Raw genomic sequence first — 144,179 nt, forward strand, 5'->3', positions numbered from 1 at the left:
ATGATATAGCAGGAGTTGACACATGAGTTATTTAAAAAAAAGTGAGTTGCCGCAGCACTTAACTGTTAGCAAGTGAGTTTTCAAAGAGGTTCACACACTCACACAGAGGCCTGCTGAGTGCCTAAAAAGCACTAATAGGTGAGCACACATCATTATGCTGCAGGAGGAGATGCAAACTAGAAGCATGCTTGTTCAGTGAGATGTTAAAAATAATTTACATCTGAAGAGTATTATGGGAATAGGGACATTTTTTTAAGTAACGTTAAAGGAGGCACATCCAACCATACACTGCAGCAGCTTTAGCTCCTGAAGAGACACACTGAAGATGTTATTTTTAAGACATGCGCTCGCACCTTTTATGATCTGACTTTCTGTCCATAGGTCATGCTTCTAAAGTGTGGACCAAGAGGCCACCAGTGTCCATTGTGTGTGAGTGAGAGAGGGTATTCTGGGGTGGTCTCTGCCCTGAGACAACAACTCTATACCCGGGACATTGTCCCGGTCTTTGTGAGAAGGCCTCGCTGAATTAGCCTCTGCCACCTCTCTCAGCCCCCTCTGCTCCGCCACACCACCATGAATAGATCTCCATTGTTGCGCCACATAATGTAACAATTTCATTATTACGTGATTTCAGAAGTCTGACTCACGCCCCAAACCTCGGCGAGGCGGCGGCGACATTCACGCAGGGAGGAGAAAAAGCGTCCAGGGGTGTGAGGATGCGGCGGTGGTGGGAGTCAGTGCAGGTTGCCTCTGAAGGCTGTTCTATCAGCCTCCAATTAGATCTAATTGGATTGCTAGTCACCCCTTAAATTAGCTTGGCTAACAAGGTTTCCTGCTGTCAGACAACTGTGTGCAAAATAATGAATAAATACTGTATTTGAGGTGTGAGGCTCTGTTGTTTCACACTCGGAAAAGCTCAACAGAAATACCAATTAAGCGGACGCCTGGGCATCAGAGTCAACAGGAAAGAAAGAGAAAGAGAGAAAGGCAGAGAGAAAACAGGGAAGCCGGGAAGCAACAAGGCACAACAAGGCAGAGACACAACTAAAGGTAAAGGAATGTAATATTTGCCTTCCTGAGATTGAATATTTAACGAAGCGCGTGGTTAAAAAGTAACACAATGCTCAGGCATTGACATTCCTATTAATTTTTAACCAGCTGAGCAGGATATTCAGTGGTGTGTTCTCTAGAACCGTTTTTGCATATGGAATTAGGATGCAGCATGAAAGCAGGGAATTTAAAAATTAATCACCTGTCCAAATGGACATGTTGCACGATTCAACTAATGCGCATGTCATGCTGCAGCGGTTACATTACAGCATTTATCAACAGGCCGAGTCAGTTGTTGTTTCACGGCATGTCAGCTGTGTGTGTGTGTGTGTGTATGAGTGTGTGTGTTGACTGCAGCGACCAATGAACCAGAAGATATTCCACTGACCTCCAGAGTCACACCATCGCTCCCTGGTTGGATGTTTTGCTTTTACACACGCTTGTGTTCTGACGCAGGTGAAGGAAAATGCCTCAAGCACATGCAATGAGACACCTCAGTACGCTGTCACAGGAAGCAGCAACTGACAAGCAGGTAATCCAGGCAGAGATGATTTAACTGGCTGGAGAGAAGCTGAAGGCTCCACAATAAGTGTAAGAGTTATTCCTTTTTTCAAAATTCAATACACATTTAATTTTATTGGACATTTTTCAGGACACTTCTGCCACAATTGCGTGAAACTTTCCCTCCACTTCCTCTGGAAAATTCTATACAGCAGTAATTCAGAGAAAGAGGAAAATAGTCATGCATTGAACGAGTATTGTATGCGGACATGGAGGCTTAACGCATGAGCTGCAGAAGCCCTGCAGCCCACCGGGACGCACCACGCAGCACGGCCTTTTCAATCAAATCAAATCTCCACGCACCATGGCGGGAAACTTTGGCCCTCACCACCGAGGGAGAAAGTCTTATCCTGATAATTACATTGGGATATAGAGATTGCGTTGCCACGGGGCTGAAATGCTCCCATCGCTAAAAACTTCTCAGCGACGCCGCAGCTCAATGAGCCCGGCGAGGCAGCCACAGTCAGACTGTGTTTGATCCTCGTAAAATGGGAGAAAATCGAGCACACCATGAAGTGCCGAAATCCTATTCAAGCTTTCATCGCTGGAGAGCATGCGAGCCGGACGTATATGTGTACATACCAATGCATAAGAAGACGCTGCTTTAATTTGAGACGTACAACCTCTTGAAAGGACTGAGAGGGAGGGAGATTGTTGGCTTCGGTAAATGTGAAGAAATTGCTGAACGAGTTTCCTTTTAACAACATTAAAAAAGAAAATTTAATTGGGAGGAAAGGATAACTCAAATGATGTTTTCACTCTGCAGCCTTATGAACGGAGCAATGCAGAAGGTAACCTACGTAATATACTAGTAAAATGTGCTCTTTATAAAGTGTTACCTTAGTGTTGGATTGTGAAATCTGTTATTTGTTCATAGTAAGCAGCAACATTAGCAAGACAATAGGTCAGGTCTGCAGTGTCAGATGAAGCACTTCGTTAACACTCCTGCTAATCGTTTGTTTGCACTGGCGGTCAAACAATCACCAGGGAGTGATTAGGTGAAGGAACTTCTGCCAGTGTTAAGACAATTACTGAAAACAACTCATCCTGATCTTATTATTTAAAGAAAAGGAGGGGAACTCCGCCGTATTAGGGCTGGATGTTATACAAATGTATCTTTTCATCAATTTAATATATTTTAATTTTAAAATCAAGTATCAACACATGGGAATTGAATACATTCATCATTGCATCATTTAAGCTCCTATATTGCGAGTAGAACTTCTTTCGTCGGACGCTGAAGTTGGGTTTTAATTTAACGCATTGTAGTTTCATTCAGCTCCATCAAAGGGTTTTTTGGATTACCACATTTTTGGTTAACCATCTCTGTTTTGCACGTTAGCATGCTAACATTTGCCAATTAGCACTCAAGTACAGTTGAGTACAGCTGAGGCTGATGTGCATAAAACATCAGTTTTGCAGGTATTTCCTCAAAAATCATGTATTGGACAGTCTAATCATTTGAGACAGTGATGGCATTAAATGAAAAACTAGGGGATTACCAGTTCATCCTAACGGAGACGTGAAGGTCTGAAACAAATTTCACGGCTGTTGATCAAGTCGTTGTTGAGATACTTCAGTTCGAATCGAAATGACTGACCAACCTTGCTGTTGCTTGAAAGTTAAACTGCGAGTGTGCAGCCGTAGTGTGGGGCAACTGTTGTCAGACTTTTATCAAGATCATCAGCAAGCTGTCTCATGCATGGGTTTTCTATTCAGACCCATATGACAATACATGTATTTCCGTCAGAAGCCGCAGTGGAGGTGAAGACAGCTTGCATCTCAAAATGTGGTGAAGTAAATTTAACTACACTTGGCAACATGCTGTGGTCTGGTGCAGCCTGTCACTGAAAATAAAACAGTGGATACGCGGTAGCCTCGTTTCCTCACACTCTCCTGTTTGAGTCTGTAAACCTTTTAACTGCCAATTTTTTGTTTTTGCAGAGTACATATTACTCACTGTTTGACCACCGACAGTGAGATCTCATGATATCTGGTTTGGCTTGTCATGAGGCCGCAGTACGAACCCAGCAGCTGTTGTTGTGCAGTGTTCGCCCGTGATGCGTCTGCCTAATGAGGCACGGAGGCCAGGTTGTAGGTTATGGGAACCTGGGCTGTGGTCAGACCCTGGAACTGTGGACAAACAGGAGGATGCATACAACAGGTGAGATGTGATACAGGCCCCATTCACTCCGAAAGGCCAGGAGAGGAGACGAAACAGAAGCGCTGAAACCTGACAGTCTTTGACCCTTATGTCGCTTCCTTCTTACTTAAAAGGTCAAATTACCCTTACTTCCTATGTAAACCCTGAGTATAGCTAAACTGCTGTGGAATGATCTAAACCAAACCATCACTTCCTACTGTGTATCTTTCGGTTTCCTGAGAAGGAGGCTTGCTATTTCCCTTCCTGTCACGCCTCACTTTCCCCACATAAACACCCGAGAGGAGGGAAAGAAAAATATAACAGCTTAAAAGTGGTTAATATCTCCATTCACTTAAGCAAAAACTACATCTTCTGTCAGTTTATACCCTCGACTGCAGCTCTGCCTGCTCTGGATCCCTGCCTCGGTGTCAGATTAGGAGCGAGTTGTTCATGAATATACAGCTGGTTACCCTCATTTCGTAACATTAGTCCCTGTTTGGCTTGAAGCCAGTACAGTAGGGGTAAATAGAGTAAATACAGACAGGCCTTGCAGATGCTAATGTACTTAGCCTTAGCGGTAAACAAAATGAGATTACTGGGGAGGGAAGGCAAACTCCGAATTTGATTTACTCAGGCTTAGCGTAAACAGCTTGTCAAACTCCTGCTCTGCTGCTATGAAGAAGGCTGCAGAATGTGTATTTGACTAACAAGCACAGTAAGTGTTTTCTTGCTATTCATAAAATTACCGAGGCAATTGTCACTGTAATTGGAAGCGACTGCGAGGGGAGAATATGTAGGCGCGTCTCACCAAAAATATTGTTTACTTTTCCCTCTCCTTCAAGTCGTTTTGAGTGATGGAGGATTACGAGTTAGGGATCAATCCGCCATTATAATAATGGAATATGGACGTGCATTATGCCGAACGAAAACAGATAAACAAGTTGAGCGCGTAGGGACGCAGAGAAGGGAGAGATCACCTCAATGTTAGTTAGCGTGTCCACGTGTCTCGGCTACATTAACATAATCCACAGTATAATCCAGAGGCGGCGGCACGGGCCTCTCCGTAACGAAGCAGATAACGAGCGCAAGACACCACTCCTTATGGGAATAAAACTCAGCTAAATGAGATGGAACCAGGCTTAGTGCTCTTATTATGTGATAAAGAGGATTTTCCAAGTTAGAGTTTTCTGGCATGTTATATTTTTTCCACTCTTTCCCAGTTTTTTTTTAGTTTTTTTTTAGTTCTGATGACTACGGCAGTCATATTATTTCTCCCCTCTAGCCGCCGGGAGAAAGTTTTCAGTGTCTCCCCACAAAAAAAAAAAAGCCAGGCTAATTGCATGTCAATAATTCAATGCTTAATTTTAATGACCAGGAGAGTTCATTTATTCTCTGTCTAGGCTGCCTGACGATGTGATTAATAGGGATGAAAGATAAAGCTCGCAGAGGGGAGAGGGGGGCGAGAGGAGAACGGGGAGGAAAAAAAAAAAAGGCAAGGGGATAGATAATGTTAGGATCGTCTATTCTCTTCCTTCCTCCACCCTTTCCCAGATGGCAGAGAGGTCTCGCAGATTCCTGAGTCGACAGTTTGGAGGAGCGTGTGGGCTGCCGGGGTACATACCGAGCAGGAGGAGGAGGAAGTGGAGGTGGAGGTGGAGGAGGGACGGCGGGGGAGCAAGTGTCTCTGGGTGCACTTGACGTCTCTGAGAGCAGCCAGACGGGATATTCTCATAAAAAAAGAGGCATTTTAGCACTTTATCTGGATCCTGAGTGGCTACTCGTGAGCCCAGAAGGCCCGATAAGGTGTGTGAGGAAATAATTTAAAGTTTTGTTTCGTTACAGTGAGGAAACCCACTGCTGAGCTTGCATAATCCCAAACAGGATGCGACCTTTGTTTTGCGCTAAAAGCTAAAGGTATTCCAGCCACCTTATTATGAATTGAGCAGTTTAGAAGTGGAAGAACCCCCCTAAGGTTTCTTCTCCACCCGGATTGGAAGGAGATGAAGGCATCACAGACCACTCCTCACAATGGAAGCACTTCCTCCAGGCCTAATGGCCCCTGAGCCACAGCTTTTGTCCGCTGATTAGCCAGCCTATTCAGGGCTCAGCCCCCTAATTGCGTAGCCTGTTTAGCTACCCAGCATTACAGTAAGAATTAATGAGACACAATTACTGCATCCAGGAAATCTCCTGTCCCAGCGACCACTTCGATCTGCGGAGGGACCTCGCCGAATAAAACCTCCTTGAGTCGAGGATCCAACCTACTGTTGGGTAAAAAAAAAAAAGAAAGAAAAAGAGGAGCGCAAGGTTTTTTCCCCCCTCGCAGGAGAAAAAATACATGTATTTATTCGAAGCTATCTCATAATTAGGCCCTAGAGTGAATGAGTGAGTGAGGGAGAGCAGGGGAGGAGATGGGAGAGGGAGAGGAGAGTGGTGGGGGGAGAGAAAGCAGCATTCAATAGCAAAAAGGCCCACAGATACAAAAGGCAGAAGAATGACAGGCACAAGAGTGAAACCTGCTTGGAGAAATGAGGAGGAGGGAGATGGGAGAGATGGATGGAGGGGGGAGGGGAGGGAGAGTCAGACTCAAACCTACAGTTTAGCTACAGATAGCATTTCATCACTGTGGCTTTGTGGCGGAGGCTAAAATATGGAAGCAGCCTGGGGTGAGCAGCCCAGTCTATGCTAATGGTCCACGGTGACACTTTAAAGGGCCTTTGAGATGGGACAGCGGGCTCTGGAGTCCCGTCCATCTGGGAGCCCGGTGTTATTGCTCCAAGCCAACACAGGATCCGCGGGCACAAACGAGCGAGACCTTTCTAGAGTCCTCTCACATTTTTTTATACTTGGGACAGACACAATTCTGACCAGTTGAGATTTCCTTCTGCTGTCTACCTGGATGGGGTTAGAGGAGAAATTATCTACAGAGATTTGGTTGCTAGGAATTACATTTTTACATAGTGCTTTGGTGTCAGTTGGAGAAACACCCTGGACAGGCTGCCAGTCCATCACATGGCTAACACAAACAGACAGATGCACATGTACACTCATATTCACACCTCTGGGCACCTGAGAGGAGTTTCTGATCTACCTGAGAGGGAGAGAAAATGAAAGAAATTACTTAACATATAGAGAAAATTGAAGAGATGTTACTGGAAATATTCTAATATCAAAAGTGAAGAAGAAGTGGAAGTTGTAGTAAATGGACGGATACATTTAGGCCAGCCAAGAAATACCAAAACACATGACCTCACATAAAACCTCAACTTGTGGCTTTTACACTTTGGCTTTTGGAGGGATTAACGAATATAATGTCACAAATGCAAAGTTATTACTTTAGTTAAGAGCCAAGCTAGCTGTTTCCCCAGTTTCCGTCTTTATGCTAACTGGGGGCCTGAATGTAGGCCTAGCTTGAAATTTTCTGGATAGATAGAGAGCGGTATCCCCTCATCTGACTCGTGTTCAGAAAGTGTATTTTCCAAACTGTCAAACTATTTCTATGATCTTAAAGGAGCTCTGTGGAACTTCTGTGCTAGTTAATTTATGCTAGCAGACTCCATTTCTAAACTAATGTTAGCTGCTGTTGCTCTCTCTGTTAGCAGAGCGGAGAGAGGCGCTGAGACGAGGCGCTCGGGAATGTGCATAATGTCACATCCGCATAACGTCGCATAAAATCTGCCCGGAGTCCTTCACAAAGAAATCCACAGTCCAGCAGCATTAAACAACTTCCACAAATCATCCACAGGCGACAGAAAGAGATGGGGAAGGTCTCTTTTTTCACATCACGTTACAGTCCACTCACATATGGCGAATAAAAAAGTGATTAATACATGTAAAATGCTACAAATCATGACATTGAGCCCGTTTAACTAAATTTATACATCTATTATAAACTTTCCGGAAAGTTGTTTTATGACCTTGTCACTAGGCAGCCAGGTGAAATAGCATCCACTTGTCACATAATGCAGCTGATGGTTATTAACCAAAGAGTTCATGATGCTTCATTTCCACTTTTTGGACAAAAGTATTATTCCTTTCTCCATAAGTGCCTTTAGAGAAATGTGTAAACTGTGTTTGACCCATCTAACTACTTAAGAAGAATGGCCCAACCCCAGTTCCAAGGCTCTCAATCAAGAGCACTGGCAGGAGTATCCCTTCGACCTGATATTCATGTGTTTTGGGGGAGGAAGGAACCAGAAAATCCAGTAAAATGCACACAAATACAGGAAGACCAAATACCCAAAGGCCTCAGTTGGCCTGTGTTGTCGCTGCGATTAAAATATGATTCAATCTTCTGTACCTGTTCACTCCTTGAACAAGATGGGGAGCAGTTCGATGGATGGCTTAAGGTTGAAAAAGTGTGAAATTTTCCAGCTGCGATTAGCACGGGGCTTCCCGTCACTCATCAGCATTCCGTGTGCAGCGCTTTGCTGAAGAGGTACTAATCAAACACAAAGCATATTGATTCGTCGCAGAGAGTCGTGTGGTCCACAAATGCAGTTTGGAGTGAGCGAGTGTGTGGAGAGCTTTTTCAAGTCCTCTTATGTGGTTTGTAAGTTCTGAATTTGCCCAAGATTAGCCTCCATAAAGAGGATTACTACTTTTGTATGGAATATTTTCAACACTGGCGTAGTCATTTCAGGAATGTTCAGTGGGGCTTTCAGAGTATTGTGTTTACTCACCTGTCAGTCTGTTTTCCCTTTTCTTTCACTGATTGAAACACACATACACACCACCTCACCCACCCGGAGCACTCACCGCGGCTGAGTCTGGTGACGCTGTGCTGTGCAAACGCGAGTACATTAGCCTCAGTGTTATCTGCGCTGGGAGCCTGTCTGTCTCAGGCCGGGCTCAGAGAGGTTTACCTGAATGGCCTTTGTTTCCCGGTGACCCCCCTTAGAGCAGGTCGCAGCCCGAGGCCATTTCACCCTGGACGTGGCCCTCCTCGAGTTTCCACCCTCTCAGAGAAATGGAGAAAAGAAAGAGAAGGAGGGAGAAGAGGGACAGGGAGATGTAAAAAGAGGGAGGTCAGAGGCTCAGGTGAGCTTAGCGTGTAGCCTGTCAATCAGACATCATACAGCGTAGCTCAGGGGAGGCTCTCCCTTCCACTTCAGTGCCCCCTCTCCTCAACCTCTGCTGCTCCATTCACCTTTGTATGTCTTTCACGGCACATTAAAAAGTACTCACATTCATCCAGAGTTCTATTTTCTTCCATTTTCCCGTCAGCATTTGTAGGTATTTGGACAAAAAGGAATAATATAGCTGAAACACAGCTGTAATTTTGCATCCAGGTTGACTACGTGGCCTGAATCAAGGCCTTAAAACAGAAGTGTTATAACAGACTTTTCCATATATTCCTATGACGATATCAGAGCAAGCTATGTTGTCTTTGGCTACGCTTCTGTGTCTAAAATAAAACTGCGATAAATGACAGTCAGCTAATGATTTACTTCTAAAATAGCAAATGCTAACTATCAGGTCAGGCGAGGTAGTACATAATAATAGTGAAAACATATTAAGAATGCAGTAACAACCCTCATGTTTATCCTCCCTGATTGCGCAACTAGCTTAACAGCCAACTAAGCGCATTTGCATTGTCTGGAGATGCAAATCTTAATGGTGTCAATGGCTGATAAAGACGTCCTCGGTCTATATGAGGGGAGATAACATCAGCAGCTGGAGAGTGGAAGCATTATTACGCCATGCCTTACCTGCCTGATGCAATCAGTGAAAATAAAACAAAAGTGCCCTCAAAGGAGCCCAGTCAAGCCTGCTAACCTCATTTCAGCAACAAGATTATTTCAATTGATCCAATTACCGTTTGCTGGAGCGGAGGCCCCCGTAAAGTTAGAGGTGGAAGAGAGTGTCAGGAGTGAGCTTTTATCTCTCGGCGTTGGTGCAAATTGCACAGTTAGATCAGAAGGAGATGGAGAGGTACAGCATTCATTGTGTGGATGCATTGCCTATGGTCAGAGGTAATCAAAGGGCCACCGAGTTACAGAGAGAAGAGGGCACAGGACGAAGGTTATCATGCAATTGGATTCATATAGAGTATAGAGTGACCTTTTCTCTTGACTCTTTAGCTAAGATGGCTTTCTCTCAGCCTGGCTACAGACCTCTGAATCATTGTCCACATCTCAGATTTACTTAGAAAGAGAAGTGAAACAGGAAATGAAACTATACCATGCACACTCTTCCAAAATGGATGTTTACACGAGATGAGTAGGCCAAGTTGTTTGTGTGCCGTTTTCCGCCTGCTTGATATTTTTTTAAGGCATCGACCAATCTCGAAACACATCTGTTGAATCAAAGACGTGATTCGAGAGCTTAGAATACCTAATTTGGCCACCACAGACACAGCAGATGTCCTGACTTCCCTTCAAAGATATCCGTTTTGTTTTTTTCTTCTGGAAATCGTCCCCAGGTCTCCTTAAAAATACCCCGTGGATTCACACTTACAAATATTGAAACACAGTCTCAAACTGTGGTCAGTGGCTCGGCAGCCTTCTCACCTGAAACGCCACCGCCTTCCCTCGGTCAGTCATGAACACGTAATGCGAACGTGTTACGCCAACTAAAAATGACACCAGCAGGATGGATCCATCAATCCTGAGTCAGCTCAAACAAAATATTCCCAATCCCAACAAATAATCGAGCATAAAAACAATTTCCGGCTGAATGAATGAGGTGAAACAACAGTATGCGCTCACTCCTTATATTTTGAGCATATAGCGATCTATATCTATATTCATTCCTTTAATCTACAATGTCAGCGTAGACATGCAGGTGTGCATTTGACCACCTATAATGCTATACTGTCTAATTTAATCTGTGTCCCAGTGTCTGGCCTTGGGATGCCAGAGTTTTCCTTCACACACGCTCATTTACACAAGCACCACCCACCCAAGAGTCTCCTTAGCTCGTCACAGATGTTTGCCAAAGAGCTTCAAATAATAATATGTACGTCTGGAACTGCTCTCCAAATCCAGCCTGTCTATGTAAACCCAGTGTGAAGGCCCGATTAATACTGTAAATAAAGCCCGTGTCTACATAAATAAACATAATCGGACTGCTAATGAGCATTATAGGATGCCCAGGGTGGCTCACCGGGGACGTCACTCAGCCCTCTGATGTGCACGGTGAGAGCGATCGGGGGGTTTGATCGGAGCCCGCCAAGAACGAGACGCAAAACTCCACAAGGTCGTTTGTGTTTTACACATCTGCTGCCTCTCCGCGTCTCCGTCTCTCACCCTCTGGATATGGTTTCCCACTTCCCTACCTGGTCGTTTTCTGCCTCTCGCTCTCTCGCTCCTTCTGTCTGGCGGTCATCCTTGCCCTCGCCATCTGTTTCGCGGTACGCCACACACGGAGACAGAGGGAGGTAGGGAGGGAGATGGTGCTAAAGAGAGGATAAGTGAGGAAGGAATACAGGAATGATGTACAGTACATGCTTCAGTTGACATTTCTAGGCCCCCCCGGGTCATATTCAAGTGCTGCTTTCACAAAGATATCACAGAGAGACATTTATGTTTATGGGTAGAACAAGGATGTCTAGTTCATTACATCCCTTTAGGACTAATTTGCTGTTAATTCTGGTGAAATTAACGGAATGGTTTGATAGTTTCAGACCTGTCCATTACATATGAAGCTACAGCCATTGCTTGCTCTACAACATTGTTAGCAAACCGCAAACCAACAGTGGACGTTACAATGTCGACACAACTCAGTCTAAATGAAATCAGGCTAGTTTAAGACCATAACTAAAGTATGTCTTCTTTAGTAGACCTGTCCTACAGATATCTTGTGAGACACCATCTGTTGTCAGCATCACAATTAATACTTTCAGGGTAACCTGAACCAGACTAGCTCCCTGTTCTTCTTCAGGACCCGTAGCAAAAAAAAAAATCATGGCATCACCATCTCCTTGAGAATCAGAGACGGAAAATGCCAAACTCCCAAGAAAAAAAATGCCAGATGTCTGTGAAACCTGTGGATTATGAGTTTTGGAAAGTTGCATACCAATTCTCCCCTCGCAGTATTTAAAAAGCAGTATTGCAGGTACCAGAACTGAACAGACGTCCGAGTGTCCGAGCTGACAAGGCAGGATCCAAACAAGGTTTTTTTTAGCTTACAGCAGTTAACATGAGGAGACATAAGGTTAAAGGGCACAGGTAGAGGTGGACTAGGATGTATTCAAAGGCTGCATGAATAGTAATAAGATGAGTTAATTAGCAGGACTCCTCTTTCTCTTCCCTCCCTGTAGGAATGAATGCAGACACCTTGCGACCCCCGTGACCCCTCCGCAGTGTGTTCAGAATCAGCGCCGAAACCGAAGGAACCGGGGTCGACCCTTTTCCGAGCGCTGTAACAGCGACAGGCAGCAGAGCACAATAAATGAAATTACCACCTTCAGGATCCAAAGACAAGTGTTCCACCCCATGTGTTGGAACCAGATGGCGAGTCTACCTGCTTAAATGCCGTCCATGTGTCATTCCAGGCATGCGGGCTCCATCTCCGGTTACACGCAGGGGTTAAAAAAATCAGCTCCCGCTATTATATGGGCGAGTGTGTGTGTGTGTGTGTGTGTGTGTGTGTGTTTGTGTGTTTCCTGAGAAGGAGAAATCTCTGTGGGCTGGCTTACCTTTCTGGACGGAGAGAACAAGTTGCACGCTGTTTTACAAGAGGGGAGATAAATCTGACAGGAGTGTCAAGTAGCAGGCGTCACAGCAGCCAAAAGCAGACCTCTGCTGGCTGGCCAGATTCTTGTGGCATCGGATGGCTGAAAACTCCAAACAATCACACGATAACGCGCACACACACACTCGCTGGGCTCAGGGACGGCAGCCAACAACAGTCAGTTCTTTGGCTGCAGGAGAATGGAGCAGATTCTCCTCGTGGAGGCAATGTTGTTTTTTAATTAGTGGTGCAAGTGAGAAGTGGATCTGCTCTTCTCTCGATTTGTAGGTGTAACCGACCCTACAGATGTTTGTGACGTTATGCAACAGGTTTATATTGCAGCTCAGCGACTTATGTTCGGTTTCACTGTTCCTGCGGTTTTAAATGAAACGTGTTCTCACAGGGTTAAAGCTGCACTTAGCATTTGCACGGACAATACAGATATTTTCAGCGTTAAAGGGTTGGTTCACCTAAATGACAAAAAGCAAGACTTTTCTTTGTTTCCTCTCTAACATTTGATGGTATCTGAACGTACTGATAGTTTTGATTTGCCCAGGTTTTCCTGATATCCTTCCATCTCAGTGATTTCTGCTGCCAGCCAATACCATTTATACCTTTATAAATGATAAAGGAATTTTTCAAACTGGGTTTTTATTAGTTTGTTTATCTAAAAAGTAGATCCCTACAAGTTTTATTCTTTTTTTTCCAAACCATCAAATGTAGCTTCTGGTTGAACCTGTTTGAATCAAATTGTGTTTGTATCTTGAATCTTTTATGAACCGTATTTATATCCTTGCTTTAATTCATGGTTTTGACCGACCCTTTAATTACAAATAGCTGCAACACATAACACTTTCCCCTCTTCTGCTTTAGTCTGGGGCGTCACAGACTGGTGCACTATGTGTAAGTTGCTGATGTCAAGTGACCTCTGGGTAGTGAAGTTCAGTTTTCTCATCCAACTACCTGTTGTTATCATGAAAGATAACTTGTGCTGCTTCAAGACACGACGCGATTCTTTCAGTCAGTTGATAGTTTCTACTCTACACTCAAACACACACACACACGAGTCCTTCCTGGTCTCACAGAGAGGGGCAGTGGCTGTAAGGAAGGATTTACAGGGGCCGCCTGTCCTCCCAGCAGTAGGCTGATTGGAGGGGCTGGCTGTGTTTGTTAAGGTAATGGGCCCTAGGTGAGCTAATTCACAGGGTACACGCTCCGTGCTCTGTCACCTCAGGAGTACCCTGTTGGAAAAGGAGGTTGCCGACGGGGGCTGGGGCCGGGGGGGTGGAGGGGGGGGCAGAGGTTTCCAGCTCTGGAGCTCTCCCCAAAATCCCCTCAGCCTTGCTCTGTCTCCTCCAGCTCCACCTGAAAGTGATTACCGAGCCAGCCGTGAGCAAACAAGCCCCATATGGAGTGTCTATAGTGGGGCTGAGGCTGGAGCCTGGGGAGCCCTCCTCCACCTCTTTGGAGAGAAGAGGCCTGAGCAAACACAGCTAATGAAGTCTTAACAAGCAGCCCCGGGTTAGCGCGAGCCTGCTAAATGCCATCGAGGCTCTTGGAATTGTGTCCAGCAGATTGGCTAAATCTCCTCGAAGCTTTCCTTTACAAGATAAAGTTGCATTAGCATATCTCCGTCTCACCATCACAGAGGTAAGTCCAGGATCTGGCAAGCAGTCACACTTGATGGGCTTCCTCTCTTATGCGGGGAGCACTTGATTCTGACGGACAGAATGGGGCTTTAAATTGAACACACTAACTTTGGATCTCGACGCGATTCTGGCTTTTTATTCATTGGTCACAGAGCGTTTCTTTAAAGCCTCGGCGAGGGGAGATATTTTCCTCACAGCGTGCAGCGCTGCGTCGCAAACAGGAGATGAGTGGATTTCCTCAGAGTAAATCATTATCTCTGCACAGAACAGACTGGACGACCTCTCCTGCCCTCGTCTATCCTCCCTCCATCCCTCTCCCACACTGTGACCAGCGCCTTACCCTCACTCCCTTTTCATTGTGTGTCCTTTTTTCACACGTCTCAAATACCAGGGGTTTATTATTGAGAAAACATCACACCGTCCATCGTGTGCACAAACACAGACTCACATATCTGGCCAGCCGAACTCTTGTTTCCTAATCAAAAGCAAACAGCCATTAGTGGAGCTCCTTCCTTGTTATCTCACACCGGCGACTCACTTAATCAATCTGTGCTCTCCTGATGCCGAAGCTCACTCCGGGTTATTTTATACGTTCATCGGGTCGAGGCTGTGAAATAGCTGCCTCACATGATAAAGCCCTGGCTCCACTCCAAACACAACACCACTAAACTTAAACTCCAGCACCACCACCACCACCACACCCGGCCCCTTGCACACAATGTTGCATTATGCATGGATGGGAAGCTGGGAGGAAGATGCTTTTTTAACACTCTGCTTGCACTGTAAGACCACACATTGGCCTCCCAGCGCCCGGACTCTGCAGGAACTGTGTGTGCGTGCGGGCAAGTGTGTGCACGGAGGAGGACAGAATGTCTATTCAAAAACACATCACTCTCGTCGGTGAGATGAATATCGAGTTTGGAACAGATGTGCCGATCACATGGTGGAGTTCTCTTGGCTCGTTTCACCAGAAGCTGCATGAATTTGCATCCTTGAACAGCCTGCGGTGATGATAATAGTGATTTTTACAACCGTTAAATACCAATTACACATCCTTTATGAGATTATTGAGAGTTCGTCAGTAAGACGTGTTCCTACGAGTCCATCCTCTGAGGTGAAATGATGAGCATTAATCATTACAATACATTCAATATTTCAAGATTGTTTCGTGGGGATTTTTGAAAAGAGTAGAGCCTTTGAAGCAAACTCCAGAAGTGCTCTAGCACTTTAGTTTTGGTGTTACATATTTTAGAGGAGCACTCAATAAATATCCAGTGGTGGAGGATGAATTCAGGTCGTTTATTGAGGTAAAAGTAGCGATACCACGCTGCAAGAAACACACGTCCCGTGTGCGAAACCTCACTCGAGTAAGAGTGCGAGAAACATGTCAAGTATCAACACTGCTCGCTATGCAGCAGAATGGCCCTCTAAGTTCTACTGTTACTATATTTTCATCACTGATAACTTGATTTTGCAGCTTGAAGGTGGATTTAAAGGAAAAGTTCACCAGAATATGAAAATAGTGTCCTTATATTCTCACCCTCATACTGATGGAGAGTCCGTTGAAGTCTCGCAGTCCACAAAACATTTCTGGAAATGTTGCAGCGTTCTCCTAAACGACTGAAGTGGACGGGGACTCGTCTTTAAACATAAGATGGCTCCATACAGTTCATCATAATTCAAGTTTCTGTATGTCCTGAGATCATAAATGCATTTCAAAAGACACCGTTTACACTGTTGATGCAGGGTTGAGCTTGTGCACCCAGCTTCAAAAAGGGTGTAAATGGTGTTTTTTTAGATAGATTTGGGATTCTGGGGCTTCCCGAGAGCCGTATACAGATGTTTTATGTTTTTTTTCTGGGGTTTTTTGCATTATAAAACAAGTCCCCTACATCAAAGTTTTTTGGGTGAACTTTTCCTTTAAGTTGAACTCCCTTACAGGCTTTTGTGCAGCTTATTTTGTATAAAAGCATCACATTTTATATGGGTATTGTGGTTACTGTATGTGAAATTGAATTTGCATTTACATTACTTGAATACTTACTCTCCGGCACTTCTATAAAGTATGATCATGTCTGTATAAACGTACTGCTGAGAGTCATTTTCAGCATCTGAGGCAACACTGTTGAACTACTGCAGCTACAGCCCAGGAGATAAGAACAGCATAAAGGACACACTATACACCCAGTCTTCACACAGACAGTTACAGCACAAAATCAGACATGAAAACACAATTTACTACAATAAGATTACTGTCAAATAACACCGAGATCCCCAGACACACTGTGGGCATGTTAACACTGATAGCGGTGCTCTGCCTCTGTCTCGGTGTGCTCCGCTGCTTGGTCTTTGCCTCGCGCAATTACGCCTCCCGCGGTGCTCTATGCAAGCGTTAAACGAAACATTAGCACCTCATTTAAAAAATAAAACAGCTTTTCACAAGGACAGACAGCTCCCTGCGCAGTCTTATCATGCGCAAATTAGCCAATTTACCAAACTGGCCTCTCTCTCTCACACACACACACACACACTCACAGGAACAATCATCTGGAGCAAAAACGTGCATTACCGACACTATCCAAGATATTGTGATAAAGGAAGTTACAAGACAGTAAACAGAAAGATTATGGGGATAGTAGTTTATTAATGTGTCTGGTGTATTTCAGATCGTCTTTATAATTATATTATTATGATTTTAACGTTTATAAATGATGGATTTGCTATTAGAAATAGGTTATTATAAGGTTATTATAGTTTATTTCTGGACCAAGCATGGCTCTGAGCCTCAACCGCGCGTAAAAGTAGTTGTTCAGTCTCAACATGTGGCTGTTTGATTCGTGATCGGAGCTGAAAAGACGCTCCATCCTCTCCCACATCACCGTCCTGTATCCCGGTGCCACAGACACTGACAAAACTAGTGTGATCATAAGCTATATAACAAAACATCTTTCTGTAAGAGGGGGGGAAAAACATGACTGACAGCCACAAAGTGCCTCCCCTGCCGCTCTGTGATTGGATCAGCGGCTCTGGGGGTGTGGCTTGCGCGGCTCTGGTATATATCGGCACCGCGTCGTCTCCAAGCCGTTGATTTGTATGGGAACCGGGACTGAGGTGGGACGAGCCGACTGAATGTAGTCGCTGTGTTTTGAAGAAAGAAAGAGGGCCCACATTCTCCTGTTTGTGGCGATCGGACTGCAGCACTTTGGGTTTTTTTTTTACCAACACACTGTGTGAGGATACTGAGAGCTGTTTCCAGAAGAAGGTGGATTCTCCTCTCAGCCATCTTGACCGCTGCTCGCCGCCCTGAAGGCTGCTTTCTCTCCTCCTCCTCCTCCTCCGCCTCCTCCTCCTCCTCTTCAGCTGAAAGTAAACACGGGCTTGCACATTGCTTGCAACTCCGTGCAAGATCCCGAGAGAAGCGAGATGGGCTCGCTGCGCAACATCTAACCGGACCGGAGGCGAAAGCAGACGGATTTATCGCTGTTGGTACCAGAGCAGACGGAGGGGGGACACGACGCGCCGGAGCGATGGACCTGTTTGGGATTTACCTGCTCCTCTCGCTCGCTCTCCTGCCCCGATCCAGCTGCACCACGGCCAAGGAGATCACCTGCCAGGAGATCGCCGTGCCGCTGTGCAAGGGGATCGGCTACAACTACACCTACATGCCTAACCAGTTCAATCACGACACGCAGGACGAGGCGGGACTGGAGGTGCACCAGTTCTGGCCTCTGGTCGAGATCCAGTGCTCGCCGGACCTGAAGTTCTTCTTGTGCAGCATGTACACCCCGATCTGCCTGGAGGACTATAAAAAACCTCTCCCGCCGTGCCGGAGCGTGTGCGAGAGAGCCCGGGCCGGCTGCGCGCCTCTCATGAGGCAGTACGGCTTCCCCTGGCCGGACAGGATGAAGTGTGACCTGCTGCCGGTGCAGGGCAACCCCGACACTCTCTGCATGGACTACAACAGAACCGACTCCACCACAGTGTCCCCTGTCCTCTCCAAACCCACCAACCATCCCGGGAAAGGTTACAATCCGCCGAAAAACAAGCCCGGCCGGCCCGGCGCGCCGGGGAAATACAAGCCGCCCGCTGCCCCGTGTGAGCCGGGGTGCAAGTGTTTGGAGCCCATGGTGCCGGTGAACACGGACCGGCACCCGCTCTACAACCGCGTCAAAACGGGTCAGATCCCCAACTGCGCCATGCCGTGCCACAACCCCTATTTTACGCACGACGAGAGGGCTTTCACCGCCTTTTGGATAGGACTTTGGTCCGTGTTGTGCTTCGTGTCAACTTTTGCCACCGTCGCCACTTTCCTCATCGACATGGAGCGGTTCAAGTACCCGGAGAGACCCATCATCTTCCTCTCGGCTTGTTACATGTTCGTGTCCATCGGCTACATCGTCAGGCTGATCGCCGGGCACGAGAAAGTGGCGTGTAACCGGGAGTTTGACATGGAGCACATCCACTACGACACCACCGGCCCCGCGCTCTGCACCGTGGTCTTCCTCCTTATTTACTTTTTCGGCATGGCCAGCTCCATCTGGTGGGTCATCCTGTCTCTGACCTGGTTCCTCGCGGCCGGGATGAAGTGGGGCAACGAGGCGATCGCCAGTTACTCCCAGTACTTCCACCTGGCCGCCTGGCTCATCCCCAGCATGAAGTCCATCGCGGTGCTGGCGCTGAGCTCCGTGGACGGGGACTCGGTGGCCGGGATCTGCTACGTGGGGAACCAGAACCTGGACAACTTGCGGGGCTTCGTTTTGGCCCCTCTGGTGATTTATTTATTCATAGGCACTATGTTCCTCCTGGCCGGATTTGTGTCCCTGTTCAGGATCCGCAGCGTCATTAAACAAGGCGGCACCAAAACTGACAAACTGGAGAAGCTGATGATCAGAATAGGCATCTTCACGGTGCTCTACACGGTGCCAGCCACCATCATAGTCGCCTGTTACTTTTACGAACAGCACAACAGGCAGAGCTGGGAGATCACGCACAACTGCTCCAACTGTTTACTGGAGAGGGACCGCAGGAGCCCGGACTATGCAGTTTTTATGTTAAAGTACTTCATGTGCCTTCTGGTGGGCATCACGTCCGGAGTGTGGATCTGGTCCGGGAAGACTCTGGACTCCTGGAGGACTTTTTGCACCAGGTGCTGCTGGGGCAGCAAGGGCACCAGCGGCTCCATGTACAGCGACGTGAGCACCGGCCTCACGTGGAGGTCGGGCACGGCCAGCTCCGTGTCCTGCCCCAAGCAGATGCCATTGTCCCAGGTTTGAATGAGAGCGAAAAACAAAAGCAGCTTACGAGGACTGCTAATTGTTCGGGAGATAACCCATCACTCCCTTGTCTTAAGCAATTTACATAGTAATGAACTGCTGCTGAGGTGCCCTCCCCACACACACACACACACACACACACACACACCTCTGTGGGGAGAGCTGTTTGAAACAATGTACCTGGCATTCACACAGGTTGATTCCTCCCCTGTTTATATGTATTAGAGGTACAGACTGATGCTGTTACGCAAACTGGGCATTACTTGTTGCAGGCAGAGACAGTTTCTGTCACTAGCTTCATACAAAGAGCATCTGGGGGGGTTTTTTATTGCCATTTTATCGACATAGTGCCAGAAAAACGTTGTATAATTCAATCACATCAAAGATGGTTTAAATTAAGCCTTAATAGTGCCCAAGTATTTCTACGGGTCCTTCATTTTCTTTTCTTTTTGTAATTTCAAATGTATTTATATAAGAGTTATGTGTAAAAACATGTACATTTGTGTATAAAAGAAAACTTTATAAGCTAATGTAAATTTGTACAAAGTGTAGATGTCTCTTTTTGTGAGGAAAAAAGCAAAATATGACCTTTATTTTGACAATAAAACATTTGATAAATCTCAAACTTCTGTGTAACTCTGCGGTGTTTTTCCCCCCCGTGCACAGGACGGCAGGGCTGTGCCCCCCGGTTGCAGGTTAGGGGGCTTCCTTGCGGTCACCGTTTGTCTAGGATGGCAGCAGCGTTTTTTGAGAGGAAGCCCTTTTAACCATCAGAGACCGGTAATTAGAGGCAGGGGTTGAGTTGGAGCATCTCCATAATTGTTTAAGTCCTCTTCACATGCCTGCCGAAGCCCGCTTTCTTAATTTAGTAAAAGAGGGAGTGGGTGAATGGGGGGGTATAAATGCAGGGAACAGGCCCCTTTTCATCTGCAGAAACTTTGATCTTTCTTTTTTAACAGCCTGGAATAAAGGTGGTGTGTATTAGGAGTGTCTGTCTGATGTGCCAAGGTTCCCCCTAAACGTCCCCATTTGGATGCTTTGATGGATGTCCCACAATTGAAAAGAGCGTTTTTTTGGAACCCCTCTCGCCTTTCTGGGTTTGTCAGAGCTGAAACCTGCCAGAGCCCCTGTGTCTTGTGTTTGGTTTTTTCGCCGAGGCTGAATTGAAACATCTTCTCCCTTGGGCTCAAGCTGTGTCAGCGAGTGCAGGGGCCTTGACATGAATGATATTGAAATAGCAATGAAAGCCCCACAGGTGGTCTGTTCACATGATCTCACATCTTAGGGCCCCCTAATCGAGGCATTTTTTTTTTTTTTTGCTACAAATGTATCTGGTTTGGTCCCCAATTAACCCAATGCGCTGGCATAAGATGATACACTGTAACCCAACGTAGAAATGCCTTTGATTTGCTGGTCAATGGTGACAGTGGGCTTTGTGGCGACTGCTTTGTTCATGCTTTACTCCCTTACACTCACACTGTAGATGCAAAAACCCCCCAAAAGCTTCTTTTCAGTGTGGTGCATCTGTTGGGAGTGTAAATCAGACACATAAATCTTGCATCAGCGCTGTCAGCAAAGACACCGAGGCAATGAAGATAGAAGTCATAACAAAAAAAAGTACTTTTCTTAAGATCAGAAGAGCGGCTTCCCGAGGATTTTGCCTCCACGTAGCTCATCAGCGGCTCCCAGCAACTGTGGTGTTGGTGTAAAGATCAGGTTTGCAAGTTTTACTCATGTTGTAAGATTGAAATTACTGATACGTTCACATGAGAATGTTAAACACCGACTGCGCTTTGAGATGTTGTCGCCTGTTCTTCGGATACGCTGCTGCTGTATTTCCATCAAGTAGTCATGGTTGCTCTCAGTCTTGCAGCTTGTTTTTCTGGTGTTTACCTCAAAAACCTCAAGTCAGTCAGTGCAGCTACCAGCCTCTCAGCAGGGACATTAATGTGCAGCCCCACCTAGTGGTAGAAGCAGCACTGCACAGCTCCACAATTCAGAAGATTCCAGGAGTTGTGTTATTCCGGTCTTCATCTCTTTAAGTGTGTACAGATACGAGGTTCAATAATTCATAAGCAGCCTGAAAAAGTTGGAATTGGCATGAGAACAATCACATGTTCACATGATTGTTCCTAAATTAAAAACACTTTCTATCAGTTAGAAAATGTGATATTTTTTATTAGCCGAGCTGTGAAATGCAACGCAGTGACAACGCTTAGTTAGCAGTCGACTGTTGTATGGAAAGAGCTGAAACAATTAGTGGATTAATGGATTATGGACAATCGGCGGGAAAGTAATCAGCAGCTATTTTGATAATTGACCCATCGTATCAGACAAAAATAGTAAAGAAATGACAAACAGTCTCTTGTTTTAGCACTTCTGATGTGAGTGTTTGCTGCTTTTGTTTGTCGTTATTATAGTAAACAGAACATTTTTGACTGTTGGACACTGCCGGACAAAACCCAGCATTTTAAATTGTCAGCTGGGGTTGTGGGAAGCTGTCATGGATTTCTTTTTTTACTATTTTGGAAATATAAGAATGTTTTAGAAAATACAATGAATCCTAAATCTAACAGATGAAAAACAGAGTATTAAACGTGTGTTTGAGTCACAGATGAGTATCTCTTCAAATCACAAATGTAAAATTGTTACGCTTTTTTATTCTACACTGATAATGTCATCGACCAGGGAAAAATACGATCTAATCTACTGGCCGATCGAGGGGCATTTTTGGCAGACATAACTGTGTCTTATTTCACAACAATTCTGACTGCAGAACTGAACAATCACAACCAAAACTGATTCTCAGCTTCTTTTACACAAAGTCCTACTTTTTAAGGAGAATTTTATGACACAAATAAAAGTTTAGGGCCGTCCGGAAAACATTTTAAAAGTGACATTCACTGCTAAACACACACACACAAACACAGTAAACACATCACCCTGACCCATCTCCAGCTCCACAGAACCATCTGTCCAGGCACTTAAAGCAGCATGTCCTGGCTTGGCCACTATGCAAACAGTGTAATTAACTGGCAACAGTCTGTTTCTTTCAATGAGCTCAGCAACACAATCCAGTGCAGTTTAGGAGAAAGTATGAGAGCGTCATTAAGAGGAGCTTCACACAGACGGGGCAGGGCTCTCAGGATGCTCGGTAATTAACTGGTAATAGTTTATGGTTTATTTTTATTAGGAAGTATTTTACGGACATGCCACTTATCTGATCTTGTCAGGGCCTGTTCTTGACTGTGGCCTATACCAGACATACAAACAGTTTTTAGGTGGCATCACCGGGCTGCGACTGTAATACTGCTGAACACTCACACTAAACACTACTATTTGGGGAGAATTTAATGACACAAGTTAAAGTTTAGGACCATTCGTAGGTCTAACCAACGTAAACACACAACTCCATCCACCCGGGCGTGAATCCAGGAGATGATCATCCACGCAGCCTCTCTGATTGAATCGTCTTCTTTACTGATCGCTCTCGCTCTGTACAGGTGTTAAAGCCTCATTTGTGCAGCCAGGAGGAACATTCTGACATGGTCGCCTATCAAATATTAATGGCGGCGTTTGATGAAGAAGCAGACACAGAGGAGGGGAGAGGGGTGATAGGCAGGTCATGCCTTTTGATACTATTGATCTTTGAGATACACCTGGGAGACGGTTGTGTTTTTATATTTTATCTCTCGATGCATGAGCGGATGTGGACAGCATTTTGTGAACTGCATTATCTGTTTTGGTATTAAATAATATGGCTGACAGCTATATCAGGTCATATTTAGCGCTTAGGGTGAAGACATAAGTCACAAAAACATGGATAAATGATATTAGGAATAAAATGTAAACGTATTCTACAGTTAGACTGCTACCTTAGTATGTACATCCAAATGTATTATATGTACATTAGGTTTCTTAAATATAAAACGTGTCTTTTGTCAGTGGAAGATGAACAATGGCAGTAAGACCTCAGAGTTTCCACGGGTGTTTTCTTCCATACATAAAGTATAACAGTGACCTCAGGTTTCTGTGACCCATTTAGATGAATGTTGAAGCTCCTGACCTCCAGCGCAGGCCCATTATTCCCAGCTGGCCATTAGATATGGCAGATGTTGGAAAATAGAGGGGGTCAGCGCTCAGGCTTCACGGTTATAGTTTCCGAGGGACCTGGACGTCATTGAAGCAGCTACAGTTTGGTTTGTGCATTCAGGAAGATGGCTGAGGTCAAATAAACATAAAATGGCAGATTAATGTCATCAGTCGTGCAGTTTTTTAAATAGTAAATGCTTCACTTTAGCACGATGACCGAGCCCGACAAAGATATCAGCATAAAGGGCCGGCTGGCTCCCCGTTGGCACGGTAACAATGCCTCTGTGGTTTAGTAGTCCTTACAGTGCACCCCTGCTGCCTCTTCCAACCCAAGGACCCCCCACCTCCACTTACACTCACACACACACAACACACACACACACACCCACACTCACAGCGGCAGTACACTGTGTTCCCTCAGTCCTTCACTGACTGACTGACATGTACACAAAAGGGAAACTTCTTTCATCTGAAGCGCTGAGTGTTTTCCCAGATTCCCTCCGAGTACGCTCACACCGGGCGAGCGCTCGGTCCAACAAACCTGCCCACACGCCACGTCCAGAACAGGTGTGAGGTCAAGTTCTGACCACAAATGAATATGGATCAGAACAATCAGACAATAAGCAGTCTTATTTTCATCATCGATGAATATGCAATCGCGCTGAATTGTTGGAAATGTGGAAAATGCTCATCACACTTTCTTCATATTGCCTCTTTTGTCCAACCAGCAGTCCAAAACCCAAAGGCTCTTCATTTGTTTTATCAGTCATCATAACTGACAAAGAAAATCCTGACATTTAAGAATCTGTAACCAGCAGATTTATCAGTTATCAAAGCAATTTACTTTTATTTTGATCGATTAATCGTTGCCTCTCTAGAGTGTATTATAAAAAGAAAGTTTTACTAACAGGATGATGTAATACAAACTTTATATCAAGTGAAATGAAATTCACACATAATTTAACCAAACTCTGGGCATGTTCTAAATTAAATACATTATTTATTTGAAACTATTTAGCTCAGTCATGTCAGTGACCATTAGTTTTATATATATCAGACTGACTCACAGCAGGAATGTACTCGGTTACATGACATCAACAAATCCCTTATTAAATATACTGTCATTTTACATTAATACGATTGAATTAAAAGATTAATAAAAAGGCAAAAAGTGTGCTGAAAGTCAGATGTGATATGGTATTAGAGGTCAGCTTCAGTTACCTCTGCCCACATTGCACAGTTCAGGGGCCACAACATATCAGAATGAGTTTGCTCTGCCAGGCGCCGTGAAATAAAAACACAAATAATTAAACCCTAATAAATGCAATACCCAATTCGGTCCACTTGAGGGAGCCATTAACTATACTTTTCTTTCATTCAAGCTGAATGATGGCGGCTTTATAGGGTCGAGACTGCCAAATTAAACATTCACAGCACGGCACACACAGTCTGCCTGATATTAATCATTTATCAAAGCATGTAATGGATAATTCAGTGTATTTAAGAAAATGTAATGTAATGTAAAAAGTCTTTCACTGTATTTGTTGTATTTGTTGGAGTTACTGGACACTTCTGTGTAACTGAAGATTGGTTACTGTTCGGCCCTGAGTTGGACCTTCATGCAGTAAGGTTTAGGGGACAGAGTGACTCCATAGATGGGGGTGTAGTCCGGCCGTCCTGCATCCTCTGGCCAGATGAACCTGAACTTCCTCAGCAGAGTCACCATGATGAGGAAGAGCTCCATACGAGCCAGGCCCTCTCCGAGACACATACGAGGACCTGAGACATGCGATATATTCAATCAGTACGTCATGTATGTTATTAAAAACAATAAAAGATAGAACATTAGGTTTTTGGCTGCCATACCTGCAGAGAAAGGCATGAATGCTTCTGGTTTAACAAACTCTCCCTGGTTGTTGAGGAAGTTTTCAGGGTTGAACTCATGAGGGGATTTCCACTGTCCCTCCTCGTTCAGCACCGAGTTCAGATTTTGGATGATCAATGTACCCTTAGGAGAAAAATAACACAAGTGGTGCTTTTATGTCGTGTTGTTCGATGCACTTCCCTCGTGGATAAAATATTTAGATATCTGATGCTTCACCAAAGAAACAACCCTCATGAAAGTGATTCATCATTGAATAACCAACTAGCTTCAGAGTCCTTTCCTTTGCTTTCCTTTCATTTATTGACTTCTTTTCTTTTCTTCTTTGCTTTAATCTCTTTTAAATTCCCTTCTTCTCTTTTCTTCATATTCTCCATCACAATTTCCCAAAGCCAAAGGTGCATCTTCGAATGTCTTGTTATGCCCAACAACCAGACCAACACCCAAACATATTCAGTTTAGAATGATATGAAACAGAGTGAAGCAGCAAAGTGTCACACTGCACGAGCTGGGACCAGAGGATGATGGGTGTTTCTGCTTATTTATCAGAATAATTGATTCATTATCTGTCCCAGCTAATCCACTAACCAATTAATTGATGAATCGTTGATGACGCATTTAGTTACACATGAAGACATGCATTTACACAAAAAGAAAAACCAATAAAGATATCTTAATGATCTAATCATTTAAATCCTTTAGCATGTGGTTATGATGAGTGATCTTCATTGCACAATCTAAAGGTCTAGTAACAGACTTACCCTGGGTAGGAAATATCCCATGAGCTCTGTGTCATTTGTTGTACAGTGGTAGACACTAAGAGGGACGGTGTTGGCTATCCTTTGGACTTCATGGATCACAGCCTGCAGTAAAAGAAATGAGTTTTTATCAAAGTTGGGAGGAGGTCATAATTCAGGCTTTACAGGAGCTCATCCACAACAGACAAGACCTGAAACACTGTATAAAAACCTGTCATGAAGATGCTGACATGTCTCATTTCTTGAAAACAATAAAGCAAAAAACTAGACCACAAAGTGGTGTAAAAAAAAAAAAAAAAAAGAATCACCTGCATGTAAGGCATGTTGTGTCTGTCATCGTAACTGGCATGATCCTTCTTTTCCAACACCTGGTCGATCTCCTGCTGACATCGCTCTGATAGAGTTAAAGAGACAACAGGGTAAAACCATTGAACAAGTCACTGAAACGTCAAAGAATAAGTAGAACAACACATTACAAAAAACACAAAAAATGCCAGAATTACAGATTCAAAGTACAGTGGTGGTTCAACAAACCTTGGATATGTGGGTAGGTCATGAGGTAAAGGAACCCAGTGAGCAGGGTGTTGGATGTCGTGTCAGTCCCAGCAAAGTGAAGATCCAGAACAAACATGATGAGTCGATCTTCACAAAAAGAAGAGCCATCATCGCCTCTCTGGTAAGAGAAGGGAGATCGTTTGATTCTTGATTCTATCTTTCTTTATCTCTCATTCAAATACTCTGTATTTGAAAGACACACCTTATCCAGCTCATCCAGATAGCAGTCAAGGAAGTCTCGTGGCTGCCCAGGGACTCTGGTGTCTTTGTGCTCAGCGATCAGATGAGTTACAAGGTTCTTACAAGTCTGAGAAAAGGAAAAACGAGGGGAGAGTTCCAGGGGGAGACTTGAAAATGTTCCTGCTTGAAGGCCTGTGTTCTGGATTTGAACATTTTAAGACTTTGGTGGCTCCAAGTGGAATTTTAAAAAGACAGCGTAGCACTTTAATAATGCTATAAAGGGAAAAATTAGTATGAATATACCCACCTCAATGTTCTTAAATGCCTTCATGAAAGGTAGCGGCAGGTTTCGAATCATGGGAATAGAGTCATACAGCTGGAAGGAAATATGCATTCAGTTTTAAAACCCAAAGGAAAGACTAAACTTTTGATGCAGATAACTTCTACAACAGAAGTTAAATCTCTCTCCAATTTTTTTTAACCGTCAGTTTTAATGTTGCTTTTGCTTTGGAAACAGTATTCGGCAGTCTGGATCCATCCCTATTAGAATGAAAATGAGAACAAATACAGCAGGTCACTAGCTAGTGGATGCTAACTGACTGGCTAGCCTACATAACGTCAGGTTAGCCAACTATAGCTAAAACTGCGCAGGACTCCTGGGGCCTGTGACACCAAGCAGAGGCTACAGTATGTGGTTAGCTATATGAAGTGTAAAACCTGGAATATGAACAAAAATTCAAAGCTGACTTATCTATTGAAGTAAAAGAAAAAGTCCAGGAACACATGTTTTAACTAATTTAGCTAGCATTCAGCTAACTTTTGAATGCTAAAATGCTAATTCTGTTCATTTAAAGCTGTAGAGAATGGAAATGTGATTAAAGAGTGGCTACATTTTACAGAAGCTCAGTAGCCTTTCAAGCTCTCCGTTTTAGCATAGTTCTGTCATTAACATCCATGGGTTGTTTTTTTTTTTTTTTTGGCTTCTTAAACCTCTCAGAACAGAAAAATATCAGAGCTTTGTACACTTCTAAAGACAACTGTATCAAATGCTTAATTTAGACCTCACCTCTTCTCTCAGTAGCAGATTCTGAGCTCAGATGTTCCCTCACACAAACATATTATGACTCACCATAGCCCAGGGTCCATTAGCTATCTTGGAATTTTCTTTAAAGCACTGAACGACCACTCTGATGAAGCTGTCATCATAGTCGAAACGTGTGCCAAACAGAACCTGGCAGATGATGTTGGAGGCGGCGTTATGAAACAGAACTTGAGGACTCAGGGTCGTACCTGTGACAGATGTACCGATGACAGCACGATGTGGTCAGAGCATTACATAATAAACATGAGGTCACATCACGGCGAGTGCAGCTACATACCAATGCTCTTTTCCAGTGTTTCCACTGTGTACTGTATCTCTCCCAGAATCCTCTGCTCCATGGACTGCTTTCCCAGACCAAAATTCCTCAACGTCATCAGAGCAAAGCGACGATGCTCCCTCCAGCTTGTGCCGTAGTCTGCCAGAACCATTCCTATGACAGGTGTGGGTATAGGGATATGACGCCTTGGTAGCTTAAAGTGAGACTATGTAACTTTTGCTGAGCAGCAGCTACAAATGGCAATTACAAGACGTTAAATGCTGACATATATGTTGTGTATATAGACACTTGCACAAATAGAGAATAGTCAAAAAAGACAGACTCTGTCAAATTCTTTCTAACGTTTGCTAATATTAGCCACCATTAGCTACCAGTCATATCAAACCAAGCAGGGCTTGAGTTTATTGAATTGAGTAAGGATGCATTTGATTTGTAGGAGGAAGTTACATAAGTTGATTTAACAACTCTGTCCTGCGACTGCCCATGTCTGTCTTACCTCTCTGGGTGAGGTCACTGACAAAGATGTCTTGAGGTCGTCCAGCAAAGTCAGCAGCCTTGGTCATCATGGCCTCCTTCATGGCCTGCAAGCCATTAATGACCACGGCCGGTTTGGGTCCGATGAAGAGACTGTAGACGTTTCCGTAGCACTTCCACAGCTAGAGAAGAGCACGGTAAGATCAAACTCTTAAAATGATTATGATTCAATTTAATTTTTTTAATCACACCCAAGTAGACAATTAGCTTTTCAAAACGCAGCCACTGAGACTATTGACACGTCCAACATGAAAACCCCACTGCTCAGCAAACTTTGTTCTTGCAAAGGAAAGATTTTATCCTTATAACCGTAGTGGCCTTCACACATTTTTGTTGTATTCATATGGATTCAATAGACATAATCAGCAAACATTTTTATTTTAAATGACTACTTACCATGTATAGTAAGTCAGTCATTTGGAGCATTGACGCAGTGCCTCAGCAAATCATAACCAGCACAATTTAATTAGGTAGCACAACGCGCTAATAGCCACTTTGGTGTAGAGCAGATTACACACACTTAATATTCAGAAAGTGCTGCACCCTCCTGGTATGAATGTGTGTGGCTGGTGATCAGTAGCATAACAATTAAAAGCAATGTGTTAGTCCTGTTTCGGTGCTCCTACCCTGTCAAAGTCTTTCAGGGGGTTGTCCAGGCTGAGGTTCAACAGGTTCCCCAGTACGGGTAGTGGAGCTGGTCCTGGAGGAAAGTTCTTGGGTCGCTGACATTTGATAAAGAGGATAAGGAAGAAAACACAGATGCATAGTAGGATGAAGGAAACAAACATAGCTGAATGGATTAGGCTGATGTGAAGCAGCTAGCTGTTGAGCTGGTTGTAAGAGTGACTGCCAGTCCTTGGCTGTTTAAATGTAAAAGAGAGAGCAGCCTGTTGCACAAAGGGAAGACACGTGGAGAAACACAACAGAACAGGTCTGACAGGCCTTGGTTTGCCTTTACCTTACAGCTACAGCATGTGAGCATAGTGATGTTACACTTTCTCTCCTTCCTGCTGTTCTGTCAGGCAGCATAATCAGCAGCACGGGACACACCTGAGCACGCATGCTTTATTTCCCTGCATCCAAGTTTAAATGCAGCAACCTGCAAAGGCCATGAAAACAACTACCATGCGTACTTCCACTTTTATTATAATTGCTAAGGGCTGCAAAAAAGTTTACAAAAGCATGCACAGCCATGTTTCAGGCACAAACCCTTCTTCAGATAAGGGCTGAGGGCTGCAAATGTGCATACCAACTCAAAGAAATCCACATTCTTGCCTTTTGCTAATCTGCAACAGCAAATATGTTTTGAGGGAAACATAATGATGGCTCTTTTTGTCAACACAATGAGGAAACTTTTGTTGATGAACATAGCTGCTAAGTTGCAAAAACACAGAATTTAACAGAGTTAAACTAAAACTTCTCACCCTACAGCATCATCACTTGCAGTGTCCACGTATAGTAACTGAAGCATTTGAGTGCCTAAACATTCAGAAATAAATGCTTTACAGTTCTCCACCTGATTTATTGAAACAACCAGAATGTTTTATGAAGATACAAATATACAAAGATACATACACACTCAAGTGTCGAATTCAATATATGGCAGCATTTCACATTTTGTGTCACTGGAGGGCAGCACGATATCAAACTACAGTACTGGTGAAGAGAGTACGGCATCAAAGAAGAGTGACAATAAAGTGCTTTGAAAAGTAACGTGATCTTCAATGTCATGGCAGTTTCAACAACAATGATGAACAGCCAACACTGGTACACATAGAAGGATCAAGAGTCAATGAGTGAAACAAGTAGAAAACATAAGAAGAGATCAAACACACAATTAAAGAATTCCCCCCTTAAAAAAAAAACTAACTTCACTATATAACTGTACATGAATGAATTTAATATTGTATTGGGAGAAAAAAAAGGAAATGGAAAACATTGCAAGGGAGAATACAACATTGATTATTCAGATAATGAACAGATTCAGAACAGATTTGTATGTATAGCAACAAAAACAGCACTTATAAAATATCATTTAATACATTAACCAGAAGTGTAACTCAGCCCAGCTTTGACTTTTACACCTAACAGTGGATGTGTGAAGGAGGTGCGACACCATCAGCCCCGCTGTGGTCTGACGAAAACCCCCTGTGGTCACCCTTACGACAGTCTGGGCACAGCACTCGGTAGATAGGTGAGATATGAGGCCGGGAGCTTTTGTTGTCGCCTTCAAAGAGACCACAAGAGGGGGAAGATCAAGAGCTATCCATTTACACAGAGAGCAGCCCCTCAGCTATAGAACGGCAGATGCGACAGTGATGCCGCTGATTTACTGTGGGAGTCTACTCTCAATCACCTGGTTAACGTAGCCCGGCGGTTTCAAGAAAATGGACTAGAAAACCTGGAAACATTTCAGGGATGAGTTATTTGACATTACAGCAGCCCCGCTACAGTCCATCTATGACTGACATGTGCCACGGTGGGAGATGACCCACATTAATCTGAGCTTTGATCAAGGTGAAACCAGGCAGAGAGCAGATATCCTGAAGGGCAACAGGCTGCACGGCTCCCTTACAGAGCTTCGCTGTGCTCTATTTCTAGTGACAGTGTATGTTGAGGTTTGTATTCCTCCTAAGCTCTGCGAGGCCCTGAAATAGAGTGACAAGCTGTCTCCATAAATACAGAGCCCCTATGGGGGAACATAATTGCTTTGTGAGCCTATGCCGGCTTTCGGGGGCCTTCACAGTGTCCTTCACTGCTGCCCGAGGAATCCTATTTCATTCTATGAGCTTGAAAAAAAAAACACCTTAGCCAGATTATTGTCTTTCGTTTCGGCTTCTTATTCCAAAAGGTCACCCCAAGCAGTTAGCCTAGAGGGTGTCGATGTTCTTTCACCCCAGTGACCCAAACACAAAAGAGAAGGGCTCTATGGATCTCTCATGTAGAGTGATGTGGTGGGAGGTGGTGGGCTGTACACGTGGGGCAGGTCAAGGCCTATCTTTGTTTATGGACAGCGTGTCAGGGAAGGCGGGGGTAAAAGTCAACAAGGGAAGAAACAGGTGGGCTGCACTCTTTTTAGACTTTCTCAAGGTTGCGGTTCTTCAAGGACTCCGGAGGCTCGAGCGTCCTGTCATTCTTGACTTGCTTTGTGAAGAGAGTTCATATTCCTGACTTGAATTCTTGTTGCTTTGCATCACTCAGCCAGCAGCCCCTCGCAGGCAATGTGATCTGATGCTGTGATTAAATCACACCAGATATGATCATGCCTCGTGAGTCTGAGGTGTCTGCTGAATGCATTGCCGTTCTGGATTCTCCTCAAGTGAGAGTGCAGTCTGCATTGTAAAATGAGGTAGAGAGCATGGCAGCATGTCAGCTCAAATAGTTGTTCCCACTGTGAGGGTGTGTGTTTCCTATATTACTTCCCCACCTAGAAATAAATCAATCCTTCTGGATCATACCCACTCTGATCTTTTCTCTTGCCCATCCTCATTGGTCTGTAGCTCTGCATTGCTAGCCAGCTCAACCAGCGTATACTGACCAACCCTCCTCGTACAGATCGCTGTTGCTGTGGAAGCTTCCCCAATGGGCCCTGCTGACCCACCGGGAGATGATCCAAGGTCCCGTTTGGGTGGAGGTGGCGGTTTAAGACGACCGCGTTTGCTGACACGAATGGATCTTGGTGTCCCCATTGGCTCTGGGGGGCAGAGAGCAACCTCACTGCCATTCCTCTCCAGAACCTCCTCTTGCGAAACAGAGTAGCCATTGTTCCCGTTGGTGTTGCACCCTGGAGCTCCTTGAGCGCATGGCAGAGAGGAGCGCTCCAGGGAGGGTGGATCCTGGCCTGAAGCAAGCAGTCCCCCTCCACAAGAGCCCTTGCTGCTTTGTCTCTTCCGGAAACTCCCTGTCGGACCAACCTCCATCTCTGGATCCTGCTGAACCAGTGAGGAGCTTGGGTCCGTGGCTCTGGCGGTGCCTCCAGCTGAGAGGAAACACTGCTCTTCTTCATAAATCTTCTCCACCATCATTTTCCTCTTGCTCTTCTGCACCACAGAGCGCTTGATGGCGCAGACAAAATCCACCACATTTAGGAAAAGGGACAGAGCGGCCACACCGAGCATGAAGTTGAGCATCACGGTCTTCTCAGTGGGCCTGGAGATGTAGCAGTCCACCTGGGTAGTGCATGGTGGATGCTGGCACAGGAACCTCCTGGGGATGTAGAAACCAAAAAGATAGTAGTGAGCTGCCCCGAACCCTGCCTCCAGCAAGGTTCTGAACATCAGATGGAGGATGTAGGCTCCTGTGAAGCACCGGGCCCACCCTCTCTCAGCCACCATCTTGGTTACGGATGTTTTACTGAATGGCTCCTGGTGGATGCTGAACAGCGGCAAGGCTTTGACGTGACCCGGGGAGTTCAGTTCCACAGTGAGGCCGTTCGAGACCTTGTGGACCACGTAGATTATAAAGATGATGTAGGGGATACACAAGGTGATGAGCTGCACCAGCCAGAAGCGAAAAAGAGAGATGGGAGAGAAAAGATCGAAGCAAACGTTGGCGCAGCCGGGTTGAATGGTGTTACACACAAATCGCTCCTGCTCGTCCTGGTAGAGAGGAAAACCAGCAAAGAGGAGGATCACGATACGGAGGAAGATCATCACAATGAGCCACACCTTCCCTGAAAGATAAGCACACTGGTGATAAACTTGTGCTGAAGGCAAATTTTGCAAAGAACTCAAGAACGCAAAAATCAGCAAAAAGTGCCTGATGGTTTATACATCTGTAGGAAAGCCAAAAATATTACTGCATACATACTACAGAACTTTGTCAGTGAAGTCAACTCACCCATCAAAGTGATGCTGTGATTGACAGAGATAAAGATGACCTCAGAAGCACATGATCCCGCCATGCTTGCAGTGCTCAAGGCCCTCCAAAATCTTCTAGTCTTCAAAGTCCAGGCCACAAGGTAAACCCTTAAGCCAGCAGCTCACTCCCTGTCCAGCCACTTCTCCTCTCCCCTTCTAAGGGGATCCCAGTAGCACAATAACCTCCAGGCTGATGGACAGAAAGTTCCCTCAGCAGCCTGACTCTGTCTCCCTCTCTCCTAGAGGGAACACATGCCGGGTTCTGGTAGGTAAAATCCAATCTGATCCAGTTGAGTCACACAAGTCTCTGAAAGACTCAGGGGGAACCACACAAATTACCTCTTCCTCTGTCTCCTTCAGAAGACCGTCTGTCCAGAGACAACAGAAGACAGGAGTGAGCCCCATTGTGGGTCTATTCTTAACACACTTCCAAAGGCACGTCCCAATCCTGGCATTGCGGAGATATTTTGGTGCTGCTGGTCGTCCTTACAGGAGAGGAACAAGCCTCCTGGCTTACTCACTCTAAATTGCTGTATTAAGTTCTCAAGCACAATGCAAGCGTGTTCAAACTGGCTGCTCCATAAAAATATAAGCACTTACCGCTGCATCTTCCAGTAATGAATCAAGCGAACATGTAGATATGCAGACCGTGGATTAGCTCCCATGAAATGTAAGTAGGCTGTAAAGTGTATTTTCCCACAGCTGATGCCAGTTTATGACTAATAAGAGCCCACTGTACAGTCGTTTAGTATGGGTATAAAGTGAAACCATGTTTAATCATTAATCTCAGGTAAAACAGACATTCATATGATTTATATTCATTTTTTAACAACAAAATCAGATGAATTATAAAATTAGAATTAACTTATCTTCTGTACTTCAACAAATGTCACAATCACAGTGCAGATCTCCCTCATAAAGAGTCAAATCGGTTAATTTCTCACATGCTGCAGCCACCCTCGCTCATGGACAAGGTCTCCGGTGGGACACATGGCTAAAGCTCGGCTCGGCTCATAATCACCATAGATCAATGGTCATTAGCACTTTCACACTGACTCACAGGGAGAATCCCACATGGCTCATTTTGAATGGATGGCAAGGCTCAGAATGGAAATATATACATGACTCTGTTATAGACAGTGTATGATTTTAAACTTGGGTGCATATTGAACCTTTAAGTGGGCACTGTAGCGCTGCCATTCCATGTAAAGGACAGGTGAGCAATGAACCAAGTGAGGCAGAGTTTTATTACCAACAGTAATGATGGGCCATTATAATCCATTTATTAAAACTCCAAGAAGTTTTGTCCAAAAAAACCCTAAAACTGAAGCTGAATTTAAACCCAAAAAAAGAAACGTACAGCCCTACAGCACCCTGATACTCTCACTCCCACTACAGATGAGTGACTGGTACTGTTAGTTAGTTCATGAACCTGAAAGATAGCTCAGGGCCTGTGCCTGTTTCCATCCACAAGCAAACATTTCAAAATTAAAATTAATGTGAGGAGGAGATGGTGAGGAGGATCGGCACTGTCAGCTCTTCAGCCTCGTTAAACTGGAATGTACCATCTTCTCAGGTGGGCACATTTATGATGATATAGACCCAATAATATTCTTAAACAGTGTTTTTTGTATTTTTTGTAGTTACTGAATTCAGTGGTTAGCAATTTGTTGTTTTTTATCAAAATGTTTGCAGGTTTACAAATGTAATATTAGATGCACTTGATTGTCCTCAGCCAACTATAGAATGCACGCGCCGCGCAGTGAGAAGCCAGATGTATGTTTTGTCACAGACGTAAGCTGCATCAAAGTCAAAAGAGACGTTATATAGTTTCTGTGAAGCATCTGGGCCGTAGATTATTCTCAGAGGGGAATATCTGCCGTTCAGTTTGAGGATTATTACGTCTGTGATAGAGTATGAATGACCTTCATGGCTGTATTTGATGCTGTGTTGGCAAAAGGTTTTTTCACCATCTTCCCCTTCTTGTTTGACACAGTTAGTGCCATTTCCATACAGGCTAACTATTATTTCATTTTTAGACTGTGCCATTTCCCACCTGTCCACCAGCTTTTACTTGGAAGTTTTCCGCAGTTGTTATGTTGTGCTTAAAAAGAACATCCCTTGTATCAATGCGCAGGTGTGACACAAACATCCCTACTGCACCACAGGGTATGACGACAATGATTAAATAAAGTGATGCAGAGTGAGAGAGTTTTTTTTGTCTCTCAAGCTCTTTCTGTCTCTGCCACACTGTTCATGATAATGAATTCATCACCAGAGGACCACAGAAAATCCCTCGAGACTTCACAGATCACAAGATTTATAGTGTCTTTTTTGCTTCAGCAGCTGTACAACATTGTAGCGCTGCAGTCTAAAGACATGGTTTCATCATCTTAAAGGTACAATGTGTAAGAATTTAAAACATAAAACATTAAATCCCCTCTCATTTCACCTCTCTCCTGTCCCCACCTGAACCCGCTGTGCCTTCATCCCTGCAGTCAGAGTCCTGGTCAGAGCCCTTCTAAATCACCTCAGCACTGTGTTTGCTGTCATCACACCGGCCTCCGTCAGCCCCTGACCTTGTTTCCCGCATGCAGGAATATGTTTTCAGAAATCGGTACACTGTCTATCCAGCGCCAAACAGGAGAGACACACAAAGCTGCTCAACAAAGTGGAGATTTTTTGGTGGAGACCAAAACACAGCTCAGGAGAGCGTGAATACTGGACTTAGATTTGCCAAGAGGCCAGAAACACAACACAAGAAAGTTGCTCCATGTTTGTTGGAGGTGTGGATTGGCAGGAATTTGCTGAAAATAATATGTAGAGCCGAGTGCACTGACACAGTAAACTTCACTGTAAATGTAATCATTTAAATTTACCCCAAGCATGTTTTTCCTGCATTATATTCTGTGAATACAAGAGTTTTTATATTGACGACATATAGGCCACACCATATATCTGTGATTGGCAAATATTGGCCGACCTATATATTGGTCGACCTCTATTATTATGGCTAGCTACAAAATATTTTCAATAATCCTGCATATTTAGCATCTCTAACACAATGATTTAAGCATGGCTGAGCAATAAAACCTCCCTTTAATTGTTTTGTACACCGAGGTATAAGATGGTCTCTTTTAATCGGGCTTTCAGACAAACTGCTCACCACTGGGTTCAGTACTGCTCGACGCAGCAGCGTTGGTGCTGTGCAAGCCACTGGAAATAATGGGTTTCAGAGCACAGTGGTGCTGTTGTCGCATTGTGTCTGAAAGGCCTATAATCTGTGCTTTTTTTTGTCTGAGACTGGGTTATTCCACCACATGGCTTCGATCTCTCCACAGTGTGAAGTGATTTTCAGGTGTTTACTTACACTTTGGGTTGAAGGTGTTTGGTTTCTTAATACTAAGAGATCAATAGGTGCACAAGGATATACAACATGGCATGATGGGGGGAAAAAGCCTCAAAAGTGTTACCGGTGGCCTTCTGTTCTGTTCCAACTGTTAGAAACAATAAATGGTCCTGACACATGAAGCCCCTCTTGTGTAAAGCTGTCTCTAGAACATCAAAGTCTTGCTTCCCCTAAGAGACAATATCCTGAGCAAGACACAGACACAATCTCTTAGCCTCCAGTCATCTCTTACCATCCTTAGCCCCTGAAACCATCTAAGAGGTGGGTGAGGAGTGATGAGACTAAATCTAGACCATTCAGAATAAAGCTGGAATCCACTTCAATTCTCCGACAGGAAATGAGAGACTGTAAACTGCGGCGCTCATTAAACCAAGAGATGTGTTTTTCAAAAGGTGAGTTTGTTTATCGGCGTACAGTATTTCAAAAGGAAGTCCTTGATGTAGCAATTGCTCCCTTTAAAGCTCGCAGCAACCTCTTCGTTGCACCGAATTGACTCGTATGGCAATTACCAGAGCGGCGATTGAAATGCAAATCAGGGCTAATACGGAGGATTAAATGTGTCCCTAGTAATCTCTGCATTACCACTCGCTCTAAGCCATTTAAATGGTTCTTTCTGGGAGAAGAAACCCAGCATAGTCACATCAGTTGTACAATACAGGACATATTGAAATATTGTGGGAAGAACTCGGGATACCACCATGATTGATGTGTGTGTGTGTGTGTGTGTGTGTGTGTGTGTGTGTGTTTCTATTACCTCTTCCACTTTGTGTGAATTGATCCTTCAGATGAAACAAGAGAAACGCAGGATTTATTGCAAGGTTTTAAAGTTTAATTCTTGCACAGGGTTTTCTAAACATTGCTTTAGAAGAGAAGAATTGGGAGCAGTTTCTATAAATCATAGTTGAAATCATACAGAGAAAAAGAGAGAACAGAGAGAGAGAGAGATCTGAGTTTGGCAAACTGAGAACATAAACAGAATGACTGACTCACTGAAAACAAAATAATACAATGACAATAACAACGATAACAACAGAATACAGTACAACTTGTTGAAAATATCAATCAATGAAAAAAAACGGTCACAGCAGTTGACTGATGTTAGCACAGGAAATCGTCATGATCAAAGCTGAATCGGTGAAATCCAAAAAATTGTCGCTAAAGAGAGGAAGAAAAAATCAAGAGAAAAGTAAAACTCTATGCAGAGGTAGAGTTCAGTGCACAAGGCTATGACACACACCTAACCAGCCGACAGGACGCCACAGGCCCAAGTTCTTTGCTGTTGGAGTCAATTTTCCACCTCAGGACTCGCCATAGTTGACCACATGGCATCAACGCTTATACCTCCGTGTCCAGAAAACACCAGACTTGGGCTGTATGCACACACACATACAATAAATAGGATATACAATCTTTGAATATCTCAAAAGGTTTGAACTCACAACAGCAACTCCAGTAACGTTACTTTCCTAAAGACACATTTTTGCACCTTATTTTTCCACTCATTCAAAGCACCATGCAGAACAACAGCTCTCTTTCCAAAGTCCCCAACACCTTTTCATATACTTCATGTGCAAGAGGGCCGGGTCCGAGCAACACGTCGGACAGGATCGTCCTTCATTTTCTCCGTGACTTTGGTACAGTTCTGTCCCTTCTCACACCTGCTGCTCGCACTGACTGACTGATTCTTTAGTAGCTTGACAAACAACAGAACTTGAATCTCAGACGTGGAAGTTGCCAATGAAATGCAACAAATAACCTACACTGCTGAAGGAGGGTACACTGGTGTCACATTTCAGTTTGGACCTTTATCTGACCTTTTGTGTTACGAAGAAAAAATGCAATAAAATAAGCTCTCTTTGTGCCTTTGTCAGACATTTCCAGGTTACGTCATGATATTTTTAAGAATACAGTTTACTGCCCATTTTAATGATGTAGTGGAGGAAACTGTGAATCCAGTTGATCATAAGGCAAACAACCACTATTAAAAGGTTTATATAATAGAAGCATTACTTCACACTTTCATCAACTCATTCAAGTGTGAAAACTAGAATGAATAAACCAATCAACTCAATGATTTTATAAGTTTTCCATCTACATCATCCCTGTATATTGTCTTGTTTCTGATTTGAGAAATGTGAAGGAAATAGCAAACAGGAAGAGATTTGTTCATGAAAAAAAAAGTTTTCACTTGTTTCCAGTAAATGCAAGACACTACGGAGTCCCAAAACAGACAAAATGTTGTAAAAGGTTGAAGGAACACATTAGTAAATAGATTAAGTGTAAAGATATGAAGCAGTAGACGTTTCCTCTATTCTTCAATCAGTGGTAAAAAAATGTAGAAACCATTTATATTGATCCTTTACCATGAATCAGTTGCTCTAACTGAAAACTTTATTTTTTACTTGTCTATTTAGCTTTCACAAACTCATTTCCCAACTCGAGATACTGCAACGCAAACAACCCTTTTACCCAAAACCCATTTTCCCAATAGACAACCATTAAACAAGGAACCCTTAACTGCAAACGAGGTTGATTATTACTATGGAGGTTTTTTATTTACTTATTTTACAAAAGCCCCCCCAGAACATGTTTTTTATTTGCATGATGTCATCCCAAAATAAAGTCGGTTGACCAAGCAGGGGAAACACAATGGGGAGAACACTTATCTACACTTGCAGTGGACCAAGACCAAAATAATAGGAAAATGATGGAGCTCAGAAATAAAATGAGCCAGTGAAAGATAAAGAACAGGAAAACTAATTAAGTTTAAAAAACTATTTTATATTGCCATTTTTTTACATTATTTACTTATATTGTGTTTTTGACTTGATAACCTTTTACATAATTCTGTCAGCTGCGGGGCTCCATTAAAAAACAAGCATCATTCCTTAAAAACATACAAATCTGGAAATGCTTCCACACAGTAGGGTTAAAAAAAAAAATATTACAAGTCATAAAATAAGCCTGAATTGTCTTGTATTATCTATATACCATATACAGTTTGTAACACAAAAACCTGGCATTTTCTGAAGTGAGAAAACATCGTAACAAGAGAACAGACAAAAAATCTTAAGTGGTGTCTCCCATTTAAATCTTAATACTTTGTCTTTACTTGATTTGTCATAGGAACAAGAAGTCAAACTTATTAACTGTCCGCCTCATGTACAGTAAAAACTGACCCAATATAAATATTCTACCATCATTCTGTTTTTTTTTACAGTATGAACTCAGTCTACAGATTTTGCACACTGGCGCTGTATTTACACTGTACAGAGACAATTTAGCACAATGTATACAATCTATCTTTTTGTATGCAGTGTTTCAATCGTCACTTAATGCTTTTTCATTCACTTTGCTCTTCTCCAAAACACCAAAAAACAACCCTGAAGAAATCATGCTTTTAGTGGCTCCTACATGTCAATATACCATTTGTGCTATTTCTTTGTAAGCTGGAAGAACCGTACAAAATGTTAAAGAAAAAAAAATACTTCAGTTATTTGTTCTATTCCTCCAGTAGAAAGGGGGAGAAGTGTTAAACTAGCTTATTACAGGCACCACAGGTCAGGACAATGGCAGTGAATTAAGTACAACACAAGCTCTACAGTATGTCTCACATCTGACTGAGAGCAGTGATTTCCAGTCAGTCTTCTCCCAAGTATGCATGCTTCATCGTATTTTAATCACTACAACAAAGCAATGCATGAATATTGCTTTAAGTGAGGAGCTGTATATGAGAAGCTGTTCTGTAACTGGAACAGAAAAATGTTGAATTCCCAGGTCCTGTCAAAGCGCAGCTGAGCCAAACACTGACTTGCTTTTTCCAATGTTAGCTCTCTTCAGTTAAATGGCTACAATGTAAATGAATACTCGGTGGAATATTCTTGTCAGGAGAGTGAATGATATGTGGTCCAGTTAAATGTATCAACTGTACACTCCAGTGAGCAGTGGAATGAACACGTCTTTCATTTGTCAGAGGTTTTGGCTGGATGGGAATGCAAAAGAACAGATAAACACCAACAAAACACTGACACAAATTGAGGAATTGAGCATTTTAGAATTTTAAAATGTGCCTGTAAGCTGTCAAAAATCATCTCCTGCCTCAGCTAAGACACTGAAGCAGAAGATTAAAATGAAAGGAATGTACACGACTTCCCTCGATCGACTGCACAAGCCAGTCGAGCCTCAGAGGGAATTATGGAGCGCTGTCGCTGCTTCGCATTTAGCTGGTTCCTATCTTCTTTTCCCAACTTCACACAGTCTCTCATGTTGTCAGCTGTATTTCGTTTGTCCTCTTTTTCTTCTGCAGTCAAGGTCGTCATCCCAACAACGTTCAATCACATACTTCAGTTTGGTTCAGCTCAGCTCTGTTTGGTTCAGTGCAGGCAGCGAGTGGGATTTCTTTTATGTACAACGACCAGAGAGGGTGCAATCACACTTAAAAGTGCAAGGTTGTGTGAGTGTGTGTGTATGTGTGTATATGTGTGTGTATTCCAGACAGACCCAATGATCCACAGGACTGCTGCCCACCTGGTTTGCCTGCTTACCAGGCAGAAATGCAGTACAGTATTGTCTGACAGACTCCGTGCTGCAGGCAGCCGGTGTTAGGAGATGATGGCTGGACACCACCGCACCACAGTCAGGTTGTCTGCGCTCACTGACCGTTTCTTGGCTTGTTTCCTCAAGTCCTTGTATTTGTCATCACACAACCGCGAGATGGCCTGAAAGTCAAAACACAGCAGGAATAAGATGGAGATGGCCAGGCCTACAATTTGGTTTATTACAGTAATTGGTTGACGTCTTGGTCAGTGTTTGTACGACGAGAGGTGGCAATCTAAATTTAAAAATCCCAGCATTTTGGCTGAAGGTTCACTGGCTCTTTTGTTTTGGTTGTGTCCTATCTTATGTTATTATTGGGTTTAAGTATTCAGATAGTTTTCTCAGTTATTTAATAAAGAGATCCAATAAAATTGTTCTTGGAAGTCTTTTATTCTGACACAACATACAGTTTTCCATAGCAAATCATCAGTTCCTCCACGTTTAAGAAAAACATGTCAACAAATGTTTTGGATTTTTGGGGACCTGATTTGAGAAATCTGCACCAATCAATTTATCTTAGATCCATTTCAAGTATTAATCTACTGTTTACAGGGATTGTCGACTCACTCTTTTTTCAAAAAAATATTTTTTTTGTCTTTAATTGTGTATATGTTCTTTTCATTATACTGTTACTCTATTATGACTTTACTGTCAAAACTGAAGATAACGTATCACTAAATCTCAGTATTTAAAACATGATGTGAGGGTAAACTAAAACCTGAAGTGATCATCAGCAAAATGCATTTATTAAAGTATCAAAGTGTTTTGGCCTTCATGTTGTCTGATGAGGCCTCTTCTCAGGACTGTGTAGGCGTCTACAAACCTTGGTTAATTAGCATGACGCTCACTCACTTGATATTTTTGTTAGTGTTGGAGATCTTAGCCTGTTTTTATTGGTCTATGCAGTTTCATGACAAGTGTAAGTAAGTCATACCAGGGCCCCGGCAAAGTAAATGTTATGCAGACTTTGATTTTATTAATTACAGCTATGCTTGTCCTGCCATGACAAGGTCTACTTTGGTCAAACTGAGAATTTTTTGGATGGAGCAAAAAAAGCAAGGCAATGATGCATCACTTATCGCTGTTTCTTTGTTTTAAACATTAACCACATTAGTCGCAGAGAGGGAGGGAGACAGATGTTGAGGCAGTGAAGCTAATTACTCATCAAAACAGCAGTACACCCTGTCCTTCACCCAGCAGACGATCTCCAGTCTGTGTTTTGTGTGTGGTGCCTTCACAATACTAATTAGTGGGCTGGCCTTGGTTCACTGTATTCCACATCCTCAGGCCACAATACATTGGGCTTGGATTTCAAGATTTTTTCTTATTTTTGTTTCTGTATGACCTGAGCTCCACATCAAAATCCAAGTTTTGGGTGTGTGCTACTCACCTCTAGTTTCTGGGCTTTGTCCCTGCTGAGGGGTTCCAGGGGAAAGCTGAGGTTGTTGGCCTCAGCCAGCGAGCGCAGGTCAAAGTAATACTTGGCGTAGACACTGGACGGCACATTGATGTTGAACTGCAGCAGCTCCAGAAACTGACGCTCCAGCTCATTCCTGTTGTCAGAGAAAGAGAGAGAGAGAGGATGCATGAGTTGAAAAAAAATCTGTTATCTTGGTAAGGACCAGAAATAAAGTTAGTTAGATCAAATTAGAATAAATTGTGTACCGAGAGCCTGAGGAGGATACAGAGAGACAGAGAGTACTCATTAGACCATCCTGGCAAATCCATCACCTTACACAGACGGTGGGTGTTATTTTCACATGTACAGTGCCAATACACATATACTGAGTAAATCCCTCGTACACCCACCAAACATAAGCCTTCCTTCATCCTTAAAACGAGAGATATCTAAGCAAAAGGGCTCTGAGCATTATGTGTAAGAAAGCGTATTAATCCCACATCCTGAAAATGCTATTGTCATGCATTGCTCCATGCTGCATAGCTCTGTGATCCCTTCTGCAGTGTGTTGACAGCTGCTTTCATCTGTTTATCTTCAGTCATGACTGACTTCTTCTGCATTGTAACCTGCATAAGAAGCACTATCCATCTCCTCTTCCTAGCCTTTGTTCCCCACCCACGCACATTTACAGGCATGCAGCAACAGACAAGCTAAATTTAGACTCCGCTGTAGCCAAACTGCCTAATAACGCAGCTTCTTTTTTATCTCTCTGTGGCACTCATTCAGCTATTCTCATCCATTTCTTTTTGCCTTTCTCCGCTCCTCATCATTTTCCCCAGACTCCCCTGCAGTTATTTCACAGTCACTTGAGTCTGTTGAGGGGTGGGAAGGGGAATTCAGCCGGCAAGGTTCCCCAGCACGGATTTTAAAAAGACTAAAGTAGATTTTCCGAGGAAATCTCTGGTCAAGCACCATCCGGTTGTCTTATGGGAGCACAACAGAAGCACATGCTGGGCTCCTCTCGCTGGAGAGTCCCAAACAGGTGGATTACCATCACAACTCTGTAAAATCTGAGCCCAAGGACAAGAATATCCAGTCAGTGTGAATGCAGCAGTGGTCAGAGGCCACAGCAGCGGCAACACGTCTGCAGCGTCGTGTTTCCCCTTAGAATAAGCTCGCCAAGATTCCTGTGGATTTGAGCCGGATGTGGTATATATGACTGAGTGGTGGGTCCTCATGCTCAAGATGCTTCTTTCACACATAGCAATGGTGATTTCATTTGTAATCAAAGATGATGTTGTCTAAAAATGCCATACAATCTTAGGTTTAACCCTGAAAGATATCCAACTTATTGCTCCAGGAACATTTCTATTAAACTTGATATCTAGTTATGCATCTTTAATTGTCAGATCGTTAGGAACTAATGAACCAGCTGAATATCAAGTTTCCTCATTGGGAAAGATGCAATGACACCTGGAAGATAGTTCCATTGGTATATGCATAATTCTTGCTTTAACAAAGGGTAGACAACATTAGGTGATGACACTTCATCATAAGGCTGAGTTGTATTTAACTGAGCCAACCTACTGCATCGCTGCCTTTTTTGGGACCAATCCAAGAGGCACAACAAAAGACAGTGGAGGGTGTCAGACAGATTGGCCAGAGGTCACTCTAAACATGTCCAGACCACCATACATGCGATCCTCAACACCTCTTGAACCTTGGCCGACTCTAAACACAGACTATTCTCAGCATGGACGACCCAAAATGTGAGTTCCTCAACGGGAGATGAAGAGAGAATCAACAGAAAATAAATCAATTTATTTGCTGTCTTTTTTTTTTACTTCCTTCAGAAAGTTTGAGGAGGATTTCTGACTATTTGTTTTACATTTCATTACATCACATCTTTTAACAAACTTGACTGATTTTATGACTTTCCTCTCCTGTTGCCAGAAACTGCCCCAACCGCTCTTTGCATTGCTGATTTTTTTTACACTGCGGAAATCCAGTTTGTGGCAAATGTTTACTCATGTTCAATCAGATATTTTTTATCCTAACAGCGAATATTTGATTAGTGATTCATGTGTTTGTCCAGCAACTCACATGTCCTCCACAGTGATATCCTTGAGAATTTGGCAGTAGTCGACGTTCCAGACCGCCTGGTCATCCCAGACCTTCGATGCCAGGAGGATGGCTCCTAACACGATACGCTTCCAGTTGGCAGGGCAAATGTCGATCTCAGCGTAGGTCAGGAGCCTCTCCAAATACACCTGTGAGAAAGAGATGCGTCGCATGTAAGATCCCTGTGGATTCTGTCTGTTCAACAATATTTATATTAATATATCATCCAATACTTGTGTAATAAGCAAGTCCTCCTGTTTGTTTCTGTGTTTAATTAGCCTCTGCTCTCCCCCTCTACATTCAGTTGCAGAGGTAGTTGGCTGCTTTCCGGTTTTGCAGTCTCCTGCCTACACTGCCTCCAGGTAAAAACCAAAATAACAAGATGTCAAAAGCTGATGAAATCCAGCTCCCCCAGAGCTCGCTCATTAAAATATATATGGGGATCGAAACACTCCATCTCTCTGTCTCTCTCCCCATTTCCATTTCTCTTCCTTTTTTTCAGCAGTCAGAATTCCCCCAGTCTACAGATCACAAAGCGCACTGAGCCCCGGGCACCTTTTTCATACAAGTTGGAATACTTGTACAGAAGCTCATTCTTCTGATCCATTGATCATCACTTTGTTCAAAAGAGAGAATGTATTCTATTTGATTTTATGGCTGTTGTCAAAGATAAAAGCCGCAGTGATCTGCTGCATGAAGATACACATCTAGCTGGCTGATGGAAGCTACGATATACATTAAATCTTCCTCATACAAGCTCTTTCATCTCCCACTACACACACATAATACAATGCATGTGTGGTATAAACAGCACGTACTTTATGTGTTTTTACCTTTTTTTGTACTTTTCAATTTTTTATAAAAACTGTGATTTAGTTCCGTAAAGATTTGGTGCTTTTATTTTGTCATTTTAAAAAATGCCCAACTTCAGTATACTACAGTTTATTTCATTTTGTAACAGATATGGTCTAAAACAAACAATAAATCTTACTCATGTGATAACAATCTTTCCCCAGCTGACTAGGAAATACATTTATTTAGTTCCTTTAAATACAGTTGACTGAAGGCTCAACTGAATTCAGACCAGCTACAGAAAATTAAAACTTTGAAAACTGTGCAGACACACAGCGCATTCAACTTATTATAATGCTGTTTGAATCTGCGCAGTGGCAGGACTTTCAGTATTATGTCACTTAGAAACCTAGACAGATCCCTAGAAGACTTTTACATGTTACATGATGATTTTTATCATTTGATTACTAAATATATAATGGTACCTTCCTTGTGGGCCAGACAAATGGAGAAGCAAAGAGAAGGGAGAATAAGAAATGGAAATATTTTTTATCCTTTTATGCAGCCTGGTTTGTCATGCCCACTAGCACAGCTCAGGTAGCTAATTGGACAAGGCATGCCCAGTTGGACTTTCCGCCTGCAGGCAATGCTAAGGTATCTCTGTTGTGGCCCAGAGTCTGCCAACAGACACTAGATATACACTCATCTGGCAGCAGGCAGCAAACACAACTGTAGAAAGCCCGCATGAAATGTGAGCCAGACCACATGCTGAGCGATATGAATGCAACAGCAGAGAGAGAAAACTACACAAACAAGCACAACATAGGATCCAGAGGCAGTGGGGTTGGCAGAGAGTAGCCTTGTGCAATCAGACTGAACCCCAATTTTGTTTTCTGTATTTTGGGATGATGTCACAGATGAGGTTTCTTACCAGAAAGAGAAACTGGTCTCCAAAGATTCAACTAACCTCTGACTCATTTCTGAAACAGAGGATGTTCTAAATGTTATGAAAAGAAAATGTTTAACACTGATTAAACAACATGCTATTTGCTTTTTTTAGGAGAGTCAAATCACATCTATTATTCATTACAGTGGGAAGCCAAAGTATCAAGCACTTGATTTACAGTTAGTGGTTCACTCATTTAATAGAAGAATCCATTAATGGCCACATCAGTGACTGGTGGTTGTTTTTAACTACTATACACCATTTGTCAGAATCCAAAGTGTAAACTCCAAACCATCAACATGTGGTGTTTCTTATTTAAAGTAACATTATGTAGAAATTGGAATTTTGTGTGATTTGGCATCCCTACTGTTTCTGGTCTGTTACTATTTGTCCGATGTAATGTAAAGTGCCAACGACAAAACTCATTAAGTCATAACAATATAATGTCTTGAAATGTTTTGAGGAAACATGTATGTAACACTGTGATCCTACCCTCTCTGACCAAAGTTACATAGTGCAGAAATAAGTGATAGAGGGGCCGAGTGGCTGTGACAGAGATACCATTCACCCTATTACAATACACTTCTATCAAGATGATTTTAAAGTTGTGCTTTTAAGTTCAAAAAAGCTACATAATGTCGCTTTAAACTAACCAGTAAAACATATTCTGCTGAGATAATTCAGAAAATACTGAGCCGATGTTGTACTGGTATATAGGATTCTTCATGTATTATCTGTTACCAGAACAGGACTGTTCATTTAGTGTAGGTAAAGGTTTCAGGTTTCAGTGAAGGAGCAGAATATCCATCGTGAACATGAAACATCTACAATTAGGCTAAATAAGTAAATGTTTATAACACACCACACCTGGTTTCCATAGAGCATTTATTTTCTGGTAGAAAACTAGGGGTGGGGGAAAAAATCGATTCACATAAGAATCGCGATTCTAATCATCCACGATTCTGAATCGATTCATAACCTTAAAAAAATCGATTTTTTTTTTTTTTTCTATTTTGAAAAATCACACAAAACACCAATTTGTGTTATTTGTGTACAGTTTATTTTTGTAACTTCTGGGAAAGAAAAGGCAGCTGGCCTAAGCTTCTATTTAGGCAATTTTATTTATGCAAGTTATTTCTTGTACAGTAAGTACGTTTTTATTTGTTTAGCATGAATAAATGTTACCTTTTTTAATGTTTGCCTTTGTGTGATTACATCATTGGAATCAGTTTGTTTAAAAATCACATTATCTTATACAAACTGTATTGTTTTGATGCCATAATTTGCCTTAACACACTATGCACTGTATCAATTTTTTAATTGAGAATCGTTTGAATCGAGAATCGATTCTGAATCGAATCGTGACCCTAAGAATCTGAATCGAATCGAATCGTGAGACACCCAAAGATTCACACCCCTATACAAAACAGCTGGGTGCTGGGGAGTGCTAAATGAAGCGATTGTGCAGCGATAGACAAAAACACTGCACATGGTTTGACTGACATTAGCTAGGTAGCTAACTCATGCTACATAAACAACCAGTGTGAATGCTACATGCTACACATCTAACAAGTTTACAATGCAAAGGGTGACAAATATGGCAGCAACTAATGATTATTTTCATTGTCCATTATTTCTTCAATCAATATATAAAATTGGTATAAAATGTGATACAAAATGACAAAATGACATCCTAAAATGTTTTGTTTTGTCCCTGGCCCAAAAATAGTCAGTTTACTGTCATAGAGGAGTGCAGAAACCAGCAAATATTCACATTTAAGGATCCCTTTCCTATCCTATGATGTAATGATTGGGGAAGGGAAGGAAGATGCCCAACTTCCATCTCAACTCTCTTGTCTAAAGTTAGCTGTGTCAGCTAAGCTTAGCCCATAACCACCAGCCAACAGGCCTATTCAATTACTGATGGCATGCCAGACCTTCTTCTTCTGGGGGACTGGAAGTGGCTGGTCATGTGCCAGACTGTGCTGTGTGTCTGTGTGTGCACATGTGATCTTGTGAAGTTTGACACACTTTTGTCAGACTACACCTACACATGGATAAAGATAGGTAGACAGTCACACTGATATTTTGCATCAGTGTACTTGTTTTTCCACTACAGTCACACACAAGGGCTCACCCATACATACAGGTCACATATGTGTGCTTCTGTCAAATAGAAGAGTAACTCAATACTAGGCCACTAGGCCAGCCATATTAACCCTGCACTTCCCAGTCTGCAAGGACACACGTGTCGGCCAGAGCAATAAGGTTGTTGAAAGACATGTTTCTGGGCAGATGAGTGGGGAAAGAGAGAGTTCATTTCCAACTGCACATGGCTGATAAAACTCAGTATAAATAAGAAGCATAGGAAAAACAACACAAATAAATCAACCTTATTTTGCATGAATCTAAGTGAAGATCTGTATGTTTTCACAAAGCAGATGGTGAAGAAAAAAAGAGTCAGGGGAGGAGCGAAAGAGGAGGAATCAGGGACAGAAGGGGGGTAAAGGTGTCCTTGTTTTCACTTTTTTAATACAGGTGAGAACCACAGGATGTTGTAGGGAGAGAACAGACTGTACAGTAAAGCACCAATTATATCCTCACTACAGGCAACTTAACCCCAAAGTAATTCCGAAAGGAAATGACACAGATCAAACTGATCTTGTCACAATTTTTGTGTTACCTTCCAATTTTCTCATCCCTCCTGCGAGATTTCCAACAATTTTGGTAACACAAATCTCCAGAGGGATACAGTGAGCATTTCATGTGATCCAAGAGGAAGAAATTAGGTCCAAAAATAGTCAGAAACAAAAGAGTCTAAGAAAGAAGACAGCACATGACACGAGAGGGCAGAAAAAGAACCAGGAAGCAACACTCCCTCCTGGTGTCAGCACTGAAATACACAGACACACACATGCACTTACCAGTGTGACAATGGCACACTCAGCAGTGAGCTGTGCGGCGCTGAACAGCGTCCTGACAAAACGGTAGATCTGTTTCTGCTCAGGGTCGTGTTTTTCATAATCAGGAGGAATCTCCGTCTTCTAGAAATGAAGACAACAAACAAAACATTTGATCTGAATGTTAACCAAAATGGAAACACAAGCTGCTTACATTTCCTTATAAGTGAGAAGTCATTCTGAATGGAGTGCTTTGTAGGTTTTTGATATGACGCGTCAAGAAAAGTGGTTATGTGGACTGAAACCTTGCAATTGTCAACCAAAGAAATTGGAACTGAAGATACACATGAAAGATGCAGATGGCTCCTGAGATTACTCAACACGTTCCCCCCATGTCTGATCAGTGTAGGCTTATTTGCTGTTCATCAGCTTGTGTGGTTTGTCTTGATGAATCCTGACAGCTCTATAGCTTGTGCATAATGGAAATTTGGCCTTACCGAGAGTGGATGCAGCTTCTCATCGAAAATGTCTAACACCATTCTTCCGTCGGCATCTCTGGAATGACAAAAATATAGGAAGAACATCAGATTATACCAGACATGAATAAAAATACAATACAGTATATTCATTTAAAATATATTTTCATCCCTGACTGTATATCTGAATTCAGAATCAGGTTCAAATTTGTCTTGTCTGTCCTGCTGTCTTCACATAGATCAGCCATCGGACAAAGCTTGACATTTCACCATAGACCTAGAGGGATAAAAGTGAAATTTTCTACCAATGTTAACTAGCTAACCTCTGATGCTGATATTTGATGCAGGACTGTGGAATTTGGGAGTAGATTAGGGAAAAAAAAAGAAAACATACCTGTTCTTTATGTGGTAGTATATTGCGAGGGCTACACTGTAAAGACAAACAAAGGACATGAAAGACTATTTCAAACTAAGACCAGCATATGAGGACAATGAGCCACAAAATCTCTGCTCTATGTGATGAGAAGAGAAGAGATCTACAGTTTTGTAGTTACCATTTGATGGTGTATTTGAGGTTTGGCTGACTGACAGTGCTGTCATCAAGGAATATGGTGGAACATGAGCTGTACTTCCGTCTCACTGGGCCTGGATGATGCTGGAGTTCACAAACACACGCACATACAGACATACAGACAGACACACGTACACATCAATCTCTATTTCTGCATACACTGACCAGCCCAAAGACATGGTAACAGCAATGGAAAGTAGGGCACCTGTGCGCCTTCAGACCTCTGTCAACACCTGACATGGGTGCATGCATTTATGGTGGAGTGCATCTTCACAGAAGCCCCAAACTTCAACTTAGTGATTAACAGTCTTTCTTTTAATTTGCTCATTTTGATCACCTGGCACACACCGAATCAGACATTTACCATGTCGACTGGGTCTTTCCATCAGTAAAAATGACATAGTTAGTAGGGAGTGGTCACTCATTTGTGAATGCTAGAAGAAAATGACTGTGATCAAAATGAGGAAAATACACAAATTACAAATGAAATACACAATAATGTGATGGAAGTTGTATACTACAACATCTAAATAAAGGCATTCAACTACATCTGTCAGCTCATTACACACAGATGACTAAATCTATGAGAGGAATCAACAGGGTTACAGAGGGAGGGACAATGACAAAAGGCTTGGATTATTTTAAGGGTCATTTTGAGGACTTTACCTTGTTCTCCGAAATGTGTGTGAACTTGCAAAAAATACAAGACATCAAAATCACCACAAAGTATTCACAGGTGTATTACACTATCAAGTAATTGAAAGTTAATCAATAAAATCCACTTCGTAGTGTTAATAGTCTACTACTGTCCTTTTAATTTATCATACACAACGTCCTGTGTCATACTTACATGGTTGATGTAAAGGCTTTTCCGTTTTTCTCGAACTGAAAAAGAAGACAGGGAACAGGTGTCAGCGCAACACACACTTGAAGCTCAGCATGAGTGTAGTACACAACCCTCACAGACAGGGAGCAGCATTTATCCAGGGTTTATAAGTTACCCATCACCACAGAATCTGAGCTTGTTCCATTTAATTACTCCAAACTACCTGATAAGAAAAAAGAACATTTCAAAGCTTGTAAATACCCTTTCTCTCATACATGATGATACATCGGAAATTGTGTGTTAATGTGTAGGAATGAGTGTGAGCAAATCAGTCAATGCATTCATCATTTTGGCCTACATGAGTCCAAATTCAATCAAGCACAGGGACGGTATGATTCAAGGACATACTGTAATTTGAACACATCTGTTTTTATTGCTTTCTGTACCTACAAATGTGCTCATTTGCAATGCTAATTCTACCTTAAGGAAGTGATGATTTGGTAGTTTTATAGAGCTCACTTCACTAAGTGCATGGCGCACACACAGCTGTGTGTCAGCGCCGTTTCTGTTTGTGTATCCATGTGTGTCTATATGTGGGTGTGTTTTCAGTTTTTATGTAGGAGAAGACACAAGGGGGGAAAAAGATCGCTAGCAAAGCAAACTGGAGCAGATGCAGAGTGCAGCATCACACACACACACACACACACACACACACACACACACACACACACACACACACACACACACACACAAGTGACATATTGAGCAGTCTGGCGCCTCTCATCCCTGCACTCTGTCTCTCACCTCTCTGTCACACACACTTGCACTCTAATGCACATGTTTTCTATTTTTCTCCTCTGGCCAGTCATGACTGTGTGCGCTGCAGGCTCTTACAGTGTACGTCTTAATTAGGGCTGCAAAAATATAACTAGATCACAATCCTGAACCCCTGACTTTTGACTGGTTTATGAAATAATTAACAAAAAGAAGATGCTGTCATTTTCTTTTACACATCAACACTCCTATATCAAATATTCTTAAACAATGTGATGAATCCTGACTTTTATTCTTTTCCATCTCCTCTGTAGAAAATGTTTCTAAAGGCTGTTGATGAGGAAAATGACCAGTTGATATGAGTCATTTTAGTAATCCATATACAATTTTTAGGTCAACACTATGCATTCCTATTCATACTGCTGCATCCTGTAGGCCGACATACAAATGGCCTAAACACACAAACACACACACACAAACAAACACACATAATGATATCAGAAGCTCAGCAGTGAAGGTACGCCACCTGCTAACAGAAGACGATACAGATCAAGAACAAGCATACAATAAAGCTCGAGACCACATGAAAGGTCAGTGCCCAGACACACAGTAAGCATAATGCTAACCTGCCTACTGAGACCAGACACATACAGGCTTACCTCTTTTGTTGGGCACAGCAACTGAAAAAACACAAAGTCCAAGTTGTCTCTATGTTTGTTTATGGCACAGATGCACAATGGGCTATAGTTATATAAAGGTTGTAGGTTGAGTGTAAAGGACGGCCCATTGTGTGGTGTCTTGTATTAGTATTTAAAGTAAGTACAATATGTTGAAAAAAAAACAGGCCAGCAGACATTCACACAAGAGCTTGATATGGCAAATAAAAGGGCACCAGCCCATAATATCAGATCAATATGTCAGCCTTCAGGCTACAAGCTCTTCAGCCAAACCAGCCTTTCTCCACTGTGCGCAAATGGAACAATATTAAGCCTCTTATCACCAAAGTAAAGAGATTATAGCTGAACGGAAAAGTAATCTTAGAAACAAACGTCATCACATCTCAGTTTATTAAAATGCATTAACTGTCATTTGGAAGTGTCCGGACTGTTACAGGATCAGTGTCTCTGCCTGATCAAAAAACCCCATTTGGTCTCAAAAAGTCTAAAATAAAGGAAGCTGTTATAATTTTTTTTGCAGGAGCCTGCCTGGAGCCTTTACGGTGGATAAAAGGAGGTTTATCAGCAGTACTTTTATGTAGCATCAATGAACTGCAAAGCAAGCAGCAGATGCCATTGTGTGACTTCCATGAGTTTTAAACATAAAGATGCTTTCGATATTAGTTTTGCAGGCTGTGCTGTTATTGCTTATGTACAGTCTGGCACTTATGAAAATGCAGCTCTGAGTAATGTCTCTCATCAGGTGTCATATTCTTGAGGATCATGGCAATTGATGTAACACATAGTCAACTAAGGCTGTCAACAAATGTTTAAAAGTTGATCATGTAATCATGTTGTAAAAGACAAAAACATTTGATCGTGAAAATCATTATGTGATTGAGGAAAAGAAAAGCTGCACTACTATGGTGCTGCACACAGTACTCTGCATAAAGGACAGAAGTCACACTGTCATTTTCATTGATTGAAAATTAAATATAGGTCAAGCCGAGATGAGCAAATAATTCAACAACAACGTGGTAATGATGGTAGAGACTTCACAACCCAAATCGGCCGCAGAGAGAGTGATTTGCACTCTAAAAGCCCTGTTTGGAAATACTTTTGATCAGTAGAAAGCGCAATGTGAAACCTCGAAGTAAACTAGCAACCTGAGGGCTAACTTAATTCATTTGATCTCGCTGAGCATGCTCTCAGATCTCACTTTAGCACCAACCATGGCCCATAGAGAGGGAGAGAGATTTACAGTCTTTTAAATGATTTTTTAAGGTATAGGACATTATTTTATTTGTTTATATTGTTATGTTGATCTTTTAAAAGTACAGCCCAACAGATACTTGATTTTTGGGGACAGATATCAATGACAATATAGGGGAGTAAAAAAATCCAATATTGATATATTGGCCATATATACACATATTCTTACAATGATCCTTAAAATGTGGTTATCAAACACTATGGTACAATACCGATATATCTGTGATAGGCCAATACTGGATGACAGCGCATCAGCAGCACATCTGCCGACTAATATATGGGTTGGGCTATATTTAAAGACATGTTTATGTTGAAATCTATATACCTAGACCAGCAGGTATACATCTCTGGTTGTATTGGTTTCCCCTCTTATGGACTATACAAAAAATATATATTCAAATGGTTTGAACCTAAGGAAGAATAATTGAACATCATGTTTGACAGCCCTACAGTCAACATGAAGGGTTAAGGCCACAAAATAAAGTAAGGATTGCTGGGAACAGGAGCCCTGACTGGAAAGAAAACACTGACTGTTAATAAAAAATATAATAAAGATCATTGATGAAACTATCTGTGCATCTCAAATGCATTCTAGAGATCTCCAAATAACTATAAGTTTCATGATTTACACTTTAAAGTTGGGTGGAATTGTATCGAAGCAGTTTGATGCGCTTACTTACTTTGCAACTGCCATATGCTTAATGCATGATTTTACCAAAGTACTAGGTAATACTGGATGAGGCATGCATAATTTCACAGTGCTTTAAAACTGTGCAACACATTCTTTTAACTACAGTGTTCAGACAAAATTCAGATATTGGTAATACAGACATCAGAGGGCTAAGAAACTCTGCTGTGGCTCTGCTGGGAGAATCATCCATTATATTATTGCTCAGCGCTCACGCTCAGTTTTGCCCTATTCACATTAAGTTAGCATTTTTAATTGAGTTTCTGGGGTCTTGAAAAACACCACAATAACAGAACACAACTTCACTTTGCCTCATGCTTCCTCGACCTCATCTCAGCAGGTCCTGTTTGTTACACAGGACAATTGTGGCCCTAGACGTATTTAACACAGCTCTTTAAGACACCTTTCAACACACTCACCAACAGTCTCTATAAATTTTTTGGCTCTACCATTGCCACTCCTGCCACTGTCTTAAATTGTGTCCTTAAATAAACCTGGTGATAATGCAGGGATGTTTTTGCAGGCCATGGAGAAATGCAGGGTGCTTCTGGAGTAATGCTCACCATCAGTCTGTGACTTGCTGAGGAAGATAGTGCTGGCCCGGGGATGATCTGAGGGATTGTACTCCATGGGCAGATCTGAAAAAGATGGAAAAAAGAAGAACATTAGTCTTACAGGTAGAAATTAGAGATCTGTTGACTGATTTGCTTTTTGAAAACCTAGACAACCAGGACACACTTCTTGTACAAATCCAATGTTACTCAGTAGCGGAGCAAGATTTCTTCTGATCAAGTGATATTCAGCAGAATATACAGCAACTATCAGTAATTTAGGAACAGAAACAAATGAACACCAGGCTGTGATGTTTTACCAGGACAACTAAAACACAATGTCGACTGAAACCTTTCATTTTGAGGTTAGTGTGTAGGATTGGCTTTAGGGGTTGACCACCTCTTCTGAAATGGACAATCTGTCTCACAACAGTTTGCTGCTGCAGTACTGTGTAAACGGTGCTTCGTAAATTGATGTGCTGAGCAAACACAGCAGAAAGGTATAGATTTGTTTTAGTTCATTGTCTGTAGACACATACAGCCCAGGATCAACTACCACATAGGACAGTAGTTGGCAATAGAAACTGCTGACTGCGAGAATCACAAGAAGAAGATCTTTGAGTATTCGATGAGATGATGAACTGAAAGCAGGTTTGTACAACATCTGCCACCAGGTGCTCTCTGTCACAAGGTGTTGAATTAGGGTTCCAACTAACGATTATTTTAATTATAGATTAACTTGCCAATTATTTTCAGAGGTAATCAATTAAAGGTGTCAAAAGTAAGTGAAAAATGTTCATCGCAATTTTCCAGAGTCCAAAGTGACGTCTTCAAATCTTCTTTTGTCCAACCAACAGTCCAAAACCCAAAGACCCTTCATTCATAAATAACAAAGAAAAGCAGCAGATCCTCACATTTAAGAAGCTGGAATCAGCAAATGTTTGACATTTTCACTTGAAAATATCTGAAACAATTGATTAATTATCAAAGTAGATCAGATTAGATGAAAAATCTTTACAATTCTATGTTGAATGCAAGTTCAAACTAATGGCCAAATAACTGAATTAAACACAAAAACGTGTATGTAAAGACTGAAATCCTGTATGTGTCTGCTTTAAATACTAATTATCACTAACAATCAGATTAAACATGCCTTGACTCCATAGATGAATTATTTTTACATGTTTTCATTCTTGTAAAAGCCATTTATCATCTTTATTTTAGTATCATCAGATTGCTCAGATGTCAGATACATGATTGACCAGTTATCCCCATTATCGCTTTTATTTGAGTTTGCTTTACTTTCTGACATGTCATTTTTAAAATGTTAAGCTTTTGATGGTTAAGGTCAGTGTGACTGCATTTTGCTAACGTTTATCAAAGTGAAATATTGTGTTTTAGTGTGCAAAATGTTTTCTCTTTTCATAACTGATCAATCTATTGGATATTTTTTAAATAATGGATCATTTAGCCTACGCAAAATTAAAAAAAAAAAGTTGCCACAGCCAAGAAAAGATGCTTTTTAATTTAAAAGATTACCGTTCAACTTTAGATTTTTGCTGTAAACAATCAACCATCCCTTGTTAGATACGCATGTGTCAAACAAGAAGCATCTACAGACACTGTTGCCTGGCAGATGGCTGCTATGTAAAAACACTGAATATATCAGTATCAACTTTGTGTCCTAGTTCTTTGCCCTGATTAAATCCCACAGGCAGAAACATTAGTTTTTATTGTTAAATTATAAGCAAGAAATTTACAAAGACGAGTCTTGATTTGGCTGATTCTTGCACTGTATTGTAAGCCAACCGCCTTTGTATTCATAGCTGCTGTTTGAACAGTGGGTTGGTTTTATGGCTCCAAGGTTGCTTGGGTTTTATGGTATCCTGGTGAATTGATTTAATATCCTGAACAACCTTAGATGAAGCATTTGTTGACGCAAGGTTACAATCATTATCATATTCCGGTCTAGGTTAATCATTATCGAAAACTGTCATACTTCTCCTAAAATCTCAGTAAAGACAAGAAAACTAAACTAAAACCTAACACACATAAAAAACAGTGTGGGGTGGTGACCCCATTAGCAGCTTCCTGGTTTCTTGGGATGATGTCAGTGAAACAGGAAGGGTCAGAAGGGGCCAACACCCAGATAGACTAATAGAGAGAAAGAGAAACAGATGCCAAGAGACAGAGAGACAGAAGAGGAGTGATGGGCTGATAATGACAGAGAGAAAGGTGAAAGGAAAAAGAGAGAAGAAAATGAAGTAATGAGAGTGGCAGTTTTGAAAAATGATTGACAGGAAGAGGAAGAAGAAGAGGTCAGATTTCAGCCAGCTTCAATGTAAAACCTTGTGGAAATGATTCATGTAAAACCATTACAACATTATGTAATGACAGATACCGAGCCACAGGTCACACATGGGAGCCACTGCTATTGTGTGCAGACTCTTTTGAACTACTGTCTTTCTGTGTTTGAGAGCCACTTGAAGAGCCTCAAAGGACACAAACACACACAGCCATGATGTAGGAGTGAGCGGTGACACACGGTGCTGCTTAAAAGATGGGTGTGTGGGAAGAAGCAAAGAGCAGTGAAGGAGAACTGAAGGTGGATTAATGATGCTGCACACTGCTCATCTGTTAGTGGTGTATGCAGTGCACACAGTGCAGCAGCACATACATCTACAACACAACTCAATTCAGTCACAAATAATTACTGAGAGATGACATTGTGTTTTTTGTGAATGAGAATTGCAAAGAAACCTGAGAGAATTATGTGAAAAATCAACCAAGACCCTGTTTATGGATAAATTGAATGGGGGGAATGTCTTACATACCTAACATACAGTACCTTTAAAAAAAATTATAGAAATATATAATGAAGTCTTGCTCACTGATTTGAAGTATTGCCCACAAGAACCATATAAAACCAGAGACATTAAAATAAATCGACTAAAGAATGAATCTCTGGTTGACTGTTTTTTTTTGTCTCATGGTATATAGTCTGTATATATCTTCATATCTTCCCACTGCACCCTCCATTTATTATTGCATGATTGTGCAGTCTCACACGACTGTCGCTGACAAGACAAAGCAGAGGTGATGGATTTCCTTCGCTTTGAACAGGCCTTGTATGGTGGAAACAAAGAAGTGTATTCATTTATCTGGAGAACAATGAGAAGAAGAGCAATGGGTTATGGCTGCTTTAGTCTCCATCTTGGTTTTGTACGCCATCTATCTATAGATGTGCTCTTGAGTTTTCTGTTGGGTTTCTGTAGAAGCGTAAATTGTTCAACTTAATACACTCCTGCCTAAAATCCACACACTGACCTACTCCCTCCACTCTTTGTTCAGCTTACCTCCCTAACAATGTGTAACCACCACCCCCTACTTCATTTCCTTTCTGCTTCCTGAAAAAGAGGAAGTTGGGTGCTTACATCTATCCCCAGGTTGGAGAGAGGGAGAAAACTGGGGAGGGTGGAACCACACTAAAGGTCACTAACACCAGCCACCCAAAGGGAAACACCCTGGATCTTTGGACAGTCAGCTTTCTGTGTTAAAATGTGACATCACCAGGGAGAGTTTGCAGTATGGATGAAAGCCTTTATCATGCTTGATGTGATTTTCTATTGTGATATAGTAAATGATCTGTAAAATCTTCATGGATAAAATCACTGGAGGTGAATGTTTTACACACACATTCAGACAATATATACATATATATACATACACACACACACACACGCACACACATTAATATACGGTATCAGAAACGTTTAGGATGATGTAAGAACACTTCAACAAACTATAGAACAACAGTCTAGTTGTTTTTAACATTTAGATGCTTGGTAAATGTTTTGCTAAACTTTTGTCAAAACCATTTCATCTCATTTTGCATAAGAATAAGATCCCAGCACACTCTGCTCCAGGAGATTATCAGTATTGAAAATGAATTCAAACACTTGGCCAGATGCCCTGGCCAACAAATGTTGTTCTCCAGATATAAGACAACATGTCAGTTTGTACAAACCCCAACAAATGCCACATCATCAGGATTTTAATCATTCTTTCAGTGAAAATTATGTTCGAAAAATGGTGATTCCCACTAATCTTGAATGGTAATATCCATCGCAATATCCATAAGAAATAATCACAGAATGAATTTTTATATCATATCACGTAGCCCTATTGCTCCATGACATGATATAAGAATAAAAAAAAGCAAAACACCTGAAAGATGCACCTCAACCAGCTGCAACCACCTGCATGACAAAATGAACAGGGAATATCTGTATTACTGTGGTTAGCAGGTAGCTGGCACTGTGCCCACCTGTCCTCTGAGCCTGTCATGAGGGCAGCTTCAGGTTGTAACATCAGCCCAGACAGGAAGGCCCTTTACTGGTTTTTGGCTGCCCTGCTGAGGTGCTAGCCTGAGGGGATCCAGATGGTGCAGCACGGCACCGCCCTGGCTGTCAGCAGCATGCTATCAAACAGTACGCCCACATGGTTGAGATAAGAAGCACACAGCACATCTTGTAAATGGAGTGCTGGAGAAAAGAGCACACGATGTAGCTGCTGTTTGAAAATAGATAGGTTAAAAGGAACAACAATGCTGCATGGTTGTAGTTAAGTGTGATGCTGGATACTATTTTTGTAACTTCAATGCAGACTGTTTTGTTGCTGTTTGAAATGAAGCAGTCTGGTTCGACCACTGTTGTGTGCTGATTTGGGATCTTAACATCATTTAACTTAAATGGTCTCTGATTCAACTCTGCATGGGGATCAATTTTACAGAAAAAGGTGTCAGTGTAGTCAGGACTGCAACTGACGATTATTTACACCGTAGATTATTCTGTTGATTATTTTCTTGATTAACAGATTAGTTGTCTGTCAGATCAGATAATGTCCTCAAATGTCTTGTTCTGTCCACAATCCAAACATTTTCAGTCTACTGTCATAGAAGAGTAAAGAATCCATAAAATATTCACATTAAAGAAGCTCAGAGATATTTTATTATCATTCAATCAAACAATGATCAAAGGCGATTAGTTTAATCGTTCATTAATGCTCTAATGGGAATTGATAAGACTGTATTGATACTAATGCCGTCCGTCATCTAAAATGAATGAAAAGAAATAATTTTTGTTCAGCATTTTCTGTAGGTTTTTGCTAAGCCAAAGCAAAAACCTACTAAGTCTATGTTATTATAACATAGGATTTCGCCATGGTAATGGATGTGCTGCTCAGTTAGGAAACAGTGGCATAGACTGTCAAATTAATGGAACGACGGATTTTCAGCCCATGTTGCATAGACAGATGTTTCAGCATATTACTAGTGATTCCACCATTACTTGAAATTATCTTTTGATAGACAATACAACGAGCTCACTTGTCATCTTTGTGAAATAAATTCATATTTTGGACCGTTTCTACCACTATGCTATGACTCCATCTGGTTATAAGTTTCCAGCAGTGTAGACACATAATTTTGAAGTCAATGTTTTTGCAATGCACAACTGTCGGACAAAACATACCGGCATCAATAAAAGGAAATGATAAGCTCAAAGGCATATAATTCCGATGCTTCTATTCCTGTGCCAGTGTGGTTTATGAAGCAAATTGGGCTAAGCACCTCACCTCATCCATCTGCTTTCTGGTGTAAAACAGCCTCTAGAGTGTAGTTTGGAGCAGCACAGCAAAGCACTTTTCATCTGCCACTTATCACAGTGCAAACTTAAGACTGCTGCATCACATGCTACTGTGAGTTGGCCCTGATAGCAATGCCCCATAAGTATGTGTGTGTGTTGTAATGTGAGAAAGTAAGCCCCACAGCTGTTAACGTGTTCTCTGGGCATTGTTAGTGAACAAGGGATAGGCTGTGAATGTGCGACAGAAGGCAGACCTTGACAGTTAAGTGGCTCTCACCTTGGACGACAAAACACTTTACAGAGCACAGGGGTGGTTTGGACTCAGGTTATTATGAGCTATGCTGTGGCATTAACCCCCTGTGAAAGTATGTTATCAGTGTTATGGCATTTACTACTGTATCACGTAATGATACAGCTACTGAGTTTTCATTTGAACAGTGTGTGCGATAAGAAGGAGCGTGTTAAAGCGCCACTGGTGAGATTTTATGTAGAGAAACACTTTAATAGCAATATCCCATCTGTGCACACATGGAAGAAATTATAAATTAAACTTACCACAGTGCACTAAAAATGTGTTGCTTAATTTGCTGTTGCTTAATTTCTGGACTTTGTTTTGGAACAATTAAAGTTGCTATAAATCAAAAGAGAGGCTTGTTAAAGGTCATTGGAGAGACTAAGGGAATTAACTAATGCTTAATGACTTACCCTGCTTTTAGCTTTTTTAATACACACAGACAAGAACACACACACAGCAATGTAACAAACCCCCAGCAGCATCATCACAGCTCCTCCTAACAGCTTAACCACCTCTGAGCAAAGATCATTGATCGCTGAAATCTGCAGAACTCAGTGCAGTAATGCGGATTCATCAGAGGAAAAGAGCTGAGCTTTTATCAAAGAAAAGCCGAGAGGGACAAGGAGATGGAGGGGAATGAATTGGAAATTTCACCCGAACTAGCAGAAAACATATCACCATTCTGATGGCTTCAGCAGAACTCACACAAGTATGCTTCATGTCTGTGTGTTCACAAGCCTCACAGAAACACAGAAGTCATAACATTTTGTTTCCATCACTTCAATATGCCTTAAGCTGAGGCATATGTGTAGAAGTTAATAATCACTGATTCAGTCTGAGTGTAGGAAGTGTTTCGGTGCCACTTGAGTGAAAAGCTTGTTTAAAAGTAAATGGTGAGAAGAAACAGGCTTTTTATTTCACTATATTTTCAGATTTCTGTGACAACGTGAAGAATCACTGAAGAGTCACTGCCACAGTCAAAAGGCAGTGACAATCACTTGTAAGCAGAACAAAGAAACCACTGGCTGGAAAAGAAAAGAGAGGAAGAGCCAGTCGAGGTTTGACTGAGCTCAAAAGTGCCCTTCCACTTTCACATTTGGTCAGTTCATGAGCAAGGACAGTGGGCCTTTACTGATTTCTGAATTTTTAATTGTGCCTAGAATAACCTTTGGCCATCTTCTCTTTAAAAAAAAAAACCCTCTAATTTAGAAGAATTGTCAAAAATGTATGCCTTCACCCTCAGTACATACTGTACAACCTAAGTTGGGTTGCAGTGGTATCCCAGTATAGTGTGGTATGAAAATTGACAGGTATCATACCACATACATTTGAGTTCTACTGTATTCTTGGTATTGAAAGCATGTAGATTTTATATCACATTTGATGTCCATCAGGACATAAAAATATGTCACATGAAAATATAATAAAGTATGTATAAAAGAAAATATGAAAAACCCTTCTGGTTTCGTTCACCTGAAGAATCGTCACCTTAACGTGGTGGTGTGGTTTGTGTGCCCCTGTGATCCTGGGAGCTATGTTGTTGGGAGCAAAGGCTCCAGGTAGGGTCTCCCAAGACAAATTGGTCTCAGGGGAGGGACCACACTCACAAGCTGAGCGCTGCGGTGTTGCAGTTCTCCCCGAAGAATTGTTGTTGTCTCTGCTAGTCACAGATTGGCCATAATGAACACCATCAAAATCCAAGAGGCTTTGTAGGCAACTGGACTTGTTTCCGTTTTTTGAAGACATTTCACCTCTCATCCAAGAGGCTTCTTCAGTTCTTCATAATTTCTGAAGAACTGAAGAAGCCTTTTGGATGAGAGGTGAAACATCTCCAAGAAACTGAAACAAGTCTAGTTGCCTACGATATAGCACTTAGAACTAAACCAAATTATGTACTGTGAATCCCTCCTGGGCAAGCACACTTACAAGGAAAAGTTTAGTAATTAATATCCAATGTTGTGTAAGAAAAACAAAGATAGTATAACTTATAAGACATCCATACCCTCTCCCACCGTTCCTTATGTACATGCACACAAAAAAATCAGTGGGATGTCAGTTTCATGGATACATTACCAAACACACATCACACCTCCTGTCTGCCTGCACAGCTACATCTTGTTCTGAAAGGGGAAGACATCCTGCACTCACAGGAGGAAGACCTTGTGAGGAACTATAACAAAGTACAGCCTACAGCTCTGTGTTGGGACAATGACATTAAAGCATCCAACCAGCCCAAAAATTCACACAATCCATCACACTGATTTCTTTCCATGACATTTCATTGGCAGTCTACCTGGCTATGTATACTAATGTGTCGGATGTGGAGCACTGCTGTTGATTACTGTTACACTTGACAGACTGCTGTAATTAGGTGAAGCTGAAATGGAACAGCCCAGGGCAGGGAGGAGGAGTGAAGGCAAGGGAAACTTTTCCAAAAGACAGAAAAAAGCACCATAAATGCTGCAGACACAATACATACAACCTAGTACAGCAGTCACATAAAAGCTAGAAAGCATTGTTGATATGTCAAGGGGACAAGGAGGCCGTAGTGATTGATGTTGCAAGACGGACAGATGGATATTAAGAAAGACATTGCAAAGGCACGGAGAGAGCAGCTGCACTCCAATTGTTATCGACATTTCATTTAACGAGGCCAGTAGCTCATATTTTTTTCCAGGCACTTAAGTCTAACAGTCTGGTTGAATGTAATGGCACTGCAATATCAGCTGTTATACTTCCATCTGTTTCGTGAGCTAAGTATAAAACTGAGGAATCCTCAATGACGTTAAGCCTTAAAGTTGCCTACCTTAAACTTGGATTCTGCTATTTTATCCTTTCATGTATGCCTTCGCATTTGTACATTCATATTTCTAGAGAAAAAAGTAATGCATGCTCTCTTCAGCAAAGATGCATAATCCTGAAGGTGCAAATCCCATGTGGCCCTGAACAAATCTGACTATTTTACCATGTTGTAGTCAACTGATGAGAACTGTAATCAGTGGCTGCAACAAATGATTATTTTTAGGGTTGACCAGAATGCTTCAAAGCCTCTACTGTAGCCATTATAAAAACATCCGAATCATTATTCGAAACTGATTGGTTGGTAGCAGTCAACACAGAAGCAGAGTTGTGAGTCGAAGGGAGGGCTGCAGATATTCATTAATCTATTTCTATAATGACAAGCATGCCCAGTTTCCCAGTTACACCACTGTAAATGCCCCGAGGTCATAGTTTACAGGATTTCACTCTGTAGATGAAAGGCAACCGGTTTTAAATATGTTGCTCTCAGATTTGTGTACGCAGTACACACATCTGTCCTGTCTATGTTTTCATTGAAAGTCATCTAGATTTAGTTCAGAAACATACACATACACAAATGCTGTCCTGCAAGCTAGTTAGGTACAAGCAAGTTATTCATGGATAACTCTCACAAAAATGGTATCCAGGACAGCCCTAATTACTTTAATTATCATTGAATCTAGATATTTATTTTTTCAATACATTTTTTGTGTATACAATACTAAAAGAAGTGAAAAAAAGAAAGAAAAGGTGAAGGTAAGAGTGAGACAGAAGTAAGTAGGGCATGTGAGGAGTTGAAGAGTCCATGGGCAGGGAGATGGCTCATTTATTCTGCACCCAGCTGAGAGCCATAAACCCACCCTCCCACTTTCTCTTCCCTCCCAACCCTGCATCCTCTGCTCATTGTAACTAGGCAACGCTGGCTTGAAAGGCAGGCCCATCAAAGGTAAAGACATGCTTGCTGTCTTTTTCGTCCTTTCTATTGCTCTATCCCTCTCTGCCTCTGCCACCTGCTTGTACACTACACTGTACTAATTGCTGCTGAGTCTTGTTGTGCTTGATGATGCTTCGGTACTGTACAACACAGAGCACTTGTACAAAATCCTTTGCACTGCTTTCACCACACACACACACATTCAAACATTGCTGTACTAGCAGAGACAGTACTCATCCTTCCCATGAAAGGTGAATGACATTGGTGAGTAACAAGACTGAATACGGTTTGCAGAAGGGCTATAACTACATTGCTTTTTTCAAATTTTGCACAAACCAACAGAAAACCAGGAATTAAATAATTTAAATCAAAAAAAGCAATTACTGTTTCAAACTGATGTGGTGTTTATGATTATCGGAGTATATAAATCTGTTATCATATATTGGTGGGCTTTTGAGAAATACAAGGAGGACTAATCAGAATCACACAACACATTAGAGAGGATTGATGGCACACTTTACCATTGAGACAGGACAGTTTAACTTACAAACTTCCAGGTTGATGACGAAAAGAACTCTGCTGTATTGCTGTAGAATCATGCACTGTATTGTTTGGTGAAACAGCATAAAGGAAAATAACCCAGGTGAGTAGATGAGCAAAATTCAAGCAGGTCGTGCTTTTCAATATGTTGAGAAATGTCTTAAAACATTTATTGTGTTTTTAAGTTCAGACACATGCAACCAGATACACATGCACACTATCACAAACATAAACTCACAGACACAGATTCAGAGGTGCAACTGTGGTAAAGCACTGCCGTGGCAGCAGTCAGTCCACACTGAGTGACAGCAATTATGGTACAAGGGGCAGCTGGGTGGACAGGCACCAGGGTCTTCCACCTGCTCACATGGGGGAAGGAAATGGCCAACTAGTGTTGAAGCAACAGCACTAGAGTGATTAAAATATAAAGAAATAAGGTAGGTACACAGGAATGAGAGGTCATTAAAACAAAACATTTGAACTAACTTGCAGGAAGGAACAATGGTACTTTAACATTAGAGGAGGTCTTAAATTAATGTGGCTGCTCTAAAATAATCAAATTTTCCTGAAGATTAATAGAATAGATTCAAGCTCCATTCCTGGGCTCAGAGGAAATGTGACAGTAACAAAGATGTATGTTTAATATAACAGCCATGGGATGTTCAAAAAGGCAATATAAGCGCTTTAGGTTCCCTTCCTGCCATTGACCATCTGTCCTTGCAGAACATGATCCATGCACCACTATGAGGGATCAATATCGGTAATGTACATCTAGGAGATAAGTCTGGGTTTAAATGCAAGGATTTGAATGTGAGGTAACTGTGCACAAATTGAGGGTCTAAGGACAGAGGATGTCATTCACTGTACAGATTGTAAAGCCCAATGAGGCAATGTGATTGTGATTTTCGGCTATATAAATAAAATTGATTTGATTTGATTCTTGGTGTAATTGAAAGAACCCAACATGATAGACATTACAGCATAATTTTCCATTTAAAGAGGTCATATTATGCTAGTTTTCAGGTTCATACTTTTATTTGGAGGTCCTAGTATAATAGGTTTACATAGTTTAATTTTCAAAAAACACATTATTTTTCTCATATGGTGCATTGCTGCAGCATCCCTTTTCACACTGTGTCTTGAACGCTCCATTTTAGCTACGGAGTGAAACATATCACCTCTGTTAATTCTTTGGTTAAAGTTGCAAATGCACATTACCTAATGGGTAGGGTATAGTCAATCAGAGGTCCAAAATAAAAACTTGCTACAGCTGGTAACCATGGCTGCGGTACAGCCATACATTTCAGTTCAATTTCAGAGTGGTAAGTTATTATTTTGTAACTATCTTTTATTTCAAATATAATGTTTTAACTTCTAATTTCTCTACATCACAGTAGCAACTGTATGTCTGCTGACTGACTGGAGTGTATATATTTTATAACATATATATATGAATATAGCTATTTATACGCCAGTTACATAGTGACACACATAAGTTACGGAGGTAAAGGCTCAACTCCAAACCAGGCATTTGAGGCAGTGCAGAAACAGTGTTTTCTGTGGGAGAGAACAACTCCCTTTGGCGTGGACTTTGGGCTTGCAGCCTTTTTACATGCACAAAAATGCTACATAACACAATAGAGGAAAGGCAACATCTTAACATCTTATCTTTCACATCACAATACAAATTATATTCATAATGCTAACCTCTCATGAAAGGGTTTTGCTGATATGAAAAATTGAAATGCAGGGTGTCAGATCCATGAAAAAGAGACGGCAAAGTGATTCTAAATTACGGAATTAAAATTTACTCATCACTCGCCCTGATTAATGGGGCTCAGCAGGCAGACAGGCTGCTCCACCATAAACATCTCTAAATGCACAGCAGGGTGCAGATTTTAGCGATTATTTTTCTAACATCTCTGCTCTGACAGTAAGTAAGGTAAAATGTTCTTAATACTGGAACAGGATAAACTAATCATCCCTTTAACTGTCAATATACGATCCGATTGCCAACTGGCACAAGTGTAAAGCCAATCACACTACATGTTACTATTTAATTACTGTCATCCAGTCATCCAATAAGTGTAGCTATTCTGACTGTAAAAAGTGTGTTCTTTTTTTCAACCTGAAGATACACAAGTAATTGTGATGTGTTTGCTGGACGAAAGAAAGCTGTTCAACTGTGATGCATTAGCCTGCCACCAACCTATGCTCTTCTCACAGTTACTTGTTTAATCCGAACCACTCTCTCTCTCTCGCTCTGTGTGAGCTTCATCCGGTGTCAAGCTGTGGAAGGAGCTGAGGATGACAGGAAGGCCATCTGTGCCAAGCTCTGTCATACTGTTGACATTTCCATACAACACATGCGTGCACACAAATGTTGCCACGCACGCACGCACGCGCACACACACATTCCCCCATACACACACACACACACACACACACACACACACACACACACACACACACACACACACACACACATTCCCCCATACAGGCATTAGCACCCATGCATAAATCAACACAAACACAAGCAAATACACCAGAATAACAACGGCAATTATCAGGGATGTACTGTAGATATTTCAGTAGATAACACAGACCGGGAACATTTGCATAATTGGTGCTAGGATAGGCTCCTACCAAAACAGGGATTGATTAGCAGGTTCAGAATACTCAAACATCTATGGTCCAGCAATGCTGTTTGTGTCAACCTTACAAACACCAACTACATTAAGAAGACATAAAAAAAAGACAATATACACTCAAGGATCAAGGGTGACATTAGGCCTTGGGGATAAAACGATAGCAATGTGTGTCGGCAATAGGCACATCATCGATAGGTTAAAGAAAATAGTTCGATGAAATGTTCGATAGTTTCACATGTATGCATTACATGCAAACTAATGGAAAGCCTCGAAGAATATGCCCTAGCTCATAAACAGCCTGTCATATCCCTTGATAATGGAGCGAGCTATGATTGACACGCGAACAGACAAATCCCATGCGAGCTTTCTCCCTGCCTCATTTAAACAGCCTATCAAATCCCTAGGCGCTCCAAGTGACAGGCAAACAGCAATCATTTAACAGGTGTGTAGTTCGGTTGCATCATTGCCATGTGACTGAAAACAACAGAGGAGTGTGGAGTGAGGCGTTATTATGGATCCCACTGTTGTGCAAACCAGCTCTACTCTGCCTGCAAAACTGTTAGGTTACACAGTGGCTGTGGTTGTGTCTGCTTTTCTTGCGCTCTGATACAGCAGACTACAAGCTGCAGCTCCACCAGCCAACAGAACAACTTTTTCACCCTCTGTCCAGGTCCTCTGGAGCCGTTCTTCACTGCAGGAGTGTCTCCGGGCACGTTAGGTGGAGCAAACAGGCTCTGGCTGCCGCTGCTCTGCCACCGGCCTGGTTGCTATACCTATGAGCCTAGAGATACTGCAGCTGCGAAAGCCAAAGTGGTCGGTGGCAACTACGAGTCACAATCAGCCACACCAGCTCTACTGCGGGAAAACACAAGCACAACCCATTAACATTATTATCTGTGGGTTTTTCATTGTTCTGTTAACATAATAATAACCTGTGTGCCTTGATAAAGTGGATAAATTCAAAATAAAGAGGTTAAATTCAAACTTTTTTTTGCCTGGTCTTTAAAAATTATAAAATAGGACAGGTGACTAAAAATGATCAATAATTATTGATATCTACCGATATGAAACCTCACTATTGTGATAGACTTTTCAGCCCTATCGTCTAGGCCTGGGCCACATTATACTTTTTTTATTTAAACTATGAAATGAAATGAAATGAAAAACAGTATTTTTCACTCTTCCCATGTAATAAAGATGAACAGATGGCACATTAGCAGCTCCATAATCACATTAAAAACCATTATCTCTGGCCAAGCTTTTTGTTATTGACTGCATAGCTTGTCAGGAGTTGCTGGCAGACCAGGTCAATTTTCCAAGTGCCAATCAGCAACATGTAATTACCTCCACACCTGCCCACCAGACCACCACCAGCAACTCAAGTGGTCCCATCTGATGGCTGCAAGCTCAGTTAGTCAGCTAAATTAGTCCTGACTCCCCTGGAATCAGCACAAACAACATGGCTTCACACACTTCTTTCCCCACTACATCAGAAATTCTCTATGAGTTTTTCTATACGAGAGCGTCATGTGATTATACAGTGATTACGCTTAGGACAGTCGCCTGAAAGCCCACATGTGAATTCAAAGCACATGATAGTACCAATATGATCATAGTCGCCTAATATGGATTAAAGATGTCATATAGATGAAACATCTGCTAATACTGATAGTTGGGCTTTTATGCCTGTTTCTTAATTTGAGTTTTACCTGTGTAATGATACAACATTCCAGTAAATACATTTCAGTTACTATGTCTAGTTCTCACTTGGGAACAATATTAGGATTTAATGTGAGATGAAAATTAAATTGGTTATAGAGTGTGGCCCTGCAGATGGTATATATAATATTGTTAATCAATTTACCCTATGACTTTTATTGGTTAATACATTTATTTATTGCATTAGTGACATGTAAATATTGCTGTTACAGTGAGAACCAGAACAAGACAATGCTGCATGCACATTGGTGCATTTATTTCCGTACAGACAGACATCTGTTATAGAGACAATGGTAAAACAAATTAAGTTGTTTGACTGTGAGGTGAATAGTCCAACTAACCCGTCAACGTCACAAATAAATGTGCAAATTGATTCAACTGACAAAGAACAAGACAAGCCTGGATGACAAACAAAAAGGAAATTAATTTCAAGTCTTTGGAGGTGAAGTATCTCAGCACATGGCATCTACTTTTAAAAGTTAGTTGTATGCCCTGTAATGCAGTCAGTTGGCTTTAGATCTCTGACTCTTTCACTTGGTCAGAATCAAGTGTTAAGTAATAAATGTAAATCTCTACTTTAAATCCTATTGTGAAGGGCTCAGTGAGGTCAAACATGGTCACAAAGACTATCCCTGTAAGCTTGATCTGTCTGTAGAATTTGGATGTCTCTGTCCTCTCTGCTCAAAACAAGACAAGCAGTCTCCCTCATTTTGCAGAACAAATCTGCCAGTAATGCAAGTGGCCTGCTGACAGCTGTGCCCAAATGATCTCTTGAGCTCCCAAACACCACATCTAATTGCCATTGAGTCCAGTTCCCAAGCGTGCAAGTAGTTGAGAGCACCACTTCAGCGAGCAAACAGATTGCATTATGTAAGCTGATTTCTGATTACACAATTCAAGAGCACTGATGGGAATCTACTTACACTCAAACATGGGCATTTACTCATTTTTGTTCTTTCTGCTTACAAGAAGCACACACTCTTGACGAGTTGGATTTGGGGAATACACTCTGAACAGTGAGGATCAAAAAGGCTATTGCCATCCCACGCTTCACTACACAGCTGAGCTTGACACTTTCACAGTGCAAAACCAAAACAAACAGGTCAAGCAATTTTATCGCACAAATCCTTTTTTTTTGCTCTCTCTCAAGCAAAATCAACCTGCTCTGACCAACAGAGGGGGGAATCTGAATATACAGAGCAGACAAGAGGGGAAACCCCTTTAAGGCTCCCTTTAGTCTCACGGGAGCATCAGGGTTGACTTGCAACACACTTCTTAAATAACTCTGTCCGGACCCCGAGTACTTATAGAGGTCCTCTCCCCATATGCCCCTTAATAATGTTGACAATCCGCATCCAGTTACTCTAAGAGCTAAGGATGACATTGATGTATCTATCTTAATCTCAAGTTGCAACTTTTTTAGCTATTTATGTAAAGAAAACATATTTTTCATGTTAATTAAAACGCAAATTTCACAAAGGGTTTTTATTATTGATTTTCCTATTTCTAGTATCAGTTAGGGTTGGGTACCAAAGTCAGGTACTTTTAAGGGTACTACTCGAATTATGTTGGTACGACAGGGTACCGATTCATGTTACATCAATCTGTGCCAAAATTTGGTAACTGGGTAAGAGAGTAACTCAGCATATAGAGAGTGTAAGAGTATGTCAACCTTGCAATTTGTTTAGGTTACTATGAGTCATCACAATGGTAGTTGAAAACAGTGGAAAGTGTTACACTTCCAAAACTTGACACAGATGACATTTTCACAGTAACAGTAAAACTTGGGCTTGGGTACTTTAGTAAAATAGAGTAACTTTAGAGATGTTAAGGACATAGTCTTTAATTTGAGTTGAAAAGCAGCTAGCAGTAGCTGTCTGTTTGACATCAAGACACAAGATCTGGAAATGTGATTTAGTGGATTACATCATTGGAATCTGTTTCATTTACAAACCATTAATGTTCGTGCATTTTCCCAGGGTAAGGAGGTTCCTAACATGTGCCATTTCATTTCATGAAAGGATGAATAGTTACGTGGCAGGATTATTTGGAAGAGAGAACGCCACATTGGTAAGTACGGTATTAAGTAACGTAACGTTAACACAACAGTTTATTTTCCTGCCTGCCATCAGTGCCCTGTTCCTATCATGGACAAGGTAATGGTGTCATGTTATATATTCGAGACTGGATAAACTGAAAACGGGTCAGATGTGAGAGGTCTGGCAATGCGAGACTAGACAGCTGTTCCAATGTTTAACGTTACCTGTGACCACAAAGATTTAACGTTAGCCCATATTTTCTAAACCTTTGGCCAGAGTAATGCATGGAAGGTAGTTCATGGAGTGGAGAATTACTTGATGAAAAATTGTCTCTGATGTAACGTTAGTCTCTTAGTCTACATTGAAAAACGTGACATTAAAATTTAATGTGTTAACATTAGATATGCAGCAGCCATACATGCACAACAGACTTTATTTAATAAATAAAGTCTGTTGTGCATGTATGGCTGCTGCATATCTAATGTTAACATACAGCAGTTACCTGTCTGTGTCAATTTGTTTACTTTAGATTAAGAAGGAGATGGAGATTAAGAGGAATTTAGATATTTTCAGCAGAAGTGGCCCTCAAATGATAATCACTGACTCAGCGTATACTCCATGCAAAATGGTGACATACTCCCCCACAAGGTCAGTGGAGGCTGCGCAGCCATCGGCAAATACGGAAGCCAAGTTCAGACGATAACAATAGTTTGTAAAAGGTCCTATCGGTGCCGATTAATCGGCCAAACTGATTAATCAGTCGACCTCTAGTTCCAGGTACTAGTACTGGTATTGGTTCAAATGTGAGCTGTGCCAACATTACACTGTTTAAGCACAATGTAAAAGTCCAGTGACTAAAATGTGGAGTATCAAGCTTTTCACACAATGAGTAGCATTATTGTGCTTCAGAAAGACTATAAACTTTTGAACTTAGCTGTGAATAATGAAGTCAAGTGATCAACAACAGTGACTGCACCCGAGTTTACCTCCTCTATGCTACTAACCAGAAGCATCGACTTGAACTGAACTGACAGGATTTCATCCCACAGATTGTGTATCAGAACTGTTGTAGGTGTTACAACTCAATCTCAACGGAAATAAATAAAAGTCTGTCACACAGGGAAACTTTCTCTTATTGTGTTCCCGATCAGCGATCCAGAGGCTGTCCCCCCCTCTTTATCAGAACTGACAGACGACCATAATGAGAATTTCTCATGAGACGGCAGCACTACGAGTGAACATGGGAGCGGGTAATTTGTGGGCAGTAGATGAATCTTCCCTGGTGTAAGCCAAGTCGAGCCAAACAACACACCAGAATGAGATTGTCACAGGCAATTGCATTTTCATTAACAGTCTGTGAATCAGTTAATTTGTTTTTTAAATGGAAACCATTTCCTCTGAAATGATTTGTTATTTCTTTTGGGAATTGCTAGCTTTTGTGAGCAAAAATAAAAAGGAGTCAAGTAGATGAATAGTTTTTATGAGACAATGATTGTGAGTCACTTAAGCACACAAATCAGACTCTAACAACCACATCTGCTACTTCCTATGATTGCAGCCACAATACTTAGTGCATGTAGGTGACACCTAACAGAATGCTTCCAGTTTGTCTCATGTTTTAGTCGCTGTGCTGTCAGTTTAGAGACAGGACCAATTACATCACACATCGAATCAAACAGACAATTACAACAACTTTGATAGTGTTTGTGTTCCAGCATGATCGATGTAAACACAAACTAGTATTTATCAAAGGCACTTTACCCAGCTGCCAGAAGTCAACATGTGCGTGAACTTTCAACCTACTATCCCAGGATAAACAAAGTTTCATACACCTGCATTGACAAGATAACCCAATGCAAATTGCAATAGGAGAGGAAATCCCAGCAGAAAGTCTGTGGAAGCAATACACGGTGCCTTCAGAAGAGCGTCCCAGCCCTAGCAAAGCACTTAATTTGGGGTACACATGCACCAATATTAATGACAGTTTTATGTGATCCTGAATTACAAATACTTGATTTTGATTGATTTGAGCCATAACAGTAGCCTGGACTTAAATCAGCCCACTCCACCAAGTTGACTGATTTTAATTTGTCTGGCAGGCCGACATGGAGCAGCGGTTCTCATCTAAAACAGTACATGGTCCAATGAGTGCTGTGGGGGACTAATGCTTGGGTGGGTGTGCAGCGCTGCCGCATGGCGTTCTCATGTGTGTGTCAGGCGTGGTTGCTGCGTCGCGTCATCTAGAGATTCGGAGTCTCACCTATTTCTACCACGACACACGCGCGGTTCTCGGCAAAAAGCTACCTGAAAACGACCTGTTGACGGTCATATGGACAGAACATAGTTTTAATGTCTGTATGTGTAGAATATGTCACAGACATGAAGAGAACATAAACACAACAGGTGAGGGACATTTTCTTTCCTGTGCACTCTCTTTCTTTCACTTTCACTTTCTGTCCCTCGCTCCCTCTCCTTCCCCCTCCAGCTTTCTCGCTCTTTCAATGGGGGAAAAGGAAAATCACATCATCATATTTATCGATAATTATCTCCATGCAAACAGATGGGGCAAGCAGGACAGAGTTTGATTACATTTCCAAAAATGCCTTAGACCCGCTGACTGAGAGTATGCACAAAGTTGCTGTTGTCAGGATGGTTGGAAAGGGCAATAGTGACAGTAGCCCCATTCACACTCCCTTTTCAAGGAGGAATCTTGCACCAATATACTGTATATATGTCATCCTGTCTGTCCTACTAACTCACATTTCTGCCCGAAAGACAGCATCTGTCCATGGCAGCGAGAGCCAGGCGGCTCCTACAGTTGAATGGCGGTGATTATGTGATGCGGTTTCAAGCAAAAAACTTTAATTCACCATGTCTTTGTCACCTTCCACTATTGTGTTGTTGTAGTTACTGTCTCAAGCAACTTTACATTAAAAAAAAAATCACTGCGACGGTCAGCGCTGTATGAAAACACACACCCGACTGGCTTCATGCAGGCGCTACTTGGTTCAGTGTGAACAAACACAGGCAGCATAAAGTTAAGCCTTCGTTGCGGCAATATCACTATCTCTGTGTGAAACGGGCTGGTGACAGCACTGGTGAGTTTAACGAACTCAGACAAAGTGAGAGTCACACCCAAGCAAACACTCCACTCAAAACCCAAACAGTTATTGCAGCCTCTTTTATGATTGATTTGCCCCTGAGTGACAGTTGACTATCTGTATAAAACCGTGGGTATTCAACAAATCTGGCAGATTTCAACTGTGAGAGTCTGACACCAAAATGTGATATTGGCTGCCCTGGTTTTAGACAGCTCATCAGACTGTACTCTGGGGCATTTTGAATCTTTTTGAAGAGCTGCCTCTCTTACATGAGTTCACTAAAAAAGCTTAGTTCTTAATTGGCTCTTGAATACAGACAGTATTTCACACAACATGAAATACTCTGTTGAGAGAAACATGTAGACTTTGTTGTGCATTCACATACTTCAAGGAGCAGCTATTAGTACATTAAAGCTGAAAAGTCAATAAGTCAACTGAAAGAATATTAATGTCTCAAAATTGTTATTTTGATAATTGATTGCTTGTTCAAGATTGCTTGTTCAAGACAAGCAGAAATATCACCCAATGCCCTACCCTGTCTTTCAAATCTTTTGAATTTCATACTGTTGGTGGGTCAAAACAAGTAATGTGAAGGATTCAGAAAATTGCATTGGCATTTTTCACTGGACATTTCCTGACATTTTATATGCCAAGCATTTCATCAGTCGGCTGAAAAAAAATATCAGCACATTAATCAATAAAGAAAATAATCATTAGTTGCCCTAGTTGACATTGCTAGGAAACCTGGTCAATTAAATGGTAAAAGAGCCAAAATAATTGAAAAGGAGGAAATTAGTTCACAAATCACCAATACAGATATGGACAAGAATCCATTTGTTCTTAAATGATCAAATCTTTTTACATGATTTATGTATTCGTCCTTTATCTCGACAAAAGTGTGTTGCTAGTAATGGCTCTCACTGTAGTTTTAAATAATTGTGGATTGCAATTATGTTTGTCTTTGAAACTGATGTTTAACATTAAATTCACTCACTGTGAGTCATATGGGAAAAGTGGAAATTGTTAGCTAAATGTAGGTTTTAAATGTGTGTACATTTACAAAGAAACCCCAGGCATAATAAAGAGCATTTTTCACCTCAGCAACAATTAAAACAAACTCATATCACACACTGTACATCTAGGTCAACTCGTCTGGAATTCATAGTTAGGAGATTCCCCAGGCTCATCAACCAGGCATGAATAATCCATGTCCAGATTTCAATTAGCCTGCAAGCAAGACTCATCAATATGTGTGCGTGCTTGTGCGTGCTTGTGTGAGTGTGTGTGTGTGCGTGCGCGCGCCAGAAATAACTAACTTTAATACTGATGAGACACAGACAAATGCTGCGCCTGGAGCCATTGCTCATTTACAGATGTCTATGTTAAATAAAACCCAAACAGGGTGAGAGATCCATCTGTCTCATTTTCCATCTCATTCTCCTCTCTCTCTCTTATTTCTGAGAGACTGTAAGTGGCCTGGGTTTACCTTTACTTAGAGCTGCTGTGCAGTAATACAACATAACAATGTTCTCTGATCAAATTAGACTAAAAATAGCTCAGCTGTTGGTTTGGAGGCGCTGGAAATCACGAAGAAGGTTCCTACCTCTTTTGAGAACGGCAATGAAGGTGAACCCAGTTATACTGAGCAACATGAGCTACATGTAGATGACAATCTTTAAGCTCAATCTCTGATCATTTTGTCCTCCATATTTCCCTCCTGTTCTTCTTCCAGGGGAAATACTCCTCTTCTGTGTGCTACAACCTCAATTTTAGTCATTTGATTTTTCTCAAAAAGAGCTGAGAAAGGGGATGTTACCAATACACCTCACTTGTTTCAAACATGTGATTAAAAAAAGGAAAAATATAGCAAACAGCTCCAGTGAAAATGTGATTATGATTAAGAATTTAGATATTATTTCTCCTATTTCTTATTTTCATTCAAGATCAGTTCAAGTACAGTGCTACTCACTGTTTATGGTATTTTTATTGTTTACCGTTCAGATAAAAGTGTAAAGAGATATTCTAAGCTCTACCTTATCTAGACTTTAAAAGAAACACTTCCTTATGTAACTACCAATGCATTTTTCATATCAAATGCATTTAGACTGGAAAGCATCATGACCATAGAATCTGTTCAGTGACTACAAGAGCCACCAGTCTAACACTAGCCAGAACGCAGGTTGATTTTATGAGTTCCTCCCATTGGGAATCACTTACTTTAACCTGTGAATTGATAGCAACCATCAAAATTAACTACCCCTCAACACCTGAATATCTGTGTCAGGCGACAAGACTTTATTGTGATCAAAGACATGTAATGGGCCTGATCTTGAGAGAACTGTCCATTGGTAATGACATGATACTTTGTCCTAAAAGGCAGATATACGTGGTGTAAAGTATGAATTATATAGCATGACAGTCTGAACACAAACAGACATAAATAAGCTGTCAGGAGAAGCATGAATCCTCAGTATCTTTATCTCTGACTGACTGGTGTAGAGGTTATGATGAGAACACACAGGGTTGCTTTAGAAAGCGAGCAATTGCTCAGACAAATCAGATTATTCTGCTGATTTGTAAAAGGGGCTGCTTGAAAGACCATCATTTACTTGGAAGAAGGCTGTTCAGTGATACTGTGTGTGTTTTGTTTGTGCAAACACACAAAGTGCGTGCCTGTGTCATCACCGCCGTCAGCAGCTCTCATGGCTAATTTTTTTGTAATCACATGCTCACTGTAGCCGGGGTCACACACATAAACACACAGCAGAAGCAAAGGCAGGCATGCACTATAAGTAAACAAATCATACTATTTGTAAAACCTGTATCACATGGTCTCCTTGTGCATTTCCGTATCTAACGTTCACAAAGTCCTTCAGATTTTACCAGGTCTTTAGTATAGCCACGATCAGGCATGATGACCAACAGTATATGTGACTTTTTAATGTGTTTATATGCTTGGATAAAGCAGCGCTCCACCACAGGATAGGTACAGGAGTCCTCTGGCTGTGGAATGCCATTAGAGGTCCAGTGCCACGGTCAAAGGGTTATTAACTAAAGACTTGTGTAAACAGCTCAGGACAAACACTAAAAACCAGCTTGAAACCAGTTCTTGCCCCTTCCTTTCATCATCCTGTTTATTTGAAGAGGCACAATTCCAAGCTTTGTGTTTGGAGTTGTTGGTCATTTTGACCTCTTGTCCACTGACCTCCTGCGCTGGCAATACATTTACATGCAGTGACTATAAGGTTACACAGCTTGTCAATATTTTCAGTAAACATTATATATTCAACAGATAACACTGCTCCAGGTTTGGCAATCTGTAAAATCTGTGACGAGAGCTGCCTTTCCCTGGCAATATTCTGACATTTGAAAAAACAAATAATTAATCAAGAAAATAATTGGCTGTTGTTGTGTCTCACAGTGGTCTAAATATTGGCCCCTACGTTCCAATTCTGAGATTTTCTGGCATGGAATGGGACAAAAATGATACATAAATATTATTGGCACTGTTCTAATTTTGGGTAATAATTGAAAGAATTATGAAACTCAACCAACTTGAGTTTCCTTTCCAAGGTGTCTGGATTCCCTCATACAAACTCGGAGGAGAAGTGTGGCATCTTTAAATGAAAAAATACTGCTTAGGTGGTTCAGACATCTGATTAGGATGCCCCCTGAATACCCTCCATGAGGAGGTATTCCAGGCACGTCCAACTAAGAGGACAACACTGGGTAGACCTAAAACATGCTAAGAGGGATTATATATCCTATCCAGCCTGGGAATGCCTGTGACTGGGAGGATGTCTGGGCTACACTGCATAGCCCACTATGACCCGACCTAGACAAGCAGAAATGGATGGATGAACCAGAATGTATCTCTCAGTCCAAACCGATTAAATGGTCTTCAAAACCATGCTGATAAAACCGTGTTTGACCCATTGCGTGCCTGCTCCATCAATTACAAAGTTGCTGAAAGGGCTTTGTAGCAAGGTCAAGGTCAGTTAGAGCAAGGCCCTAAAACTGCAATGGTGAGGGGTTCAGTCCCATGGGGCCTTGCTTTCAACAAAAAGAAACAAAGTTGCGCACAGTTCAGAGCCTGAGGCTTCCCTGATTACTCCCTACGAGGGAACCCATTCCTCCCAGGGAGGAGTACAGTGAGGTGTACAGTACATAATTTAGAGTGAGCAATATTGCTTTAGGAAGACACCTGCCATACCAGAGAAACTGAGATACATAATTCCAAGTAGCATTTTGACCTGTTTTTGGCTGACATCAAACCACCCTGTGAAGGGCTGTTTGTGTTATTTGCATGCGCTAAGCTCTGCAGTGTGAGACAAACATTTTGAGGACTGAGACAATGTGATGCCTAGCTGGATGCTGTGCTACAGCAACCTGCACTGACAACAAGCATTAGGGCTAGTACCTGCCAATGATTTAATATTTTAATAACTTCCCATCTTCTTAAGTATCTTTGGTAATTTCCTTACTGCGATTGCATGCTGCGATAATTTCCTTCCCTGCTTTCCCTCCCCCTCCCCCTCCCTCTCCCCTTCCCATTTCCTTTCTAATCACTGGGGTGCCTATTTTTTGCTTCAACAATGTACAATTAGACACACTTCAGACCTCATCATTAGAGTCTGATGAAATCGATTAAGTTACGTTTCAAGGAATTCCATCTCAGAACTGTTATGTAGTAAAACTTTGAAGTAAATAACAAATCAAAGCAATCGAAAACAATCCTATCTTTTTTCTTTCTCTAACAACTGTTTCTAATTGAACTATTCCTCACTCTCCTGGGGAAACAACACTTGGTGTAAAATGGTCAGCAGCGTGCAACAGCGTGTGACTGCACTGGTGTTAATGAGCAATGAGGCTGGTCATTTCCTCTTCAGCACTCTGTAGGAAATGAATTAACATCTCGCTATTAACGCTGTCCATCATTATCACATCACCTCCGACTGAAATACAAATTCACACTCGCCTTCAACACGCCGCCCTGACCTTATGCACCCTATTACACACAGACACATGGTGAAAATGGCACAAGGTCAGAGTCCTACTTCAAGTCATTCAAACCGCCTCTTGGACTTGGTGGAAAAACGATGACATCCAAGCCAGTTAGGGATTCACACTTCATTCACGTAAAAGACCACAGGAAGAGATGCATTAGACGACTAGGTTGCGGAGGCAAATATTGTTCTATTCGCTCCACAACAATTACCTGACAGCTAGAATTACTTTTGTTACTTTACAAATGAGATACAAACAAATCATACAGTATGATGCATTTGTTCCATGCAGAAATCTTCTTACAAAGTCATTTCAGCCAATAATTGTGTCCCAACTCCTTTATTTTTTCAAACCATGTACAAGGATCCATCTGTGCAGTAAGAACATTGCAACCTATTTATGACGCAAATCTGTTTTTGTTTGACGCATTTTCTGAAATAAAGTTTTTGTCCTTAATTCTAGATAACACACACACCTCAAACTTATTGTTTCAACACACGGTTCATTTGAAATCCAATGAAAACAGGCTGAAATACTGTAAGTGCTCCAACACTGAGTTTTGTCACTAGTTTTAAGTACAAATAAAAATCTTTACGGCCAGATTCTGATTTAAATCTTCTTCATAAGACTTTGGTAGTTTATTTATGCGTTGATAGAGCTTCTTTTTATGTTTTAATGGGCAGTGCAAAATCTTTCTAAAAACTAATTATCTAATCTACATACTGTACTAAACTACTGAGTGAAATGGGCCAGTACTTTTGACAGGTTTAGCTATGACACTTTTTGACATTTAAAATAGTGAGATTCAAATGCATATCGATATAATGGAGTACTTTTAAAAGGATATGGCTGATTTCCAACATGTTGGAAGTCCAATGAAGAGGAAGCCTACATCATTGTAGTTATTGGTGTAACGGGGTGGGTGGATCCTTCGCACAGATGTTGCAAGCTCTCGTGATCTGTTAATACTACAGCCTAAATCTGTTTAGGCATAGGGTATCTGCAGGGCAACGGTCCCTATCTGTTACACTGGAACTAATGATAATTAATTTGAGAAATGTGTGTGTGTCGTTTCTGATATTAATTACATGATATTCAGACAGTGAAAACGGGATAAGTGCATCTCACCGTCTAGATTTTCTCTGTCGCTGATGTGTTGGAGGTTGCAGGCTGTGTCCTCCCGGCTCAGCTCCGGCTCCGGCCGGTAGGGCTCGAGCCTGGAGTGGTTGTTCCTCCGGTGTTTCGGGCTCGACGACACGCAGCAGGACGTTGTATTCCCCATGGTGTGAGCAGACTTTGGTTATAGTCCAACCCCAAAACACTGTATCTACAGCCTTCTCCCGACCGAGCTGTTAGCGTTACTACAACACAGGAGGGAAAAAAATGGGGCGGTAACGCGAATAGCCAGACCTGGTGCGAACTACCAAACCCCGGTATCCGTTAGCGTTACACGCCCTTTCCTCGGAGTCTAAAACACGCTTAGCAGCACAAACGCAGTCATTTGTAAAAGCTGATAAAACGCAAAAGCGGGCTAATAAATCACAAGAGTAGCTCTACGTCCCCTTCCTAACGTCCAGGCGAGGGCAGATATTGCCTCTGTTACAGGTTTCGGTTCACACTCGACTCCCTCGCCTTGTAATTTCCGTCGAGTTATCTTCACAGACACATTTTGATAAACTGTTACTTCATGGCAACATGAATAACTGTGAGGGCGTGATACTTAGCTAGTCGGGGGAAGATATTTTTGCTCTCAACGCTACATGGTTGCCGATGTACTGTAGACTGCTGCAGCTACATCCGCTGCCGTGCCGCTTTCAGGGGCTCGTCGCTGAAGTCGGATTTTCGCCCATATCAGGTTAAGAAATACATTCCCACGTATACATTGTTTATGTCTGGTGTTTTTTCACCCACCGAAGCCCGAAAGAAACGATTGTGATAACAATAACAATGTTTTGACAGAAGAAAAAAAAGGAAATTAGCCACAACTCTTTGAGGTAATACATCTGGGCCGTGTAGGGACTGTTGTTTAACATTAAAAACAGCTTGCAAAGAAAAATGTACAGTGGATTTGTTTTTCTTTCTTCAGTTACTCTCTTTGTATTCCAGCTTTTTATATGCTCTTTAGCATATTGTGGGAGAGAAGGGTGGCTTATAGAATTTACAACATTTCGCGCGGCCCCTAAACGCATCTTAAAAAACCCACAGAGCTGTGGCTGTTATGGAAAAGGTTCCGGTTCAAGTGGGTGGTTACAACGATGTAATAAATGGACAATCATGAAAGTCTCTTGGGGGATATAGTGAAATATGAACAATACAAAAAATGGAATATAATAATTATAAAATAGAAAAGACCCTCTCAAGGGTTCAGGTGGGCAATCTGTTCCATTTTCACCAATATGTAGGCTACAGTTCCACTACAGTCAATATAATGACAGTAAACCTGTTAATTGCTTTAACAGGTGGGTAAACACTACTGCTGTGTGGGTTATGACTTTTGTTGTTGTTGTTGTTGTTGTTGTTGTTGTTGTTGTCCCTGGAGCCTACCCAAAATAATAAGGTAATGGTAAATCTGTCACTTGCCGGTTAATTACTTGATCTTGACTAACGACTGACTGACTGATGAGGGCTTTGACTGGCCTGTGACAGAGTGAAGTGACTGCTCATGCTTAAACCTCTCTGCGGGATTAAGAGGGATTAGCAGAGGTTAACGTAAACAAAGTGACGTCTTGAGGAAGATCTAATCCCTTGAGATGATTTCTTTGACACGCGAGACAATACACACAATCACTTATGATGCCGGGGACATAAAAAATGAATGAGAATGTAGGGTTTTTGTATGATTAAATTGATTGACATGATCAGGCATGGTGTTGTAGTGCAGCCTGCTGGTGCTGCAGCTGCATTGCATCTGATGATAGCAGGCAGCCGAATTACAGCCTGCTAAATAAATGGTAGCCTATTTTGTGATCTTGAATTTTTTATTATTTTTTTTCACCCGAAATGTGAGGGAGAAGCTCATTTTCATCTTAAAACTTGTAAGAACAATGTTACAAATTGTGACAGAGTGTGCTGTGGCTGAACATCTGGCAGCATTTTACATATTACATGCAATCCAATCTTTAAATCAAACCAATATGTAAATTATTGTGTAGGCCTAGTTGATGGCTATACTAGGACAGCATTTCCTTTTGCCAACCGGTGCATTCCACAGTGTAGTTTTGTCTCTGACAGGGTGTAAGTTGACTGTGTTTTCGTTCAGACTGGACAGGAATACGCTTTCACAATAGGCCCAGGTGCAGCTCAGGTCACAATGGTATTGTACTTTCCTCACTTGTTTTGTTTCCATCATGTCTCCCTATAAACAGCCCAAAGGGAGTGACGGAACTGTAGTTACAAAGCAGTGAAGATAAAGCACAAAAAATAATAATAATAATGTACATTTCATTCTCATTATCTCAACAACTCAAGATTCATTGATTTATTTTTTATCATTTTAGAACAGGATTGCATAAAGAAATGAAGTTTGTATATCGTTACTCAGAAACCTAAATTATATAGAAGGTTTAATAAACATAAATCGTAAAAAATAATAATTTTGCATTATTAATTATTATTCTTTCATCAGTGTGTTGATACTTGTGTATCTCTTGTCAGACAGCAACAGTGAACAGACTGTAGCTAGCTTGGGTGTTGACCTTTGGGCTCAGTGTAGACTTCTCACTTCACCAGTATCACTGATGCTAGGTAGATTCTAGTTTCCTTAAATGGTCATTCCTGCAATGTCAGGGTTTGTTTTGGTCATACTGTAAGTTCAGTATAAGGTATATCTGCCTGGACAAGCTACATATATTTCCTTTTACTGCAACAAATTGTGGAGTATCTGAGGATTAATTGTATCCACTGAGTCAGAGAATGCCATCACTGAAAACTTGGCCAGACTTTCCTCGTTACCCTCAGCATGTTCACATTCCTCTGGATGTGATTTATGGAAAATGTGTTTAAATACTCATCCTACTTCCCCTTTTTCCAGCTTGCACTGCGTGTTTATTCATCTACTAAAAGGCACCAATAGCTGTTAAAGTAGAGACATTGCTTTTCTTCTCTGTGACAGTCCAAGCAATCAAGTCGGGTCATCACTGAAAGGACAGCACACCACGTTCTGTGCAGAAACCCAAGGTTGAGTTTCAGCATGACGATAAAAGCTTTATCAAACGCTCATAATGAAACTTTTGCATTAGTGACTCATTCGTTACAAAGTCCTTTAAAAATGCGAGTCACGTAGGGGCTTTTTCTGTTGTGTCGCTGGTCAACAATGAACAATGTGTAGCTCTTGTATTTTACTGTGTGTGGAAGTGACACAGAGAGACTGAACAAGAACTTTATTGAAGCAAATACATTTTATAAAATAGTTTGTAAGACCTTTAAATAACAAGACAACAATCAAGTTAATTCAGAGGAGGCATCTGTTAAACAGCTGGAATTCTGCATCAAATTTTGAATTGTTGAATTTCAAAATGGTAGGTGCATAAATAACTCCTCATTTACAAAGACAAAGAAAAAGCGGTCAGGTTAAGACAGCAAATAAAAACATTTTCCACAAATTCATTCATTCATCATAAGATAAATACTTCTCTTGTACAAACAATGCACCGGTATTCAAAACTGCGAATAAATGCAGGGTCATAAAAAGTGAATAAAACAGGTTAGAAGCAGGCAAGACCTCATGTAGAAGTTAAGCGGATCCAAGTAGGTCTCTACATTAAAAACATATTAAATTGGGAGATAAATACAGTTGGCGTTAATTCCTGGCAGTAGTTCGCACCAGGATTTCTAAGGTGCAATAATAAATAATAATAATAATAAAACACAAACACTGCTATTTAAAGCACCAAACCCCCAACTCCGTTTGGCTTCTGGCAGCATTTCCCAAACAAACTCTCCATAGAAAATCTGAGCATCACAAAGACTATCAATTGATATACTATTTTACTAGAGCCAAAATATACAATAGTTGTTGGTGCTTATTGAGGGGCTGCAGCTCGACCCTCAGCATCTGATTCTCCATCTTCAGAGAGGCGTAGTGAGTCTCCAGGCGCTCCACTCCTTCCTTCTCCTCCTGCATTCTCTGGAAGCCTCCCTGTTCAAAGCGACATAAGCCCCTTCTAATACTCTCTGATAATAACCCTGACCTGCAAAAGGGTTCTTGTTTTTTCGCTGGTGGTGGCGCATGGATAATTCAGAGCCAGAAACATTGACATCATCTTGTAAACACATCTAACAGCAAGGACAAGGAGTGTTTTGTGCGAGTGTATGTTTGCGTGCGTTTGCGAGCATGTGTCAGCAAAAGCAAAACCAGAGTCCTCAAGACACCCTCACACAAGTAAACCACAGTCCACACACACACAATCCTGTTCCTCCTCTAGACAGAGGGATCACTAGACTTTGTGTCGATAGATGTCTTTTAATGCTCTAAGCTCCTCAATCAGAGTCTTGTTTTGGTTTTCGAGCACGGCCACGCGATTTTCGAGGCATTTGACATATTCCTTCTTCTTTCGTCGGCACTCCCGGGCGGCTTCCCTGGAAACAACAACAAGTTACAGTGAAAAAGAGAGCCTGAACATCTTGGATTTTCTCCCAGACACAACACACAACTCATAAATCTTACACTTAGGGGAAAACTAGGCTCACATTTCCAACGCTTTCCTCGTGTGGAAGGAGAAATGAGAGTGTGTAGATGACAATGATTACAGTTGTGACACTAGATACCTTTGGGGTGGATAGAATCAACCAAAGGAGGACGTCATAAACAATGAAGCAGACAAAAAAAGCATCCAAACGGATTTACTGATGACTAATCGTAGTAGAATCATCATGTAGGAACGTGCAGACCAGAAAAGTGAGACAGTGCCAGCACAAACACAGGAAGCTCAAGGTCTTCTACAGACAGCAAGCGAAAAGCATGTTAAAAGCAGACAGTAATCAATTTTGCTCACAAACAAACCAGAGTAATTCACATACAAACTGAGCTACTTATAAACACAAGGTTCATGGTCATGTCCTCACTCCAAAAATGCGTTACAGAGCAGATCATGGGGAGTCAACATGGATTATGAGCTCAACACACTGGATGGAGGAGAATCATGCGGTGGAACGATGACAGGCTTGAGTCTGTTATTATTACATGCACTTATTGTCATCCATTGTAATTTGGTATTCTCTAGGTGTTTGAGCGCCAGCTAGGGTATGTAGTGAATGATTCCAGTCGAGATGTGTTTATGGCCAATGCCAATATTAACATCTGGAGTTCAAATAACAATATATTGGCTGATATCTAATGGGATAATTTACCACAAACATAACATTGTCGGTAAGAATCCTATGAATTTGCTTTGAAGAATAGTTGTTGCCATGATATTTGTTGAGATGGCACTTGTACAGTTTAAAGTATAACTTATCATTGCTCTCTTTTGGAAGAAAAGGGACAAGTTGTTCTTAAACAAACAAGATACAGCATGATCGTTAGTGAGATAAAAAGGTGCTGGTACAGAAGGTGCATTCCACCTGTATCCAGGCTTTATGCTAAGCTAATCGAATCAGCTGCTGGCTCTAGCTCTAATTTAGATTAATGTGAAAGTAGTATCGGTCTTCTCAACTAAATCTCGGAATGAAAGCAAATAATCAGAATCAGAATCACAGCATAGTTTCCAAAATGTTGAACTATTGCTTTTAAATACCTAAAAACCTATCTTTGGCTTTGTCAATTATGAGCCACCGTACACACTGATACCAATATATCTAAATTAGCAATTATTGGCTGACAAAATCTGCTAATTATATCGGTATGGTTGATTCAGATTGATGATGATTTCAGGGCTGGTGAGTGTGAATTGTCCTCTTTACCTGTTCTTCATCAAGCGGAGCTCCCTCCTTTGTAAGGCATTCTCCAGGGACTTGTGGGAGCTATGAGCACTGGCACCCCCCACCCCCTGTGGGAGGCAGGAGCTAGGGTGAGGCAGCTGGCAGGCAGTGAGGTCACCTGCAGTTGCTGGGAAGACATAAAACGACACGTCAGTCAACAGGATTGGGTTCCACCAGCTCTTTTCTAAAGCATTACAAAGCTTGTGTGAAAAGTCCTAGTAGTCTTGACTGGGTGATTTACCAGACTGGGTTAAAACAATAAAACTTAGGACACTTACACTCAGAGTGGGTTGTTGTCACTGAGTACTGTTCTCTTGAAATATAAGGTTTTGAATTGAATTGAATGTCTTAGCCTGAAAAGACTTAAAAGTCCTACTTGTGAGAGAAGTTTATTTTTTAATCTCATTCCCAACTCCTCAAATACCGATGCTTTTTTTAGACTCAAAAATCAACTCTTCATACAAATAGGACCTTTAATTAGTGTCTAAATAACTTGCTAGAAAAACACCTTTACTGTTATCCAATCAAGCAATTCACTACGTAACCAGGAAGTCATTCTAGCATCACAAGCTGTGACAAATATGCAAAAGAACACAACAGTTTAAGATAGCTGGCCATTACCAAAAGGTCCAGTGTGTAGGATTTAGTGGCATCTGATGGTGGTGCTGCATATTGCAACCAACTGAACAGCCCTCGTCTCTATGATATCAGCTAAAATCGGGTATAATGTGAAACGCCCTCCCTAGAGAGAGTTTTTGGTGTGTCTGTTGTGGGCTACTGAAGAAACATGACAGTGCAACACGGCGGACTGTGTTTTAATTTCATTAAATAATAATTAGTAATGAGCTAATCTACACATTATAAACACATTTTACAACTAGTTTATGTTTAAATTTACAAAGATTTGGTGTAACAGCTCAGTGTCAATCAATTGTCAGTCAATCATTTTCAATTCAGTGACAAATTAAACTATGACACAGCCGAAATAATCCTGCTACTCATAACCTTTTCGCACATAACTCGTTATTATAAACCAGTATTAGAATGCTTCAGAGCGTGCAATCAAAAATACTGTAAATTCACTGTAGTTTTATTTGACACATTCTCATCCAACATGTTCTGTGCAATGCCACATAATAGAAAGTATAAGTGACTGAATTCCTCATTTCAATCATTGTTCTTCTCCAACGGCTGTGTGATGCTGAAAGAGATTTACACATTGAGAGATTGTACAGTTTGTTCATTGTTTGCTCAGTGCCAGCAGAACTCACTGTCCCTCATATCATGTAATACGCCGCTGATTAATTCTGTGATATGCTGGAATCGCAAAAGGGACAGCGTATAATCACGCCGTGGCCAGTGACTGACGTCAATGCACGTCTTATTCGCCGCTTCGCATTTACATGTCTCTGCTGGGGGCCTGTTCCAGGAAAAGCAGCGACGTCAGCTACTGCCGCTATGTGCTCTGAGTGGGCAGAGCACTGGAGCATTTCACAGAGAGAGAGGGAGAAACAGAGCGAGAGAGAGAGTATGACTGAGAAGACAAGAATGCATGTATGAATGTTTCTTATCGGCGTACGATTGTTGCATCTTTGGAAGATTAAGATGTCAGTAATTCTTTGCAAGGACTTGTGATGGTACATGAGATAATTAAAAATGCATGAAACTAAATATTAAACTTTCTAATAGAGGGTTATTTGTAAAAAAAAAAAAAAAATGTTATGTCTGAAAAGCAAATTCATCCACTGACAAACTAACAGTAATTTTTTCCAGACATTAATAATCACTTACTATATTTTATGAAATGCCTAAATATTAGTAGCTCAAAAAGGGCCTATTTATTAGATATGAAAGTAAAAGAGATAATAAGCAAACATACCTGTTTCTGTCTCATCCCCAGTTACAGCCATACTGTATCTAATCCAAGGGTTTTCCAAGACAAACAGTCCCCTTCAGAGTCTTCTCTCTGACTGAAATGTTACCACAGCCAACAGCGAGGCTATGTGTGCAATTTACAATTAGAGGCATTGACATCAGCATGACATCACTGGCCTCCTGATGTCAACAGTATGGTTTGCTCTCTCCCCGACACAGCGCTATGAGTCAGGGGCTCTGCTGTTTGTCTTTGGAGGAGGAATTTTTCTTCAGCTAGAGTGGAGCTCCACTCTGAAGAATAAGGCTTGTTGGAGACAGAGCGTCAGTAGGGGCAGAGATGATTTGGATTTAAATAATTCAAACCCCTTTTAACGGTTCAAACCTAATCATGTACACCAGAAATAACATTTGATAATTTATTGCTATTAGGACAATTATATATCTTGATAGAGGTCATTGAAAAAAATTTCCACCACAGTATCACCACAGTATTAGAGATATATCATGACCATTATTTTCCTCCCACTGCATTTTCACTGTATGTCGAAGGAAGGCTCATTGGGTGTCAAACATTCATGCAAATACCTCAATCCAAATATGACCTACACTGCGCAACCAGGTTATTCATATAGCCAAGTTACTATACATGTACTTTAAATATAGCCACTGTCATAGCAAAACATTATTGCTTGATTCATACTCAGAGCTCAAGGAGCTGGCTCCCTCTGCAGGCAATACACAGGTGGACACAGGACCAGAGTCCTGATGGGGAATATGATGATGTTTAGTTTGGAAGTTCCCAAAATAATTTCTCAACCATGTGTGAGACAATGATGGAGGAAGTATTCAGAACCTTAACTAAAGTAAAAGCAGCAATACCGTACCCTGTGAGTGTTATACAATTATATTCCATTACATTGTATGTCATTAAATTAATACCTCCACCAAGGAGGTTATGTTTTCACCTGTGTCTGTTTGTTTGTTTGTTTGTTTGTTTGTTTGTTTGTTTGTCGGCTGGATTACACAAAAACTACTGCACGGATTTCCACAAAACTTGGATGGACGATGGGTCTTGGTTCGACTTTTTTAAACATTGCGAGATAGGGTGCTTTTCGTCTTATTCATTAATTTCTCAGGGAGTAATGCATGGATCTTAATGAAAAACCAGGCATATTAAGGTGGCGTGTATCTATGAGTGAGTACAATTTGATGTCGATCCAAATAAAGATCCAGGTTTTACTTGTTTAAACTTTTTTTATTTGATATTGGATTAGGCCTGAGTAATTTAAAAGGGAATGTTGGGCGGTGTTCCATTCTACTTCCATTCTGCTGTATATACCGTTAGTAGTTTAATCTATCAAAGTGCTTCATATATTATAAAATTAATACATGTTTTGTGTGTAAAATCCTAACCTGTAGAGTAATTAGTTACTTTTAGCTGTCATATGTGGAGTATACAGTATGAGGTAATGAACTTACTTGCATGCTGTAAGATCAAATGAAATAACACTAAATAAAGATGAATTTGTCTGGTCCAAAAGTCAGGATATGTTTTAACCTTTTAATCTATGCACTCTTTTATATTGTACCTTCTTTTGTAAGACACTGACTCTGTTCATGTATGTTACTGGCCTGCAACAAAATAAGGAAATTCTATCCATAACAGGACTAACCTAGTAAGTTAAGTGTCACCCCCCACGATGTTTCATAACAAATGCATATTTTTGGTTATGAATTATATATCATTAGCATCCCTATTGAACATTACTACCAAGTGCTCCTCTGGAAATTTGTTACAGGAGAAGGAAAGCTGCAAAGCGTAGGATGTGATCAATAAATCAGTTCTGATGTGTCTGGTAAATTGTGGTAGCTCATCAATATGCGGCCCTTTCTATGGGATTACGTGCCATTACAGTAGAATAATTTCCTCTGACATTTACAGAGCTGATGCAGAAATCCCTGAGCAACTGTCAATGTATTGTTTTCTTGTTTGCTACCCACTGATTAGTGGTAGTGGTCTAGAAATAAGGTGTTACTGAGAATGCTGGCTTACTATTCATCTGCGGGCCATCCGATGTCTCCTCTCTGTACTCTTGTGGTCTTGGTGCATGCTGTGGCATTTGTGTGCTGGTCATGGCCATAGATGGCAGGTTCTGTGTCCCTGTATAGAGGAAACTGACGGGACCTCCTTGAGAAAATCCTTGGAAAGTAAAAAGGGGACTGAGTAAATAAAAGATTAGGTTTTTGTTTTTTTCACAGCCTGTGTGTGAATATTTTATCAATAAAGTTTCTTCTTTTTCAACTCATAAAGCTAGAATTGTATTTATATGGCATTATTCATTATGGGCAGTGGCAGAAGTATCGCCACCCTACCATACAGTAGTGGCAGTCAAGAGAATCTGAGAAGGTAAAGTGGTAAAAATGACATTTGAGTAATCATAGATCAGGCAACTTAAATATGCAATCTGTGATGATGACACCGATGAAGTTTTTACTCTTTTTATACAGTATACTATAGAAAAAATAATTCAATGTTGAACAAATGTCTATTATACTGTATTCCTGTTTGTATGTGTCAACTTGGGACTACTTTTCTGATATAGGTTGTCTATTTTTGGCATTATGTTGTCATGGATTTGAGACTGTTCGCAAACTTCCAATGATTATATGATATCAAATCATTTAGCAATAACAAATGGCAGCTTGAAAAATAACTTCTGAACACATAGCAACCTGCACACCAAGGTATTTCCACCAGGAGTCGATGAAGACCTGACAGAGCTAATAGCAGAGCATGGGATGACTTTCTTCAGGTGGAAAGAAACACATCTCCAACGAGATGATAGTATTACTCAGTATGTGCTGCAATGTTGTAAACGGGTTTTAATGTTTAAGTAAAGTCACCTTCAGCTGTAATAACCCTATCTCTACTAAAGATAGAAGACTTTGTAGGCATAGTGGCAGTAAGAGGCTACTTCTTTCCTAGTACATGTCATTTCAGTTCAGTTTGGTTTAATTTTGCTGGAGTTAGCGAAGCACTTCTCTATGCTACTCCTCAGTACTTTCTCTGTTTTAAAATGATTTAACTAGTAAACAAGGGGTATGGGTATGTTCAGCTACTGATTTTAGGGTATATGTAAACATCAAATGAAAACATTTCCTGTTTAAAATACAGTGGAAAATTGCCCTGGATGGTTATTTCTGCTTGTTAAGCCGAGTAAATTAGTTAGCAAGCTAGCTAATTAAGTTTTTAGCTGGATTATTTGAAGGTTTACAACTGGTTATTTTGGTCAAGCTAGTTTAAACTGTGCTGTTAGCTGGAGGTTCTTTACATCCTTCACAATGGCTAGTTACCTAGCATTAAATAACTGTTAGTAGCTAGTTAACCGACAATTAATTGATTAATTAATAAATCATTCTGTGACCTACCTGTAGAGAAAAGTTACCTTCAGTTAATATGCTGTCATAAATTCTGTTTGTACGTGACCTAGCCTAACGGTTTTGTTGTTGTCGTTGGTTTTATTTTATTGTATTTTTTTTTTTTAAAGCAAGTCATTTTTCGATCATTCTTATTGGTTGATTTGAGTAAAATTATGCAATCAATGGATCATTCGCCACACAAGCCTTTTTTTTTTTAAACGATCGTCACTTTTTGTCGTAATTTTTCTCCCCAAATTGTCACGTTTTCTGTTAATTTATAGTTCTGGATTTCTGTAACAATATCATACGAAATAGAAAAATGTAACACCAGCTTGGTCAATCACTGTAGCTATATATGAGGTGTATAACCAACGTTGAGGGAACATGTTTACCTCCTGTTATGGGGAACAGGGATGATACAGTATATAATAACGTACAGAATGTCTGTGGTTACTTGTAATACTCAATTCCTAAGAGGTTTCCGTAGTTTTAGGCGATACCATGGATATATGGGGGTTCTTGTGACTTGGATTTGTGTGTGTTTGCTGTTATTCTCAGTACAATGTATAGATGTAAAATACATTATATACAATCTAAAAATTCTCATATACACTTTACCGTAGTAAAAAGCGAAAAAAAGCTTTACGACCGATTTACGTCTGTTCATAATTCACCCCCATGTAATACAATGGTATAATCCAAGAGGTAGGGAAGACCTGTAAGTGAGACAAATCAAGCCTGTGACAGCGGAGAAACTTGAGTTTTATAACAAATAAATACAGAACAGAGGTACGTACTATTCTAAAGTCCACGCTTGACCTCAGTAACCTGTTTTGTTTAACAACAGCAACGTATTTTGCCGAACTGTCAGTACAAATGTGGGGAAATTGCATAGAAGATGACCATTTGCTAGCGATAGCTGAGCTATCGTTAGCTTCCTGCTAGCTGACTAGCTGTTAGCTGATGCCTGAAAACTGATGGGACTTGAGCAGGAAGAAGTAGCATGCTAGCTTGAGGCTAGCTAGCCTTTTAGCTAGCCATCCTATTTTGGGATTGGCATTCCGCTAGCTAGTAACCTTAACTTAGCTGGCGTTATCATGACTGTAAGGGGACTGCTTATTTAGAAATGTTAATGATTCCTTTTGAAAGACGGATAGCGGCTTATGTGAATTGGTTAGCAGGAAAAACTGTGCATGATGATGTTGCAATGTTTTCTCTTACGTGAAATCAACTGGTATGAATGACGAGAAACAACACAGGGCCTAGTTTCTCTTACTTGGAGGTAATCTGTGATTCTTCTGACACAGATAGAGAAATTGGTTTGTTATTATATGCAGCAGTCTCGGCTGGTAAATACTACAGCTACAATAGCATTAATCCCTGATCTGTGTTCACTGTTGACGAACGTTAGTAATACCTCCATGAACTTGAGCTCAATGTTTATCTCATCTGTTGCTACCATAGTAATGTGAGCAGCTGTTTTGAGGCAGGCTATTTACCATTACGCTAATGTCTGTTGATGCACATGTGCACTTTGCCCTTTATTCTGACATCTGCATGATTTCATTCCTCGTTATTAATGCTATTTTCAAATCTGTATAATGAAGAATATTCATTAAAATGTGACAACAAAGTTTGACATTACAGAATATTCAGTGTCGTGATTCTGATCAAAGGTTTTTTTGTCATTATGTTTATTCTGACACTTTACCAAGTATACCTGTATCTCTCCTCTGTGTTTTTACTGCCATTTAGGCCCGGTTCACTACTAAAAAAGTCATTCATTCACTTGGGGAATATATTGTTTGCCGTTACAGTCCAAACTGCATGGTGGGATGTTAGATGGTTACTAATAATGAAACTGAAGTCAAGAGCTAAGCAACTCATCTATTCATTTTGTAATTCCTTTACTCACTTCTGTGTTTATGTGTTTCTATTTTCTGACAGGCAGAAAGAGAAACTGTACAATGTCCTTGAAGCCGCGGGTGGTGGATTTTGACGAGACATGGAACAAGCTACTGACGACAATCAAGGCTGTTGTGATGCTCGACTATGTGGAAAGAGCCACGTGGAATGATCGCTTCTCGTATCCTATGCCAACTTGCATCATCTATCTATCTATCTATCTATCTATCTATCTATCTATCAGATTGAAAATAAATGGCAAGATAGGATATCACACAAGCTGCTTGCATAGAACTTTATGTATTTGACTTTTATTTCGGATAGTTCTGGATGGTAAATTTACCCATACATCTTTCAAAAAGTTGGAACATTTAGTATGTTGAATGTCTGTGTGAAATGTAGAGCTGCTTTTTCAGGCAGAGGCAGAGCATAAACATGTATGTATGTATTTCTAGGTGATCACTAACATTACAAATGCTGTATCTCATATTTCATACATACTACATCTTTATTAACTGTATATTTGCGTGTATACATAATGGAATCACATTTGTCCTCATGATTGATCCTTAATTCTGACACCAGTGACATTTATGCCTTGTGCGTTGCATACCCAGAGCCTTTGGGTGAGAGATTATACACAGAGACCAAGGTGTTTCTAGAGAATCATGTCCGGCAGTTGTACAAGGTAATGGCTCACACAAAGCGACTGGCAGAGAAAAACATGTAGAGTGATTTTTTTTGTTTTGTTTCTGCAGTAAGCTTCTTTCCATAACAGCTGTCATTCTTGTCTGTGTATTTTAGAAAGTCCTGGAATCGGAGGAGAAGGTTTTAGTGATGTACCACAGATACTGGGACGAGTACAGCAAAGGAGCTGACTACATGGACTGCTTGTACAGGTAACATTGCTGCCTTTTATGTGCTTTTTGTTTCCACTTCATATACTGATATCATATCAGTGAGTCACAACGCTGATTCATCATTTAGTGCTGTATGTTTTTCCTCTTCCACCTTTTATTTTTTTCACACAAAAAACCCCACAACAGTGCAAAACAAAGCAGAACTTTAGTGTTTGATTTTTTGTCGGACTTATTATCAGTTTTGAGTCTGATGAGACTGTTTCCTTAATTTCACAATGGTGTTAAAATGGTCAGTCAGTTTGTTTTGTTTGTCTCTTTTCTAGAACAAATGAAGGACATGTCTGTATTCAACTTGCTGTTGTCAGTGTGTTTACTTCAAGTACTACTTTAATAGAAGAAGTGAGCCAAAGCAGGTGTCTGTCTTTGTCAGTGCTAGTTCTTTAAAGTTGGCACAGTGCGACAGGGTCTTTAGATGCAAAGCGTACTAATTCTATCACAAGAGACAACGTTCCAGTCTGTAGTTTTTGTACCTAAAATATTACCTTGAACATCATAGTGTGAAGTGCCAACGGGCATTTGGTGTGTCCTGATTCATTCTAAATCAATACTCCTTGGAGAGCTTTCAAATCTATTTTTATGTGTACTTCCCACCAGACTGTCTGTGCATACATATGCCTTTGTCATTTATTATGTCAGCATGAGCAAGAGGGAGAGGGAGCCTCTTGGCTTTAGTAGTGACACACTAGTGATGAGTTCTTAATATAGAAGAGGGTCACTTATTTTCCTTAATTAATGTCTGTGTGAGTGTACATGTGTGTGTTTGCATCCTGTTAAACACAAATCATCAGGTAGTGGAGGTTGGACTGAAGAACCAACTGAGTCAAAACAGACTGTTAACACCTTCCGTCCCTGTTCCACTCTCCAGGTTTCATGGTTAGTGGTACTCAACGCTAGCCGTTAAATTAGCAGCCTTTTAACACTTGATGCTAGTGTTTTATGATTGTCACAGGTTGACAATGTGAGAGAAATGAGGCTGGTTAGTGTGCTTGCTATACTGCTGACAGTAGGGTTTCTGCAGGTCCATAAAAAGCAGAGCTGCATGAAAAAAAAATCATTTTGTGATTATTTTGACAGATTGCGATATAACTCACGATCAGTGGGAATGAACAATTTTCATTTTCATTGAAAAAACTATTAAAATCAATCAGTCAACCAAAGAAAAATGTTTTCTTACATCTGAAGATTAAGGTTTGTAGACCAGGACATCTCTGCAGCACTACAGTACTTCATCAAAATGCTCTTTTGTCACACATTGATCAAGCTTTTGCCATTTGTTTATTGCACTTCTCCACATTGCAATTTCCATAGTGTTTAGATTATTTGTGCAGCTCTATGCAAAATCGTAGAAAGTCTTGAATCCAGTAATCTGAATTTGAGGTCTTAAAATGTCTTAAATGTGATTTTTGACAGGTCTTAAAAATGTATTTGATTATGGTGTTCAAGTTACTTTGATAAGATTCTATCAACTTCAGTCTTGCTTTTAAATGGGTTAAACAAAATCAATAATGGAAATACTACCCGATAATCTTTCAAAACACACCAAGCTAGTGTGTTGCAATTTGGTGTGCTGGCTCAAGTAGCGTCTCCTCATTGAAAAAAATAGCTACTTCTTGAAGTAGTAAGTAAAATTGTTTCTGTTAATGTCATTTTCATCATTTATTGGTAAGTCCAAGTTCGTATTGAGCCCCTGTATTCACATCTGGAGCATCACTAAAGTCTGGCCCCAGCGCAACCCTCTCAGCGCTAACAACATTAATTTCTGCAACTCTGCTAAGCAGACAGTGGGTTAGGGTTATTTTTTGGCAGCATCAGTTGCATTCATAATGGTCTTGAAAAAGTGTTAAAAAGTCTTAAATTTAACTTGTTGAAACCTGACGAAACCCTGTAGAGGAATACAGCACAGCTGTGAAAACATCATTTAGGGACTGAATCTGCAAACATAGATTAGCTTTGATGGCAGCCATCGAACTGTGACTGTTCTGTCCTGCTGCTGATATATTGTTTGCTTCCTTTGAGAAATGTTGAAACACTAGAGATGTGTTGAAACACACTTTCAGTGTATACGTTTCAACATCAGAGTATCAGTCATATGAATAAGTGACAGCCATATGAGATGAATCTTCCATATTGTGATATATAGTTTGTTTTGGTGCAATATGAAACTTTTATGGAGAGACAGGAACACATCCTTCTCAATCAAAGGCTCTGTAAATAAGTTCTATCAGCTGCTGTAAATGTGTTCTCCAGCCAACAAGTTGACTTTGTCTGTCTGCAGGTAGTGTAGCGTAGGATTCTCAGAGCTTTTTTAATCAGCAAATGAAGTCTACAGAGGGATAATGAGAGCAGTGTGACACAACCATACAGTAAATGTGTGGGCTGGAGAACCAAAACTGTGTGCTAAAGTGCTGGGTGATTTTAGTGCATTGATCAACTCCTTTTCTCAAAACACAACGTTATTTGATTCATGGTTAATATTTCAAAAATATTGATTATTACAGGATTAAGAAATGATATAATCCACTATTTTGTATGTAACAGGAGAAACCAAGGCCTGGAAAGTTTTTGAAAAGGGGCATAGTGGTGAACATAATTGGATTTGAATATTTTTTGCAAGAAATTGGAATCGAAATTCTTTTATATATTTTTTCACTTAACATAAATGGGCTTCGTAACGTAATGCAAGTATGTCTTCCGCAGTAGCCATTCCACTCGTAAATATGTCTCTATCTCTATTGCTCAGCTTATGCAATATATGGTTTTGCTGTGCTGTGTTAGAGAAGCCAAGAGACCACATAGTCTTCCACGACTGTAACACAGAACAACTGAGAAATGTTCCCACATTCAAACCTCCCTCTCTCAGCTTCTATAAAGCCTGCTAGTCAACATTACATAAATTCTCATTGTTGTAAAAGTAATTGACCTTTATCAGTGTCTGAAACTATGCAGGGTTGGGCTTTTATATGAAGGGCGTTTGAGCCTGGAAAGTCCTGGAAAAGTCCTTGAATTTGATCTTTAAGAATGTGTGGTAACAATTGAACTGTAAAAACAAAACAAAACTTTTACACATACAGTACCAAGGCTTACATGTGTGCTAAGTATGTTGTAGAAGGTATTTCTCCCTACGATATTCAGAAAAAGGTCTTCATGTCTGCCTCTGGCTCATCATTTTGCCAGGAATCCTCAACATTTTAGATTTCGTTGGCTAACTTGACACATATGACTAACCATGACCTTGCAGCAGGTGGCCTCTGAGAGCAGCCATGTTGTGGTATAACTGTTTCTTAAAACACAAACACACACAATTTCGATATCAGATGACATCTTTTATCTTATGTTCTAACATGTTGATGTCCTCCCTCACTTTGTTCAGGTACCTAAACACTCAGTTCATCAAGAAGAACAAACTAACAGAAGCAGACCTACAGTATGGCTACGGGGGAGTGGACATGAATGAACCGCTCATGGAGATAGGAGAGGTATTGGCTGATTTCCAAGCACTGGTGCAAAAAAAAATGTCCTACACTTTCACACGTGCTTAGTTTCTTATCTAAAGGTAAGGAGAGCACATGCATAGACTGATTGAGAGATTGGTGGGATTCATTCTCTGGGACCCTGTACCCAGGTCAAGAGTTTCACCACTCAGCTACACTGACCTACTCCAGAATCTGTTTACACTGTTGTGACATGCTGACTCATTTGCTGTTTCAGTTGGCGCTAGACATGTGGAGGAAGCTAATGATTGAGCCCCTTCAGGCTGTGCTGATCCGGATGTTGCTGAATGAAATCAAAAAGTATGTTTTTCACACACGCTGAGCCACTAGAAATGTTTTTTCTGAAATGCACTTTTTGTTGTCATTGCTTTCTGCAATGGCATAAATAGTAGGATATTTAGTCCAGGTATTCTAATTGAACACTCATGTGTTTTAAATGACCATTAATGTGATGCCTGATTTCCTGTTTTTTGCATTGTTAATGTCTAGACATGTAGTCTGATTGAGCTGCAGTATTTCACCTACACTAAAGAAAGTGTCCACGATGCTAATAATTTCAGTGCTCATCAATACAAAAGCATCTTTCCATGTCAGCTCACCCAGAATTTGAAACTTTTCATGTCACAGTTCTTCATGAAAAAAACTAAAGACACATGTTGATTAATATGACCTTGCAGGATTCTAAAGCTGTACTCCAAATACTTTTTTAGTTATGATTTTTTAAGTTTGGCCCTCGGAGATGAACTTGGGTTAGGATTGGGTTTAAATTTTGTCCTGAACCTACATCTATTTAAATAATTGTTGCAGGTTGGTTACAGTCATCAAATGAATATAAATACATTTTTTCTTTGTGAACGAAGAAGCTTTCATTTTCCCAAATTGATATCGCCACTAGTTTTTCATGTGTTTCATCACATCCAGAATTTATGTGGTCCTGTGTAAGAAATTGAGTGCCACAGATCCTGCCAAATAAAGTTTCTATAAAACAAAAACCCCAAATCATACAAACAAAAAAACAACAAATTTCATCTCAATCCAAGGGACAAACCTAATAAATGTATAACAGAAAAAGTCCCATGAATTCTACAGAAGTTTTTTTCACGTTCAGTTTTCCAAGAGACTCCATGACATGAGCTTGGTGAGTCAGTATTGGATTGACCCAAAAACATACAATAAAAGTATCAGATCTAACTCAGTTTCCTCATGTCTTACAGTGATCGTTGTGGCGAGAACCCCAACCAGAAGGTAATCCACGGGGTCATCAACTCCTTTGTTCATGTTGAACAGTACAAGAAGAAGTTTCCACTAAGGGTAAGACAACAAATAACGACCCAGACCATTGTAGTCATTTGTATTGTGTTTTTATATCTCAGGCTATTTATTCAGTTATTGTTGAAAATGTGAACAATAAGGTTAAAATCCAACAGTTTTTCTCATTGTTTTTGCATGATCCATAAAATGGATAATAGACATTTATATAGAACTGTGTCTGTCCATGTATACTAAATCCAATGTGGGTCATATCCTCTTTCTTATTCACAGTTTTATCAGGAAATCTTCGAAGGGCCATTTCTGACGAAAACAGGAGAGTATTACAAACAGGAAGCCTCCAATCTACTGCAAGAATCCAACTGCTCACAGTATATGGAGAAGGTAGGATAGATGGACAGATAATGGAAGTATGTGAATGCTGTGTTCACTCATGTGAGCCTGTGGCCTACCGTAACACTGTTATACCCTTGTTTATGAAAACTCACATTGTGTATCGTGCTTGGGTTGAGTGTGTGTATATCTGTGTGTCCAGCAGCATTCATCAGATAAGTGTACATTCACCCGGGGGCCTGTGTGTGTGTGAACTGTCAGGTCATGTCAGTCTGGTGACATAAGAGTTTTAATCTGAGTATTAGCTCTACCATTAACCCGCTACGGCTGAGATCACAGACCCCAGGGCAACTTCAGCTTTGTCCGTCTCTCTCCCTCTCTCTCCCTCCCTCCCTCTCTCTTTCATTCATTCATTCAGGCAATAATCAGATTTCTCTGATAGATTTATCCCTCCAGCCCGTAAACAGGATCATCATTAAAGCTTTACCAGGCATTAGGGCTGTGTGTGATATGACAGTGAAAGAGCATCAACAGACACCGTAGAATAGTTCAGTCCCCTCCTGTCCTGACAGGCTCAGTCACAGTTGCTTATCTGACCCAGTTTGTAGCTGCGGGGAGGCAGTTTTTTTTCTCTTTCTTCCTTTGGTATCCTAACGTGATGCGTGCCAAAACTATGTGGAGACTGATAAATATCAGCTGCCCCATCAGCACAGAATGAGGTCTAACCCTTATGTTTTGTACGGTTAAGCAAGCAAGTAAGCAAGCACAGTCAAGCAAATAATAAGTTCTAGCAGCACTCAGTTTCACAATAGTCATGGAAAAAACCTGTGATTCATATTTTTGGTATTTCTTTAGAATGTATCAAGTTTAATCGGAAACATAAGTGAAGTGAAACTAAATAAAATTAGATGGCTGTTTGATGGTTCTGCTTCAGTCTACATCATTTTGGATTAGAATGGACTGTTCTGCTGAGTTTGGTGGGGGTTTTTTTCCATAGTATGACCATTGTTTTAAAATGTACTGCTGTGTTAAAAGATTCATGGGTGCATAATCAGTAACTGTCCATTTTCTATAATGTAATGAAACTGATGAAAACTGACCACAACTTCTGTTCACAACTTCAGATAATAAAGATGTAGTAAAGTGATGTAAAACAGATTGCAAAGTCAACCCAGATTTGGTTGATTAGACTCTTGAAAAACACACATTTTCATTTTCATTTTCATTTTGAAGAGAAAAAAAGGCTCTTATCAAGACAACTACTTGTCCCCTTACGTAACCCAGTAAAACTGTTCAAATGCTTCATACAAATGAAAGGATCTAGTAATAGTGGAAGTTTTGTTTTCTTAACATGCATTCCACATGTGTGTTCACAGTTGGTTTAACCCACGTTTATGTCAACTATGTAGTTAGTAAAGATCAGTGGTACTACAGTATGTAATGTCACATTGGCTAAATTCAGTTATAGGTTGCATTAAACAGGTATTTCCTTCATTTCATGGATTTCTGTTGTATTTGTTTTTTTTGCCAACTTGAATGAAACCAAACCAACTTACTCACCCCTCTAGCCTTCTCTCTCTCTCTCTTCCCTCAGGTTTTGGGGCGGTTGAAAGATGAAGAGATGAGATGTCGGAAGTACTTGCACCCAAGCTCCTACGGCAAAGTCATCCATGAATGCCAGCAGAGGATGGTGGCAGATCATTTGCAGTTCCTGCACGGGGAGTGTCAGAGCATTATTCGGCAGGAGAAGAGAGACGGTCAGTCGAGCGCCTCTGTATCCTAATGCTGCATCGACAGTGTGCACATTAAGTTGTTGTAATGGATCAACAATGTGTTCTGTTGTGTTGTTTTGTCCAGACATGGCCAACATGTACACCTTGTTGCGGGCCGTGGCCAACGGGCTGCCCCACATGATCCAGGAGCTGCAGGTCCACATCCACAACGAGGGCATCCGAGGCACCAGTAACCTCTCTCAGGAAAACGTTAGTACTACAGCACTGTGTGTGTGTTTGTGTGCATACATGACCATACTTTTACATAAATTGTAGCAGATTTTCAAGCTCAAACTTATTTTTGGAAAATACTGTAGCTTTGGAAGGGCTTCAAGGGTTCTTGTGCTGCTGAGGCTTGAAGACAGCCTAATTTGACTGCATAAGTTATTGGTTGTATGATAAAACTGTCCTGTGTCGAGTGTTATTGGTGTTTTTGTATCGTTACAATATCCTCATGTCACTTGATGCCCTCTGACTGTATGGTGTCATTGCTTTATAATGGACAGATTATTTTGACTTATAATAATGTGTCTTTTAATACAAGTTTGTCTCTTTTCTGGCTTTTCTAGATGCCAACCCTGTTTGTGGAGTCAGTGCTGGAGGTTCACAGTAAATTTGTTCAGCTGATAAACACAGTTCTAAATGGAGATCAGCATTTCATGAGCGCACTCGATAAGGTATTGACCCCCAGACTCTTCTACCTAGTTTACTTTCTGTAAGTGCAAAACTACATTATAAATGTGTTAAAAGTGTAAGTAGCTATATGTGTTGTCACCATTGGCCTGAATGTGTTTATTTGGTATCCCTCTCTCAGGCTTTGACGTCTGTGGTGAACTTCAGAGAGCCCAAGTCCATCTGTAAAGCCCCTGAACTGGTGGGTGCACGCACACACACAGACAAAAACACACAAGACGCAGTATTATACACAGTGCCTTGACCGGGTCATGTCCCTCCTTGTGTCTCCGTCCAGCTGGCGAAATACTGCGACAATCTGCTGAAAAAGTCTGCAAAGGGAATGACAGAGAACGAGGTGGAGGACAAACTGACGAGCTTCATCACAGTGTTCAAGTACATAGATGACAAGGACATCTTTCAAAAGGTGAATATACTGAATATAACAAACACACAAACATTTGACATTCTGATGTGCAAGCATGTACTAAGATGGAGGTTTTGAGCTTAAAATACTTCAAAAGTATTAGCCTCGTAGCGTGTCCATTTTTAGTGTCTTCAGTAGTCCCGAAATAGTCATTTTTGTATAAACTTTGTAACAAAGGAAAGTGTTTTTCAAGTCTTGTTTTTCTTTTTCCTCCACAGTTTTATGCCAGAATGCTAGCAAAGAGGTTAATACATGGTTTATCATTGTCAATGGACTCAGAAGAAGCCATGATCAACAAACTAAAGGTAAATCCAAAGCTGAACAGTATTTGCTAAAACTTGCTATAGGTATGTCTGACACTTTAGAGCCTCAACTAAAAAGCACTCAGTGTGTGATTCGAAGTCAGTTGTGGAACCAGCCCACAAAGCATGTAATTCTTTTAAATGTCCTGTGGGACACACTCCTTAAATCCCACAGCTCTCTCTTTTGCTTTTCTTAATTTTAACTCTCTATTCAAACATGCACTGTCCTCCTCCTCATGTCTACAGCAAGCTTGTGGCTACGAGTTCACGAGCAAACTCCACAGAATGTACACAGACATGAGCGTGAGCGCCGACCTCAACAACAAGTTCAACAATTTCATCAAGACACAGGAGACGGTGGTGGACCTGGGCATCAGCTTCCAGATCTATGTATTACAGGTGAGGGGGACTCTCATGTGGCTGACATTGGACAACATTGGCCTTATTTTAATGCCAACACATGGAATTAATTAATTAATTAATTAATTAATTAAATTAAATTCTAAGAATATTGTAAGTAAGGTCAATTCTACCAACCACTGCTTTCGTCCCCATAGTTTAATTACAATGTGAAATGTGATTACAGGCAGGAGCTTGGCCCCTCACACACGTCCCCTCCTCCACATTCGCCATCCCTCAAGAACTAGAGAAGAGCGTGCAGATGGTGAGTTGACCCTTTTGGAGAACAGCTGATTTTGTGTTTTGGAGGTCTGTATTTATCAAAGTAGTACATTGCAAAATAAAAATCTGTCTTCACCTGCTTTTTTCCAGTTCGAGTTGTTCTATAATCAGCACTTCAGTGGGAGGAAGTTGACCTGGCTGCACTATCTCTGCACAGGTAGCCAAACGCACGCACATACTCTGTTTAAAGCTGAATTGTGTAAGATTCTAATGTAAACTGCATCTGTTTGAGACAATATCTTGGGACTTGGTGGACCAATAAACAAACAGTATGAAAAATGGGCAGGTTAATCATGAAGGGAAGCTAAATATATTATAATCAAGAAAACTTGGTAATCAGTAAGCCAGATGGTTCAGCTTCTACCACCATTCATCTGCGTCTGCTTGGGTCAAAACAGGTGAGGTGAAGATGAACTACCTGTCCAAGCCCTACGTCGCCATGGTGACCACCTACCAGATGGCTGTGCTGCTGGCCTTTAACAACAGCCAGACGGTGACCTACAAGGAGCTGCAGGACGGCACCCAGATGAACGAGAAGGAACTACAGAAGACCATCAAGTCCCTGCTGGACGTGAAGATGCTCAACCACGACTCGCAAAAGGTCTGGAATTTGAAGTAGATCCCACAACTGACAGCATGGTTTTGTAATTTGCAGTGGGTATTGATTGGAAAGTTTAGTTGAATCAGTTTGCCTTGTCAAGTCCTAAGCAGCCTCTATTTATGCTCCATACAAGTGGTGAAATATACCTTTCTTCTTCCCCTCTGCACACAGGAGGAGATTGAAACCGAGTCCACGTTTTCACTAAATATGAGTTTCACCAGTAAAAGGACAAAGTTCAAGATCACAACATCAATGCAGAAAGACACACCACAGGTCAGACAAATCTACCCTTCTCAAGCTTTGCTGTTACTTTGTTGTGTGACAGCCGACTAAAAACTTGTCGAACATCTGTCTGATCCACAGGAGATGGAGCAGACGAGGAGCGCCGTAGATGAGGACCGCAAAATGTATTTACAAGCTGCTATAGTGAGAATCATGAAGGCCCGCAAGGTGCTCCGACACAATGCCCTCATCCAGGAGGTGGGTGGAGGTCATCTCGATTCAAAACCTTTGGTTGATTTCTCGATCGTTTGAGATGTTGATGGGAACAAAAACAGAAATGGCTTGTGGGAACTTGTCAGAACAAGATCAAACTTGTGCTTTTTTCTAATACATTAGTTTCTTTATATTGCAGTTTGTTGTCCTTAACAATTTTGTGATTGTTTATATTTACATGTTTTTATTTGTCTAGAAAAGGTTGTTATTCTGCAACTAATGATCATTTTTATTGTTGATTAATCTTTGGATTATTTTCTTGATTCATTGATTAGTTGTTTGGTTAATAAAATGTCAGAATATGTTGGAAAATATTGATAAGTGTCTACCAAAACCCAAGTTGACGACCCTCACTTATCAAGTTACCCAAAGATCTTCACTTTAATGCCATGTTTTTCTTAAAAAAATAACTCAAACGAATTAATTGATGATCAAAATTGTTGGTGATTAATTTAATAGTTGACGTCTAATCAATTAATAATTGCAGTTTTGTTTGTAACATTAAATGTTTTTTTAACTGTCCCTGTGTGCAGGTCATCAATCAGTCCAAAGCCAGGTTCAACCCAAGTATCAGCATGATCAAGAAGTGCATCGAGGTGCTCATCGATAAGCAGTACATCGAGCGAAGCCAGACCTCGGCAGACGAGTACAGCTACGTCGCATAGGCAGCAGAGCCCAAGCCCAGGAGCGCTTACACACAAACACTCGCCTGTGTGACTGACCGGCAGATGCAGGTTTAAAACGTGAAATAAATAACAAAAAGAGACTCATTCATCCATTTAGGTTTTGGACTGTCGCTGTCTGCTGTGATTCCATGCGGTGACTAAAAAGCAGGACTGGTGCCTCCATCTTTGAAAACAAGAAAAAGTCATCGTGTCACGTCAGACAGCCAGCTAACACCAACCACCCTCCTTCCGACCCAGCCCACCTTCTGATTTTAAGCTGTTTACAACATCACCAGTGCCACGCACCTGTGCGTCAAACGACAAAAAGAAAATGCCTATAGCTGTGGAAAGAGCCGATAAACATACTAGTCGACCGAAAATAAAGGAAAAAAAAGAAAACCGGGGAAAGAGGTTGTTGTGACATCAATGACACATTGGTGGCTACACATTAAAAACATGCTTTCTTTTCTCACGTTTGCAGTTGTTGTGTGTTTTTTTTTCTTTCTTTGTTAAATGTACTGAAGTTAGGAAAAAAATATTGTAATAAAACTGGTATACTGACTATTGTATCTACTTTCAAATGTAAAGAAAAAATGAGGTGACAAACATGATCCTGCTGCTTGTCAAATAAATAAATAAAAACACTGAAAGGTTTTATGTAAAAATCTGTCGAGTGTATCTATACGTCTGTCATTTTGAGTGTTCTTGTGTGTTGAATGTGTTCTCTGATACTGAAAGTCGATCACTACATAACAGCTACTGTTCTGATGTCTACACTGCAAACAAGACTCAAACTGAAAGAGGGAACAATGCAACCAAAAACAACCCACAGGGCCCCAGATGAGGCCTTTTCACTGCAGACATTTTTGACCCATCATAGTAGGAAAAGCACAGGTTAATAATATGAACAATGGCTTTGTTCTTTTCAAATGCCTCTGTAAGCCATGACTGTCTAACAGTAGGTCAGCACGTACAATAACAGGACCCTGACACTGAAGCAGCTCAGTACAGTTCAGCCGTCACATGTTTACACTGTAAAATGTCAACATGTATAATACTATCTATAACTACCCATCTTGGATGAAGGATAAACTAGTTTGAGGTGGATGAGCGAGATGATAGGAAAACAAGCCCTATATCGAGGGAACATCAACATACACTCTTTCTATTGGCCTATATAATGTAATCAAGGACAGTGAAAATGTGCGCAAATAATAATATAATATTAAAGAAAGTGAAGTAAATACTATAATAAGTATGTGTTAGTCTACTGAGTAATAAACACATTTAAAGTAGTACTGTATAAATGGCAAAATAAACTGCATCGTGCACATGCGCATTCAGTGCGCAGTATTGACTACCACAGCACACGCGAGGTGCGCTCCTGAGCCAGCTGTTGTGCGGTCAGCTGTGGTGCTGCCGAAACTAAACTGATAGACAAAAAAAATGTACCTGTGAGGTGAGATGAAACATGACGCTCATAACATGCAGCGTTAGTGTTGCTCAGCTTTCAATGTGGAAGAGCCGAAGCGCTGAGATCATCATGTAATGTCAGCGCATGTCCGCCATGTTTTGTATTTATTTGATTTTTAAATGTAACGTTATAAAACGGTGACATACACACGAGCAAACAAGTGGAAAGATATGTCTACTGTAGCCAACTGATGTAGGGAATAATCACTTTATTCTTGTGGCATGCATGTAAGACCTCGTGGCGCAACGGTAGCGCGTCTGACTCCAGATCAGAAGGTTGCGTGTTCAAATCACGTCGGGGTCATATCTTTTCAAATATGATGCTCATGACCATCATAGGGGAGTGTTTGTATATACACATACAGGGCTGTTTTGGAGTAAGCTAAACACGTCTACTCTCCATATATAAAAACAAAGAATGCTTATTGTCACACAATTTCTCCCGTTTTGACACTTTTGACACTGTGTTAATTTTGTGTTGAAACTGTGTCCGTGACATTTAAGTTAGCCCTTAGCAAAGCCGAGTGATTTTTCATTACTTCCCACACATTTCCACCAAGAATGGGGCTCTACACACTTAGGACTGTTGAGGCCCTGCAGGTTTTAATGGGAGAAACAACACATAATGACATTGCTGTAATACAGGTATTTCATCCATAAATGAGATTGCAATGAGATAGTTTAGTAAAATGCCTCGTCTGGAGGAAAAGGTGTAGGTAAGAAATGTTTCCTTCACAAATGTGACAAATCATCATCACATCAGTTTATGTGTTTTTACTCTTCTGATGGTAAGTGGATGGTGATTTAACAGTTTGGTCTCACAGTAGCATCAACCTTGACATGATTTGATCATGTAACCTTGTGATCTGGAGTGCTACTATTGCACCACAAGGTCACAGTGTATTTTGACCTCGGCCTCCTGGCAAACTCATAGTTGTGAGAGTACAGCACAACACCCTTTAGCCTACTCTGTGTATCCCATCTACTGGCATCATTTTGCAGGACCTGTGGGTATTAAAGCCTGCTAAGGTGTGAAATTCAGTCTCCTCTATATTTTGAGATGTGCAGATTTTTCAGAAGAGTCTAGTGTAATTCTGCGTGTCCACTTCAAATCGTCGTTACCACTGGGTTGTAACGTATGAACCCATCTCCCACAGGACAGAAAGTGTATGCAAAACAGCAAGTGGCAGCCTTTGTTAATCCATGAAATCACAGCGCTAAGGCTGTACTCACACCATTTGCTGTGTTCACAGCGTACACCGGGCCCAATCCCCACAAACACAGCAATTAAAGGCTCTAAACATAATCCTGACAAAGAAGATTCCTGGAGAGAAGACGAGGTGTGATACTTTCAAGGGCCTGCAGATGGGGCCCTTCAGCTGTGGTGCAACAGTGAAGCTCGTTTTAACACCACAGGTTCCTGGAATCAAACTGTCAGTCAGTAAACAAAACACAGACATTATATTTATTATAAATGCACAAATTTAAATTGTTTTAGAGATTGACCAGTTACAGCATGACCCGATCAAATTCACGAACAGATCCCGATGTTTGTTTTGAGGCTTAGCAAGCTTAAAGTCTTACTCAATTTTTCATGTTCTGGTGCATTAGTCAGAGTTTGGGTTAGACTGTAGGACTATGTTGCCTTGAGCTATTTATAAATTTATTATAGAGTCAAGGTGCAGCTGATAATTGGTGTCAATTAAACCTTAATTAGTCCAACCATTTGGGGACGTCTGCATGCCTCAGCTTGCATCAGCGTGGGATGATCAGCAGAAATCTGATCTTGGTAATGTGAAAAGTTGTTCAGTGCAGCGCATATCATGAAACCGCATGTGTTTTAAGCTACATCTGAACAGGGGCTTTCAGCAGAATTACTGTATCTTCGTATAGAATTGACAAAACACTGATGCCAACTGTCTCTCATCCACCTCCCACAGTCTTCATGTAAGCACAGACACCTCATATTCCTTTTTCTTAGTTGTTAAGGAGAGTGCTGCAAAGCTGTTTTGCTGTGAAGCTCAAGAAATCTTTTATCGATTGTGAAATTTCTCATGACGTTCCATTGGCATGGGGCTGAGTAGCTAAAGGCTAACGGAACTTACTCACTAAGCTTTGACCTTGACATGATTTGAACATGCAACCTTCTGATCTGGAGTCAGACACGCTACCGTTGCGCCACAAGGTCTCTTAATATCATTAATACATGTGATTAAAAACCTGCCCTCAGATAATGACGATCAAAGTGATGACTTAATATCACTTTAATTATCAGTCCTCAAAGCCCTGGTTCACCGAAGCAATAATGTGCCCTGTTGCCTGTTCCTCTGCAGCTGATGTTCTCTCAATGATTTTACCAACAAAAGGTTTCAGATGCCTTCAGTAGAGGTGTACAGAAAGGGCTGTGGTGGAGGTGGAGGAAGGATGTAGTAAATGACACATGTATGAGTGAATCTGTGAGTGAGTGTCGAATTCTCCGGTGGTGAGGTAAGTCTGCGATGACAGAGGGATTTGTCAGGTATGACCTCTTCCACTCCAGGGACCATGTTGGAGCACGTCTAGCCATGGAAGTGTCACACACACACACACACACACACGTAGATGTAGAAACACACATGCTTTGTTTCCTTTCTATACTGCTGCCCTGCTCTCCACACAGGCAGGACAAGTCTGACAAATGTGGGGGTAAAGAATTTGGATTGCCCAAGGCTCAATAATTACGAGGTGGAACACTTGTTGTGCTGTGTATACACAGGAGTAAACATTTCTTCGGGTTTAGCTCTCGTGTATAAATATTTGGGTGGAGGACATCTACCTGTATAAATCATGCTGACACCAATGTTACTCAACTGCAGAGAAACAGCTCTGTAAACAGCCAGACCTTTCTAAAAGCACACTTCTTCTTCTATCCTCCACCTGCATCATTGTGTGATATTAGTGTGTTATTTGTTTGATGAACATAACAAAACTGAAAAGTAACTTTTACAGGTGTATTCCGGAGCTACGAGGGAGAAATCTGGGATCTTGGTTGTGGATGCCAAAGCCCAGTCACATTCAGCATGTTAATCCATCTGCAGGACTGATGGAGCTCTGCAGGGTTGTATGGGGGGAAATAACCTGACACAAGTGCAACAGATATTTTAATTAGATTTTAATTATTTCCACATTATTTGAAATGACTGTGTTACCGTTACTAAATTATTAAAGTTTATCTTAAAGAAGTGATCCTGACGTGCTTTTAACGGGCAACCTTCTTATCTGGAATCAGACGCACTACCGTTACATCACCAGGTTATCTAGACTCAGCATCAGGCTTCCCAGGAAACTCACAGTTGTGAGAAACAGCCCATCACACAGTACTCTGTGTTTATGTGAACAATGGTGGGGTCGAAATCTAAATTCAACAGTATCCAGGCAGGGCCGCATTTACATACTAGAAGGCCCCAGGTCAAAAAATAACTGAGGCCCACTTATTATATATTTTTCATTTTTTTGACCACATAATGAATCCAGTCCTCCAAAAGCTCCACTTGTTACTTGATTTTTTTCAGAATAGATGTCACAATCCTTCTCTTAGTTCACAGAGCACTTGCTGGCCAGGCTCCACAGTATATTTCAGACATGCTGGTAGTTTATAATCCCAGCAGATCTCTCCAGCCACAAAGTAGAAATCTCCTCCATATGCCTCGAATTTATGCACTGCTTTTGTATAAAAATAAAATTGGAATTTTGAATATGACAGGGATGCAGTCAGCAAACAGGCTCCATGACATGGTGCATTTTTTTTTTTTTTTTTACATGTAGCTGTAATTTCCTTACATCTGAACAAAGCAGTGGCGAAGAAAAACTTGGCCCGGGCTTCACTTTTAACTTTAGCTGTAATTGTACTTTAGTGCACCACACACAACCACACATTTCCACCGCTGTCTCACTCCTCCTCCCTGCATTCCTGATGTGCAGCGGACATACTGCAGTTCAGACTCAGGACTCGTCTTAGTATAGCAGTGTGGGGTAGATCAAGAAAGTGTTCATTACATTAAATTCATCTATGTCATGAATTGAATGCACTGACTGAATGATGTCCAAACCAGAGGAATAGTCAATGCTTAAACCTTTAAATCAACACAAATCTTCTGATGGGACGGTATAGTTTGGGGGTTGTGCACAGATCTTGCTCTCGTGTTCATGTTCACTCATTTGGACTGCATTGGATCATAAAGAATAAGAGCTGCAGGGAGAGAGAGAGTGAAGCTCCACAGAAAGGTTGTAGCTTTTATTATTAAAATTGGGTCACATCGTAGATCCAGCCTCGGGCCCGTTTCTTATTTTGCACTGCAGTTCAATAATTGAAGACGTATACATAAGATTATGCTTTGCTATTAGCGACATAATTGCAGCTCACCCAAATACAGATCCGACTTTGGGGAGTCCTCAGCAGCTCCATCAGTGGGAATCTCACAGCTCGCCCTGCTGGGGAGTTCATTTCCTTCAGTTTTCCATTCTGTCTATCTCTTCCATGTGCTGAATCATCCAGGAAGTCACAGATAAAACATATGCAAGACTTGTTTCAATAGACTCACAGCACTTGATTAACCTGAGCCTGGATCAGGGGTTTGCCAGACTTACCTAACCAACACTTCCCAAACTCCTGGACCTCCATCTGATAAGATATCGTCAGACGAGGTGTTTGTACAGCAGGACAGACTCCACATCTGTCTCTGACACTGTCTGTGCCTGGTCATGCTGCTCTATCACTGTGTGAACCTCTTGTGAGTAAAACAGCTGTGAATCTGAAGTATTCCTCGAACCGTAACACCTGCCTCACGTAGGCCGACTGGTTGTCTGTGTCGCAATCCCTTCAATTTGTGTTTACACATATTACATAATGCAAACTGTCAACAGCCAGTGACAGAATGTAACTAAGTACATTTACACAACTACTCTACTAAAGTACAATGTTATGGTACTTGCACTTTATATTAGTATTTCCATTTTCTGCAACGTCATACTTCCGCTCCACTACATTATTAATCACAATTTTTATCACTATTTTGGAGGAATATACTGTACTTTTTCACCCCAAAACATTTATCTGATATCTTTAAGTACTAGTTACTTGGCAGATTGCATGCTTCATCAGAGCCAAAGCAGTGTGATTTATTTTTATTATTATTACAATTGGAAGTAAAACACTAAGTCACATAATAAAAAATAAAAAATGAACATCGGCCAGGGCAATACCCATATTAGTATATAGTATGTAAATCCATGTAAATATTTATATTTTACTTTTACTTGATACTTTAGTAGATTATCACCAGAAAATTACTTTTGATACTTAAGTACATTTAATATCAGATACATAAGACTTTTGCTCAAGTACTATATGGGTGACTTTCACTTTAACCAAAGTAGCTTTTTTAACACGTCTTTACTTTTACTTGAGTATGACTTTCAGGTACATTTTGGGTATACAATACAACTAACCTGAGGGAGAGTAATACTCTCTATACTGATTACTTTCTGGGATTCTGGCGCAAAATGGACTGGGGTATATGATGATGGGGCCCACAGTTCAGTTTTGCCCAGGGACCCTCTTGCAGGTTTATCTGGACCTGCTTTTAAGCGGCACCTGGATAAAGCCAGACTCTACCTCTGTAATCCAGCTTTTTAGCCACAGGTAGCACTGATAATACAAAATGAATACCTCCAATCACACTGTCCAAAACAAACATCTGCTCAAAAGGGGTCTAATTTCACAAGATTTCTATTACACCATAAAAGTGTAGACCGGGACTCTACACACAGAGAGAAATAAATTACAAATCCAAGTGTTACGCAACTTTGAATGATAATAAAGTGAATTCGCAGGGTTTGCCCTCAGCTGCAGGCAGCATTGTGTTGGTTGGTGCTGGAGACATTCTTAGTGCCTGCTCGAACATGTGGCTGCACTCGCGCTGTCAGTCCAGTTGTGCGCTCTCGCTGGAGAGGCGCTCTGTTGGGAAGTTTCTGTAAGTGAGTCAACACAGCGCAGCGCAGCGCAGCGCAGCACAGGGGAGGACGCCACCCAGCCCCGCCGTTGGAGCCAGTGCTGGGCTTCTCTTTTTCTTCTTGTCCTCCGAGGACGCGGGACACAAAGGACAACTTCACTCCGAGCCTCTTCGCAACCCTCTGTGGATTTAGTTTTCAACCGCCGGGATGGTGTTTGTCGCTTTGACGCGCCTTTTTCCTCATTGGAATTAACGCAGCGGAGGAGACATGAAAGTGACGGTGTGCTTCGGGAGGACCCGGGTGGTCGTTCCGTGCGGAGATGGGAATAAAAGAGTGCAGGACCTCATCGAGCAGGCAGCCATGAGGTACAAGAAGGCGATCGCAAAGGTAAGCCCCCCCGCTCCGGTGTGCCTTTTGTAACGTTTGGCGCACGCTGCATCCACACTGGAGCCCTCAACATGGCGCTTTCCACGGGGCTGAGAGGCAGGGAGAGAGCGGCCAGGGGGAGAGACAGTGGCTGCCCCCCAGAAACGGAGCCAGTGGGGACCCCCAGGGGCCCCTGGAGGAGGGAAAGTTTCATTGTTAGAGGAGATGCTCATGTTGGTGTGTTGTTTTTCCCCCACAAGTGCTCTAAAAAGTTGCGAAGCTCTCCTGAGTATCTGCCAGGCTGTCATGAAAAAAAAGTTCAGGAAACACTGGAACTGTTCCCATTCAGTTTGAGTTGTGTGTGCAGAAAAGGGCGCCCAGTTCATCGGGCGAGTGTGTACAGCAATGAGGATGACATAGGAACAAAACATACCTGTGCTAATATTTAAAATATCACAGTAAAAGAAATTGTTACACGTATGTTAAAACATAGTAAACTGGCTACTTCATACACATTGCACTTCCCAGTTAGGACTTTTACAAAGGAGAGTTAGTGTGCTGCACACTCACTGTCAGACAGTGTGTGCATCCATGTCTCTGTATCACAACACACTTAATCACTTATATGGAAAAAGTGGTGATGGGATCATGGAATGTCTATCGATGGTGAGGCCCTGCTCTGCACTCATTGCCCTTTGTAATTAGATGTTTTTTTTTAAGTTCGTCCAAAAATTCTTCTATTAAATGATGGAACCATGACTGTGTGATCCCCCTGTGCCAAAATCTGAATGAGGCCCGACCAGGACGCTGATTGCTTTTCCCTTTGTGGGTTTTCTAGCAGCTGCGCTTTAAAGCCCATTAAATGACTAATGAATGAATTGAAGTTTGGTACTGTTGCCATGGTTAGTGACAGCACTTTCCCCTCTCTGCCGGTGGGTGATATTATCATTGGAGTCACGTTAATGCTGCAGCTTCTCTTCAAGGGGCTTGGAATACCTCGATGAGCCCACGCTGGCTTTGCCTAATTATTTCTTTTCTTGTGTTTTAGCTTTGGAAAATCCTACAATCTTCTTTGTTTTAGGCCGATTGGCAGGTTTCAGAAAGATCCAGAGAGCGAGAGAGCGTGATGATGCTTCACTTCACACCTGTATGCTCAGCTATGCAGCCTTTCACTTCCGGGAAAAGGCAAATATTCGCCGTTGCTACTGTTGCTAAGTCAATTTTACCACTAAAGGCAAACAGTGACGAAGTAGGTCAACATTAACGCTCATTCTTGAAGAGCACTTCCTCCTTGGATACACATCGGCAATCCCACACATGCGCGCGCGCACACACATTCACTCCTCTGTTTACCAGTGCTTGATGGTTTTTCCATGGTTCAGCAGAATGGAGGCGACTGGTTCATTGATCCATGCGGTGATACTGTAAATGTAGAAGTGTGGGCTTCCCTTTCCTGGGAACACTTGGCTCCGGGTCAACGCTAACTATTGAATCCCAGGACAGCCAGGACCTTTGGACCACGGCGAGATGTAATCACACATAGTTTTATAATATCACTGCAGCTGACAGCAACACAGTGTCGCTTTGACCATTCGTTTAAAAAGTGTACAAGTTGTATTTTCAGGGCTGTATTTATAATGTAACAAAAATCTCACGCGTCCCCTGGCTTTCGGATAATGAATCATGCAAAATGTATTTGAATGCTGAAAAAAGAATGTCTCACTTTGGGCATAAGAAAGTACATAAATCTTAAATAATTCATCCAGACAGCAGTGAGCTGGGGATATTCAGCTTCAGCATGAACAGCAGAGGAGTGACAGGGAGGTGAAATCGGCATCTCTCATAATTCAGGAGTCTCATTCTGCAACTGAAGAGCGTTGTGTCTGTGTTCAAAGGAGGTGGTAGACAGAAGTGTAGGTTGTGCCTCTTCATCTTTGAGTGGTACCTTGAATAAGTACACTGTCAGAAACACTTGACGCAATGAATATAGTTGATTGCTTTATTCCTGAATCATTTTCAAACGTCAGTATTAGTCAGATTAGTCATTGGTGTGTTCCCACAGCCTTACCCTGACGTGATTTGAACACGCAAACTTCTGATCTGGCGTCAGACGTGATAGCATTGCGCCACAAGGTCATGGCACGGTCTCTGCACTGACTGCCTGATGTCTAAACAAAGACTCCCTCCGTCAGCGTCTGTTACATCTGAATGCAACTTTGCAAATGTGTTATTACACACGTAACCAATATCCATAAATGGCAAGCAACTAATTGTGTAACTTCAAACACATTTAACATAACATTCATACAGGGTTACCACGCGGCTCCCGCAGTTGAATGGCAGTGATAACGTGATGTGATTTAGAGCAAAAAAATTCACCGTGTCTTTGTCTCCTTCCACTATGTGTTGTTGTAGTTACTGTCTCTGGCACTTGTATTGAAAAAAATCACGGTGACGGTCAGCCCTGCTGACCATGACCTCAGTGAACTTTCCCCCAGAAAACAGCATCCCGCCTTGTGAGTGAAAGCCAGACAGGGTCCTCTGTTTATTGATGCTTATTATGTGATGTCACTTAGAGAAAAAAAACGTCATGAAATCACATTAAGTTCTTTGTTCATCTGATTTATGTGGAGACAAACTGAGCATAGATCAAGCATCTCCTGCTTGAGCTAAAAACTCATCGCTTCAACAACTTCGTCATGTCCGCCCTTTTCCCTACCTTCCTTCCCTGTACTTAACAGCCGATCCTGCCTCCGCCTACCTTCTGCCTGACTCTACAGAACTATCTCCAGTTGCAAAGATACTTGCCACATGTTGCTATGGTAATTCTGTGATGCTTTTGCAGCCTTTGCTAGTCGTCGCCTGTGATATCAGTGGTCTGTGAAATTAGACTTATTCTCCCCTCTGAATTAGCTTTGTCGAATTAGCCGAGCCCCATCCGACAGTGTCACAAGCTGCGCTGGTGTACCTGAGCTTTTCTCTGGGGACTCCTGTAGCATTTGTCACAGTCTCAGGGGAACCAGGAAGTGAGCATCAATCAGCCACTCAAGCACCATTAACTTCAGAGTCAATCTGGTCCACAGTATGCACAGTCATGAAGGATTAAGCATCTCATTCTGCCGCTCTGTTCCCAAGGCTGTTCGCTTTTCGCACTTGGCCAGTCAAGAATAACTTGAGTATTTATCACTTCTTTAGTCAGGTAAGCAAAAGCAATATGAAGCTGTTATTTTGTGGGCTTTCCTGTTGGCATACAGAGCATCACGTAGACGTGACCGGGAGGTTCAGATCTTTACTCATCCTCCTACAGTCTGGTTTCACTCACATCTGGTGCACAGTCAGAGATATAAAACAAAGAATACTCAAAGCTGATCCGTAATTTGTGGCTCTAACTCATTAAAGCGGTGCATCTCTAGATCCTATTTGTCTCCTAGTTTCCCACGGCTGTTCGACCTAAATGTCTGCTAAAGCCTGAAAGTGCATAATTGTCATTTTTCCTCCCAAAATTCCACACATACACTCTTGTAGACGTGTCACAGCAAAGTCAAGTTGTTGAAGTATACAGATGCAGGATATCCTGAGGGGACAGCATGGCGAAGCAAAGGCCCATATTTCTGCAACATATGCTGAGTATGTGTCCTGCAGTTCTGGGATGTCTGAAGACAAGTCCATGATGTAATTATTCATCAATTCATAAACCCATACAGATGCATGTGACTTAGATTGAAAATGACTAAGGTAAGGCACCGCTTGGAATCCTTTGATTTGGTGAAATGACATCCTATCACTAGGTATTTATATGACCATCTTTGCACTGTTGTCTGTCTTGATTGCCACTTAAAATAGCACATGCTGTATATCGTGCCCTGATTGGGAACACTTCTCTAGGCTCTAGCACTGTTATTATCACCACACAACTCCTTTTGCACTGCTCCAAACAACAAGCTCTCTGCAAAAACACCAGAGAATGTATCATGCCAGAATCCACTACTTGAATGTGGCTGGCGATGCCTTGAAATTTAAGATTAACTGAGAATCACCCGTAAAAGAATAGTTGGGCATTTTGGTAAATATGCTATGATAATTAAATGATGTTAGATGAGAAGATTATTTTTCATTTTAATTATCAATTATTCTGCTTATTGTTCGAACTATTAACCGATTAATCGTTTAGTCTTCTGCTTCTTTTGTCCAACCAACGGTCCCAAAACCCAAAGACTCTTCATTTACTGTCATAAATGACAAAGACAAACAGCAAACCTTTCATTTAAGAAGATGGAAGCTGCAGATGTTTCACATTTTTGCTTGAAAAATGGCTGAAGCGATTTCTAAGTCGAGTAATCGTTACTCAGAATAGTCTGCAAAAAAAGTTTTTTGATTGACTAATTGATTAATTGCTATTGCTTTTCCGTGCTAACGTTATCCATGCCAGTGATGTCAATCTTGTTAGAACGGCAGTCTGGTTGCGATGGTGATGGGTTACGTATGACTACTAACCACACCCAAACCGCTGCGAGCCTTGGTTTTATTTTCATTTTGAGATATTTTCTGCAACCAAATTGCCAGAATAAATATTAGCCAAGTACATTTCTGCAAAACCAGATAAGTTACAATTAAATGATTAGTTATGTTGCAACTTTATGTTGGCACAACGCTGTGCTTATGCTCTGGTTAGGTTTACGGATTGGAGTTAGGAAAAAAAACCTGTTTTGGTTGCCACAATCATGGATGGAGATGGTCCGACTTCCGTGAAAAATAGCCGGTTTGGTCGACAAAAATGTCCGGAAATGTTTGCTGTAAATCTTCATAGTTCTTGGAACCCCAACGTGAACACACTGACTTCACACCTAGCAGGTTGCCAGTTGCTGACCCCTGTCTTAAGTCTCCCAGCCTGTCTCTCTCCTTGTCAGTTCAAAACAAGTTGGGCTGTTGAGTAACTTGTGGTTCTACCTGATAAGGAAGGAATACATGGGAAGAACGCCGCTCCCTTTGGCAATGTAGGAGAAGTCAGGTTAGACAGTTTTCTGCTGCAGGGCAAAGTCAGACAGGGTAGCATCTGTTTGTTGACATGTTTGAAGTGCCACGTTGTTGACTTGTGGGAAAAATTAAAGACAAGAAAGACGCCGAAACATATTTTCAACGCTACTTGACTGTACAGGGAATCATTGTCCTCAACTAAAAGTACAACTAGGGCTTTTATTATTGGTGTATCCTCAGGTAAGGACAGGCACAGCCAGTGCAGGAACGCAAGAAAGTGGGAAGTGATGCTGGGAGGGTTGTCGGTGCTCATTAGCTCACTACACTCAGCAGCTCGCTGCTTATGTAATGGAGAGGAGCCGCTGTATGTGAATAAGAATATTACAGTAGTGGAAGATAATTGGGGGATTATCATGTGAGTGGACTGTACTAGGCTGAGCTGTGTAAGCCCCGCAGGATGATGGGACCCTGTGATTGATGGTAACTGAGTAAAAGTGGGTCTGCGGTTCAACTGTGGTCAAGCAGCAGTGATTTAGTTCATTTCTTCCACAGCAGGGAACAAACCAGGGGAAGAAGAGGAGAAATGTGCACTCAGTAACCTTTCTTCCTCTTATTGTATTCTCCTCTTGCTTTCTCTCAGTTTCCTCCTTTCGTGTATCATCATCTCTTCTTTCCTTCTCCCTTTTTTTCTCCAGCTGGTCGACACAGTGCTGTCTTCCAGCTGACTGAGCAGTGCCCTTGCTTTTCGTGCAAAGTCCTTCCAGGGGGATTGTTGCCTGCCAGTCGTCCAGTTAAACATCGCACACCCACTGCTCCAGAAAGTCACGAGTTAAGGTTGCCCAAGCATCCAGAAAAGATGTTCAGTACCCCTCTCCTGCACTGCACTTTTTCACCATTTGTCTGCTGAGATCTAAGACAGTGATCCATCTCATGAGTTCCTTGCTTCTGAAACTAACATGTCAAATTGGGAAAACATTTTAGGTGCTCTATGCAATGTCAAAAATATGCAGCAATAACAGAACATGCAGTGGTGTTTGTGCAAAACAGATTGCACAGTGCAAAACAGCCTGTAATTTCACATGGAGGCTGGTAACAGCATGTTTATAGTGGTATATAGTCATACCAGTAAATGGAGAGGTAGACAAGTACTTAAATACTAGTCTAAAAATGTGGAAAAGACACTTAAAGAAGTACTTTAATGTAAGTACAGTTCAGTCAGTGAAGACACAGTCTCTAAATAGCTGGACGATGATGTAAGTTTTGTTATTTTGCTACTAAGTCAAGCAAATATGAAATTAAATTGTAACGGTGACTTTCAAGTTAAAATGGTGAAAATTCAGTTTAAAGGCTGTTTGAAAGCTTTCTCATTCATATTGGAGGAACAGTGCGGGTCTGGTCGACTGTGAAACACAGTGATTCTGAACACACAGAAAAGGCAACTTGTGTGTTTTTTGATGGCCAACCGTTGGGATGTTCTTTGGTGTCAACGTCAGCTACTTGACCTGGCAACAACCAGAAAACAAGCAAGAAGTGATGCGCGCTGCAGAACAGAGCCCCTACAGAGCGTCCACAGGCAAGATATCAAGTGTCTGATATCTGTGGGCTGAACACTTATGTTTCGGACCGCAAGGGATTTGTAACCAAATATTGAATATGATGATTAGTGTTTCCCACACAATGGCTGTGTACCTGTGGACCCGAGCGACCAACTCAAAGCATTAGTAGCTGGCCTGAAGTGTGTTTCCTGATATTTAAAGGACACATTATTCCGATAGTAAGATGCAACTACACAGGGCTCACAGCAAGAATATACTTGGATTGTATGATTAGAGAGGCTGCTTTCAGTTATGTTAAACATTTTTTTGCACACCGTTCTGTCACTGCAGCAAATATCATGGCACATGTAGCAAAACTAAAAGCTATAGAGGAAACTCTCCAGAGGAAACAGAATTAAACTTTTAGTGTCTATAATAATAAACTGCATTAATTGATCAGGACAGCTACTGCATGCCAGACTATTTTTCTGTAAGGATCTGTGCGTGACCCTTTGATGTGTTGAAGAATACAGAACATTAATTAACATTAAATACCAACCGATCCTGTCGGCGAGTCAGGAGCTTTAAATAATCAATGAAGTATATCAGCTGTTCCTCCTGCACAAATGGGCATGTTAAGGGAGAGATACTCATATTGTCTCTGCTGCTGGAGGAACACTGCAGATAATGTCATTAATATTTTCCTCATTAAAGACATATTTCACCCACCTCCACCCACTGTTGATCAGAATGATCATTTTTATGACCCGTTCCACCTGATCCACCGACTGAGATAGGCGCACACACACAAGGACGTGCAGCAGCGCTCTTCCTCCTCCTCCTCCTCCTCCTTGGTTAAATATATAATATAATAATCAACAAATATATAAATATCAATATATTTTCTCATATGCAGTTTAACAGACTTGTTGATGGGACAGGTGATTGTGATATTGCGGAGGCAGAGGGTCCAACATCTCTGTCCTTCAGCGGAGATGAGTGCCACTGTTTAATAGCAATGAGTCACGTCCTGGTGCACCTGGCTCGCAAAGGGAGCGGTAGATGGCACCCTGATTGGTTTAATTCGTGTGACACCCAAAAAACACCCATGACTAATTCAGTCTAAAATCAACCCCTCTGCATCGTGCTCCTTCCTATGTGCTTAGACCATCTACCATTTAACTAGCAAAATTGACTTGGACACGCCCTAAACACATTTGCACCATGTGGTGTAGACCACGCACCAAAGATGGTTTAAACAGGGCCCTCAGTGAGGGAAACACTGGGTATATTGACGCATTGGGTCAGTACATGGAAGACTATGTACAAAAAGATATATACCTCCTTAACTGTTCCGCTGTTATAGAATCAATTGCCCTGAATTTAAGAGCTGACCGTTTAACTTTCTGTTTGTTGCTTCATTTGAAATCTACTGTACTGTAGTACAGAGTCAAAACCATAAAGAAAAGTGTACACACTTCACTGTATATGCCACAGTCTTTGATCTACATTTGCGTGGCTCAGGTCAATGTTGAGGAGATTGTGAGCGTGCTAATTGTTTGACAAGCTGTCTGGCTGACTGACTATACGACTGTCTGGCGAGCTTCCCCACTCACGTGAATGGCACCGAGGACAATGACACCATACTCAGTGCGCTATCTTTCTCAAACAGTGTCTCCCTTCAGGGTAAACCAGAGATAGCTTTAGGGCTTCCTCACTGGCGAGCATGTATCTCAGGTGTACACACAGGTGCTGATAGCTATGCACGTGGTAGGGAGAGCGCATGCATTCATGCAAAGCTGAGAGCAACTACTCTGGATGCTGGATTGAAAGCTTGAGTGTGACAGACAAAGCTGGGAGAATATCTGGCAGTAGCTGCTAAACACAGCAATGCTAGCAGGCCACATGCCATAATGGGAACTGCCAAAATCTGAGCATGTCATGGCCATGCCAAGCCGTTGCGTGACTGGTTTTCTGTCTGCATATATTGTGTGTTGGAGCATTCAGGGTCAGCGTCAGTTTCTGTTGTCACTGCTGGTGTGGTTTTTAGTAGTTGATACCGATTTCTATTCTGGTTTGCCTTGTTCATCCGCTGCCCTTGGAGCTAAATAACAGGAATTCCTCTTGCTGTCAAATCATTTACAGATTTAACAGGACTTAACGCAGCATAGCAAGAAGCATATGGTGACTTTGCTGGTGTGTTTGCACGCATGACCGTGTTTCCTAAGTAGGCATATCATTGCGTGTGTGTTTCTAATCATAATCGCTTTCATAGATAATTTAGCTCCATTCAGACATAACTCAGTTTGCCCACGCTGACATATCAAACAGGAGCTCTTGAAAGCTGCTACGCTTGTGTTATCCTATCCCAGTCACAGCCTCGTGGTGGTGGGGACACCGTTTTGTTATCTTCACCCACTGGTTCAGATAATCTGGCTAATCATTAGCCTGAACCGTTACAAGCAAGACAATGGAAGCAATGCACTGCACTTGATCTTGCATAACTTAGATGTGCACTCGTCTGGTGAGGCTCCTCTCTACAGCTTCAGGAATGCTAGACGTCAGAGATAGTGGTGAGAGCCTGTTTATTCAAGACGGTGAATACCTGTGACTAGATATCGTCAAGAACACTTTGCTTATCTGTCATAAATTGTTTGTATTTGTTTTTTGATGAGCCCTTTTTGTATTATTTGGATGATTTACACTAGACTCCTGGCAAATAAACTAGAAACCCTGATCAGAATTTGGTTGAGACTGACGGTAGATTCAGATGATGGTTTCAATTAGACATCTGTAGCATCCTAATCTAGTCCTTTCAAACATGTGGTGAAAGTTTGATGAGGCAAGGAAGCCAATTTAATCAACTGGGTCCTCCTTTCAGTAATGCACAGAGTTCAGGAGTATCTTTCTGTAGTTTGCTTTCCATTTTTGTTTGTGTGAAAACCTCGACCTAGACAGGATTTGAACATGCAATCATCTAATCATGAGTCACACACATCACCATTACGCTTGAGGTCTTAACCCTTATGTGACACAACTTAAAGACACTAACTATCATTGTCCTCCCCATAATGGAAGGGAACCAACAGAAAGGTGACAGTGCTTAAAGTTCCTGTGAAACAGCTAGCGGAGTGCTATTTGCTTGTTTACATGCTTGGACTCTGTGGATATTGACTGGTATTTATAGTAGCCAGTACTGCTGAATGTGCGTTACGTCCCCCTGCAATGGAGCTAGTGGTCCGCCGACCCTGTCCAGACTGGCAGCTCCCAATGACCATAGACAGACTGGGACAGGAAACACAGACGGAGGCCAGTTTGACGACAGCCAGTACAGTACCATGGTGGTTTTTTGACTACTGGCATCTCAGGGAGTTAGTAAATAGGAAGGCTGACTTAGCTAAACAGCTAACTTATCTACCTACCTAACGGCTGCTACACTTAGCAGCAGTTAGTGGTTACCTTAGCAACAAAACTACCGCTATCTGTCTATCAGGAAACTTCATAAATCACCCTGGTATTGTAGCTGCCAGAGGCTGTGTACAGTCCCAGACCAGAGGTGCTCATTGGGTTAGCAGTGGTTAGCAGTTACTTTAGCAACAAGTAAAGCTATGTGTCCAGAGTTGAGGCAGAGCAACATGGAAGGACTGCAGAGGGAGTGTGGTCCAGTTTCACCCAAGTTGTGTTTTTGTACAGTAATCCGCGAGGCCTGGCCCCCAGAAACACACATCATAAATATTTAAAAAGCACTCATTTCATGCAAAATTAGTACAAGCCCCCAAGTGAGGGATGAGTCATCAACATTTGAAAAAACATTGTCTCCCAAGAAATTACAGACTCTAAAATACCATTAAGAATACCTACAAGCCAACTTTATTGACATTGTTGGACCTTGTTCTGTGATAAAAAAAACAATATTACATTGACTTCATGGTGACTTTAATGATGCCCTGACAAAGGGTGCTGCTGACCTTGCACGAATTGAACGCCCAACCTTCTGTCCTGGTGTCTGACCCTCAACCTCTACACCGTAAAGTCTCAGTCTCAGCTTTAAGTTTTTTGTTTCCCATCTCTTTGTCTCATCACTCCCGCTGACCCCTCTTACTCCCTTCCTATTCACCTCTAATGCCGTTGTTATCACAGATTAGTCACTAGAATGTAATGGGGTCACTTTGGGGAATTAGGATCAAGCTCCTTTCATGTCATTCTGTCCACCTGACTGGTAGCCGATAGTCCACGTTTGGGAGTCAGAGGGGGAATTAGCTTCACCGCAGCCAACTGAAACACAGGACAATATGGCAGATTATCTTTTGCATCTTTATCCTGTCAAGTTGCTGCAGGTTTGTTGCCTGTCGGGAGGAGAGTTGAGATATATCTACTCCTCCAAGTTTCATCAAAACACCCTCCCTGTGCGTGTGTGGTGGCAACACGCCTTCATTAAAGACAAGAATTAACACATTGTTAAGTTGCTGCCATTGGATGGATTTGTGGACTACATAACCCATACTTGGATTTTTCAAAATGGAAAATTTGAGCTAGGTGACGAGCTGTAAATGTATTTCAGACAGAAAAGGGCCGACATATTTGCTAAGATGGAAAAGCACTTCCAGCCCCCCCCAACACATTTCTTAAAGGCTGTTTTGACAGCTTCCACTGTCTACGCTTTGCACGTCTTTACACAGAGGCCCTGCTTTTCTGCTCTTAAAATACACACAGGCATTACTTTTCCTTTCAGTACTGGTACGGACGGCTGCTCCGCTTTTTATTCAGGGGAAGCTCCTGGATCGGTCTCTGTGAGGAGGAGAAGCTTTTCTTTTATGGAGTCTAGTTATAGAACAATCGCCTACAATCATTTCTTGGAAGCAGAGCTGCTCCGGAGGCAGAAGTGATCAAAACGTCAATGGGTGCAACCAAGGAAAAATAACATTGTAGACATGGAAACTTGAATATTTCAAAAAACGAAATAGGAATCTACAATGTATACCCAAACTTAGATCAGTTAGAAGAAAGAAAGAAACTAATTGATGATTGATTGATCTTACTTTTGCAATGGACTTGCATGTTTTTTAGCTAGAAAAAAGAAAAAGGACCATCTTTTTGACTCTGCATACCAACATCTTACACTACCACTGAGATTACTGCCCTCGGAGCAGCCTGCCTGTTTGCAAAACTCTTATCCACTCTTGTTTCAGAGCTGTAGGACATTGGTTGATGGTTCACGTGATCTGCTTGACTGGCTGTTTCGCTGACTGATGGAAGGAAGTGAAGTTAAAGCTGACCACGGAGTCAAGTTAGAAGCCAAGTGGTCTTGACAGTGGTAGTTTCAGTGTGTATTTTTTAATTTGGTCAATGCAGCGACTTGGATGAGACCAATTCCAATGACATTTCCTGTTGTTTTTGAGTTTTGTTTTGAGCCTTCTGAAGTGAATGGAGTTGTTCCTCTTGTTTTTCCTATCCCATGTCTCCCGTGATATGACGATTCCTGCCTCCAGCTGGATCCAAATGCGAGCAAGTCGTAGCAGAGGCCAACTATGTGGTTTGTGGTGTTTCGACATGCCGGCCACGCCAGGCCCTCTTGGGTGTGATCCGCTGTTTTGTCAACAGCTTATTCCTGTGGCTGTGATTGCAGTTACAGAGCATTTGGTAACTGAAGTACACAGGCACCGGGTGTTTGTCAAAGAATTAAGAAGAAGATCTCTGAATGATTGTGTTTCAGAGGGAACACCTGAACACATTTCTTATGCAAGGGTTATTTAGTAACTTACGCTCAGACAGGGACACATGTACAGTGTGGCTTTGTTGCTGCTCTCTGCACTATTATTCAACCGTTCATGCTTATTAAGGCCGTGGCTCCATCTGTCCAAATGACTGTGACACTATATATACATCATATGAAATGTAAAATGGATGCTGATAACCTTAGCGATGGGTCTGGTGCAATATGTGTGTCAGTAAGCTGTTACAGTCAGCCAGCATTCACAATACCAGGCCCAGCCACCTAAGTGGAACGCAGCCCTTAATTAATTACACCTGTGTGTATCCTGCTATGGCATGTCATGTTCATCATAAAAAAAGAGCAACATAGTTTTAATTTTTTGTGGCCACATGGGTGCAGGCTAACAAGATGAGCTGACAGGTTAATAATAGTCTTGATATGTTATACCTTTATAGGGTTGCTTTGGTTAACGTGTTAGCAAACAAGTGTGTATTACGCATCCACCAGATATGAAGCAACGCTAGCATACATTTGGAGCTTTTGTTTCCCAGCCAACTGACAAATGTAAGTCCATTATTTTTTGTTCTCTTGTTCTTCACCAACTATTGTAAAAAAATATCTGTCTCTTAACTTGTTAGGTGTTCTTCACCAGTCTTTGAGTAGTAGCAGCAGCAGTAAAAGGAGTGTTGGTAGATTTATGTAGCGTCAGTGAGCGTAGCCTACGTGATGCTAAATGCTAAGATGATGCTAAAGAGTTACTCTTTGGGGTGCGGTGCTTGCTCAAGAACTGTCAAGCAGGGCATATGTTTGTAAAAACAAACACTGTCTGGCAGAATGACAGTCTTTGTACACACTGAGTGGGAAAATTGGAGGGAACAAATAATTGCAATATGATTTATATAGAGTTTTATTATTCATTTGTTTGAAAGGATTAGACTGACTTGATTGAGCCATGTAAAAATTTGGAAAAAGATTCATGCAACATCAAAGCTGTCCTGTGGCCATGTCTGTCATTGGCTTTTGATCCCACTAATGCACTCTGGGTCTTTCAACCCTCGAGCACAATGCAGACACACAGTCTTTCTTTCAATGGATAAAGTAAATAAACATGGTTGTCTGTAGTCAGTGGCTGCAAATAAGCTTTTATCAAACATGAATCAACCTACATGCAACATGATCTTGAATTATTAAGTAAGCTTGAATTTATTGGTAATTCAGCATCTTTGTGGCATAATAATTTGGTATCAGTACTATACCTGTATAGTATATTAATACTATATAAGAATTCTAATCAGTTTACTGCTATACTAACTACTTATATACTAGTAGTATATTTACGAATTAGTGATCTGATCCATAGCAGCGACTACATCGTGACCTGACACTTAGAAGCTTAAAGTAGAAATAGACAACATTTCAATTTTCCTCCCTCGTAGTGTAACCGTGTGATATTACGTTTGGCTCCGCTGTTGCAAAGACAGCGTAAGCATCATGGCTACCACTAGCAACCTGGCTACTGTCCAAAGCAAAGATTAAATGTAAGAATCCCAAATTGACCCAGGAATGGTGTGATTTCAGTGTGATGATATTACCTAGGCAGGTTTTAGTTAGGTATCTAGTAGATAGAGTGCCGGTTTTAGACCGTTTTTAGTTTGGTGGTAGGGGGTTTCTATCACTCTCCCTCTTCGCCCTTTTTGCCTTCTCCATCAGCTGGGGTTATTATTTTTGCAGTGTACAGTTTCCACACTTATCCCACTTGTTCCACCGTTGGGGATAAAGTGACTGGGGAAAACAATGCCTCTTCCTGTTATGGTTGTGCTATAGCAGATGCACTTCCTTTGTGCCATAATGCAACCTTCATTTTTTTGGAATAATCCAGCCCGGTGGCAGACTGAGCAACACAGTGAAAGTGAAGCTTATAGAGAACTATTATATACAAGATGGTGTAATTTGCTCCAGCATTACAATGTGCAATCAGTATTTACTTCAGAATGATAAAAACAAAAAAAAGTTGACTATTGCCAGTTTAAGTAAAGGAGGTAACACATCTTTCTCCAAGATGTTTTTCAACCCCAATTTTCACCCTAAACTGGGTTTGGCTTCAGGACTTTTCAGCATTCATTATTCATTCAGTATTCCCTATCAGAATGAGCTTAATTTTCATGCTGTTGATACAGCAGTTCCCTGGATGCAGTTTAGCCTGATTAACTCACCGATACTCTGAAAAGCCTTGTGCCAAAAAGAGGTGAGTTGTGTCTGTGGAACCCTAAATCTATTGATCAGCCACAAACAGGTTCCCTACAGGTCTGGAATCTATTATGTTGTCAAATTAAATCCTTGTTGTTCCGTCGAGCTGAGGGCACTTTTTCATTTCCTTTGCCAAATTACTGAATAATCTCTCCTCCCTGTGTTATGTGATCTTCCTTCACTTTCCATTGTTTTGCATACGCTGCAAATGCATCTGCAAACAAACAAACTGGTTTTACTGAAAAAACACCTGTCCATCAGCGTCTGAAAAAGGATGTCACATTGACAGGATTATTCACCTGCGATTGCAGCACTGAAAATGTGTTCACTCACTATTACTCATAGAATTTCTTTGAAAAATAACTTACGTGTCACTGCTCGTACAGTGAGATGACGTTTCCGTGGATCTGTTTGTGTGGGTTTTTTCCAAACATCTGTCCACCCAGACTCAAACATCCAGACAGATATGGGAAATGAGAAATGGCATGCTCAGGGCTACAGGAGAAAGATAAATCCTTGATGTTAGAAGGGCTTAGGCGTTGGCAAGACTGTGGGATATTGCAGTCATTTGGACAGATTTATTTTTGAATTAAGCGGCGCAATATGCACAGAGTGATAGGAAGAAGTTTGCCACTGTTCTAAAGTGGATTCCTTTCTTTGTGAAGTTAATGAATGCAAGGGAAAAAAGGTTTTGGCAAGTTTTGTGCTCTGGAGCTTAAAGTATCTGAAGTCAAAGTTAGGAATTCCCTTGCTGGGAATTCAGCCTTTCTCTTCTCAGGGGCACTGACTCAAGAGTTTCTGTTGTGGAAATATACTGAAGTCGTCAGCAGTTCAGTGTGGCTTAACTCTGATGAATGATCTTTTAGATTTGTACTATTATCACTCTCGGTTGAGGCCTTGAATGAGCTTTTTTTCCAGATGTGTTCACATTAAGCAGTCCTATCAAGTATGAATGAGGTTGATGTGATCTTACTCTGGACCTCCTGCTAAAATCCCTCATACACCAGAAATTTACGGCTTATTTATCGTTTGAGTCTCTCGTCTGAGATTTCTGCTGCTGTTATTACTGTAACACTGTGCACGGCTGTTGGACCTTGGCTGTAGCTTCATTGTGCGTGGCCTTTTGAATACGTGCACCAGTTCTGCATTGCTCCTCGACAAGGACAATTATGCGATTGCAGCCCAAGGCTACAAGTTCTTCATGAGAAAAATGATTCAAAGATGACTCAGTCTTTTTGTCGTGATGACCGAGATGCCTTTGATTTGAATTGACATGCTCCTAGAATAGCAATAGCATGATGAATGGTATGTTTGTGTTGTTGATGTTGTGGCCTGCTGGTTTTATCGGCATCTATGTTTGCCTCTAAGACAGTGAAAACATTTTCATCAGATATGTCTCCCCCCCCCCCCCCCCCCCCCCCCCCTCGGGCAAATTCTTTCAAAGAATCCAATTATCCTGACTTGTTTTTATCATAAAACGTATGGGCTATTATTGCTGGCATTCCCCCTGCTTTTTTCTGCATTTAGTGTAAACAGGCTTATAGAAACAAAGGTGCTGCTGGTGGACCAGTGCAGAAGATAGCAAGTTTGTGTTTGAAAACATGCAGCCGCGACAAGCTCATCTTAAAGCACTAAGCTTTGAGCTCGTGGCTAGACTGGATTACTCTACGCATTTCCACTTTCAATTTAGAATGACGCTGTGTTTCAGCAAATAAATAGTACATTCAGCTCATCTGGTTTGGATGGCCAACATAGAGATTTTGCTGGGAGAAGTTCACTGATGAATATGTAAAGTTGCTGATTAATCTGTGCAGAGTAGTTTCCTGCCCAGACATTTTTTTTCTGGTCACAGAACATGTTGCGCTGTGATTAGTTGTTGCTTGGACCATGAAATGGGGTTATTCAGTACAGACTAAGGAAGTGCGGCTGAAAGACATGGGAACTATTTAAATGCGAAATCATTGTTGGTCACAGAGCATTCATGAGTTTGTCCTGACCATGCTGTGTGGTCAGGAGTCATTAAAACATATTTTTCCCTAATAATGACTTTTCTAAATTAGCATTGAGCTCATATTTCACACTTTGGTTACAACCATTACCCTCGGACCAAGAAAACATGCTGCAGTCTAAGAAATCTCAACCAGTTGCTTCGGTATTTAAGATCCTAAATCTATTTGCATGACTAAGACATTGCTGAGGACATCGACCCATAGTCTTACAGTAACAATAAGTTAAGAAAAGAAAGTTAGCCAGCTTCGTATATGCTATCATATACCCTATCCAAATACTGTTGAGAGACACCTCAGGCTGACTTGAAGATGTCATGAGGAATCATGGTCGGGTTTCCTGTTGCTGCTGGGTAAGACCTTCAGAACATTGATAACAGATGGGTTTCCGCTCTTCTGTTTTCTGAGGCTGTTAGGATGCTGAGTTGCCACTGACAGGCCAGCCATCTCACACCCTATGATTAGGGATCAGTAATGCCTGAGGGTTGGAGACAGCCTGCAAATAGCATCTGCTTCCTGCAAACAGATCCTCACATCTCCAAAACATGTGCCTAAAAGATGGCCAGCAGAAATGATAGCTGTGATTTTGCAGCCTTTGGATGAAGGAATTGAAATGCACCTACATACTTACTTAGTTGGGACTTCGTATTCCCTAATACTCCTTTTACACTGAAAATGGTGTGTATGTCCAGATTTTTTAAATGTGGGTAAACGGCAGTAAACTCCTTTCACATAGCCAGTGGACGAGTTTAACTTTTGTTTTTGTTTTCCCTTGTGTTCGTCATCACAAATGCACCAGAAAAACAGGAAACATTTGAAGCAGCAGATCATATACTTCATCAGAAAACAGGACGTTAAACTTGTTTGAAAACATCTTAATCAATAATATGCTGAATTATACATATTGTTTTTTCCAGAACTGATTACGGAAATTGCTGAGGAGTGAGACATCTCAGTTCATTTTGATCTCTGTTGAGAGAGTTACACATGCAACACATGCATGAAATTAACAATCCACCGGCCTGAAATTCAACGCACATCATAACCTCGCGCAGGAGGGTAGAGTGAATTAGCTTGTTCACCTGTGACTACTACAGGGTTAAGTATCCCAGGAGTAAATCCTAATTATTTACGCTTACATTGCACACAAAAGCCAGATGTGAGTGGGTGTAAGTAGGTTTTTTGGCCAGTGTGAAAGAGGTATGAGGAACATAGGGCATCGACAAAAGCCCTCAATCCTCTCTGCTTTTGTGCCTTTTGATCCATTTGCTGACATGACAGCCCATCAGCCCTAATCTCTTGTTCGTTACTTCTTCTTTAGGTGGTTCTAGGTCTTCCCCTGAAAGGCACCTACTGCTTTATATTAAGGTTCTGATTGTTGGTACACTGGATGGATTGTATTTTGTACTGGCAGAATAAAAGAGAGCTGGCAGAGATGAACTGCGAGGGTGGTGCAGGACCCGGACATTGTACAGTGCAAACGCTTAAGTTATCTTGAAGTTCATCTTTAAAAAAGTCACGGCAGTTCTTTCATTTATAATTACCTTTGCGAGACGAATGTGAAGTAGGCCACATGTCTGTGAGACTAAAATTAACGGAGCAGAGCAGTATTAAACAACTTAGTTAAATGTTGTGGGGAAGAAAAATAACTCAGTCTGTTTTACCTCAAAAAACTCTGCTCAGTGTCTTGTACAACAATGGACGCCCCAGAGCTAAAGGTGCAGCAGAGAGGCTGCTCTCACTTGTGAACTTCTAATGTTAATAACACAGCTAAACACACCAATTCATAAATTAATACTGTTAGTTTTTTTTAAATGAAAAGGCTGCAGATTGTTTATCTAAATTTCCAGTGAATTTGGCACACAGTCTGCTGGAGCAAAAGACTGAATACAGTGACCCCTTTTCTGTCCATTCAATCGCTAATTGCTTTTGAAATGAGAATCAGTAAGAATTTAAAATTGATTCTGAATCAAATTGGACACTATAGAATCGAATTGAATCAAATCAAATTGAATCAGATCGAATTGTGAGATTGCCAAAGATTCACTCCCCTACTTTTCACTTTTAACCTGACTTACAATGGTGTGTTAAAAAAATTGTAATTAGTCATTTCTGACTTCAAAAGGTCAAAAACTGCTCAAATTGAACCCCTCTCTCGTATCTAAAACTCAGGTTTTTTTGGACATCATGTCCTGCTGTAATAAAAATCCGACTTTTTAAAGATTTTTTGCTGCACTTGGTTAATATGTAAACTAGTTGAAAAGGTTTATTTATTGTTGTTAACTTAGTTAATTTATGTTAAGTTAACTTGTCGTTAAAAGTTAATCTACCTTTATAGTGTTCATTAGAGTCTAGATTTTCCAAATTCTAGTTGATTTAATAAAGCCCAGATTATTTTTCTCCATTATCTTCTCCCCCCATAAACAAACCACAAGACGATGTTGATTTTTTTGTCCATCCTCGTTTTGCGTTGGAAAGTGGTCTAGGCCTTCTGGGTATAGCATTCATTCTTGAAAACAGGCAGAACTTACTGTGAGCATTTGTTTTGGCAAACACTGGTTGTAGCTGTACAGTTTGTACTGTAAAGTAAATAAAGACATTTACTAAAGGCAGTATGTGTTTATTTCTGTACAGACTCTTTACTGGAGGTTTCACTGGGTTTCTTTTTGGCATCTTTGTTATTGTGAAGAAAGTGACTGGGACTGTCAGAGCCCTGTAGATGTTCTCTGCAGAAGGCTGACTGGCAGTGGGTGTTAGGTGTCTTAGATCACATTACACCACACAGTCTGCTGACAAGTGTACCTCTGACAGGACAAAGACCTGTGAGGTGTTTGTTTGTACATTTACTTGTGTACTAATTATTTTAAATACAAAGCATGGCTATGTAAACAGCCTCCCTGTACAGTGCATCTCTCAGGCACTACACCTTTACAGATTAATGTTTGTTTTTGCTTTGGCATGTGTTAATAGAGAAAGTGCTTGGGTGTGTGTGTTCGTACGTGTGTTTCTGTGTATGTGTTGTCAGGTTTAGGAGAAAGATCTGGTTGAGCCGGTTTTCTACTGTCAGCTTCAACAGGTCTGCTGTCTTTCAACCAAATAGATTTCCCACCAACCCTCTTCTTTGCAAAGGGCCTAAGGCACTTTCATCACCTCTTATAGTCTGTTGCCTGCAGTATTCCCAAGAAAACTCGCTCAGTTGATCCTGGGCCAAATTTCTTCCTTAGACATTCATTATTTGCCAGAACTAAACACAATGAAACTACCATCTTAAGCTCAACTTTGTAGTCAAGGAGCAGAAAGGCTTTTAACACGCATAGATCTTTCTGGCAGTCAGATTGTCAGCAATCCCATTTGGATCTTCTTTAGCAATACTACATCATTCCTGTGCAATCATCAGCTTTGTTTCAGGAACCAGTGTCTTAAGATGTAATGTAATGACCTGTCTTGGTGGAAAGTCAGACGCTCTATCATTGCACCACAGAGTCCCGCTTTGTCCCTATCTGACAGTGCAAAGCTGTGCATTAACACGGCATGAAAAGCACATCGTTTAGTCCTTTGGTAACAGAACAGGTTCTCCAAATGGTAGGTGTTTGGTTTCTGCATTGGCCAGGAATCGATAGAAAAATGCACTGCATGCTTTGGTTTGTGTCTGGCAGTGCATTCTAGCTCAGAAGTAAACACACAGCAGCCCACATGAACTCCCTCTGCTTTAAAGTATCTGGATCAACTCAGCGCTGTTTACAGGTCTGCACCTCTTCATCTTCACAAACAGGACTCCATGATTTCTACCCCGCCCCCTCCACCCCTGGGTAAAGGATATACATTATCAATTTCCCCTCTCCAGTGGCTCTCCTCTCACACCAAGCCTTCAACTCTGGTGGTCCTAAAGAGAGATTGATGGGGCTCGCCTCCATTACTCACCGACTTTAATGAGAGCAGCCTCAGTGAAAGTGCTGGGCGGGGGGAGGGTGATTGAGCAGCAGTAGGCAGTCAAACAGATACAATGCCACTTACGTCACCTTGTATCTCGCCTTGAATCACAGCAAAGTTGGCACACTGGCAGCTGGCTGGCGCCCTCACTGGCGCTGTTGCATTTGTTGATTACTGTTGCAATGCTGTGGGTTGGACTGAAGTGCGTTTGTGTCGGGTCATGGCACATCGTAACAAGTAACAGGGAGACACAAGCAAAACAAGCCAAATATGGAGTAAAATACATTGGAGTAACAACACCATGAAGGGTGGTGTTACTCAGTACTCAGTAAGTAAATTCATGGTTCTTATGGAAGTGTCCGTGTTTTCTACTCTCGGAGCTCTGAACTGCTTTTGAAACGACCCTGCAGGTCATTTTCAGCTTTGCGGCAGCCTGTCTTCATGCATGGCCAAAGGAAATGAGATGTATTGAGGTTGCTTTGTGTAACAGTCTTGTTTTAAGCATCAGCAGGTCCTGAAATTACCTAGAATGGGTGTGTGTGTGTGTGTGTGCATTCACGTGTGTGTGTGTGTGTATGTGTATGTGTGTAAATTTCTACTCTCCTTGGTGTAATTGTGTCCCTAATTCACTCTTCTATAAACACTGCACTCATTAGATTTAACCTTCCAGCGCAGCCTCTGGTGCTTTTTCTCAACATCGCTTTTATTCTCTCTCAACCGCCTTCCCCTGTCTTTACCTCCACTTGTCGTCTTCCCCTTTTTATCCCCACCCCTTTTCTTTACTTCTGCCTTCCTTTACACCCTCCAACACCTCCTCCTGTATTTTGTTTTCTCCTCTCTTTCCTGCTCATATACTTCAAATCTTTTTTTCATGTGGCTCAGTCAGAAAGTCCCATCTATTGAGAGCTGATATTGTAAACAGTCTCGCTTGATGCTTTTATTATTTCCCCACCCGCCAATTTACACTCATTATGTGATTATGCATTTAGAATTTTATGTTGACAACACATCAGAGACATTTTGAAAAGAAATTTGTAGATAAAAGCAAAGAGCGTGATGGTGGATCCTGTTGAAACATGAGAGAAGAGTCGGTCAATACATTCCAAGGTTTTACAGGTTGCATGGTTAGACCTGAAGCAGACGGGAGAAAGTAGTAGTAGTAGTAGTAGTAGTAACAGTAGGAGATATGACATACTCAATATTATCCACTTTTTAAGCTTTATATTTTCCAGCTGGTGTTCCTGTGAAGAGATGATCAAACCCATGTGAGCAGGCTACTGTATTTCTGTGCTTCGCCATACCATAGTGAGCACATGCAAACCCTCTTTTTTAGCTCACCGCTTAAACGGCACTGTTTCTCTCTTCACAGGCACTTCATTAGTTGTGGGTGTACCCTGAAAGTTAAATATAATGTTATTATGTTTGGAAGACTCAGTTGCTATTAGGAGGGCAACGTGGGAGAAATCGGAAAATTACAAGGTAGAAACACAAGCAAGACACGTTCTGTTTTTGAGGTTAGGGATTTCCCTCTTTTTGACGCTTGACAGAGCTTTCGAGGGGAAGTGGACTGATGGGGAACAAAACCAAGTGATTTCCCGAATGATAGACAGACTCAGAGACAGTGATTTATGTGTTTATATTCAGCAGGTCTGAAGAGGAGACTTGTCTCTAGGTGTTGACAGAAGAAAATGTGTTGCTGTTCATGCTGGAGACAAATGATAACTCCAGTTTTTTGTCTGCACAGAGGGAATAGGGGATCAGTTTCCCTCAAACTGAATAATCTCAGAGCTGACTGTATTATAACTGTTTCCAGGCATTAAGTCACAATTAGACTGATTAGTCCATAATAGTGACATTAATGCAGGAAGTCTATTTCAGCAACATAAAGAAAACAATTACACGTCTGCACTCCTGCACTAGCAGGCTGCTGACAGTGTGTGTGAGCTCAGCCTTTGGCTTTGAATGCTGCTCATGCTGCCAAGCTTCAAGACAGTGAACAGAAAAGCAGCCGAGAAGCTAAGTGGCCATGTGCGTTTCTTCCTAACTCTGCACTCAGAGTCTGAAACAAGGGACACACCAAGACACAGAGGAAGATTACAAAAACTGCTCTTTTTCCAATTAGTTTCATATTTTGTAATGATTCAGGAACAAAATGTTGTAACTTAGATAAGTATCCCATAATTCGAAAATGATCTCAATAAATTTGAGCTGACTTGATGATGTGTGTCAAGTTGCACTTCCTAACACATCAAACCAGGACTTGAAGTAAAACTGGATTGAATTCAGTAGCTTTGTCATGTTGGCCCCTCTGTGTCAAACCTCTCCACCCCAGATTTACTGAGATCCTCATGTCAGAAGTATGACAAAATGACATCAGAATTATGATAAATTTGCTTGGATAGCACAGATCTAATCTTACCAAACACATGTGAATCATTTATCATCAAAAATGTTAATCTGTGTGTTACACAGCGTATGATCCATGATGGATTTCTGTAGAAAATGTAGAGTACTATGGTGTACTGTGTGCTTAAATATACTCAGTAAACCTTTTTCTGGATTAATGAAAGATTTAAATGCACAGTGTAATGTTTGCAAAGTAAATGGAAGCCTATTCATTAACATACAACAGTAGTCAGCACTGAAGGAGAACACTGAATAGTTTTTATGAGGGCTATGTGTGTGTACTTTACATAAATGCTCAAGAAAAATAAGCACACAAGCATGCATGTATAAAGATGGAAAAAGTGGCAAATGGCAATTCTGTTAAACAGGAAACAACGTGTGGTTCCAAAATAAAAACAGAGCATTAGGCAGCACATTAATCCGGGTAAACATGATTATAACAATGCCTTCATGTGGTGAAAAGTCCTGGTGAAATCCCCCGCCTTCAACTAATTCATCTAGATAATGTCATGCTTTTATCAAGAAGAAATCCCATTGGCACTTGGCAGCTTGTTAATGGAGGTGCTGATAGGTGAGTATTCCATCAGCACAGCCATTACAGAAGCCAATTACAGAATGACGGATAGAGACAGCTAAGAAAGCAGAGAAGAGGTTACGCTGGGGGAAGTGCGAGATGAGCAGGTTGTTCACTTTCCAGATAGAAGACAGAGGTCAGCTTTGGTCTTCACTCCATTGCACTGACCTGCACATGATTTGAACGTACAGCCTTTTGATCAGGAGTCAGATATGCAACCGTTGCATCACTAAATGTTTTTGAAACACAGCACTGTTTTTTTTTCAGAAATTGTTACCTCAGTCTGTTTAAAGTGTGATTATCTCTCCAAGTGAAGCTTCAGGTCGTCATTCGCCTGCCTGCGTGTTTGTTGGCTGAGATCTAGGAGAGAGATTGCTCTTTGCTAAACTTTGATTGCATTTGAATGTTCATCTTGATGTGGGATTTCCAACTGCTTAGATGTTGTAGCTGTATGTCTCCATGTGCTCTGAGATCACTTTCGATGATGTTTGTTGGAAAATCAAACACAGAAGTTAAGCTATAAACAAAGTGTTTATAGGGAGTTTAAAGGAGTGTACCATTGGTCAAAGTTTGCTTCTCTTCGGTTTAGTGCACTGAAGTTAATGCACAAGATAGTGAGGCGTTTTTTTCCCTTTTTGCTAAAATCTCTAGGTTTGAGGTTTCATTGTTTAAACATAGTACAACCTGCAGATGTCAGATCAGATATGACACTGTTGCGTTGCAATGTGATGTGCTGCACCTTCTCTCTGTACCTCTCACTCTGTGTTGTCCTCCAGCTTTCCTGCCTGCCTTCCTCACCTCACTTTTAATCCCCTCTCTCTCCATTTAACCTACACGGACATTTCCCGCTGACATTTCCTGTCTTCAGCCTGAAGTGCTTTTCCCATGTCATCTGTTTCCTGTGCAGGGTCAATGAGCATTTCCCTAACTACGAAGCAATCAAGCATCACTCAATGGGAAGGTTGAGTGCTGATATGAGACGAGAACATAGTACCTGCTCATTAAGCACAACAAGTAGGGGGACAACCTGACGATTTTAGGTCATGATTAATCTTGAAATAGTAGAGATTGTGTTATTAAATATCCTCTCACTTATGCTCCCAGAGCTCATGTTACCTTATTGACTAGCAGGTGTTACATGCTACATTAACCCACATTATCACACATTGAGAAAAAAATGATCTTTTATTAAATAGAGCAATTAAATATCAATTAAATAGTTAATTATATTTTTGGGTCAGATCACCCACCCCTAATGGCACATGCTTTTGATTCTGTGATGCTTGTGCTAACTTCCCTTCATTGACTAGGCAGGTTTGACCGTTTCAAATATCTGAGTAAGAGGTCGTGATTGTCCTGATAATGACAGCCCTGTGTTGTATGAAGCACCAGACTTGGCTGATGCAGAAAGCTTCTCACATTACATAATGTGTCCTGCTCAGAGGACAACAAATGGAAATCAGACTGAAGTAGGCTGTACAGTACTGTATGTACAATATATGCAGTGTACTTGACACAGTGTACTGATCTGTCATCCATCATAAAGAACTAAATCAAATATTTACTTATGTTATATTTCCTTAAGATAATACTACTTTATATTGTGTGCATGCTGTCAACAAGGCAGGATTAGACAGGCGTAAGTCAATGATGTGTTAAAGGTTTACAAGAATTTCAGATTAATTGTAGTAGTACTTAGTAAATGCAGCTCTGTTGCTGCTGCTTCTTTTACTATTCTTTCCTTGCCATGTTGTTGTCAAAAGGGACCCTCTCGAAGTGCCCTGCATGGTTCCTCTTCCAGCAATCATGAAAATCACACACAAATAGATCCAGAGATGTGTTACTGTAAATAGAGCTGTTACTTCAAGCCTTATATTGAAATGTGATAGTCCTCAAAAGCACAGTGCTCCTGCTTCCACTTTGCTTTGTCAATTCTTGTCCAAGCAGTCATTTATTATCACCAGCTAATGGCTGTTGTTAGAGAGCAGGAGTCAGTTTAAGGTCTGGCAAGACATAAACACAGAGCTCAACTCCCTCCAAATGCAGACACACATCTGGACTGTCTTTGTCTTTTTTTAGACAAATTTCTTTCCTATTGTTTACATCTCATGTATTATTGAGTGCATGACTTTACTGTTACTCTCCGTGGCTCAGAGTTTCAGGCTTCATTGTTTGTGCTTCTTGGATGTTTGACCAAGTGATCGTTTAGAAAGTGACTTTCACTTACTCTCTCTCTCACTGTGTTTTCCATTTGTCTCTCTGTGTGTCTTTTTTTCCTGACAAAGATTCAGAAGTTCAGTAATTCCTGTCACATTGGAAACTCTGCAGGTCATTATGTTAGAATACTTCAAATTCGACTATCTTACCAAACAGAACTGAAAAGACCATTTATCATACAATCCATATATTTAGATAACTTTCTTAATCCCAAGAGGAAATGAGGTAAAGATATGACCCCGACGTGATTTGAACACGCAACCTTCTGATCTGGAGTCAGACGCGCTACCGTTGCGCCACGAGGTCTTTTGGTCCCCATCACTCAGCCACAGAGCGACAGTGGTCTGGTGACAACACGGGTACCAGTCTGGAGCAGAAGCTATGTGCGGCTCAGCTCTGATCTAATTAAGAACATGCAGTATGATGTCTCAAATCACATCAGGGTCATTGATTTTGAAGGCCTCATGTGTTCAAAGTTAGGTAATGCATCAGCCTAGGATTATAAAAGTAACTGAATGAATGAAAAAACACTGGCTACATGTAGTTTTTTATGAAAAGCTGTCTTACCGTGGCTGACATTTGTAGTGTCTGACAGCGATGCATAACTTGAGATGATATACAGTACACTCCCTCCAGCTGCCTTTTAAAAACAACCAGAATATCTAGAATTATAAGGTGAGAATGGATAAATTATACAAACAAGGTTGTAAATACACAGCAGGCTGTTGGTTTCATGACAGAGTATGTCATGCATATCATACCTCTATATATACATTGTGAGAAGTGGGGCAGTGGGTGGACTGTTGGTTGGTTGTGATGGGCCAACCAGCCACTTCTTTTTAGAGAAACTCAGTTTGCTACTGCGGGTTATTATCAGTGTTCAGACTCAAGCTTAGCACTGTTTGGTGAGTAAGTACATTTCTTAGGCTGTGCTACATCACATCTGGTGTCACATCACGTTGGACACTCAAAGTGAAAAGCCTCTATGGTTGTTAAGAAGAAGACAGGTTTATTCTGCCTCCAGTGTACGATTCACCAGCTGTGTGTGTTTTGTGGAATTAGAGTGTGTATCCTGTGTTATTAGAGAACTCTTTATTAGGAACATGAGCTAATTTTGTGCTCAGCTGTTGCCGTACAGATGTGGCGAGAGCATGGTCACTGTCTCAACATGTGAGACCAAAGACTTGCCACTCCCTCTAGCAGCCCTTTACTCTTATGTCTGCTCTGCATATGTTGCTCTTGAACACTGTGGGATTTGCAAAAGCACACACACACACACACACACACACACACACACACACACACACACACACACACACACACACACACACACACACACACACACAGTTCCCTCTCAATGCACTGATCGTCCCTCCTTTCTTTAGTGTGAAGTGTGAGGTGTGTGCTAAAGAGTGTAAGAGGGTTACATGGTCACGGTCTGTTGAATCTTTACAAACCATGACCAGCACACTCCTCAGAACAAATGTGTTCTGACTCTCACTCTCTTTACTAGAGCCTGACTTTTGGGGCCAATGCCAATACTGATAGTGGGAAGTAAAATATCAAAATATTGGCTGATATAAACTGAACTGACACCAGTGTACAGAAAAAGTAAACTTGTTGGGAGTTTAAGAATTATAATTTATTCCAAACATTGTTTTCTGCATTATAATCTCTAACAAGAGTTTTCGTATCGGTGCATAACAGGGAACATATATACAGCAATACCAATGCAACCATTATCCATTATATTGGTCAGGCTCTATGTTTCACATTCAAACTTGCCGCTTGAAACCCTATCCTGCATGCTTACCATCCACAAAAGCAATGACAGAGTGAGCTGACTCAATTCTCCATTGACTGAAGTTTACTCTTGTCTCCGTAACCGTTGTGTGTGGATGTGAGTTGCAGTCTGACCATTTGTCAACAATAGCGCTGAGATCATGTTTCTATTACGGTACACAATGAGCAGGACATAATGATGTTTGTTCCACATTTAGATCCCAGGGACCTCCTCCTCCACACGCACAAACACAAATCCTAGAAGACACTCTTTGACCTCTCTGTGTTTCACATCTGTAGCCTGTGAAAGAGCAGTGTGTGTCCTGACATCTCCACTGCGGGTTGTCTGTGCTTGGTGATTCACCCTGTGCTCTGTGTTTCACTTGGCTCGTTTAGAGGTCCCATCTGGCAAGCATAACCTCTGTGCTTATGAAATAATAAACAAAAGCGTGCCGAAAATTGTGCTGACTGACTGCTGCCTCTGTAAGCAGACAAAGAGTCTCGCAGTGCTCAGCCAGTTTCACTGAACCAGCAGGCCTTCACTTGCAGAGACTGCGCTGAATTTCAGTGCCACTTGTAGCATTTTGTCAAAAGTTGCTGGAGTAGAAACTGGTGAGCTTGGTTGTCTTTGCTTTGCTAGTTGAAAATAGCAGGTGTTTATTCTGTTGTGTGGCTCTTTTGCATGTATAATTCTGTGAATAACAATAAATTGAAAGCGGCACATTCACATGAGAACATTCATTCATTGTTCTCTCCTTCTGTTTTCAGTTGTTTCCATTGTTTTCCGTATATTTTGGAAGTAAAATGTCACACTGGCGGTGACTGATGGGTGTGAAGTCTATAACAGATTCTTTACATTATGAAAATCCCCCCTTGTAAAATAACACTATATATTTCACATTTACAACCAAATCTGACCGTTTCTCTTCCTGAGCAGATGGCCTCCCTCAGGGTTTGACTCAGTTGTCCTTTCAGTAACATGACACCCTCACCCTCTGTCTGTTGGTGGACTTCTAATAAGCATTGGAAACTGACAGTTAGACTCATTATTAACCCCTAAAGGAAATCGTCCTTTTGCTTTTTCCCGTCTGTTGGAAGGTCAGAGGGCAGGGTCAACTAGGGTACTGTTTCCTGTTAGCGAGAGAATTCTAGGTTCTGCTGAGAAGATTATCTCAATTTTAAGGACATTATAACATAAGTAAATAGGACTGAGACATAATGATGATGTTTTTTTACTGACTGGTAGCCTACTCATCAATGATTATAAACTTGTCTGCATCAGTCGTACATATTAGAAAGCTGTGTACACTATAACCATTTGTAGGCCATACGGTGTTCTTTAAACCAAGCATCTATTGTATTTTAATAAAAATCTTTATTGCAGTTTTATGTTTGTGAATACATTCATCCTTATAATTGCATGTACAAAGTGACATGATTTTCTCTTTAGTGCACCACAGTTGCCAAATCATGCATGTTACTCTGCATGTCCCACCACATCCCCAGAGGTGTTTGATGCCCCAGACGGTAAAGGTGTGTAAGCTGTGTGTGCATGTGTGTGTAAAACACTCCTGCTGTTGCTAATGACCACTCGTCTCAGATGAGATGAAACTGGCTAGCTGCCTGAGCAAGCTACCTATCCTGGCACTTCAGAGAGATTGCTAATAAAGACGCTAATAAAAGCATGACTCTGGGAGGCAAGCCAACATGCAAGCTACTAGCTAAGCTAAATTACAGACTGTGACCTGTCTACAAGTCATGGTTTAGTTTTAAGTATCTTTTTTATTTTTCACTGACTAAATAAATGCTAAATACACGTAACTCCAGTCCTGAGATGGTTATTCTAAGAACAAAAAAAGACTCATGCTTTAAGAACTTGCCTTAAGAATTCACTCAAGTCATACAGTCACACAACTACACACTGCTGGGTTTTTAAGTCTGTCATGCCTCCTAATCAGTGGCACATCCCGTCTGAAGGTTTCCTCTTTAATTGGCTTAATGATGTATCATTATGAAAGTACTCAATGAGATCCTCATGTGATAATGTCTGTTTTAATTTGTCAGTGAAACCTTCATCGCAGCAGCAGTTCCCGCTCATGCTGAGCCATGAGGCAGCATGTCTGGGCTGTGTGGACTCACACACACACACACACACACACACACACACACGCACACACACGCACACACACACACACACACACACACACACACACACACACACACACACACACACACACACACACACACACACACACACACGTACCAAAGCAGTCCGACCTGCTTTTTTTATCCAGACCAGATGCTCAGTTCATGAGGGGTAATGTGTGCAGTTGTAGTCCTGGAGAAACAAGGTTTAGGGACTACAAATCCCCTGCTGAAGCAGATCACACAGCAGGAGAGATGACTGCAGACTTATCCAAGCATACAACTAATCTCAATTCAGAGAGCTTGGAAAATCAAGTGTCATTTGTATAGAGAATGTCTGTGCCTTTGACTTACAGTATAGTGACAGTAAAATGCTTTCCTTCCCCTCCTTCCTGCTCCGACTCAGTGTGTTTAGGTGTGGCAGATATTTGGAGGGTCTCTATGTTAAGAGGCTGCACAATTTGGCTCAGTGTGATGAAATGTTAACTGTTGGACAAAATGAAATATAAATATATCTCTTTTAGCCTTTTCATATGTGGCTGCACTCAAAACATATCCATATTACAAAGTCATTCCTTGTTGTTGACTCTTTTGAGATTATGTTTCCTCATACAACCTTAAATGTCTGCCAGTTGTGTGCAACTTTATCTGTTTTCCATTTGAAAAAGTAGAACGATTCATTTACAAACTTGTTTCTTTTGGACCTTCTGAGTACTTTGTTCAGTCCAGATGTTTAGAACAACTGAGACTCTAACCCACATATTATACATGCAACT

The 144,179-nt window shown here is 41.3% G+C and overlaps 7 protein-coding genes across 17 annotated transcripts in view; 3 read left to right on the plus strand and 4 right to left on the minus strand.

Annotated features, from left to right (window-relative positions):
• The first annotated feature begins 17,186 nt into the window (after positions 1–17,186).
• On the plus strand, positions 17,187–19,971 carry fzd8a (frizzled class receptor 8a). Its single transcript, XM_084340374.1, has one exon. The coding sequence runs from the start codon at positions 17,607–17,609 to the stop codon at positions 19,350–19,352; it is 1,746 nt and encodes a 581-aa protein (XP_084196500.1). The 5' UTR covers positions 17,187–17,606; the 3' UTR covers positions 19,353–19,971.
• Positions 19,972–24,263: 4,292 nt separating this feature from the next.
• LOC311249119 (cytochrome P450 2F2-like) lies at positions 24,264–29,773 on the minus strand. Of its 2 annotated transcripts, XM_084339872.1 has the most exons (12): positions 29,691–29,773; positions 29,359–29,454; positions 28,695–28,854; positions 28,199–28,351; positions 27,949–28,109; positions 27,127–27,195; positions 26,842–26,946; positions 26,619–26,757; positions 26,393–26,478; positions 26,088–26,189; positions 25,311–25,452; positions 24,264–25,223 (listed from the first exon to the last, which is right to left on the minus strand). In XM_084339872.1, exons 1-12 carry the CDS (start codon positions 29,712–29,714, stop codon positions 25,036–25,038), a joined length of 1,425 nt encoding a protein of 474 aa, XP_084195998.1. In that variant the 5' UTR covers positions 29,715–29,773; the 3' UTR covers positions 24,264–25,035. The 2 variants fall into 2 exon arrangements, with proteins under 2 accessions (XP_084195998.1, XP_084195997.1); XM_084339871.1 differs by lacking the exon at positions 29,691–29,773 and having other exon boundaries at positions 29,359–29,684.
• Positions 29,774–32,184: 2,411 nt separating this feature from the next.
• gjd4 (gap junction protein delta 4) lies at positions 32,185–33,635 on the minus strand (the record flags this gene model as incomplete). Its single annotated transcript, XM_084340433.1, has 2 exons — positions 32,185–33,404; positions 33,572–33,635. The coding sequence occupies 2 exons, from the start codon at positions 33,633–33,635 to the stop codon at positions 32,185–32,187; spliced, it is 1,284 nt and encodes a 427-aa protein (XP_084196559.1).
• Positions 33,636–37,791: 4,156 nt separating this feature from the next.
• Positions 37,792–82,094, minus strand: ccny (cyclin Y). Of its 4 annotated transcripts, XM_084340496.1 has the most exons (12): positions 81,427–82,094; positions 55,581–55,655; positions 53,061–53,081; positions 51,652–51,686; positions 51,468–51,491; positions 50,785–50,885; positions 50,625–50,660; positions 50,252–50,309; positions 49,779–49,898; positions 45,099–45,265; positions 42,987–43,149; positions 37,792–41,718 (listed from the first exon to the last, which is right to left on the minus strand). In XM_084340496.1, exons 1-12 carry the CDS (start codon positions 81,578–81,580, stop codon positions 41,602–41,604), a joined length of 1,071 nt encoding a protein of 356 aa, XP_084196622.1. In that variant the 5' UTR covers positions 81,581–82,094; the 3' UTR covers positions 37,792–41,601. The 4 variants fall into 4 exon arrangements, with proteins under 4 accessions (XP_084196622.1, XP_084196623.1, XP_084196624.1 ...); XM_084340497.1 differs by lacking the exon at positions 53,061–53,081; XM_084340498.1 differs by lacking the exon at positions 51,468–51,491.
• Positions 82,095–84,662: 2,568 nt separating this feature from the next.
• Positions 84,663–92,858, minus strand: LOC311249728 (cAMP-responsive element modulator-like). 4 transcript variants are annotated; one of them, XM_084341004.1, is made up of 5 exons: positions 92,521–92,858; positions 91,145–91,291; positions 89,096–89,215; positions 87,199–87,343; positions 84,663–85,875 (listed from the first exon to the last, which is right to left on the minus strand). In XM_084341004.1, exons 3-5 carry the CDS (start codon positions 89,124–89,126, stop codon positions 85,734–85,736), a joined length of 318 nt encoding a protein of 105 aa, XP_084197130.1. In that variant the 5' UTR covers positions 89,127–89,215; positions 91,145–91,291; positions 92,521–92,858; the 3' UTR covers positions 84,663–85,733. The 4 variants fall into 4 exon arrangements, with proteins under 4 accessions (XP_084197130.1, XP_084197129.1, XP_084197127.1 ...); XM_084341003.1 differs by lacking the exon at positions 89,096–89,215 and having other exon boundaries at positions 92,538–92,842; XM_084341001.1 differs by lacking the exon at positions 89,096–89,215 and having other exon boundaries at positions 92,521–92,841.
• cul2 (cullin 2) lies at positions 91,481–106,711 on the plus strand. 4 transcript variants are annotated; one of them, XM_084340998.1, is made up of 21 exons: positions 91,481–91,498; positions 94,459–94,597; positions 95,002–95,104; positions 95,221–95,315; positions 98,707–98,812; positions 99,045–99,127; positions 100,042–100,138; positions 100,370–100,480; positions 102,024–102,186; positions 102,287–102,411; positions 102,771–102,878; positions 103,016–103,075; positions 103,172–103,300; positions 103,519–103,605; positions 103,849–104,001; positions 104,189–104,266; positions 104,374–104,440; positions 104,682–104,884; positions 105,056–105,157; positions 105,248–105,364; positions 105,913–106,711. In XM_084340998.1, exons 2-21 carry the CDS (start codon positions 94,479–94,481, stop codon positions 106,042–106,044), a joined length of 2,238 nt encoding a protein of 745 aa, XP_084197124.1. In that variant the 5' UTR covers positions 91,481–91,498; positions 94,459–94,478; the 3' UTR covers positions 106,045–106,711. The 4 variants fall into 4 exon arrangements, with proteins under 4 accessions (XP_084197124.1, XP_084197122.1, XP_084197121.1 ...); XM_084340996.1 differs by lacking the exon at positions 91,481–91,498 and adding an exon at positions 91,820–91,904; XM_084340995.1 differs by lacking the exon at positions 91,481–91,498 and adding an exon at positions 93,203–93,300.
• Positions 106,712–113,617: 6,906 nt separating this feature from the next.
• The window catches only part of LOC311249272 (partitioning defective 3 homolog), a 350,671-nt gene continuing 320,109 nt past the window's right edge, over positions 113,618–144,179 (plus strand). Inside the window, exon 1 of the mRNA XM_084340181.1 lies at positions 113,618–113,895. Coding sequence (XP_084196307.1) covers positions 113,776–113,895 — 120 coding nt within the window. The 5' untranslated portion in view covers positions 113,618–113,775. The remainder of the gene's footprint in view (positions 113,896–144,179) is intronic.

Source organism: Pagrus pagrus, assembly GCF_965226575.1.
Source record: "Pagrus pagrus genome assembly, chromosome: 20".
Classification (NCBI taxonomy): domain Eukaryota; kingdom Metazoa; phylum Chordata; class Actinopteri; order Spariformes; family Sparidae; genus Pagrus; species Pagrus pagrus.

Bases quoted from the DNA above. Each gene is read 5' to 3' on its own strand.
- fzd8a (XM_084340374.1), top strand. From the start codon at position 17,607: ATGGACCTGTTTGGGATTTACCTGCTCCTCTCGCTCGCTCTCCTGCCC.
- LOC311249119 (XM_084339871.1), bottom strand. From the start codon at position 29,520: ATGTTTGTTTCCTTCATCCTACTATGCATCTGTGTTTTCTTCCTTATC. The intron at 28,352-28,694 runs GTAAGACAGACA...CACCTGTCATAG, and splicing joins CAGTGACCTCACCCAGAGAG to GAATGGTTCTGGCAGACTAC. The intron at 26,190-26,392 runs GTGATTCTTTTT...CTTTTACTGCAG, and splicing joins ACAACATGCCTTACATGCAG to GCTGTGATCCATGAAGTCCA.
- ccny (XM_084340496.1), bottom strand. From the start codon at position 81,580: ATGGGGAATACAACGTCCTGCTGCGTGTCGTCGAGCCCGAAACACCGG. The intron at 51,492-51,651 runs GTAAGTATGACA...ATTTTTTGCAAG, and splicing joins AAAGCCTTTACATCAACCAT to TTCACACACATTTCGGAGAA. The intron at 43,150-45,098 runs GTGAGTTGCTGG...CTCTGACAACAG, and splicing joins GATATCACTGTGGAGGACAT to GAATGAGCTGGAGCGTCAGT.
- LOC311249728 (XM_084341003.1), bottom strand. From the start codon at position 91,232: ATGGCCATGACCAGCACACAAATGCCACAGCATGCACCAAGACCACAA. The intron at 87,344-91,144 runs GTAAGCCAGCAT...ATGTCTTCCCAG, and splicing joins GGATGGCCCGCAGATGAATA to CAACTGCAGGTGACCTCACT. The intron at 85,876-87,198 runs GTAAAGAGGACA...TGTTGTTTCCAG, and splicing joins CTCCGCTTGATGAAGAACAG to GGAAGCCGCCCGGGAGTGCC.
- cul2 (XM_084340998.1), top strand. From the start codon at position 94,479: ATGTCCTTGAAGCCGCGGGTGGTGGATTTTGACGAGACATGGAACAAG. The intron at 103,606-103,848 runs GTAAATCCAAAG...TCATGTCTACAG, and splicing joins CCATGATCAACAAACTAAAG to CAAGCTTGTGGCTACGAGTT. The intron at 105,365-105,912 runs GTGGGTGGAGGT...CCCTGTGTGCAG, and splicing joins ACAATGCCCTCATCCAGGAG to GTCATCAATCAGTCCAAAGC.